General features: G+C 32.9%; 4 protein-coding genes and 1 long non-coding RNA gene across 16 annotated transcripts in view; 1 reads left to right on the top strand and 4 right to left on the bottom strand.

The window, feature by feature from the left end:
• Positions 1-13605: 13605 nt before the first annotated feature.
• LOC129806139 (transcription factor Sox-10) lies at positions 13606-62186 on the top strand. The gene is made up of 4 exons (XM_055854519.1): positions 13606-14219; positions 52064-52210; positions 60880-61335; positions 61408-62186. Exons 1-4 carry the CDS (start codon positions 14011-14013, stop codon positions 61997-61999), a joined length of 1404 nt encoding a protein of 467 aa, XP_055710494.1. The 5' UTR covers positions 13606-14010; the 3' UTR covers positions 62000-62186.
• Positions 62187-78473: 16287 nt separating this feature from the next.
• LOC129806119 (translin-associated protein X) lies at positions 78474-79504 on the bottom strand. Its single transcript, XM_055854487.1, has 2 exons — positions 79098-79504; positions 78474-79029 (listed from the first exon to the last, which is right to left on the bottom strand). Exons 1-2 carry the CDS (start codon positions 79464-79466, stop codon positions 78562-78564), a joined length of 837 nt encoding a protein of 278 aa, XP_055710462.1. The 5' UTR covers positions 79467-79504; the 3' UTR covers positions 78474-78561.
• A 6186-nt stretch (positions 79505-85690) lies between these two features.
• Positions 85691-86270, bottom strand: LOC129806135 (uncharacterized). The gene is made up of 3 exons (XR_008752149.1): positions 86115-86270; positions 85856-86053; positions 85691-85785 (listed from the first exon to the last, which is right to left on the bottom strand). It is a non-coding gene; the product is annotated as an uncharacterized LOC129806135 (long non-coding RNA).
• Positions 86271-98256: 11986 nt separating this feature from the next.
• LOC129806049 (prolyl 4-hydroxylase subunit alpha-1-like) overlaps positions 98257-121896 on the bottom strand; it is a 186297-nt gene continuing 162657 nt past the window's right edge. Inside the window, exon 10 of the transcript XR_008752143.1 lies at positions 98257-98269. The gene's annotated coding sequence lies outside the window, so the exon portion shown is untranslated. The remainder of the gene's footprint in view (positions 98270-121896) is intronic.
• The window catches only part of LOC129806062 (tropomodulin), an 85933-nt gene continuing 67831 nt past the window's right edge, over positions 103795-121896 (bottom strand). For 3 of the 12 annotated variants that reach the window (XM_055854383.1, XM_055854409.1, XM_055854425.1), the window contains exons 6-10: positions 119058-119309; positions 118806-118953; positions 114837-115059; positions 110270-110332; positions 109926-110011 (exon numbers count right to left, since the gene is read on the bottom strand). In XM_055854383.1, coding sequence (XP_055710358.1) covers positions 110305-110332; positions 114837-115059; positions 118806-118953; positions 119058-119309 — 651 coding nt within the window. In that variant the 3' untranslated portion in view covers positions 109926-110011; positions 110270-110304. Of the gene's footprint in view, positions 105411-109925; positions 110012-110269; positions 110333-111100; positions 111242-113734; positions 113818-114836; positions 115060-115218; positions 115723-116622; positions 118395-118805; positions 118954-119057; positions 119310-121896 lie in introns of those variants that run through there. The other 9 variants (XM_055854392.1, XM_055854472.1, XM_055854466.1 and 6 more) reach the window with 9 other exon arrangements.

Genomic DNA, 121896 nt, shown 5'->3' with positions numbered 1-121896 from the left:
GCGCCTACACATTGTGAGTAATTTACTTAGGGCAGAATCACATTGACAGTAAAATACTCACCGTCACCGTCAAAGCCTCACCGTATTTCATTTACGCATTTTCATTGCAATTCTTACGCAAATTCTCAATAACCGTATTACCTTAACTCATACTCAGTGGCACTAGGTGAAAATAATATAAGAAAATTGAAGAAATAAAACGAAAATTCGATAAACGGTGAGCAAAAAAAAAACTATAAGAGAAATGAATCGTACAGTTTTCTTCCTCACCGTTTATCGCGTTTTCGTTTTATTTCTTCAATTTTCTTATATCATGTTCACCTAGTGCCACCGAGTATGAGATAAGGTAATATGGTAATAGAGAATTTGCGTAAGAATTACAGTGAAAATGCGTAAATTAACGAAATACGGTGAGCATTTTACTCTCAATGTGTTTCTGCCCTTAATTTGAAGCACCGTAGATGCAGGTGACTTTACTTTCCCGATTTCGTGAGCTTTTCTTTGATTTTAGTGTTTAAGGATAGTCTTTACTGATCAGGTATGGTAGATGGGATCGGACAAAACCATCCTCAAGTGTTAGAAAGAAAAGCTTACGAAAAGCAGCGATGCAAAGTGAACCCCGGAATGCGAAGCGATGCGATACCCCCGGAATGCAAAGTCTCCCGCATCTACGGCACTTCATATTTTTTTTAATAAAGCATATTAAGCATGGTATTGACCAGGGTGGGTGTTGGATTATAACCCCGAAATATATATGTATATTATTTTTTTTTTAATTATTCGTCGCTTTTAACGAATTATCTTTTGCAAGATGTATTCCATTAGTAACTAAATGAATATATTTCGCAAAAAATAATTTATTAAAAAAACGAATAAATTTCCAAAAAATTCTAATAAAATGATTGTAGTTTCACATTATGAACTTTTATTAGATCCTTAAATTTCAGTGGATGAACTCGGGGTAAAAATGAGAGAATTCAAAAATATCAAAATCGTGTTGCAACCCTTATGTCAATATATTGTAATAGCTAATTTCAAGTCACGCATTTCCTGAAAAGATTTATAAAAGGAATATGGGAAAATTATGAAGTTTTCAAAGCCAGAGTGTGTGCGAAGCCTAAAACTTTGCTATATTACGTTCAAAACCATTAATCTTTAGGGGAAGTGCTTATAATTTTGGACAGTCTGCTTATAAGCATCGAAGTTCCAAGTTTGAAGTGCGATATTTTCAATACTAATTGACATTTCTTGTTACTCTCTTTTCAGAAGGGTTGTTTAGAAACTTAGCAAGCTATTTATCGACTTATTTTTATTAAAATTAGTTTTAATACGTTTAAAAATGAATTGATATGTAGAGGTGAATTTGGCTCTTATTTTGGACAACTTGTTTATTAATTTGTCCAACTTGGCTGTAAATTTGGACAGCTAATCCGCCTCAATAGGATGCCCATTGTTCTTCATTTGATGAACCAATCTTACCAAGTCCTCTTCCTTTTCATGTAAGGGAAACGTAGAATGTCACAAGAAGCCCGGAAACTTTTCATATCATTCATTAAAGTGAGTTGACTTCGGTACTCCAAGTACGTGCGGATTCGCTCATTCCCTGACCGTTCCGGGAGCCCTTCAGGACATTTCTCGCTACATCTCTTTCGTAGAGATGATGCTCCTTTATTTCTCCAGGCATTTGTCCAACCTAGTCATGACAAAAGCTAAAACTTCACGAAATTTCGTGAGAAAAACACCTGTCCAAAATAAGAATCATCACCTCACTGGTGAATGTCTTAAAAAATTTCCCATTTTTCACACGAAAAATATAATTCACAAGGCAAATCTCACTTCAGGTCAAATGTACAAATTATCAGTAACGTGAATCAACACAATATTCAATGAATTCAATAATATCACTCAAAAACAGCGAACAAACTTTGTTAGTACTTCACCAAAACTAAATAAGACTGAAGTAAGCCACGAAGTTCTGTCATATTTCTCGTAAGCAATTACTCACACTGAATTTTCAACAAAGCAATTTCAACTCAAAACATATTCAAAATTTAACGTATTTAGTGTCAAAATCTTCCAAAAAGAACAAATATTTAGATAGAATTCATTATTCATCAAATATTGGAATAAAAATCCATCATTTTAATCAATTTATTTTTAGTGTCCAATTTTACCCTCAAAGTGTCCAAATTTAGAAACTGGACAAAATTATGAGCACTTACCCTATATCTGATAAATTTTGATAACTTACTATTTGGACATGTTCGGAATTTAAACTTATTTAATTGTTCTTTTAATCCTAGTCAAATTTGCACTGATAATGTTCGAAATATGATAATAACCCAGAAATTAAACGAATTGTCCAGTTATATTCCAAACCACGAAGTGTTGAAACGGAATTATCAGTTACCCCAATAAAAGCTAATCCAAATTTTTTATCAAAATTCAAGAGAAAAGTGTTTGAGCATTCTCCAAAGTGTTTTTGACTTGGTTTGTTTCTTTCGAAGATTTTTTTTCTATTCTTCTTGGGAGACAATGTTGTCATCGAGGAAAAGTCTGAGTTGGAACTTATTAACACTTGAAACATCTGCGGTGCAGTTCAATCCGAAAGTGTTTCGGCGAGAGCTAAGTCATAAGACAAATCGATGCGGAACTCAATATTTTATGGACTTTGGTATCAAGTTTCTCCAGGACTAAAGTTGTCAAGAGTATTTAAGGGATGCCGATGGAAGTGACATATTTTCCACGAGAGTTTTTTCTTCTGTATAGTTCGTCTCAGCGTGTCCTTAATTGGTGTTGAAGGAAACGGCAAAGGTTTCATTCAGGATGAAATTTAGAGCGTGCCAAACCGTGATTCGTGCAGAACTCTTTCAATTTCCTTGAGAATTCACATAAAGAAAATTGTGAAAATGTTTTTGGGGATTTCCCAGTGTTGGAATGCTTAAGCTATATATCCACTGTAATTTCCAACTCTCAATGGGAAAAAATCACTTGTTATATGGACGAATAAGGGTATAGGAAAAAAATGCTGAAATACTCCAAGACACGACAAGAATTCACCGAGAAAATTGCTCTTAGAATAACCATTTTTATTGCATTTGAGCTATATACATTTTGAGGAAAAACAGAATTTTTTTTGCTCACTTTCTTGGGGTAAAAGAATTATATCTGAGCAGTGGGAAGTGTGGAGTAAAAAAGACAAATCCGTGATGAAATTATGCTCCGCCTCCGAGATGGTGATTGGACTCCACGATGGTTTCTCGTAAATTATCACACCAGTCAACTGAAAATTTCTTGAGTTGTACTATTGTGTATGGTTTGTGGTCTCTTCAAGATCTCTCATCTCATGCGGGAATTAATTACACACACTTGGATTCATGTTTCTGACCACGAAGAGCACACAGTCACAAAATTTCTCCACTTGGATCGTATACAATACCTTCCAATTTCTTGGGCCAATAAGCATCTTTAGTGATTGGTAGAGGAAATTTTTTAAAGTGTTCAAAAAGAGAAAATTAGCCTTATGTAAGTGAGTATAATTAGAAGACATTGTTTGAGCCCTTAATCGCATTGAAGAGAATCCAGACGGAATCTTGCACTATTTCATCATCAAAACCATTCACTGTGAATTCTGGTTCTGGCAAAGTCTTCCGTAATGAGTTTTTTTTACATGTTCTTCTATGCTATTGTCGTGAATGAATTTGCCAAAAAATACAGTCACGAACAAATTTGAACAATAAAAAAGTTGTTGTCGACGTATTTACCAAGACATACGGGCTTCTTCATGTTGTCTCGCAAAAGTCGTAAGGTTTTCTTAAGGTATGCTTGTAATATTCTACGTTAATTATTTTGAGTACCGTAAGGGCCTTGACAGACATGAAGATTAGCCGAGAGACGGCTTAGCGTAATTATATTCGAAATAATGGTTAAACCACATTTCTATCATTTTCCACTAAGCCGTCTCTCGGCTTAAGTCTTAAGTGTGTCAAGGACCTAAGTGCGGGTGACTTTGACACCCCCTTTATTCGTAAGCTTTTATTTATTTCCAGAACTTAAGGATGGTCTTTACCGATCAGACTTGATAGATTGGATCGGTAAAGACCATTCTTAAGTTTTAAAAATAAAGCAAACCTTACGAACATGGGGTGTCAAAGTTACCCACACTTACGGTAAGTCTTATATGTAAAAATTACAACCGAATAAAAATTTTTATAACGTCTATGAATATATTTGACAAAGACAGCAAAACATTTTTTCGAGATATTGTTTAGTAAAGCGAAGTGCTGTACCTTCGGAAGTCTCAAGCTTTGGTTTGGACAAGTCTTAGTAAAAATGTTCACTAGAAATAAAATTTGTAAGTAAAGAAATATTACTGGAAAAGGGAAAATTATGAAGATAAGAACCATTGCAATTCTTTTATCATAATCATTATTTTCAACCGCTTATCCCTATTGGGATCGCGGACTTAGGACATTCAGGTTAACAACCCACGCCGGTCGATCCTCCGCCTCTTCAGCAAAATGTTCGGTTTCGATCTCAAGGCGCTCCAAGGCAAGATCCTGAATTCGAATCAGCCATCTTGTCCTAGGTCTACCCCAAGGTCGACGCCTCCTTACAATGGCTTGCATAGCTTTTCTGGAGATTTTTTTCATTCGTGCGCTGAACATGACCATACCATTGAAATTGTGATCTCTCAACCAAGAAGCAGTTCCTCGACTCTTATACGGGCTTCAGACCTAAGACTTAGCCATATGGCTTAACTGCTCTAATTCCTTATCAATCACGATTTTTTGGAAAGATTTAACTAAGAATTGGATTATTAAAGATAATAAACCTATTATGCTTTCAAGAAGCAATAAAATTGCTCGCTATCTTGGATTTGCAGACCTTCGGGAACTGGGCTAAACCTTTAGTCTGAAGACCGCGTTAGCTTCTGACGAAGAACTACTTTTTTCACTCGATCTCGACGAATGACTCCGAATTGATTGATTTAAAAACCGAAGCCGAATGACTAAGATCGGCTTTTCTCGCCAAGTTTCTGCCAAGCCTCCTTATAACTGCAGAAGCGTGGCCGATCCGCGACGAGAGTTCTGCGTCCAATTTAGGGTAAAGTGATATAAGTTTGACAAAGTGTTACAAGTTGGACAATTCGCCGGTACAAGTTGGACATGGTTTTTTTCTTGATAAATACAGTACAAAATTTGTCTTTAAGCACACGGAACCAAATAATAAAACTAAAGCATTAAAAATATACAAATTAAAATGAAGTACTAAATTTATAAAAAAAAAAGCCCTGTACAAATTGTACCATTGTCCAACTTGTACAATTGTCCAACTTGTACCACTTTGCCCTACTATCACTCGTGAATAACACTCTAATATACTTGAACTTCTTCACCTTTTTCTAGAACAGTTGTGGTTGCTAGAAATCTGTATTTGTAATATTGTATATCTTCTAATTTGCTTTAAAAAATTTAAGATTTTTTATAATGTGACTGAATACTTTTTTTAATTATTCGTAATATGAATAAGATAGCCTGGCAAACGCGTAGTAGGAAAGGCCGAACCGAGTCGTTTGGTTAAACAATCGGTTTTCAAAAGTTTATTCATTCCATTCCTCAGCTATGAAATTTAGATAATGACCGAAAGAGAAAAATCTCTAATACGAACTATCTGCCGGGTTGAGGTACCTGCGGGTGGTTAAGAGAATCACTTGTTGAGATCGATTGAGGATCATGGCCGTTCGTAAGTAGCTAAAAGAGTCGAGCAGCTGACTCTTTATTTTGGGGGGTTCCAATTCATAATTCCGATGATATGGTCATGTTCAGCCCTTTAATGAACAAATATTCCCCACAAAAGCCATGTCAATCATGTCGAGTGATGTGATTGATCAATGGGTTTAGTTAGATGGGGAATTTCACAAACTTGGCAGATGTGTTCTAGGATCTTCTCACAAAGACATCGGAGACACACTAGCAGTACTCTCGTAGTCATCAGGAGACAACTGAAGTATTTATGTGAGAACCCAGGAACCCTCCTGCCACGTTTGTAAAATTCACCACCTTACGAATTTTACTTATATTATTGTTTATATATATACAGGGGAGACTTTTTTTTTTGTTTGTCAAAACGAAATTTTCAATATTCACTATTTTCTAAAAAAAAAAGAGACTGAGGCTTGAAATTTTTATTATAGATATCTTTCATGAACCTTCTTAAACTTACAAAGTTTCAAGGCATTCGAGGAAGGATTATGTAAAATAAAAAATAATGAAATTTTGAGCCCTATTTTTGGAATATTTGGCTAAACAGAAAATATCAATACTGATTAGCTCAATTTAAGCACATTTCTCGTTAAGATAGAGAAAAATTATCTGCGACAAAATTGTAGAAGAATAAATTTCCTATAAAAATATCTCTATTTAATATTTTGACCGTTTGCTAGAGTAAAACGTCACGAATTATCCAAAGACTGACAAAATTTGCCCCAGCTGAGAATCTCTACAAAATCGACTTTTAGAAAATAATTCGAAAATCACATTTCTTTCGAGATAGAGGAAAATAGTCTTCTGCAGTGTTGTAGAGCAGTAAATTTCCTATAAGAATATGCTCATTATAAAACGTTTAAGTTTTCTCAGAGCTCGTGAAAGAATTAAATATGCGTTTTGACAAGTTTTGCCCCAGTCTCCCCTAATGTAACTGTATAAGAAAATAGTTTGTGACCCGGAATCTAAATCAGGTTAGAGAATGAAGGCAATTTTTATCAAAATTGACGCAATGTCAAACTTTCCGTGCGGAAATTTGTGCAAAAACTTTGTATGACTTTCTGCGATGCGGGAAAAATATAACTAAAAGTATTTCTGCTTAAGTTAAGCTTTTTTCCTGTATCATGGAATTTTACTAAAGTAACTGAAAGTTCTTAGGGGGAGGTGGGGCTAGTTTGAGCTGTGGGGCTAGATTGTTATACGATTTTTTCGCCTATTTTTAAATAAAGCTGGTTCTTATAATTATTTTATTTAGATCCACAATTATTTTGTCTATCCGAATTATATCATGTTAAAACCCAGTTTCATAGCTCAAAGTAGCCCCACCTTTCCCTAATCGTCTAGTTTACATAACATATGTAATGACACTTTCGACTAAAGCTGAGAGACGGATTACCGTAATTATAATCAAAATAATGATCAGACATTTCCATCAGTTTCTGATTAATCCGTCTTTAGACGTAAACGGAGAAACGGCTTAGTTAGTGGGAAATTGCTGGGAATTTAGTCAAATCTTTATTATGATTATAATTTACGTTAGGACATCTCTCGGATTAAGTCGTAAGTGCGTCTATGGCATAATACTATAATTGCGAATGGGTTAAGCTGAAAATAGAGCATCGAGTACAACTTAATTAGAAAATTTCAACTCGGAGTATCAAATGTGCTCCTCACTGTAAATGAATGTCCTGGTGGATTTTCCTCCTAACTTCCCTCATTCAGGAATGACGGTGATTCTCTTTTTTCCGTATTATGGTTAGGATGAACGAGAGATGAGAGAAGTGAAAGTCAATGGAATTAGAGATGGGATTATATAACGCAATTTTCGTTTTTTTTCGGGAGGTCTGACAATATTTTAATTAAAATTCATTGTGGCGTTGATACTGTTTTGCATTGGGTATCTTTTTTTTTGCCTGACCCTTCTCCTTTTCAGAATATATCATCCAGCAACAGAGTTGACTCGGGTTGTTGGCGAGGACTTTGATGTATGCCGATGATTATCTTCTGTGAGCAGTAAATCCAAACCAAATGGTATAGAAGTCGACATGATGAGTTCCCTCTCACAATATTTATCATTGCATATGAGGATTGGATTAATTTTTTCTTCCGCCATGCAAAGTACATAAGAGATAATTTCTGATTAATAACACACGCACAAAAAATATTGTGGAAGAAGAATTTTAAAGGAGAACCGCGATAGCACAATTTTGCAATATTAAATAGTTTCGTATAGCGTCTTGTATTTGTCTTTCCGGGATTCTCTTTAGAAGAATGCTCTAGGATGTATAGATATATAGCATCATTATGATTTTTCTCTCAATAGCAGTGCTGGGAAATGTATATAAAAAAAGAGACTTCCATGGCTTGGTGAACAATTTCGTGATATTAAACAGACATAGTAGAGTGAGTGTCTGCAATCAAATCAATCTCGACAGGAAGTGCATTATGGATCGTTTGCCTCGTTTCCGATTTGATTTAGCCCCATCCTCATAATAAAATCAATATCATCCCTTAATCTCTGACTTTTATCAACGCACACCATCCGTACAGATTATTGAGATAAGTGAAGGAATTACGAGCAAAGGAATTCTGCCTCAAACGTTTTCAATTGCGGATAAAATTGGAATATTAAATTTTCTTCATCATCCAAATGAGAATATATTGAATTCTATACTTTGACGTTTTGAATTTTGAACAAATCAACAAAAAAAATCATACTCCTTACATCAAATACTTCCCCGTTATGAATTGAAAATTATTACGCATTTTTCCTCATTTCGGACTCTATGAAGCTAAAAATATATGCTAAATGTTTATTTATTTTTTTGCATGCTTGACGGAGGAAATCAACCTCCCTAAGAAAAGTTGTGGAAATGACTGTGGAGAGCTTTTTTGAAGTGTCACACAAAAGTTTTTCTCATCAAATTTTCTCCGCAAAAGAAAGCTCAAAAATTTTACAGGGGGATATTTTGTACAGAAAAAAGAGAATTCCGTTTCTGCAATTAAATTAATTACCCATAATGGTACAAAGTAGTTTTTTTTTCATTGCCATAAACTTTCCTAGAATACGTCTCAGAAGTACAAGTTTTGTGTAAAAGAAATTTCTTACAGAGAGAGAAATGAAATTATTTCATTGTTACATTTAAGTTTTACAATCGCTGTAGAACGATGTTAATTGCGAAGATGAGAGAAATTTCTCAAAGCCAAAGTACTGTGAATATTAACGATTGTGTAGAAGTTTCCTGAGAAAAGTGAACTCAGGTTCAGGTATTTAGCAGCATTTGTATAAAAATCGGGTTAAAAGTTTGTAAATTTTTCAGCATGAAATTTTAGCAAATTAAAAAATTATTTGATTTATGAAATTAGTTGAATTCAAATTAATAGGTATTATACCGTAAGAACTTTTAATGCTGAAGGAAATACTGAGTCAACCTGCACTAATATTAACACTAAACCTACCGACCGTTTTTTGTCGTTTTTCGGTCAAATGACAAACTACGGTAGGGTTAGGATACTCAACAAATTTGTCTTGGAAAAGAGCAAAGAATTAAAATTTAAACATTGAAAAATATATTACATTACATATTTTAAGAAATTCATAATTTTTGATAGTGACATTGTGCCGTTTAAATATGTGTTAATTTTAAACCGGTAAATTTGACCGGGTCTTGGTAGGTTTAGTGTTAAATTACAGAGTATGAAAAAAATCAACTGCAATATATAATTGTGCTACCTTCTGTAGAAGCAAAATTAAAAAATCTTTTATTATAAATTAAATATATTTAATGTTTAATATATAAATATAATCGATAAAAAATTAAAAATACATTAAAATTTGAGAAGATTGTACGTGTACATTTGAAAAAGGAGAGAAAAGTTTTTTACAAAAAACAGTGCCTTAACTATTTGACTTCAATCTGTACCAAAATCTATACGAAACTCTTTTTTACCAAAATTCCATTCAGAATTGAATTAAGACGAATTCCGAAGTCATATGTAAAGAATTTCAGTTAATTATGCTTTGTTAAATGCTTGAACTCGTTACTTAGATGATATACCTCAAAAGTACTTTCGCATCATTTACCCGTTCACAATCGATTTAAACTGATTTACAAATCACTCAAAATATCGTTCAAAATAGCTTAGGAGTACTTTAAATGATTTTCGGATATACAATAGTTATCGATTATCAGAAATTTCGACACTTTTCCAACGAGCCCAAAACATGATACTCCTAAGTTGCCAAATATGCTATTTACGGTTTTTTAAACTTTTGATCTTAAAAAATTGTTATTAAGAATGTTTCAACGGTGTTTTCGAATAGGCAACCTCTAAAAGATATCCAAAATTCAAGAAAATTTTAGAAGAAATTAAATGTGAATTTTTGGACGAATTATATACAAAGATACCATTTTTGCCAGGGGAGACTGGAATTGTCAAAACGAAAATTTCAATATTCACTATTTATCTAAAATAAGATAGACTGAGGCTTGAAATTTTTATTATAGATAGTTTTCATGAACCTTCTTAAACTTACAAAGTTTCAAGAGATTCGAGGAAGGATTTTGTAAAATAAAAAATAATGAAATTTTGAGCCCTATTTTTGGAATATTTGGTTTACAGAAAATATCAATACTGATTAGCTCAATTTAAGCACATTTCTCGTTAAGATATGTAGATAAAAATTATCTGCGACAAAGTTGTAGAAGAATAAATTTCCTATAAAAATATGGCTATTTAATATTTTTAACGTTTGCTAGAGTAAGACGTCACAAATTATCCGAAGACTGATAAAATTTGCCCCAGCTGAGAATCTCTACAAAATCGACTTTTAGAAAATAATTCGAAAATCACATTTCTTTCGAGATAGAGGAAAATATTCTTCTGCACAATGTTGTAGAACAGTAAATTTCCTATAAGAATATACTCATCATAAAACGTTTAAGTTTTCTCAGAGCTCGTGAAAGAATTAAATATGCGTTTTGACAAATTTTGCCCCAGTCTCCCCTAATCATAAAACCCCTTATTCAAAGACTAGTTTAGCTCATCGGCTAGGAAATATTTGCGTTTTTAATATCAGATCATTTCAGATAATTCTACCTTGAAAAATCTTGCCTACCGAAACTAAGATTTTTTTCAAAAAAAAAAAAATCCAAAAATCACTCTTCAATTGCTGAATTTTGAAAATTTTTAAATTATAATTTCAGAAAATATAGTTTAAATGTTATGCTTTTATATACCTAAAAGCTTGAATTAAATAAGTATTTTATTATGGTAAAAAAATCTTGGAGAATATATGCTATTTTTTTTTTTAAATATTTTTGACTCATGTAATGATATTTGGGTTCGTTAAAAAATTGAATTTTCATAACATTGTACCGGTTTTTAGTCGATTCTTAACGCGTAATGAACCAATAAATTGTATTGTATTGTGTTGTATTGTATTTATTTTTCATTAACATTAATAACTTATAATAACTCCTGTTAACCCCACCGTACGTTGCGGCCATCGCCGTCTTAGCGTTGGTGACCAACCTCCAGGGTAAAACGATGGAAAACCTCTTCATAGGTTGTATGGTCAGGTTTACACTTTTACAATATTATATAAATGGAGAGTCTGTCCATGAGTGCCTTAATGAGGAAAATAAATAATTTTTATCCGACATTTAATTGCATTACTCCTAAGCTGTTTTGAGCAAACTTTTGAGTGATTTCTAATTCGATTCAAATCGGTTGTGGATCGGTAAACGGTAGATGATGCTGAAGTACTTTTGAGGTCTAGCATTCGAAGTCACGTGTTCGAGTATTTCGCACAGCAATCCTTTGCACGCTTTGCAATCCTTTTTATTGTTGATTTTCAGTCAGTGAAAAACATCTCGTCTTTAAAGGCATAAAGATTTATTTCAGAATTGCAAAATAGGGGAAACTGACATCCCATCGAACATGGGGTATTATCGAACTTTTCATTTCTAAACTACGTGGACTATGACGAATATTTTTTCAGTGGAGAAAAATCCCTATAGTCTCTACGAATTCATACGGGTCTCGTCCTTTGAAATCCAATATCTAATTGAAAAACCGCCGTGTTCTGTACTGTCCCGTATTTGGTGGTGCTTCAGTTTCCCCTAAAATTTTTCAATAGCTATAGTAATCCAAATTTACATTCAGTTCTAATTGATAGGGGAGACCAGGATACAATTAGCCAGGGGTAAAAGTAGACAGTGGATTTTTCTCGTTTCTCTTAAAATGTACATTGAGCAAAGTATTTTTTAATAAAAGTGGGAACACATCCCGATATTCCCAGAAATATTTGTCTGATCCTGTTATCCTACAATTTAGAAGCATTTTTATAAAATGAGTATAAAATCGTAATTTTGATGTAACAGTTTTTGGTCCAGCATTTGGTTTTCTAAGTTGTTAGTCAAAATTTCATAGTTTTACTTTGCTTCTGGTTTAATAAAGTTAATAAAAAGATATTTTACACTTAGACAATAATTATCTACTTTTTTGTATAAAATGATAAACACTGAAACAGCCCTCTGGGCAGATGTAGTCGCTCTTTCGTGGCGGGATGAAACTATCAATGATTTTTCAATAATACATGGATAATTGTTAGATGAAAATGTACTATTGATATTCCAAGCAATATTGCGTTTTGTATGAGCTATTCGTGAAATAGATTTTTTCAAGATATCTGCATCAATTTTGGCGCAATTACAAAAATGTCATAAAAAAGTCGGCTAAAGCTTTTTTCTTTAGGTTTAAGTGGTATATTTAGCATCAGTGGACTTCAATGTATCAAGTGAAACAATATTTTGTATCTCCAGTTTATAATTTCGTCTGGAAAACTTGGAATTTAGTGGAATATCGAATATCCCCCAGTTTATTGGTTAAGATTTCAGGGAGTATTTCTCTATATGTAAGCCATAAGAACTTTGTACTTCTACCTCAATATAATAGTTCTCATTAATGAACGAACATCCTTGCAAAATATCAAATTTTCCAAAAGGATATTAGAAGTACCTTCCAGAGAGTTAAGATGCAAGTGCTGCAGAAGCTTAATCGATGAACAGTATCTTTTAAGATAAGTCGATGATGCAATTTATCTGCGCTATTGTACCGCCCTACCACCTAAGTAATTCAAAGTTCGTTGAGGGAATAGCACTATATCGGATTCCGTGCTCTGCGTCAGAAACAATTACCCAGTGAGTAATACATGAAAGTTGCACCATTTTGCAGGGGTTGAATTTCATGAGTTTCCCAAGATAAGCACTATAGTGGTAAAACGGGTCAGAAGCAAGTTTGATTAAAAATTTTAGAAACAAAATAATATAGTTGAATAATTTGGTGTTCACAGGATAATAAATTATGGAAGTTTATGCAGAGCATCAAATCTTACAATTTACTTGTGGATGGGAAGCGATGAAATGATGCAGTTCTATCAAATGCAAGAGGGATGCCAATAAATATTCTTGATGGGCAAACTTTATAGTGGCATAATCACTTGAATGCTTGATGCATAAATTAAAATACAGAACTTCCACTAATACTCTGGCATTTTATCACAATTTTGTGATGCTTCTCCAGTATCGTCTTGGCACCCTCCTTCTTGGTGTAACCACATTGAAAATGAAACTCGGAAGATACACGATTGATGTTGGTACTGGTGATATTAGTCTTCAAGTCCATAATATTCAACATGTGGTAAATTTTTCCAGCACATAGGCACTGTTATCTGCGTCTTAACGGCTCTGTTGAATCAAATTGACGCTTTTTACAAACAACTTCATTCATCGGGGAGACCTCCGTCTTGAAGGCAACCGCCTGTAGGCAGTCTTGCTCGAGATCTCATCGAGCTTAGCCATAGATCTTCGGACCTCCACTTTGAGCTATTGCTCTTTAGAAGAGGCCAACGAAAAAAAAATCAAGTCAATAAATATCAATTACTGTCTGGACGCGATTGTTGCAAAAAGAGGAACTTATTGTGGATTCCCATCCTTTTTGGTATCTTGAACCTATTATCCACACGATGTATAACACTTCACTACAGTGCTTCAATTAATTATATCCAATTGATTTTGCAAGGAACCTTCTGTTCCTCGTATGTGCAGGACAAATAGGTGAATAATGTGAGAATTATTGGGCAAGGATCAAATTGATGGTGTTTGTGTTGTAAGATAGGGACCTAAAATAGAAGGACATACGAACCTTTTGTTGATTCATCGGGTAATTAAAGTTGGAAATCATGGATCTTGGGGATGTGAATGCGAGTAATGATGTGCAAGACACTAAAATCAATGGTGACAAAGTCACCAATTCCAGTGGTTCAGCTAATGGATCAGCAGGAGTGGGTGGTGACCCAAAGAAAGGCAAAACGAAAGAGGATTTAATTGACGAAGCGGCAATGATGATCCTCAATGGAGAGGACTTCACACTTGAACCAACTACCACAAAGTAAGTATTATATTGGTTAGAGAAGAGATAGTGATAAGGTTGTTTTATCTTATAGGAACTGTGATTTTATTCATTGAAAATTTAGTTAACGAGCTAACTCTTGTAAAATACAATACCATTTTGCGAAAACTTTTTGGAATTGAAATTTGAAGGGATATTGAATTTTTAATTGATTTAAAACAGCCTGAGGCAGAGATACATAACAAATCAAAGTATGAGTAAAATTTAAAAAAAAAATATCGATTAGACTAGATTATAATGAAATTTGAAAAAGCAGACAGTTCGAAGAATTATGCAAAAATAAGCCAAATAAAAGTCCTAAAGAGGAAAAACTTAAACATTTTTGCTTTTATTAAATATAATATTATTGAATTATAAGATGAACTCCTAAAAGTTAAACCTAAGGTTTAGTCCACTTCCCGATGATCTTGAAATTCAAAATAGCAATCAATTTTATTGCTTTTTCAATATTTAATGGATTACTTGCTCATGATGTCCAAACTTATGTGATAATTTTCCAAAAGATCTTGATTGATAAGAAATTAGAGAAGATAAGCCATATGGCTAAGCCTTAAGTCTGAAACCTGAATTAGGAGTCTTAACTTTTTTACTATTTTTTCTTTAAAACTAAGACCCTGAGTCAGCAGATGCAACGTAGATGAAAAATACGTTTATTTTAACAGAGTCGTTCCATAAGTGCATGCACACTGCGTCGAATCATACAAACTATAAGAATAAATAATAATAATAAATAAGTATCCATAATTAAAGGTAAAAGCCTCATAATACAGTGTCCGTTTCGTTATTCGGATGATTGGGAGACAATATGACAGATGTCCGCTTCCCGGATATTTTTTTTCAATTTGTTCAACGTCTCGAAAATGTAATACAAGGTTTATTTTTTCTAGAATTACAATGAAAGTTTTAAAGAAGCTTAAAAAGACATAATTAGAGAATTCTATGCCATTATACTTCAATTTATTAAACAAAACCTTCACAGGATAATTCATTTTCATTGCTGAACACACATGCACACCTGACCTCAAAATGATTTTAAATGTAACCGTCGACAACTCGTCTGGATTATGGCGATCCGGATTAGAGACCGGGCACTGTATACCAAAATCAGAAGATAATTGACGCATTGTATTATGAAACGACATCATGAACACAGAAAAATTAAAACAAATCTGTTCGAAATTTCGTAATGTGAGAAACTGTAAGAAGTTTTAACTGAATATAGGAAATCTTTAATTTTAAAACTAAACATTTTACTTAAACCTTAAAGCTTTAAATTTTTACAGTAGTTTTTGAAATCAAGTGTATATTTTCCGATAAATAATCTTCATTGCAAAGTGTCATTATTTTAAAATTTTAAAATTGAAATATGCTAAATTTGTCTTTAATTTTAAAACTCCAAACGAGTATATCTTTCAAACTTATACAAAGCTTTTAATACTGAAAATTTGGATGTAATTTTCGAATGTAGGAGAAATTTACAGAAGTTATTGATTTTTTGCTCTTAGTAATAAATCTTTAGTTTTGAACTTAATATTTACCTTAACCTTTTAAGGGCGAGTGGGACACCGGTGTCCCAAAAACAAAATATTTTTTCTTACTATTTAAATAACAAAATAACTTCTATAGACAAGAAAATTATTCTTGTTTTTGGGACACCGGTATTTCACTCGTCCTTAAAGTGTTAAACCTTTCGACTTCCTTTAAATATCTCGTAATTCGGGAGATATTTTGTTTCTAAGCCACTACGTAGGGGAAAGCGCGCTACCTTCGGACGATTTATGCTTCGCACAAATATTTTTTTCAATGTGTTAGAAATAAATTTGGTTCATTATAATATTATATTTTAATAGCTAATAAAATGCATCAAATTTTCAGAAAAGAGGTATGGGTGAAATCCATAAGGAACATAGAGAAAGCTATAGGTCCGAAGCTTGAGTCGTCTGAAGGTAGCACGCTTTCCCCTACTGCATTTGCTCGTATGAGTTAAATAAAAGTTCTAAAACACAAAATTTGAATTAGTTTGTTTTCCAAACGGTTCATACGTTGTCGCACCGTTTTGAACATCGTCTATAGGGCTTAATATCTGTCTTAAAATTGTCGCTAACTTCTTGAAGTTATATAAAAAAGTCAAAAATACTACAGTAGAGTCTCCGAAATTCGAACGCTCGGGGGGTATTTTTGACATTTCTCACCTCCCAAATTCGAACGATTTTTTCAAAACCAACGAAATTTATGTGAGAGATTAAATTGTACTTTGAATCAAATTCCCGTACTTTCTCGCAAGCCTTAGTGGTAAAATACTTCTTTTTCATTTTACACGACCATAATGTATGTAAACATTCAGGAAGAAGCACATAAATAAGATTTTCATTCACCAAGAATACGAACTTTCTAACATAACCTCACAATTGACGTTTTGAATCCAAACGGCGTTCGAATTTGAGAGATTCAGATTTGAGAGACTCTACTGTAGTTCAAAACCGTTTTTCATAAAAAAAATATGAAATTACTATTGAGATGGGTAATAACCCAGCGAGCACAGTTGGCTGAAATAGCCAGCGTTTTCCGCATATTTTAGCTGAGTCGATTAGCAAAAATATGCTAACCGGTCAGCAGTTTTCGAACAAAAAGTGCTAACCAAATATATGGAAATATCAATGTCTCGCGGGTGTCGTTTAAAGTTAGCAGCAGTTTAGCTGAAAATACATATGTTTTGATTTGAATTGAAATCGGTTAGTTTTGGTGCACGCTGGAATGTTATAAAAATTTAATTTTAGCATTTTTGCAGCCAGTCGGTTGTGGCGGCAGGAAATTGCTGTCAGAGATGTGTTAAATACCCTCTAAGTATGAGTTCAATTGTATATGACTGTGAGATCGAAAAATTACAATAGCTGTGATTATGAAAGAAACAACCATCCAATCTATCCTTTTTCTGACCCATTTCCTCAGTAAATACCATACTCTGAATAGGTGCAATGGAAATTGATTTTCCATTTTTCACACTTCCATTCGGTCGTTTTTTGCAAATATCCTATATAGAATCCCTGTCTGTTCTTCGAATTCCACAGAGAAATTTTAATTAAGAAAACTACCATCGACGGTCGTAAATATTTGATCTCTCCATGCAGTTGGAAATTTTGTCTCCAGCTCCGTGGAAGACTATTGATTTTTCCTTCTTATTCACGACAAAATGCTGGGGTATTGTCTGGTTTGGGGTGACAAAAGCACAAAGTTTAAACCTCATTTAAATATCTTTTTCAATGTGACATCTCGTGGTACAAATTCTTCCAGGCAACGACACTGGATAAATTTATGGAATTGCAGAGAAATTTGGCAAAACTTTATCCCAGTGTATTTCTGGCGAAGTTACCTCAAGTTTCTGGGCAACATTCCGCGATATAAATATTTTAGCTACATACTATTTATCTTTCACCCCGATTCTGGGGTGATAAACGGGAACCAAACTGTACGTAGTAAAAGACAGAGTGCGATAGTTACAAACCTGTCAGCAATAGATCAATTTGCCAAACAAAGAGAAATTCTTCCTGTACATTCTACGGAGTTGAATTCACTTTTCCCGTGGAATCCCAGACGTTTCGAAAGAATAAATTAAAAGGGGACGATATCTGTTTTTTTTTTTTCTGGGAGAAAAGTCGTGAATTTCCCACTCGTATTTTATTGCACGTGTGTGTATTCCTGTCTGCAGAGAGTGATAAGTGGTTCGTCTGAAACTTTTATGTTGTTACATCCAAAAAAATGTTGACGCCAGAGACGGGCGGGTATTTGATTAGGGCACAAGTTGGTGATGTTTCAATTCACAGGAGATGCAAATAAGGAAATTGTATGTATTTTATATGTATGTGGTCTACAACCCCTGAGAAGATCACAGATTGTATGATATGCCTGAAGGATACACCATGCGCCCCCATAGATAACATTTTATTTTTTTATCAGACCCATTTTGTATTTACAGAAGTGTCACAGGGATATATTGTCATGGGAGAATTCTTATTTGTATGTTGTTACTGTTTGACACGAAAGTGCAACAAGATAGGATGATAGTAGAGGATTTTTTGTGAAGCTTGCAATTTCTCATTCACTTTTCGGTGTTTCACTATAGAATTGGCAATATCTTTGACGGTATTTCAAACAAGAGTATACAAAGGATTTTTAAACATTAAAACTTTTATAGAAAATTTTGTTATAGAATTTTAATATTTATTTATAATATTTGGAAATAAGAAAAGAATTTTTTTAAAATGGAACTTTAACTCTCGAGGACTTTAAGTATATTATTTTTATTTTTTTTTTAAATTAAAGAATAAAAATATGGCTAACAAAAGAGGGGATCTTACGAGTTTGCTAATTTACAAACTTTAAGTATGGTAAAGTTTTCAGGTTTCGCAAACACTCTGGCTTTGAATGTATCAGATTTTTTCTGCATTCCTTTAATCTTTAATGAATCTGACTTATCTGTAGCATAATATTTTAATAGCTAGTAATTAAGCGATACATTTTCTGAAAAAGTGAGTCAGATTCATTAAAGAAATATGGAAAAATTCAGTGTTTGAAGCCTGAGTGTGTGCGAAGCCTGAAAGCCTTCCCCTATTGCTTTTTTTAATATAATTTTTCTTAAGTGTTTATTCTTGAATAATAATATTTAGAAGCAAATATTCTACTTAACGATTTTAATTATCTCAGTTAAAAAATTAAAAAAATAAATTTTATTTGAAGTAATCAATATAGTACTTTACACCTAATTGAAAGCTTTAAAATTAGGAAGAATTACGTTTGATTTCATGAAGGAAATAAGAGTTTTTTTGTCTCCACTGTGGTAGGACAGAATAATGAAAGGGAAGTTTCAATTTTTACATGAGCTATTTGCAAGGATATTTGTCTTTTTCTAATTTGAAAGAAAAGGGACAAAACCTAAAATAAAGGTACTAAAGCGGTACAAAAGCCCCATGTTCCAAAAAAATTAATTTCGCAGCGTTACTCTTTTGAGTTGTGCAATTGATTTTATAAAATAACATCATTTTTATAAAAAGTTTATATAAAAGATGTCTAATTGTGGCCAATTTCTGAGCCATTGCAGTTATCTATCGAAGTAACAGAATTGTAACCAGTAGTTTTATCATTACAGTAGACTCTCGCTAATTCGGCTCTTTTAACCCTTAAGGACGAGAGGGTCAAAAATAGAGGGCCAGAAAAAAATCACTTTTTCTGACTTTTTTTAAAGTAAAATGCAACTTTATAAGGTCGTAAGAAAAATTTAATTTTTGGGTCACCGGTGACCCAATCGTCCTTAAAGATCGGACTACTTTTAATTCGGGCAGCAGTTAAATTTGAAAAAAAAAATCAAGCAAATATGCTCAAATTTGTCATAAGTTTGTCTTAGTTAAGATGTTATTTTGCATTATTAGGAGATTTTTTATGAAATTTACCGTAAATATGAGAAGGTAAACTGAATATGAGTATGCAGAAGAACAAAAAAATTGTTGTATTTCAAACAATTTCATGCCCGAATTTTTCTCTAATTCGGTTGACATTTCGGTCCCAAATGCCCGAATTTGAGAGAGGCTTCTTTATAATAATGTATTTTGCAGGTTTTGACATTTTTGTGTTAAGTTCTGAAAGTATGAGAGGGGCAGTTTCGTGCTGGTTCATACGACAGTTTTCTGTGGACAGTAATTAACTATTTTAATTATTAAAAATTTCAAAATGTTCATTGAAAAGGTTTTGCTAGCAGTTGTAAACGTGTAAGTTAGAAATTTCCAAAAAGAAAATGTCTTTGATTTTTATGAGTGCTTTCAAATCGCCAATTTTAATGAAATAATAATTTTTCTGAATATTTTTTACAAGCCATTTTGCATAATAGTATTATGAAGATTCATGATTTTAAAATATTAAAAAAAACTGCTATAATATAAAAGACAAAATATAAAGCGATATAATAATTTTTCAATATTCAGATATAGTTTGACACTGCAAAAAATATTGTATTCACAGAATAAATTATTAGAAATTGAGAAATTAATTAGGAATTGTGACAATACCTTAAGCTTTCGGACTAATAAAATTTATTATTAAATTTCCCTAATGGAGTTCTTGTTTGATTACATTTTTGTTTGTTTAAGTTTAAAGTCTTAGAAAATAAAAAAAATATTTATGTAAATTTGTTCTAGTATTCAAGTTTTAAAAAATGCAAATGTGGGACTTTCACACATAGGGGAAAGTGCTTCGTACCATCCTAAACTTCATAATGACTAAATTTTTCCTATATTTCTCAATAAATGTGACTTATCGCACTCATATTTTAAAAACTATGGGAATGTTCCCAGTTTTTTTTTAAATATATTGTGGAGATTTATTCAGAAACATAGGAAAAATTTAGCCATTTCAAAGCTTGAGATATTACGAAGCAAAAGAATCTCCTGCTGTTACGCAAGTGAAATAATTTTTCTCACAAAATACCAATGAAATTAAAGGATATTGTTCTAATTTTTATTAACCTTAACACTTTAAGGACGAGAAGGTCAAAAGTCGGGGGTCGGAAAAATCACCTTTTCTGACTTTTTAGAGCAAAAGATACCTTTAGACGACCGTGGGAATAATTTCATTTTTGGGTCACCGGTGACCCAATTGTCCTTAGGGCTAATCTGAATTGTTAACTTAAGGAGTTTTCAGACTTGAGGTTGAGCCAAGTTTCCTAAGGCTTCAAAACCGTGAATGAAAACCAATTTTATTCGTTTTTCCGAATCGGGCAGACGATTTGCACATAATGATTCAATTGGGGATCTCGGTGACACAATAGGCAAGAGCGTTGGCACTTGGGCGCATGAAATCTCTGACTCAACTCTCACAGTTGTGAGTTCGAGTCCCGCCCGGTTCAAAGATCTGAAAGTCTGATTTAGACAATTTTCACATGCAACAATAACGTAATATAATGCACCGCCTTCGCCCAACAACTCCGGGAGCATTGAAGAAGCATTCACATCACGGGAAGGCGCTCCTGTACGGTCTACAATGGACTTAGCAGATTCTTCCATTACGAGAATTTACATTGTAAAAATGATTACCTTCTATATCTCGATACGATTAATAAAAATAATAATTCAATTTTGAGTTAATTTTTTTCTAAAAAATCTTGATAAGAAATTAGAGCTGTTAAGCCATATGACCAAGTCTGCAGTCAGTACTACAGTATTTGAGCAATTTACAATTTAGGGGTGAAACTATCTCACCCCCTAGATAACCAATATTTAGAAACAGCTTATCAGAAAGCGTTTTATTTTGCGAATAGAATTTTTGTGTAAAAAATAATACATTTGAGATATGAGCAAAATCTTTCAATATATTTTCCATATTTTATGTTAAAGGAGAATGGACTTATGGAAACGCTCTGTGAGTGTGTTTACAGCTTTTTAAAGAATGCTTATTGTTTAAAAATGATTTACTTACCTGCAGACTAATCCAAGATTAATATGGTGCTTTTCCAATCCGGTTCGGGGCACCTGATGGATTATCTCAAAAACAATATTTTTATTTGGTACTGATTCACTCTTTTCTTAAGTTAACAATCGTCACAAATCTTTATTGAACTTGAATTCAGACTTTTTAACGAACTTGTCTTTTTTCTGATGTTTCAGAGCTAACTGTATTTTAATTTGATTTAATATTTTTCTGTGACTACTTTTTACAACCTAAGCTTTTATTTAAAAATTATCACTAAAATGCGACAAGCAATAACAGAAAAATGGTTGCAATTTTAATTTCATATTATTGATTGGTTTACAAACTCCGTTTGTCCTTTTCCAAGAATTTATTATGACTTTAGAGAAGTTAAACCTTGGTGGTTAAAGTTGAGACTGATGAAAGCCATTCACTTCTGAATGAAATTAATATGATTGACTTTTCCGTAATTTAATACTACTGCTATAGAGGTAAGATCCTGAGTTTTTTTTTCAATTATATGATTTCCAAAGAAAACACAGTTAGTGTTATACTTCAAATAAAATAAACTACTTTTATATTTTGTGTTCTGTAATTAATCTTCACATCGTCTTTAACACGTTTCACTGAAATTGCAGACGTAATAACACTTTTCTACTTGAAATGTTTCAAGGAGATACTCTCAACATCGATGAAATTGCAATAAACTGCTTATAAGAGATAGAAAATTCAATTAACGTTCATGAACTATTAGTTGGTGAGATGGTGTCCTGGGTGATCTTTGTTGCAATTTTGTCTTTTAATCTAAATTACTTCTCTCACTTACAGTATTATATGTTATTAATGGGAAACTCTAAACAAAAGCTGAATAAGTAAAGTTAACTTTATGTCATACACTTAAAACATTGAGCTAGACCCCTGCGTACCAAAAGGCTACGTTACAATGGATAGAAGAGTTGAAATAATGCAATAAATTTCTTGTGGTCCATCAGGAAGGAGTGAGTATATGAGAAAGTTATCCTTTTGAGATCAAATGAGAGTTTACTGGTATTCGACCTGCTCATTTATCTTCATAGTAGTAGAAAGTTTCATAATAAACAATATGAGGTGGGGCAATATTTCAACCTCATCTGTCAGTTCAAATCTACATCAAACTTGAAAAGCTCTTCATCTTCGTTCAAATTGGTCTTTTGAAAGCAAACTATATATGCACTCATCCACATTTCTTCCACATCTCAAATCTCAACTCTACAGAGTTTATATATAGTGTAAAGTTCCACACGTTCTATGCACTTAATTCGCCATCAGTTGGAGAAAATCATTCACGTATACAACATAATAATTAGACGAGGAGCTCTTTTATACACCTCTCTGATTTATATGTATTAGCTCCTTTTGATGCACAACCCTTAAAAGAGTATTTAGAGCACTACAGCATGAGTGTAAAAGGTGAGTGAGACCAACAGTGGAATAATCTCTTTTTTCCCATACTTTATGTGCTGTGTAAACAAAATGCGAAGGATTTGAGAAGATCGTGCCTGTAGTACATCTCTCATGTGATGCATTTTATGATGGGTGGCGTAGAAAAGAAATCTGTGAATGGATGAGACAAAAGCCCGCTGAAAAGTCTCCATTCATCAGATTTTATGAATAAAAATCTCATCACAGACGGAAATCAATAAGAAGTGGGGGGTAGGAACGAGAGAAGGGGTCATATATATTTTTAAATTAAAAATATCGGTTTTAGAATGCGATGGTGTCATTGAGAGGCCACAGATACTGTATGTGAGACAATATCTTCAGAATGGTGATATTCTTGGGTGTTAGTCCTTCTATAAATGCTTCCAGGCATGAGTAGAATTTGATTTATATTGGACTAAAGTTGACTGAAGTTTTGGCAAATTGAACAAGTATCCTTTAACATACTATAAACTCTGTCTATTATATAATTTAATAAATCTTTAGTATGAAGAGAAAGGATTATTTTATGTACGGGAAGTGCTCATAATTTTGGACAGTTTCTAAATTTGGACACTTTGAGGGTAAAATTGAACATTAAAAATAAATTGATTAAAATTATGGATTTTTATTCCAATATTTGATGTATAATGAATTCTATCTAAATATTTGTTCTTTTTGGAAGATTTTGACACTAAATACGTTAAATTTTGAATATGATTTGAGATAAAATTGCTTTGTTGAAAATTCAGTGTGAGCAATTGCTTACGAGAAATATGACAGAACTTCGTGTTTACTTCAGTCTTATTTAGCTGTGGTGAAGTACTAACAATTTTTACTCGATATTTTTAAATGATGTTATTAAATATTCATTTAATATTGTGTTGATTTATGTTAATAGTGATATGTTCATTCGACATAATGTGCGATTTGCCTTGTGAATCACGTATCTTCTGTGATAAATGGGCAATTTTCGAAGAGATTCACCAGTGAAGTGATATTTCTTATTTTGGAAAGGTGTTCTTTTTTCGAAATTTCGAGAAGTTTTAGCTTTTGTGATGACTTGGGTGTATAAATGCATGGGGAAACAAAGCAGCATCATGTCTACGAACGAAATGTAGTGAGAAAAGCTTTAAAAGACTCCCAGGAAGGCCAAGAAACGCGCGAATCCGCGCGTACTTGGAGTACCGAAGTCAACTTCAATAAATAATACGGAAAGTTTCAGGGCTTCTTGTGACATTCAACGGTTCCGTTACATAAACAGGAAGAGGACTTGATAAGATTGGTACTCGAAATGGAGAACAATGGGCATCCTATTGAGTCGGATTAGCTGTCCAAAATTACGACCAAAGTGTCCAAATTTACAACCAAACTGTCTAATATCAGAGTCAAATTCACCTCTACATATCAATTAATTTTTAAACGAATTAAGACTAATTTTAGTAAAAACAATGCCGATGAACAGCTTGCCAAGTTTCTACATAACCCTTCTGCAAAGAGAGTAACAAAAAAATCAATTAGTTTTGAAAATATCGCCCTTCAAACTTGGAACATTGATCCTTATAAGCACCCTGTCCAAAGTAATGAGCACTTCCCCTATGTGGACTAAAATAAAAAGTAGGGGAAAGTGCCCATGCTTCGTACGATCATAAGCTTCGCAATGGCTAAATTTTTTTATTATTTTAAAAACTTTGGGAAAGTTACCAATTTCACTGCTCGAACTCAAAGATAATTGTCCGTTTTTTCAACTTGTGAGCGTCCTGGAGCTTAAAGGGTAAAAGATAACAATTTCCGGTCTTCGATAACCCCCTTCGATGACCCCCATATTTTTTAGTTTTTTCTCAAAATTGACCCAAGCTTTTTCAATGATTTTCGGATATGTTTTAGAGGTATTCCAGACGAACAATTCGCCCCGTCATACCTATGACCGGATAATTAGCCATTTTGAATTATTGATGGTCAAAAATAAACCACTTTGGTGGGCCCATTTTTCAACCAGTTTGGTTAAATTTGAATCTTTGGACAGGTATTGAAATTTCTAACCAGAATGCATCGGTCGCAAGCGGTAATCAATCGGTTAAGTACCCGTAAATGACCAATCTTTTTTAAATATTCTCTTTCTGTCTACAAACTTCTTACCCATGTGTAGAGGCGAAACGGTAAGAGGTACGAACTTCGGATCTTCGAAGGACCCCCTATAAGTCGACACAAGGAACATTTGGTTTTTCTCGAAAACGGCCCCTAAGATTTCTTTTATTTTTGTCTATTTGTTTGGAGATGACCCAGGTGAACATTTTGTCCAAACATACCTATGACCTAAAAAATCGCTATCTTAATTTTTCAAAAAGTTAATATTTAACTGATCTTGAAATCAGTTAAATATCCGTGAATGACTTACATTTCTCGTGTTTGCATTTTTGTTCGTCCGTATGCTTGTAACTCATGCCAGAACATTCTAAATGATTATTTCTTTACCAATTTTCCTTTTGAAATGCTTTTGTGATTTATGAAGCAATTTAATCTCTAGTAGATCAGTAAGGACCAAAAGATCATGAGAAAAATTAATTCACGGAGAGCTCTATCTCGTGAGTTCGAGCATTCCGCACAGCTGGGACACTTTGCCATCTCTTTTAAAATATATTGCGGAGTCACATTTATTGAGAAATCGTAAGAGTAGCTTTCGAAATAAATCGAAAAACATGGTATGTCTGGAAATAATGCTTTTTTAGGGGGTCACTAAGGATTGGAGGCTAATATCTCTTACCGATTAAGCTCTAGGTCGATGCCAAGTTGAGAAAAGCTGATTGTGTAACAACTGCTCTGTCTTTGCGTTCGAGCAGTCAAAAGGATTGATGGCATTTATCGTTAAAATTTAAATGATATTTTTCTCAAATAAGCTTCAGGGATTATTGTAACGTCAGAGCAGGGGCGCCCACTTTACCGGTTTTATTCAAACGGAATTTAGTCACATTACATCGTATTTTTTCGCTTATTGTTCGGGACAAATTGCGAAAATTTAACCCAAAAAAACATTAATTACGCGTAATAATTAATCCAGAATTTATTACACCATGTAAATTATTAATATTTTTATTTATTTATATTTTTTTGAAAAATGCGACTGAAGAATGTACTGGGACTCAATAGTTGAAATATAAATGCTTGTGGTGTTAATAAATTACAAATATGATTTTAAAGCTAAAATAACCGAAAAAGCTTTTTTAAATTTAAACAAAATATTTGTCATATAAAACAACTCTGTTGAATGAGTTTTAAGCGAGAGTTTTCTCATACTTTAATTTTGTAAGAGAGTGCTAGTCCGAGTTTATTTTCTTAGTGGCTTTCTTGATAAGTAAACCAAATAGGCAACAATTCTTATATAATATTAAATTTTAAAACACAATACTAATTTCAATACTTATTTAATCTGATATTTTTATGTACCTAATTATTTTAATTTTCTTTATTACCTATTCTTTTTTCACATCACATTTTCTTTAGTAAATTTGGAAGAGGATGTGTGATATTGAAATATTCATACGTTCGAAACAGAACAAAACGCAGACTGTTAGCTCCAAAAATATACAATACATACAAACGAGGACTTATCGCTCGAAAACGTCTAAAAAAAAACTTGCGAAATAGGACAAAATGGGAATTGTTAGTCCGAAAATGTCCAGAGTACTTGCAAGATAGGACAAAACGAGGTCTTTCAGTCTGAAAATGTCTATAATACTGGCGATATAGGACAAAACGGGGAATGTTAGCTCGAAAATGTCTAGAACTGAATGTTTGAAAGCGTCCAGAATACTTGCAAAATAGGGCACAATGGAAACTGAAAAACCGAAAGTTTCAAAACGTCCAGAATACGTGCCAAATAGGATAAACCGGAGACTATTACTTCGAAAACGTCCAGAATTCAATTCAAATAAATTTGAAGTTAATTTTATACCTAAAGATACAATGATGTTTCTGTTTAAGGCTACACAAAACTCTTAAGTTTTGATTTTGTTTAGTTTTGTGTAAATTATGATTTACAAAAGTTCAATTACATTTCTTTTAAAATTTTATTGTATATTTTTCAGAATTTCTTTTTAATTCATAGAAGGCTATTGTAAATAGTTTTTGAGTTAGGAATACTTGCTAAATAAGAAAAAATGAGGACTTTTAGTACGAGAACGTGCAGAATGCTTTCGAAATAGAACAAAATGAAGACTATTAGTCCGAAAACATCCAGACTATTTGCTAAATAGGACAAAACGGGGACTGCATTGCCGAAAACGTTCAGAATATACTTGCTAAATAGGACAAAACGAGAACTTTTAATCCAAAAACGACCAGAATGCTTACGAAATAGGACAAAACGGAGACTATTAGTTCGAAAACGTCTAGAATGCTTGCTAAATAGGACAAAACGAAAATTTTCAGTAAGAAAACGTCCAGAATGCTTGAGAAATAGAACAAAACAGAGACTCTTAGTTCGGAAACGTCCAGAGTGCTTGCTAAATAGGACAAAACGAGGATTTTCAGTCAGAAAACGTACAGAATCTTGCGAGATGATACAAATTAGCACGAAAAAAACTTATTTTAGGACAGATTGTCCTTCTAGTCAGCGTCGGTGTTTGGAATAAAAGTATCATCCATCGTCAACCCATATTTCTCTATTAGCTCGAAAACGTCTAAAAGACTTGCGAGATAAGACAAAATGGGAATTGTTAGTTCGAAAACGTCCCGAATATATTTGCAAAATAGGACAACACGGGAACTCTGAGTCTGGAAGGGTCAAAATTCTTGACAGAAAGGATGAAACGAGAACTGTTGTTCTGAAAATGTCCAGAATACTAGTGAAATGAGACAAAATAGGGACTTTTAGTTCAGAATACTTGCGAAATTAGACAAAACTTAGATAGTTAATCCATAAATAGTCTCCGTTTCATCTTATATTGCGTTATTCTAGAAGTTCACCAGTGTATATTCTAGAAGTTTAGCAGCTGATAATTCATATCTTGCCTTCTCTCGTTCGTATTCCAGGCGTTTAATAAATAAATGTAATAATTATGAAATAAAAGTCACCGTTTTATGTAATATGTCGAGGGTATTGTGAACTAAGAATTCTTGTACTGTCCTATCTCGAAAGTATTCTGGAATTTAGCGGACTGATAGTCTTTATTTTATTTTATCTTCCAAGTATTCACAGTAATGGCCAAATTTCAGAATCCAGCGAGCACAGTTAGATGAATAATGCAGTGCTTTCGGCATATTTTTGCTGAGTAGATTAGCAAAAATATGCTGACTGGTTAGTAATTCTCGAATAAAGTTCTTACCAAATATATGAAAATTCCAACAGTCTCGCGAGCATCGTCAGCTGAATTGAAAACGGTTAGCATTTGGTGCTCGCTGGGAAATTGGATATTTATTACACTTTTAGTGAAATTTGAAAGGGTCACAATTGTGTATAAGATCTGCACTACTGTAGCATAAAATGGTTAATATTATGTACAAAACCTTCACGTCTCTAGTATAAAACATTATAAATTATGGATAAAACCCGCACAGCGTGACCCAAAACGGAGACGTTTTGTCCCATCTTACAAGTATTCTAGAAGTTTTCGAACTAAAAGTCCACATTTGTTCTATCTCGCAAGGATTCTGGACGTTTTCAGACGTACAGTACAGTCCCCGTTTTGTCCTATCTTACAAGTCTTAGATGTTTTCGAGGTGACTGTCCATGTTTTGTCCTCTTACGCAAGTATATTCTGGACGTTTTCGGTCTTACTGTCCCCGTTTTATCATATTTCATAAGCATATTCTGAATGTTTTCGGATTTATCATCCCCGTTTTGTTTCATATCGCAAGTATTCTGGACGTTTTTGTCTTACAGTCCCCGTTTTGCCCTATTTCGCAAGTTTTTTTTTATGTTTTCGAGCTAACAATCCTCGTTTTGTCCTATTTCGCAAGTCTTTTAGACGTTTTCGAGCTAAAAGTCCCCGTTTTGTACCATCTCGCAAGTACTCTGGACGTTTTCGAACTGAAAGCCCTCGTTTTTGTCCTACTTAGCAAATATTCTGGCAATTTTCGAACTAATAGTCTCAGTTTTGTTCTATTTTGCAAGCATTCTGGACATTTTCGGTCTTACAGTTTCCATTGTGTCGCATCTCACAAGTATTCTCAACGTAAATTCTGGACAAAAGAAATTTACAAACAAATATGAATCGAGTGTTGAAATACATAATATGTATTCAATTTTTGAAATTCATTAAATAAAATTAACATTTACTCTTTATAATCTTAACGAAAGTTTTACGGACGTACAATTCACGAAATAAACTAATATTATTTATTGGACTTTATAAGGTGGAGGAAATATTGGTGTCCCTCCGTCGTGATATCCGTGGTACTGTCAGTTAGTTATGATGACGGGCGCCTCGAGTGGGTCAGTGGATAGAGCAGTGGCTCTGTGACTGCGAGGTCGTGGGTTCGGAGCTGAGCGGCAGCAGAAAAAAGATTTCTCATGCCATATCGGCTTCGAATTCGTCCAGTGAATGAATGAATAGTAATGTCAATGGTGCATATTGGCAAAAAAAGTGAACCGCCTAAAAACAATAGAGGCTGGTACGAAAACGAGTTTCGACATGAAAGTGGTACTTCAGTCGATACAAGTATTCGCTGTCACTGATCCCAAACACACACCGAGAAGGTATGCTGTGATATAGTAACGGCACTGATTGTCCACACAGAGCTGCGATATAGAGCGACTACCCATATCGGGGGATAAGATAGAATAGGAGTGGGGAAGCATAAGGGGCCCAATTAGTGGCCTGGATGCATCGGAATATCCGAAATGGAGAACTGACCCCTGGCAAGATCTTAGTTATGATGACCTTTTACTCTGCTGCAAGTTGCAATATTTACATTTACACTGCTAGAGTCGCACTGTAAAAACTCAACTTAAAAGTCTGGAAAAAAATCATACGTAGATTAATAAGTCCTTTTATGCCAACATAACGAACTTTTTATTTTGATTTTTTTAGTATTCTCAGACATGTTAAAGAATTTTGTTTATTTAAAATAGAAATAATTATAATCCCAGGCAATAAATATAGTATCACGGCACTTATTTTTGACAATTGGCGGTTAATATTATTTAATATTTTAATTATTCACTATATTAATTGGGTTATACTCCTTTTAACAAATTTTTACATAACTTTCTCTAAAAATAATTGCAAAATGTTTAACGCTCAAAAATAAGGAAACCATTAACGACTTGAAGGCGAAGAACAATTTGGAACAATTTAGAAGATCAATTTTGGAACAATTGAGGAGCTCAGAGCAAAAAAAAAACGCTATTTTAATAGGGAAATGCATACGACTTAGAGTTTTTTTTTGCTCCGAGCGCCTCAATTCAATCTCAATATAATGCGACGATATAAATGGACGACACAAAGACTTTAATTTTTCCCATATTTTTGTCCGTTAATCAATCCAACAGTGTAATTCCCGTAATTTCCGTGCAAATTCTCAACAAAAATAAAGTAAATGTTATTAAAAAGAATTCTAAATCAATTAACATAGTTACTAAATTGAATTATTAAATGATATTAATCAATACTTGCCAAAAATAAATACCCTGACACAATAATTATTGTCTGATATTCCCGCTTAAGAATACAAAATTATGACAGTTTTGGGAATAGTAAGAGTTAAGTATCAAAAATTGCGTTTTTGTACTTAGTAATGCACGTATACATTTTTTGGAGACTTTGTTTTTGTTAAGTTTTTTCATATATTTTAGGTGGAATTATAAATATTTCCACTACTGTACAATCCTTTAGCCTTTAGCGACTCAGAACGGTTGCAAAATAAAATTTTCGAAATTATGTTTTTTTTTACATATTTTACACCAGCCATATAATATTTTTATACCGCGTAAAAAATAACCATATTGCAATAATTCTTCCAGAAGAAGAGTGACAAAAAGTGCAATGGAAAATTTATGAAATTATGAAAAGAAAAGCTATTCCATCGACATTCTTTCCGTCAGACCACCTCAGAAAGCCCATTCTCGAAGGGGCTCATTGATTGGAATAGCATGGAATGACAGAAATATGTTTTTTCGATGGCACCTTCCATATGTTTACATTTATTTTTATTTTGTGAGGTTACGGATGATACCGGATGACCCCATGAAATATTTTACATGACAAAACCAACACGAAAGTACACGAAGATCGACTCGAAGTCAGGAATTTGATCACCCATTCTTTTTGTCAAATTTGACACAGAATGAAAACGTCAGGGCGCCCCTGCGTCAGAGTAACAGATATGCTTTCCGGTTATTTCTGGCAACTAAGCGATAAGTAAAGGGTGCATGTTAGAGCCTTTTGTACGATAGATATAAAATTTTGTTACTTATTGGGTTTATAGTTTTGAGATTTTTGTCTACACTGAGAAAAAAGAGGGTGCGATTAACTTTTTTTTCCTCATAACTTTAACACTTTTTAGGTGTAAAAATATATCAACATTTTCTAATGTTAATTTTACACCTTTTTAAGGGTAAAATTATGATTTTGGATCAATACTGCAGGGTAAAATTAACATTTACGGAATGTTATTTTAACTTTTACGGATTTCTCTCAGTGTACTATTCAATCCCCACAAGTCAATATGAATTTCACAGAACCGAAACATTTAGGTGTACATAAAAATCTCAATTTAGAGAACCTCAAAAACATTCTATCCCGGTCTTTTTCATCAATTGCAGATGAATCAGTTATGTGAACTGTTAAGCATAGTAGAGAAACTTCTGGCTAGGAGACAACGAAATTGAAAAGTTCAACATTGGGATTGGAGTCTTTTTTTTTTTAGAAAAAAAAAACCAAATTGAGATTTACTTGTGTGATTGAATATTTTTTGCTGCACCTCTATACTTATTTTTTTCTCTGACCATCTAAGTCTCTTTTATTTGGTTGAGTACTTCAGAACTTACTAATTCCTCATCCGTCAAGAGAATGCCACATCCGCGGATTGATTCGATTTCTTCGCACCGCGCCTTGTCTCCGTCCATTTAGCACCATCTCGCTAAATAGATGCTTTTAATATGTTCACCGATTTTTATTTTATTCTCCATACCTATATGCATAATATTCTTTTTCATCACCTTTTTATTACACATATTGAATTTTTTCATCTTCTCACTTGAATGCGGTATAAATATGGAAGGCACTTTTCAAAACTAAAACTTCATGTTTGCCGTACTCATCGTCATTTTCACTCCATCTCTTTCTCCTGTTGGTTTAAAATGTTTTCTCTGAAGGAGCGCATATTTGCTTTTTCCTTGTACACGATCATAAGCAGAAAATGCCTCAGCATTCCGCCTTAATATTTAGTTGGAGAGATTTACAGTGATTTTGCACAGAAAACATCAAATACAATTTGTAGATATAGGATGAAGATGTAGCTTATGGCCATATTAAGTATACAACATTTGTCTGCAGTTTTAGTATTTTCGTGGTCAGTCAGGGCATCTTCGGCATCTTCGAAAATATCTCTTTCAATATATTCACGACCATATCTTGGGGCATTATTTTATTTAAACCCTTTGAAAATAAAATTTTTATGACCAAGAAAAATTGACAAGTAGTAGCCATTTATAACAATCATCTAAAATTAACATTCGGTTTTCCTCAGATCCTTTTGAACATCATTAATTTTGATAAATACTTTTATAATAAAGTATTCACTCAAACAAAATATTTTAATTCAATAACGTTCACTGATTGGTCAAAGTTTTAAATCATGAAAAGCTCTATAGAATCACAGAACGCAATGAAAGATAAATATGTATAGAAATTATTAATATTTAAGTGAATGTATATAAGATTTGAGTTCTATTAGTTCAATAAGTAAAGTTAAGGTTTGATTAAGTTCATTCCTGTGAAGATCATTTTATCAATAATTTTGACTTTTGGTACTAATCGTCATTGATTTGAAGCATTTCAAGAATCGCTCAAATCAGGAAAATATTTTCTTTAGAACTCTTAGAAGGTACGACATATTTATATAGAGAAACTGTTCCGGATTTCGGATTTATTTCATATGTAAGCTCCAAAGTCCTAAGCTTGAAATACAATCTATATTATTACAAATTGAGAGTTCGTTACTTTCTTTTCAAGAGTCTTATTTGGAAATTTTTAACAAGTAATTTCTCTAAAATCAAAAAGATACTTTGCGCATCATTTACTGTTTACTGGTTCACAACCGACTCGAACCGATTTATAAATCATTCAGAGCATTACCCAAATGCTTTAGGCTTGAATATCGTATAAAAAGTTGTTATCGGTTCATTACATGTTCATAACCGATTGAAATTGGCTCAAGCTTGTCAGGAATTCCAAGACCTTTTCAACGAACCAAACATGATACCACTCGGTTGAGAAATATGCTCTCTAGAAACGTTTGAATCTTTGACCTTGAAATACCGTTATTAGGAATAATTCAACGGTATTTTTATATAAGGACAAAATGACCGTTTGGGTAATCTCTAAACCGTATCAAAAAATGAGTCTTGTACAACAACGGGTTTTCAACTTATTTTGGGCAAGTTTGAATACGTTGAAAATGTCTCTAAAGTCTTAAGAAAATCTGAACTGGTTCCAATCGCTTACATGCAGGTAGTAAATCTAGTAAATCGATCATGAACTGGTAAAATAATCATTGGCAGGAGAAGAATTGTTATTTTAACGATCTTTTGCGTGATTTATAAATAAGATGAATTCGGTTATGAACCGGGAAGCCTTTAAAGGGATTACATTGGTTACGCAGACAAAAAAATAGCATTTTTCCTCAGAATAATAAAAAATAAAATTCTAACTCTTAATCACACAACGGTACAACATTTTATCTATATTTTCTGAAATTTTCGTTTAAAAATTTCAAAAATTGAGGCATTAGGTTCTGTTTTATGCAGAAAATATTTACTTGATTGATTATTTAATAATACTTTGTCTGATACCATTTATCCCATTTACACTGGTAAGAATAAATGGATCAAATTGATCCAAATTTGATCCTTTGTAAAGAATGGATCAAGTTTTAAACTTTGAATGCACTTTTATCATAATAGAACATGTTAATTTGGGTTTGCGGAATCTTTGTTTTTTTTTTATTTTGTTTTTTTTTTTACATTTTTGTTTTTCCCAGTTTGTCTTTGGAATCTTTGTCATCGATAATCTTTGTTTTTTGGAAACTTTGTCTTTGGAAATCTTATCTTTCATATATTTTAAACAAGTATATTTTATTAAATAAAATAATGAAATTACAACAGTGTTTTGGGAAGTTTTTTGGTTTCGTCATTTGGCACAAATGGAAATTTTCTGTGTTTTGGGAAGTTTTTAGTTTCGTCATTTGGGGTAAAGGGAAATTTTCTGTGTTTCGGGAAGTTTTTTATTTCATTCTTTGGAGAAAAGGGAAATTTTCTGTGTTTTGGAAAGTTTTTAGTTTCATTATTTGGCGCAAAGGGAAATTTTATGTGTTTCGAGAAGTTTTTTGTTTCGTTTTTTAGGGCAAAGGGAAGTTTTCTGTGTTTTGGGAAGTTTTTAGTTTCATTATTTGGCGCAAAGGGAAATAGTCTGTGTTTCGGTAGGTTTTTTGTTTCGTCCTTTGGGGCAAAGGAACATTTTCTGTATGACAGACAAAATTTCCAATACTTGTACAAAGTGTATGAAAAACAAGATTTCCAAACACAAAGTTTCCAAAAAATAAAAATTACTGAATACAAAGATTCCAAAGACAAACTGGGAAAAACAAAATGGAAGAAACAAAGATTCCCGATCCCGTTAATTTGATCCATCCTTTACAAAAGAATCAAATTTGGATTAATTTGATCCTTTTATTTTTACCAGTGTGTAGGTTCAACTAGAATAGAATTTAATTCTGAACCTAATAAGCTTTTGTTCATTTGAATCGGTCTGTCTATAAGTTTTTTCTCAATCTTTCCCGCCAATTTAAAGGAATTATCAAAATGGGAAGTGTAAAACGCGCTTCAAAATTTTAGATGTTCGCCCGAACCTAGTCCCCGGCGAGTGGCCTTCAAAGTTGAAGCCAATTTCTTATTTTCACATACAAATGCGTATGGGAATTTTTCTGCACTCGTAATCGTTATGCTAAAGATTTAAAAAGTGAGAAGTTTTTCTGTATTATAAGATACCTTTCCGTATGGAGGGATAAATATACTAAATTTTTGTTTAAATAAATTTTTTCCTTGGAACACTGTAAGCTGAGTCCGAGATTAATTTAGGAATTGGCTTCAAATAGCTCTATATAAAAAGGCCAACTGGCCAGGCGCTTGGCCCGAACGCTTGTAAATCTGGTCGTTGCTCCTTTGCTTTCGTCTCTGTGTCTTCGGAAATAATTTGAATTGATTTTTTTGCTTTAAACAATAAAAAATATTGACCATTTTTCACTTAGTAATTCAGGCTTCCCCCTTAAAGCTCGATAATTCGAGTCGGGTATCTAAACAACTTTAATAAGTCGAGTTAGTGAATTTAGTAAAGCTTAAAAATTGCCAATTCTTTTTAATTGTCTACCATCCAAATTTATTTTTTTCTAAATTTATTAAAGTATATTTAAGCAAAATGCTAGAGTCGCACTAGCCATAACTTATACCACGTCTCTACTCTATCTCTTTTGATACTTGCTGTTAAGAGGATGAGAATGGTGTTTGAGGAAATTGGTAGAGATTGAGTTTTGGTAACCAAATAAATATTTGCCATAAAGACGGTATGTCGAAGGATATTATCCCACCTGGTAACTATCGATTTGGCAAAATATCTTGCACGTGAAATTGCGTGGAGGATGTGGTGATTGATGGAAATCGGAAAATTGTCGGGATAAGGATATGAAGAAAATTGCCACAAGAATGGTTTGATAGTGCTCCAGGAATTGTGCACTGAAAGAGGAAATACCTGAAATGACTCAATTTACTCGCCCCCTCACCAATCTACCTTAAAGACTTCCCATGCTTCATCTTGTTGCGTATGAGAAAAACAAGAAAAAAAAGTAGCAACATATAAAAGTTGCGGTCTTTTCATTCATAAAAGCCCCAAGAGTGGTGTGTTGAGTAATGGGAGGCATCGAAAACTCACGTGTAAATATTTGTTGATGAGTAATAAATTAGCATTTTACCACTTAATTTTTAATATGAATTTTTTCAACTGTAATTAACACCTTAAGTAAATTAGTCAAAATATACATTTCGAAAATTGTAATGAATGGAAGAAGATATGGGAGAGAGAAAAGACGATGAGGTAGGGGACACCATCGAACTAAATTCAATGTACAATGAAATTTACCCACAATTTCCCACACTCATTTGTCACCGCGGCGTCTCTTCATTTTGCTTATTGACATAAGGTATTTTAATATTCTTTTTTTTTATTATTTACCATATTTGTCTTCTCTCCCATACATTTGTAATGCGTATTCTAATTAGCTTTTCTGTGCAACTTTAAGTATAAATATTGACGTCCATGTCTTTCATTGAAAAACTTTCAGGGCTGATGTGTCTGCTGTCTTATCTTATAGTAATTTTATTTATTCACCACAGATTCAAAGTTAGTCCATGCCCTCCAACAGTTTTGCACTATTTGTCACTGAAATAAAAAAAAATAGAGTAGAGAGAAATTCACAAATGATTGTGCAAATTGTTGTTGAGATATGGGTTGTCTACTTTGCAAACAATCAGAGTTGTTGAGAAGTTTTGTACTCTATAATTGATTAAATTTATCATGAACCTCTTCTTTCTTCTCAATATCAAATTCAAAAGTTTAAGAAGACTTCTAAACTGTGTTAGACAAAGTCAGACTTGTATATGCAGGAAGATTGTATCTTTTAGAATAAGAAACTATAGTTATAGTCTCAGTCACATATCTTTGATTGAAAGAATATTAGTAATATCGAACCAAAACCACAAATAAATCCATACTGTTATGCGAAATAATTTTTCAAAAGATTAAAAGAAAGTAATAATTTAAAGTATTTGGAATAATCTTATTTCATTGTCCACAAAAATATAGAAAATTTGCAACTAAATTATTTTCATTTAGGAACTTTTCAAAACTTTTTAGGGTAAGTGTGTCAAATTCCGGTCGGCTTGCAATTTCGACCACCTTTTTTGTTCCTCGAATTTCCATGAACTTTTAGGTTTTACGTACTCTAGAGATTATACAATCCATAGAATAACAAAAAATGAAGCTTCGACAAACGAGATGACGTGAAAAAGATATTGGAAGAATTCCCGAAGAGCAAGGAACTATGAGAATGAAGGTGGCTGAAATAGGGCACCAAAACTATGTCTATATTTTTATTATTTTAAAATGTATTAAGAATGATTTTTGGGTAAATAAAGACGGTAAACTCTTTACAAGGTTCCAAGCCACACTCTTTAAGAAGAAAGAATAAAAAAATCAATTCGAATTTAAAATATTACATTTCAAACTTTAGACTTTGACGCTTGCATGCAACTATGCCGAAATTTGGCACACTTACCCTATAACACTACAGATTATCTAAAAATATTTACACAATTCAACAAATAGGGGAAAGCGCGCAACCTTCGGACGACCCTAGCTTCGGACAATTCATTTTTTTTCTCTATGATCTTTATAGATTTCATCCATAGCTCATTTCTGAAAATTTAATTCTTACCTTTTATATATCCTTACTTTTTTATATTCTTATTTTTAATTCTTTTCTCTTTTCCAAGAAAATTTTGTTAAGTATCCTACCCTACCGTGATCTGTCATTTGACCGAGCGCGCTAGTAAAAAACGACCAAAAACTGTCGGTAAGGTTTAGTGTTAATTCTTCTTATTTCATTATGGTAATGAAAATAAATTTATAAGTTATGATTAATATTTTCATAATAAACATCATATTGAATTACGGAGTACATTTTGGTAATTTTACTGTGTTGATGAAGAATTAAAAGAATTTTCAATAGCAAATATACAATCAATTTTTGATTACATTGCACTTCATAATTAAAATGCATTCGTAATTAAATGCATTTTTTTATTGGTAGAGCAGAATTTGTTGTTTCAATTTCAACAAAAGTTAAAAAATCTCATTATTACCATTTGGAACGAATTTAGGAGAGGCATAGTTTGGATTTAAATATTCGACTTTGCCTAAGGACAATCGGAAATGAAATTAGCAGTCTTGGCATAATTAAACTTTTTGGCGAACACAAAAATATTGGCATGGTTGACAAAGAATAAGAAAGTCATACCTATGTTCCTCAATAGAAGATAAATCGGTGGGGAGGTCACTGAAGACCCAATGCCAATATCTGTAACTGTTTGGTCTGTGTTATTATTAAAAACAGTAAAACAATTATTTAAACTTCAATATCTCAAAATTTTACTAAAATAATGTTACGATTTTGGGTATGGGGTAGAAGCTTCCATCCCTTCGCAACCATCCTCAAATGACTCACGACCGAAGGGACAGCAAGATGAGCTCCCAGGTTCAGAAAAAATCCACAATTCCTTTTATATACTTTTATTTAACTTCACTACATTTTACTTTAATTCCCTGAGGACAATATGGGCGGCTTAATAGACAAGACCCAGGGCTTGGGGCCGGGGATTCTCCGTCACAAGATCACCCACGGATGGAACGGAGTGGGTCTTTCTGTGATCGCCCATGGACAAACCGCAGCATATCTCGAAAGTCTACACAAAAACTCCCTAAAAACTGGACTTAAAACTTAATAGTGAAATATTGCACCTTCTTATGGCTGCAACTGTATATACAATGCTAGCAAGAATTATATTTTAAAAGCAAAAAATGTTTTCTTGCGGAAAATCGTATATAAAATCGAAATAATAGGTTAGGGGTGACAGGTCTCAAACATTTTGCAAATGTTTATCTCATTCATTCGCACAAAAAATTAGATTGAACTAAATTGAATTTGATGTGATGCTCGAAGATGAAGAAGAAGAGTGCGAAAGAATGGGACAGACACCTAATCTTCGAGAAAGAAAGAGACGTGAATTTTTATTTCATGAAATTTTCTTGATCTAAAGGATGTGTAAGAGCCTTTCAGGAAAATTTATTTTATAAACATTCGTATAAATTTTATAAATAAAATTCACATCCCTTTCTAAAACTTTATACATATGTCTATCGCACTCCTTTCACTCTTCTTCTTCTTTTGAACATCGCAACATATTCAATTTAGAAATAATGAGATAGACATATACAAAATCATTGAGAAAGGCAGGGATATGAATTTTGATTTCATGAAATTTTCCTGATCTAAAAGGTTTGCCAAAGCCATAATTAAAATTAAAATTCACATGCGTTTATGACTGCAGTCAAAATTCGATTGAGCTAAATTGAATTTTGTTGTGATATTTAAAGAAGAAGAATGCGTGATGCGAAGTGTATGAGGAAGAAATGGATTCGAATTTCGACTTTATGAAATTTTCCTGATCTAAAAGATGTGTCGGAGCCATTAATCTCATCAAATAGTATAGTTTTATGGTATTCTCTGATTGGCTGGAGCTTGAATTCACACAAAACTGTAGCCAATCAGAGAATGTGATAGAACTGAAACAAGTAATGGCCTCTATACACTAGAGAAATTTATGTCCATATTGAAACAAATTCCCTACTACTTTTGTAGGAAAAGCTCTTCAATATGGACATAAATTTCTCTAGTGTGTAGAGGCCATAAGATTGTTAAGAATCTCATCTATTAAAATAGATAAAGCCTAATAGGCTTGATGCTGTTGATTTGTAACTTTTTTTAAAAGTAAATTCAGTAAATTCCGAAAAATGTTGTTTTGCCTTGTAGGCTCAATTTTAGCACAATAGCGACACCTCAAGTGGAATTTTTGCACATTTATGCAAATAATGAAATGGATGTATTTATTATGACTCGGTATTATTGAAAAAGGAGTCGCTTCTCGTATTTGCTGTTTGTGCGCCTAAATATTTTTCTACACTAATGAGATGCTAATTTGCGATATTTAGAATATATAGGCTTGTGTGTGAATATCTCGTCACTATGGCTCACACCCAGTATTGTTTGGTAGAAAAATTATATTGTCATTGAGGTGTAAACCATTTTCCGCAAATAGTTTGCTTATCACTCCCTCCCAAGTGGGTGTCATCCACGCGAGGAAGGGGCATCATAGAGAATGCTGGGGTGAAGGTCTAGACTGGGGGATTGAAAATTACGTGGGAGTAAACACCCAAATAACGTCAGAGAGTCAGAGAGGAAAAAAGGAATAAATATCGAATTTCTGTGAAGAATAACGATCGTTTTTTGATGAGGTCTAAGTGAAATAAGAAGAGACGATTTAGGAGTCCCATAATGATTTCTCACGCTCTTGGCTTCTGATGGTTGGGGAAAAGCATCTTGATTTAACCATTCTGACTTGATGGCATCCTGAGGACTTCTCCCTTTTTCGTCAAGAGAAAATGCGTAGAATTTCTGGCCGGGGTCATGGGTCCATTCCGTGGAAGTTTACGATCAACGTTATGGGCATCAAAATAAATGGAATGGATATTTTATTGCGTCCTACAACGACTGAATGCAAGAAATTTCAATCCCTTCTCTTCGATATTATTTTGCGATGTCGAACCAATAGCATATTCTCAAGATATAGTTCAATTAATCGTTTGGGATTTATGGTTCAATAGCAACACACACCCCTGATAATTGATTTTCCTGCTAGTCATTCATCCCAGGCTAAGGTACCCCATGTGTATGCCACATCTCATGACAATTCATCCAATATTGAGACTCGCTTGATAGAAAATCGTGCAGGTTGTCAGGCTGGAAAACCCAACATACAATGGGAAAAGCTCATTTTCACTTGTGAATATAATCATCAGAAATCTATGTGCAGAAATCCCCAGTGGAAATTGTTAAGTACAGTATTGAATTGGAGAGGCACAAGATGCTATGTAATTCAACAATTTCACCATCAATTGACTGTCGATTTTCAATTGAATTCACAATCAGTGGTGTTTGGCGGTGTCCATTAATGGGATGAAAAAATAAATAAACTAACACAATTAGAGGAAAAATACCAGAGAGTAACGAGAAATATACTAGAGAGGACTAAAAATTGTTATTTCAATCTCTCTTCGAGAGTACTCGACACGATCAAGTCAAGAGTCACCAGTTTGGATTTTTTTCCAACTCTCTTTTTTTCATTTCATCCTTCTAATTCTTCATTTTTTTTCCTCCATCACCAGCCACTCATCAAAATACTATATATATTATTCTTTTTGAGCCTTCCTTTTCCGACAATATTGTAATAGGATACACCGTAAAAAGAGTTGGCAGTTATCGAAATATTTTACACTATTTTCTTGGAAATTTACACAATTATGTAGTTTTTTTTTTACATAGAATATGGTTTCCACGTTTTCCATGTATTTTTTTTATTAATCGTGAATTCATCTCTGTCGCATTGACTTTTAAATAATATATATTTCGTAGATTCAATATTTTTAATTTGAATATACAGTGCCCGCTCTCTAATCCGGATCGGCGTAATATGGACGAGTTATCAACGTTTACACTTAAAATAATTTTTAGGTCATGTATGCATGTGTGTTCAGCAATAAAAATGAATTATCCTGTGATGTTTTTGTTTAATAAATGAAGTATAATGGCATAGAATTCTCTAATTATTGTCTTTTTAATCTTCTTTAAAACTTTTATTCTAATTCTACAAAAAAAAACCTTTTATTATATTTTCGAGACGTTGAACAAATTTAAAAAATCCATCCGGATTAGGAAGCAGTCATCTGTCATATTGTCTCCCAATCATCTGGATTACAAATCGGGCACTGTATCTGTAGTGTAATTTAGCATAATAATTATTTATTCAAAAATTAAACAAAGGACAAAATTAAACAAATATTAACAAAAAGGGATATTCCGGGAATATTTAGACAGCAAATCCATGTTAATAGTTTTTGTTTAACAATTTGATATGTAATATTTACTTTGAAAATTGTTTAAAATTTGTGTGTAAATATAAATAGGGGAAAGGCTCAAAATTTTGTCCAGTTTCTTATTTTGGACACTTTGAGGATAACATTGGACACTAACAGCTGAATGTTGAAACGAAGAATAACTTCAGTTGAACCTCAGATTAGCGTTAATCTAGAGTTAAAATTAAGCTAAGTTTAAATATTTTTTCGTATGCAGAAACGTGGAATAGTGCTTTGGCGTAAGCTGTTTTTGTCATACGGTAACCCCATATTTTGGCATTTCTGGCATGCCAGAAAATGTCAATTCGTCAATGTTTTCGTTCGATTTAGCAAGATTCCACGGCTTTTTCTCGTTATTTGGTAATCTTGAACCACCAGACTTGCTAAGAATTCTCTAAAATAAAATAGGAATCAATATTGTGGATGTGAAAGAATGTGCATGTTTTTTGGGTGCAAAAAAGCGCGATTCCCGCGACTCCTACTTCAGTGGCGACTCATTGAAGTTGCATATGGTGGATGTTTCTTTTTATTTCAGGCAAAATTGGCTTTTTAAGAAGCTGTAAATAGAGTGAAGGCCTTATTTCTTTTCATTAAATCCACTAAAGTGCAGATTACATCAATTTGGTATCATTTAACAGTATTTTCAGGAAGAATTTACGGATAGATGTGTACAGGCTTATTCCATCTTTAAGCCAAAAATTATGCCTCCGAAATCGGGGGTCTAATTTTTGGCTTAAACGTTAATCCACTGTTTAAATTTATCCTATTTCTCGTTCAAACATTAGAAAACGGTGGATCATCCTCGAATTATCTTTATACTTCGATTCAACATTCAGCTGTAAAAATAAATTGATTAAAATGATGGATTTTTATTAGAATATTTGATGATTAATGAATTCTATCTAAATATTTGTTCTTTTTGGAAGATTTTGACACTAAATACGTTAAATTTTGAATATGATTTGAGTTGAAATTGCTTTGTTGAAAATTCAGTGTGAGCAATATTGCTTACGAGAAATATGACAGAACTTCGTGTTTACTTCAGTCTTATTTAGCTGTGGTGAAGAACTAACAATTTTTCCTCGCTTTTCTTGAGTGATATTATTGAATATTCATTGAAAATTGTGTTGATTCACGTTAGTGGTGATTTTTACATTTGACCTGAAATGATATTTGCCTTGCGAATTAGATTTTTCGTGTGACAAATGGGAAATGTTTTAAGACATTTACCAGTGAGGTGATGGCTCTTATTTTGGACAAGTGTTTTTCTCACGAAATTTCGTGAAGTTTTAGCTTTTGTGATTGTAGAGAATTTCCATTGATTGGAGATCTCTTAAAAATAAGAGACAAAAGACGGTTGGATTTTGAACATGCATGGAGGGAGAGAGAAAGAGGAAAAAGTGGTGAATGAGATCAGCTGGAAAAAAAAGTAGGGGAATAAGCGGGAACGAGTATGAGAATTACGTAAGACTTGATTTTTGACAAAGAGACGTGAGGAGATAAAGTTATAAGTTTATTTTGTGAATTATCAATTAAATATCAAATAAAAATACAGAAAAATTTACGTTACGTAGAGTTAAACGTGTTCAGTGTAATCTTAGTGGAGAAATTGGTGTAAATAAATAATTGGTGAAGGTGAAAAGTGTGTTTCACTGCCTCAGTGGATTTGAAGAAGGGCATTTGGCGGTCATCGAGGAAACGTCTTCTGGAAAATCCAGCCGCCTACGTTCCGGATCACTGTTGAAGATATTTAATAAAGGATTATATATTTCCAGGTAAACTGGGCAGGAAGAAGAGGGTATTAGATATCACAGAATCCTATCACAGAGAAATTATTGTTTACCACAGGTAATTCTCCACAGTGATGACTAGGTTGGATAAATGCCTGGAGAAACAAAGGAGCATCATCTCTACGAAAGAGATGTAGCGAGAAATGCCCTGAAAGGCTCCCGGAAAGGTCAGGGAATGAGCGAATCCGCACGTACTTGGAGTATCGAAGTCAACTCACTTTAATGAATGATATGGAAAGTTTCCGGGCTTCTTGTGACATTCTACGTTTCCCTTACATGAACAGGAAGAGGACTTAGTAAGATTGGTTCATCAAATGAAGAACAATGGGCATCCTATTGAGGCGGATTAGCTGTCCAAATTTACAGCCAAGTTGGATAAATTAATAAACAAGTTGTCCAAAATAAGAGCCAAATTCTCCTTTACATATCAATTCATTTTTAAACGTATTAAAACTAATTTTAGTAAAAATAAGACGATGAATAGCTTGCTAAGTTTCTAAACAACCCTTCTGAAAAGAGAGTAACAAGAAATGTCAATTAGTATTGAAAACATCGCACTTCACACTTGGAACATCGATGCTTATAAGCAGACTGTCCAAAATTATGAGCCCTTACCCTATTCAATATTCCTGATGAAGATTTAAATAACCAGAAAATTCAGACTCAGATCTACATATGTTATTTGAGGGAGTAAATTGCTAAAGGGAGCTGGCGGAATAGTGTTAAAATATTTCTGAGAAATTGATTATCTTATCAGTTGCGTAATTTCTTTTAAATATACTATTACATATTTTACTGCTCGAACTTCACAGACAGAGCATTATAAATGTAATTTCTGGATTTCGATTTATATATTTTTCGATTCCTTATACCCCAAGGGGTCGTATTTTGGTGGAATTTTGGGAATGTGAAATTTTGAATTTTTTGACGTAACGCTATCTGTCTCCGGCTGTTATCACGCCTAGAGACCAAACGGATAGAGATAGAGACTTGAAGCCTTCGGGTTATATTCCACAAGTCGACCCTAGAACCATCAACATGCGACGAAGACGCCAGATTTCTGGCTATATTAGAATGGGCAATGGATCACAATTCCGGGAGGACAGCGATGAATTGTGTTCCAATGTTTTCTGGTGTGGGGCCTGTAGCATTCATGCTATGCACATGAAGATATTTCAGAGATTACCTAGGGGGACATTTGTCCATATATTCACTTGCACCATATACTCCTAAAACGTTTTTCAAGATCAAATGTAAAGAATGCTCTAGCTCTAGACAGCGTATTTCGCATCCGAATGGTATCATACTAGGGCTTTTTGGAAAGGTCTTTGATTTTTTGACAACCTTAAACCGAATCCAATCGGATATGAACCGGTTTATAACCGATAACTAATTTTTATCCGAAATTCAATTATTACTTTTAAGGTACAGTAGAGTCTCGCTATAGTCCATATTTGGTTTCAAATTTGACACTTGGATCGCACTATAGTCCATGTAATTTTTTAAAATTATCAACGACTTTTAGTATTGAAATTGCTCTACGGCTTCCACTTTCTTTGCGATTGTGGTACTTGTCTTTGCTTTCTTCATTGTGGATCACAATTATCACAACTACTTAATAAAGTTTGCCAAAAATATCAAAATAATTATGAATTTCGCATACTAAAAAACATAACCTAACTTAAAATCAGTGTTTTGAAATCAACGGTCGATAAATTGTGGACTATAGAGCGATGGCTTATAGCGAGACTCTACTGTATTTTGGACAATGTTTTGAGTAATTTATAAACCGGTTTAAATCAGTTATTAACCGTTAATTAACCAGTTATGAACTGATAAGTAATTTTTGTATGAAAATTAATTTTGTTATTCTTAAAACTATCTTGGGAGATATTTTGAGTGACATATGAATCGGTTTAAATCGGTTAAGAACCGGTGAACGGTAAATAATGCGGAAGTATTTTTAAAATATAGTACCTAAGTCACGAGTTCGAGCACTTCGCAAAGCCTGGGGCGCTTCGTCATCCACTTTTATCAATTGGCTTAAATAAATTGACATAGATCTGTAGAAGCCGACTTTAGAGATTTTTAGAGTATAACAGGTGTTAAAGAGCCCAAATAGTCCCTAAAAAATTATAACCTATATTTTATTTATTATCCTGTATCTTTCTATTGGAAATTTTACTTTTATTTGTATTTTTTTAACTAAGTTGAATATCTTACTGATCAATTCAACTACATGTTCCTCAGCTTATTTGGCCCTTTACTTTACTGTGTAGGATGTAGAGCTGCATCAGTAAACTATGGAATAGACGGTCAAAAGTAGATGGTGTATTGTGTATGCATTCATCACTCCTTCACTGACTATTATTACTATTTAAACGACTTGTGTCTTTCTCAATTCAACAGTTATTAAAAGTAGTAATGTAAATATTTGTCTCTACACTCGAGAAACTGTAACAAGCCCGACATGAGAAAATTTTTGATAACATCATGATCACGGTTTTTTTTTCTCCTCATCATCTCCAGTACAAGAAGATGACGAGCAAGGCTGCCCGACATTAGACAAACTGTTGGGTTTGCGATCGGAAATCAAACCATTGGAGATCGCAAGAGACCGGCGTGGAATATGGGATGTAAAATGTTATGTGATGATCATGGGTGATCTACAAAAAATTCTAAGCAATGCGGCAATAATTTAAATGTTATGCTTTTCCACAGATGATACTCTTTGCTGTGTCATTTTGGGGTACTTTTTTTGGTCACGGAATTTAATACTCAAAATTTCAGGAAAATTTCGTATTAAAAACTATACATATGGCAAATATGTCTAATTATAATAACGGAAATTTTAATTAATTCATTAATTCATTATTCTTTGAAAAAACTGTTAGGTATACTCGTAAGTTAATACTAATATGAGTCCTTCAGAACTAATCCGTTTATCGTGTATAATGCATACAAAATACTTATAAAAATAGTCGTTTTTTAAAAGTTTTTTAAAGCTGTTTTATAAATAAGGAATTTTTCATAATTAAATAGATTAAATAAAATTAGATCAAGCCATAAAAATATTAAAATATTTTACAAAATTGGAGACATTTTTTAAAATTAACAGCCGACTAAACAGATTAATACAGATCAATTCTTATATTTTGCTCACTAAATTCATTTTTAAATCTATTTCATATACTTTAGATCAGGAAAATTTTATGACATCAAAATTCATATCTCTTTTTTTTCTCAAAAGCGTTGCATCTGTATTTTTAAATTGTTTTAGTTAAGCAAATATTTGAGTTTTATTGCATATTTTAATTTTCTAGATTTTTTGAAAAGTTAAAATGATTTTTCATCTGAATCAAAGCCTAATATGGCAGCTTGGCACAAAACACCAAAGGAGACGTTCCCCACAATGAACTGTAAATGAAATATTAGAAAATCCAATGAGGCGATATTTATCGTATTTTGATCGTATGACATGCATTTTCTCGCATTTGGAAGCCCATTAGTAATGACTGGTGATCACTACAGAATCTATTTATGATTGTAACTTTTCAATGAATTGTTCAATTAGGCCAAAATTTTCAATTGATTGGCCCTTTATTGACATAATTAAGAGATAAAAATCAGATATAAACCACGGTGTTGGGTGCTTAAGAAGAAAAAAGGTCTCTTAATTTCTTTAGATTTCAGCATTTTTTTTTTCAATTGGTTCCTGAAATCCCGGAGAATTGAGCAGATGATTTAGCAAGAAAGCCAAGTTAAATGCTAAAAAATATGCCTGAACGTGTCACTGATGGTTCTCTAAATGGACTATAAAACTGATGACTGCGAATTTAGATTTCCTCTTCCAAATGTCGTCAGTTTGAGCTTTTTTCTTGCTCCTCTCTCGTATACCATCTCTTCCTCTTCTCATGAAGTCTCTCATATTTTCTCCTAAAGCATTTTTTATTCCTCACCCATCTCTCCTCCCTTTAACTTAATTATCGTACCCAATATATCAGAAGACAAGATCACCCAATCTACGGCCGTCGGTTTAAACGAGGCGAAAGAAAAACATATTTAATTAAATCTGCTATTAGTCCTGGACTATATTTTCCATCAAGTGTTTTTATTCCATACGCAGAAATTGTACATCACATTTTTATCTCGATCGCGATCCAACATTTGCTGGAGTTTTTTTTCTCGTATGGCAATATTCTGATTTCGCAACGCTTTGATATTAAATTTCTATCATTTGGCGAAGGGAAAACTTCTGCCATACACATGGGATTGATATGGCGGAATGATGTGTATGATAGTGCGAGGTTGAGGTCATTTCCAGGCACAGTCAATATATCGTTAATCCATACGAGAAAATGTATATAAATGGAGAGGAAATGCGTAAGGCAACATGCAATCACTCCAATTTCCACAAATGTTTTACATCAAACACAAGTAAATTCTCCCACTTAATTCCTATGAAACGCTTAATTATGCGAATTTTCTAATTAAATTACTCTTCATTAGATATTCAAGCCAATTAGTCAACCCTTGTCTATATTGCTGGAGCATTCTAGCATTTCTCGAAAGAGATTTTAGGCTTTAATATTTCGAAAATGACAAACGAATTCTTCTTGAAGGGATTTAATTATACAATTGAAAATATTAATTAGACTGTCGTGGGTTACTGTGAAAAGAAATAGATGATATTTTCTGATTTAACTGGAAATTATTTCTTTAATAGGCTTTTAGCTTTATATTTCTATAAAATTAATCTTGATATTGCCTGATTTTAAGAATTTTCCACCCTATTGTCCTTGTAAAAATAAAATAAAGTATAAAGAAAACATTTTGAAAATTTAAAATCAGACTCGAACCTGAATATAACAAATATTTAAAATTGAAGAGAAAATTTGTTTCTTGGGAATCTGTTCTTAATAAGTTAATAAAAAAGTTCACGTAAATATAAAACAATTTTTAACGAAATTTTTTCTATGAATTTATTATGAATAACAAATTGAATTATATCATCATATAATGTGTCTACATGCTCCACTGAGAGAAATCCGAAAAAGTTAAAATAACATTCCGGAAATGTTAATTTTACCCTGCAGTATTGATCCGAAATCGGTGTAAATAATACCCTTTTTAGGTGTATTAGGGGTTAAAGTTATCCTTTTTTCATGTTAATTTTACCCATTTTACCCTTAAAAAGGTGTAAAATTAACATTAAAAAATGTTGATATATTTTTACACCTAAAAAGTGTTAATGTTATGAGGAAAAAATGTTAATCGCACCCTCTTTTTTTTCTCAGTGTCATCACAATACGTAGTCAAACTGGCATAAACATATTTGGTTAAAGTAGGGGAGACTGGAGCAAAAAGTCACAAATCGAAAATTTTAAAATTCAATACCTTCCACGATAAAAAGATAGTGGCTTATTTTTTTTACATAGATAGCTTCCATAGACCTTCTTCAATGTAGTACGTTTCTTAGAATTCGAACAAAGAATTTAGAAAAAAAAAAAACATTGAAATTTTGTTTTTGACATATTTTCCTTACAGTAGACATCAATTTTTACCAATTTATTTTCCAAAATTGATGCACTAGTGAGTATTTCCTAAATGATTTGGATTCTTTGAATGTCAAACCATTATCCGTTTTAGCATTTTCTAAAGATTCTTTTCTCTAGAAATATTTTTATTAAAAAAGACCATTTAGGGTAAAAAGTAATAAAGAGTATGGGGCAAAAAGTAGCAAAAATCGAAGCAATTTTTGATGTCTCACTGCGAAAAGAAGCGTTATTGTCATGTGCTACCGCTTGTTGTTGTGGAAATTGATGGTGATGAAGAACCGAAAAAATTAAATAAAACGCACAGCCCAATGCATTCACTTTGGAGAATAAAAATTTTGTCGAGCATTTTTGAAAATAGTCACAAAATTACCTTTCAGATAACGACTCGATAAATATATTTCCTTACAAAATATAGGAAAATTATTTTCACAAAGTTGTAGAGCGGTAAATTTCCTATAAAACTGGGCTAATTAGAAATTTCTGGGGCGCTCGAATAGCTTCTAAAAAAAATAAAATAACCGTTTTGTGACTTTTTGCCCCAGCCTTTTACGATAGCCTTTTACAATAGGGGCCCCACCGAACAATGATTTTTATTTCTAATCCACCTGGAGTATGACAACGATTTGTGCAGTGGACAAATATCCCTATAGTATATGAATTTATACAGGTCTCGTCCTTTGAACTCAAATATTTAATTATTCATGGTGCTACACCGTATCCGGTGATGCCTCAGTTTTCCCTACTAAACAGTCACTGAAATAAAATAAATTATTAATTTAAATTATTAATTAATTTTTTCGGTTCTTCATCACCATCAATTTCCACAACAACAAGCGGTAGCACATGGCAATAACGCTTCTTTTCGCAGTGAGACATCAAAAATTGCTTCGATTTTTGCTACTTTTTGCCCCATACTCTTTATTATTTTTTACCCTAAATGGTATTTTTTAATAAAAATATTTCTGGAGAAAAGAATCTTTAGAAAATGCTAAAACGGATAATGGTTTGCCATTAAAAAATTCTCGTAATTTTACTATAATTGGAAACATTGCATATTTAATTTAAGATGTTTTTTTTACTACACACTGAGAAAAAAAGAGGGTGCGATTAAATTTTTTTCCTCATAACTTTACCACTTTTTAGGTGTAAAAATATATCAACATTTTTAATGTTAATTTTACACCTTTTTAAGGGTAAAATTAACATGAAAAAGGGTAACTTTAACCCCCAATACAACTAAAAAGTGTAATATTTACATCAATTTTGAATCAATACTGCAGGGTAAAATTAACATTTCCGTAATGTTATTTTAACTTTTTCGGATTTCTCTCAGTGCACTGACTGAGAAAAAACGGTGGCGTGATTAACTTTTTTTTCCTCATATCTTTAACACTTCTTTGGTGTAAAAATATATTTCTTAATGTTAATTTTACACCTTTCTAAGGGTAAAATTAACATGAAAACGAGTAACTTTACCCCCTAATACACATAAAAAACATAATATTTACACCGATTTCGGATCAATACTGCAGGATAAAATAAACATTTCCGGAATGTTATTTTAACTTTTTCGGATTTCTCTCAAGTGTAATGATATTTTTGCTTAATCGTTTTTTAAGTTCCATTACCTGAATTTTGTACACTGTATCCAAAAAAGTCATTAATTTACAAATATTTTTAAGAAAATTTTGAAAAAAATCAATTATACAGTGAATAATGGTTTAGAAACCCTAAAACTGCAGAAAATCTTTAAAGCAAACTTCTTTGGGAATAAAGGATTCGGATTTCGAAAAAACTCAAAACTCCACATGAATCCACAGTACAATTTAGTCAATCAAAAATCGAAATAGTCAATTCCGTTTTAGATAATAAATAACGTTGACATAAGTATGTGATATTTTTAGATATTTTGCAATGTAATTGCCCCATAAATTCTCCTTAAAGTGAAAATAAAAAAAAACATTTAAAATTGAAATATCGGGCTCATTAGATATATTTTGGGCTGTACCGAAAAGATTTCTGTAATTGTTCACTTAAGAGATGGAAAATTTATTACTTTTCTCTGTTTGAGGGACAATTTAATGATAAGGCAAATACATTATGAAGTGTGGAAGCAAAAAAGTACATATAATATATAAGATATGGGAATAATGTATCACAAGAGAGAACGTCTGGTGAGACCAACCCCTCTGCTTTAAGAAATCCTAGTTCAGTGAGCAAAGAACAACTTCCGAACAAACAGATAAATGAGTTTATTGCCGGGAAGGTGGTGATGATAATTTTTTTTCTTTCACTTGAACACAAAAAAAAAGTGTGAGAATGTATATTTTACCACACTTGGCTCTTGGCACCCAATGATGCTTTTAATTGTATACCCTTCCATTGAATTAGAAGGTAGAATGGAATTTAAGATTACAGACGTGGATTTTTTGCAATTAAGTTAGAATTTCTCCACCGTCAGGCAAAATTGTATCTTGTGAGCATGCTGAGTACCATGAAGAAAGACATACTTAATTAAAAAGAAAATGATTGTAATTAATTTTCAGGACTCGCACAGGACGAAATAAGGATCATGTGAAGAGGCCGATGAATGCCTTTATGGTGTACGCTCAAGTGGCTCGCAAATGGATCTCAAAGTCGAATTCCAATCTGCAGAACTCAGAAATTAGCAAACGTCTTGGTGAATTGTGGAAGTAAGTAATTACACCAATTATTGCGCAATTGCTCCTTTGCCTGATATATCACTCTCAGAAAGGAAACTTTCCTAGATTAGATGTAAGATAAGACATCCTCTGAAATCGCTCAGCATTTATACTCCAATGAGGCATACTTTCAATTATTTGGCTATTTACGTATACGCATATGAAAGCATCCCGCAGAGAGAGATGATTTTCTGTATTTCTCCCAAGAAGATTTCCGCTCCATTTCGGAGCCAATATATAGTCAAATTGATAGACATATCGTGCAAGATTTGGAGTATTGATTGTGCCTTTATCACAGTTTAATTGCCCTCAAAAGTGCTTCTAATGATTCCAAATAGTGTGCTCAAGGTGTGGTACAGTCACGTTAATCGTCTGCCATTTCGATGCGTGATTGAAATGCTGAAAAAGGTAATCTGGCCATCATTAGGCTCCAATATATGTGGCAAAGAAAAAAAACAGACCCTTAGCACATATTTTATCAGTCACCCCCAGATACCCAGTAAAGTTACGCCAAAGTTAAACACTGATATATACACTGAGAAAAATCCGAAAAAGTTAAAATAACATTCCGGAAATGTTAATTTTACCCTGCAGTATTGATCCGAAATCGGTGTACATATTACCTTTTTTGGGTGTAATGGAGGTTAAAGTTACCGTTTTTCATGTTAATTTTACCCTTAAAAAGGTGTAAAATTAACATTAAAAAATGTTGATATATTTTTACACCTAAAAAGTGTTTGAATTATGAGGAAGAAATGTTAATCGCACCCTCCTTTTTTTCTCAGTGTATACATAAACTGCCTCTTTTCGTAGATCAAAATCAAGACCAAAACTTAGAGAGTGAATACAAGCAAAACAAAAACGAATGAGTAGTAAAAGAAATTAAATTTGGTCAGTAAAAAAATAATTTCGTCCGTTAACCCTTTAAGGACGATTGGAACACCGGTGTCCCATAAAGAAAATATTTTTTCCTGACTATACAAAGTTATTTTTTCTTATGTTTGTACATAATTGAAAATTATAAGGTTGAAGAAATCTAAAATATTTTTTACAAGTCTCTAACTATTTGTTATGTAGTAAATATTTAAGCTCAAAAATGGCGAATTTTTAAATTCTCAAATTTATAATTGATGTTAATTATTTTTTATACTTCCAATTTTTTTAAGCAAAACCCTTTTACCTATAAAAACTACAATACTCATACGTAATATTTTTCAATAAAGCGAAAAATATTATTCTTTGGTATTGTCAGAAAAATTACTTAAATTTTTGGGCTATTTTTGTCCCTATCGTTCATAGAGGCACAAAATACACCGAATTAGATTCTGTTGGACTTTCCAAGGTTAGATGTAAGACTTATCATTGATTATGTTTATCAGTTTAATTTTTATTGTTGATTTTCAGTCCGTAAAAAATGTCTCGTCGTTAAAGGGTTAATATAAAATTTTGGCCTGCAAAAATTTGATGTTTATACAAAAATGGCTCTATTATTTAGTGAACGTTTAAAATGATTATAACAGTTTAAGGATCAAAATTTAAAAAAAAATCATGAAAACTTCATTGAAATTAGTGAAGATTCCTTCTAAGAAAGTTCCTAGTATTAAACAAGGACACCTCTTCAGAGGTATTGTAGCTGATTTTAGTTATCTTGGATCGCGCGGTATAGGGCATAGATCATTAGAGGGAACGCTTATGGCATGTAGGAATTTATTTGCATTTTTTCGGTTTTGAGTATTATATTGCATAATAAATATATTGGTCTTTAAAGAATTACTGAGCCACAAATCTTGAAAAAGGTAACATTTAGACAAGAGATAATTTTATTTGATTAAGTTTGTCAAAAGGATATTTTTTTATCAATTTGATTAAAATTTTATTCATATTTTATGGTATAAAACATGCTTTTCACATAATTAAATTGACCGTCACATTCTTTAAAGCTTTTAAGTAAGAAACCAAAAGTAGCTAAAATTTTATTTTAAATAGAACAATTTAAATTGTTTTCATAATATAAATGGACAATAGCTTGTCTGATTTTACTGCTCGAACTCAAAGAGAAAGCTGTTATATAGTCCGCTTTTTACCAACTCGTCACCGCTCTGGAGCTTCAACGGTAAAAGATATCTACTTTTGATCTACGGTGGCCCCCTATAAAAAAATCAGTATCTCCAGACGTTTTTTTCCTTTTACCCCTCACGCCATCCATGCCTTCCAAAACCATGTTTTTTTTTGTTTATTTCGTAAACGGCACTATAGATTTCTTTTATTTTGCAATATGTTTTAGAGGTAGACTAAGCGAATATTTGGTCCAAATATATCTATGATCGGAAAAATCGCCATTTTGAACTATTAAAGGTCAAAGTCAATCACTTTGTGGGGCTCATTTTTTAACCCATTTGGATTTGGATTTTTTGGAATGGTATCTAAGTTTCGAACCTATCGATCGGTTAAGTATCGATTATTGAATAATTTTTTTTAGAAATTGTTTTTTATTTGACGTTAAGTTTGTTCTCGTGCTATAGGTCAAACGGTAAGAGATATCGACTTTCGGTTTTCGATGAACCCTTCATAAGTGGAAATTATCCTGGTTAGTCTTTCTTCCTATTTTCCTTTACCCCCCTCCATTCCCTCCAAGTCCATGTGTTTTTTCGTAAAAGGCACTGTAACTCTCTTCTATTTTCGAATATGTTAAAAGTTATAAATTTGTGTGTCATTTAGAAATATTACATATTATGCTGTCATAATGTTTTAATGTTATTTAATTTTTCTATTATTTGCGTTATTTGTTATGTAAAAAAAATTACACGTATGTCAGAAAGGTTCTCTTTCCCCTATATTCAAATTTTCCACTGACAAAAAGATTCATTGAGTGATAAAAAGTGGACCAAAACTTACAATATCCTTGTCAATACATATATCTAAGCTGATATGTACAAAGAGATCATAAAAAAAATTTCAGTGTACATAATACAAGCCACGACGGTGCACTAAAAGTCTTCAATCATGAGGATTTACTTGGGTATATTTGCATAAAATATTGCATAACGAGGCCAAAAGAGATTCCCATATCGATGTCCTGGGCCTTATCAGAGAGACTTGGCTGAATAATTTTGGGGCATGACACAGTGTCTGGCAAAATCACATTGAGCATTACCTTGCCAAAAATTTAAATATTATTTTTGTTGTTTGAAATTTTTTACTGATTGCGCTGCATCACAAACATATCACTCAAATTCCGCGCTAGTCTTGATACAGTCTACAATTTTTACGCCAAATGGCGATAAAGAGCTAAAATGCTAAAAAAAAAAACTGCTCAGACATTGCACCATGTTGGAGAGGAGATAAAAGATAAAAGCGCAACTCTGTGCCATCAATCATCAATTTAACGTCCAAACTTCTTTCATTTGAGTTTCTCTATGAACTACCACCAAAAGAGGGAAAGTATGTTTTTGTGTTCATTGCACGAGAATTAATTTATCAGCGGAACCGCGAGATCGTCGACAATTAGTAATAATATTACTTTTTCATGGGTCATCGCTCAAGTGTTATCAGTTGAGGGTCATTTGGGGAGCATTTTGCAGTTGTACGTTTTTTTTTTCTCCAAAGAAGATTTTTGCAATATTCTCTACAATTTGCGCAAATGCTCCAAAAAGTGCAAGACACATTCCTATAAAAGACGATAATGTAGAATAGGGAAGTCAATGGCGAGACGTTTGATTAGAGCGATATGGAGGAAGAAATTGGGGGAAAATGTTCTTTTTTTTTTCAACATTTTTTATTCAACAAAATTTTCACACGTGCACAAATAAGGAATCAAGTTAATATGCGCATCTGGTTTAAAGTCAACACCCAAGTGTTCATAAACATCGTTCTTTGTGAATTGTGACGTTGAGAAATTCAATTAATCGTGGGACATTTTTATACCAAAATACCTAGAGATTGATCAAATTTCCATACATAATATCTCTTGAGGTTTTATGCTATGGTAAACAGGAACTAAAGATAAGTTACGCACCGCCGGATATACGAATTAATATCTTGTATGAAAATTTGAAGAGCTATTCCTCGGATTGAGCAAATAAAGGAGCTCCGCAAATCATTTTTCATTTTAAATCGTTTTGCCGAAAATGCGGATGTTATAAATTTTTTTTTTGGAGGCAATAAAATATCATCTTAATTTTACCGAAAAACACTTTTCACACTGATCAAAAATTTCGTACAGTCTTTGAGAAAATTGTCCTATCCTAAAAATAGAACCTTATGAAGCTACTGTCTGTTGTAAGAAAAGAAATTGCCAGATTTGCGATAAAACTTTCCCATTTTGCAACATAATCTTAAACATGTTATTGATGTATCCGTATTTTAATCAATTACCTCTTATGTGGTAGACTTTCTATGGTGCTCAAAAGTAATTCTCCAACAAGAAATTTTCACCTACTCCATCTTTCCAGTTTGTTATCTCAAGTACACGATATCTTATATGCATATGTAACATACTCTGCATACATACGTGGCATTATCCAGTGAAGAAATTTGAATGTTATTAACTTTTTCGAGAGGGTAAAAGATTGTGTAACACTGTATTACCACCCACACATGACTGGAAGATCTAGTATGGAAAAAAAAGGAGAAGAAGACCTTCTATAAGAACCCACACACAACACCTTCATCGTTGTAAAATGCTAAGGAAAATTCCTTAAGTAAGTAGGTAAATCCGATCAAGTGAAAACTCGTCATATTCTACATTCAACGGTGGCAGCTCCTAAATAAACAACCATCAGCCGATGTGAAGTAAAAAAAAATATTATGGAAAATGTAGAGAGAATCTCTATGAATTTATCCTGTGAGAAGGTGCAAAAATCAATCAACGCGTTTTCGCCTTCGAAATGTGTAAGGAACGTATACGAATTTCTGAAAAGAAAAGAGCTCAGCTCAATCATTTGACTTCCTTTCTGAGAGGGTCTCCCCTGAAGAGCACCGACAGCAAGAAAATAGTATTAAAAAGGACCATTCTGTCGTGTAATAATGGGAAAATAAATACCTACGCTTCCCTATAGCTCTACAGTTCAACAAAAATATACTTTCCGATAAAATAAAGTGTTCATAGCACATCCTATTCAATTGCCATTAGTACTACAGCATAATTGCTACAGCTCCAAATGTAGGGCTGTTCCAACATGCTAGTTGAAATTCATATATATTTTTACAAGGATGAATGAGGAAGTTTCAGCGTTTCACGTCTTCCAAGTCCTTTTTAAAAGCTTTTTTTTCTTCAATTTAACCGATTTAGCAGTCACAACGACAAGATTGATTTTTATTGGTGAAAATTGTTCTATATTCAACTTAACTTTGTCAAATAAATTTTCTAAAACCGAAGTGCAAATATTTACATGCAATTATTAATCAAATTTGACGAGTTAGAAACGTTAAGGAAGGTGGAAAAATTTCGTAAATTAGAGGCAAGTGGGGCACCTTTGAATTTGGGTCAGTTTTGAAATTGTGATTTTCTCCTAAATTTAAGTGGAATTGAGTCATATCGTAATTATGAACTTCAGAGAATATATCAATACAATTTATTGTTAAATAAATGGAATTTATTGAGGAAGTTTTTATAATACGATAATATTGAGAAAATACTAGAGAAAAATGGTTTTAATTCAAATAATCTCAAATTTGACATTTTGAATTTAAAGGTGTCTACACATTGAGAACAACTTTCGTCAAAAGTTGCTTTTTTGAAGGAAATTGGCTGCAGTGCTGTAAGCTGAAACGTCAAAATTCTGTCAAAAATGCAGTTTTTGACGAAAATTTCTCCCAATGTGTAGACACCTTAATAGTCGTTCATATTTGTGGAACTCTACTATACTTATGGCCTCTACACACTAGTGAAATTTATGTCCACACAGAAGCAAATTGCCTACGGTTGTGTAGAAAAAAAACTCTTCAATATGGACATAAGTTTCTCTTGTGTGTAGAGGCCATTAGAGACAATTAAGATTATTAAACATAAATTTCTGCATAGTCTTTTGTTTTGTACATAGGGGAAACTGGGGTACCACCAAACACGGGGTACCATCAAACACTGCGATTCTTTAATCAGATATTTGACTTCAGAAGACAAGACTTATAGAAATTTATAGGCATTATAGGGATGCTTGTCCACCAAAGAAATGGTCGAGATAGTCCAAGTAGTTTAAAAATAAAATTTAGTGTTTGGTGCTACCCCGTGTTTGGTGGTGCCCCAGTTTCCACTATTTTTTTTAAAATATTTATTTTAATATATTTTATTTAATTATTTATTCATGTTCCAGTACAATTTAAAAACAATATGCGACTGTATTTTGAAGCAATATTTTTGCTAATGGACTTTACCCATTTAATTGAAAGGAATTACTAAGAATAATTTTTTTTAAGGAAATCGCCTGCACTTTTTTACTAATAGAGGAATTGCCAAAATTCTGTTAATTTTTTTATTGACAAAAATTACTTTCAATTGTTAAAAATTAATTTGGACAAAATCCGTGTGCATTCTTCAAAAATATTTGTATTCCATTAAAAGGATTGATAATTCGAAAAATAACGACATTGGATGTACGAGAATACAAAAAAAAAATTATCAGTTACCTTGTATAGTCAAAAAAAATTATATTGATTGAACAATTCAAAATAAATTCAAAAATTATTCCATTTTGGTACATAAATAACTCAAGTTAAATTATTTTAATCTTCAAAAATCATTTTTAATTATATTTTAAAGCTTCTATGAGCAATTTTCTTCAAAATTTTTCGTTTTGATCGAAATTTCATATTTCCTTCTGCGGTAGTACAACCAATTTCTTTGACACAGCATTTTTTCGACAAAAATTTCTTGCAATATTATACATATTAAAGCATCTACACATTATGGGAATCATTCTCGTCAAAAATTGCATTTTTTAACAGAATTTTGACGTTTCCACCTATAGCACTGCAGGTAATTTCCTTCAAAAAGTAATTTTTGACGAAAATTGCTCCCAATGTGTGGAGACCTTTGGATACCATGATGATTCTCAACTTCCTAATTTTCCCTTTTCTAAGAATTTTTGTATAAATATTTCACTATTTTAGATAAAAATTACTTTAATATTCATACGGTAAATATTTGGAAAATTCTATTGTACAGTTTTCGTATTTACAGAGTATTTTTGAGATATTTTTCTGCAACATATTTTCATTTAATTATGTTACCAAGAAAAACTTTATTTTTTGTCCATTTATTACTGAGAAGATTAGTAATTAGGTATATGACTTTCGTTCATTAAATATTTATTGGTAATGCCCATCCAATTCAGAAGCTTTAAGTAGTAGAAATTGAAATTTTCAATTATGATAAAATGATTGTCCATTACATTGTTTCAAAAAATTAATTTACACTACTTTTATTAAAACCTACAATATTATAAACATTTCTGGGATTTTTAGGAATTTTCAAAAATTATGTTGTAAGGTATTATACTCAAAAAAAAGTTGTATCGGATTGTATACTGCATTACACTTTCCTAATGTGTTAATGTGTATAATCGATAATGTAAAACGATAAACAACCCTTTAACCTCAAACACCTAATAAAAGATTGAGATCTATCCAATTTGTAGGAGGACAAATTGCAATAGGTCCGTTATAGCCATACTTAAATTAAATTATAGAGTGGCTTGTCATAAGTGTTATGAGGGTGTTATTCGATACTAATCCCCTAATAAATATTGCAAATTCGAAAAATTCAATTTCAGCTCTTGGAGTATTGTAATGACGATGATTCATATGTTAAATTTGCTTAGGAAAACAAATAGTATTTTCCTATAAACAAAAACATATAAATATACTTTAATTATTTTGTAATTGATGGTTTAATATCAGATCATATAGTATTTTAATAAAGAGAAAAGGAGGAATCAGTACTGAAAATTATAAGAAAATGATGTAATGAGAATTAAACGAATTAAAGGGATGCATGAAACAAAATGATTAATCGAAATTTCTGACTTTTATCAATTTTTTTGCAATTTATTAACCAAAGACAATAAAAATCCTATTTTTGATTTATTCCAATTTTTCAAAGTAAATTAGTGAATCTCAATGAAAATCTCAATGATCCTAAAAAAATGTTAATATTACGGAAACAAGATTGAAACTCAAACTTGATACTCACGTATAATACTTGGAAAAATGTGCAAATACTGATATATCATGAAATGTTAATTGTGTAAATTTAAATTACATTGTTATAATTATTTAATACTGATATTCCCAGGGAAGAGTTTTGAAAATTCCACACTAGCAATTTCCCCTGTTTTATTCAGCAACAAAAAGATGGAAAAATTTCGTTAATTAGGTAACTTTCATGAATTGGCAGAATAATTAATTATTTTGCGAGTAGATGTGGAACTTTCCTTGAAAAAAAATGAGAGAGGGTTGTTTCCTCATGGTTTTTATCATTTATTCAGAAATTTTAGCCATAAATGCCCAAAAATTGGGTTGTTCGTGAGAATGACTGATAACCTTCCTGGAATCATTTTTCGTTAGTCCTTGAGACAAGGGCTCGTGCAAAAATATAGCCCAAATATATAGGAAAATGATGTAAGTTGATACTGATTTGGTGTACGCGTCTCAACTTTTTTCAGAAGGACACCCGAAGAGGCCAAACGTGTATTTATCGAACGTGCAGAAGAGCTGCGTCAGGCACATAAGAAGGAGCATCCAGACTATAAATATCAACCACGTCGGAAGAAATCCAAGTCATTGTCAACATCCACACACTCCAGATCCACCTCCACGGCATCCATGTCGCCCAGCCACACGCGACAGAGCTCACGAGGCTCCAAAAGTTCCACAGTGCAGGTGGGAGAGCTGCACACGGGTCCACAGCACCATGATGACCTGTCCATGTCAACATCGACTAAGTATCAACAACCATCCATGCAGGACTTTATCTACCACCATCATGTCTACAGTGGGAAGACCACAACGGCTGGGAAGAATTCCCCTTGCTCTCCAGGAAGTTCCAATAATTCAGTTCATTCGGAACCTCATCCTTTAACACCACCAGCTACTCCTTCCACGCTAATTAATGCTTACAGGTAGAATTTAATTTTTTTACGGGAAAATTAATAAATTAAGAATTACATGATCCTTTGCTTTCCCATTCACAGAACAGCCTCCCCTTCAGCTTCTTTGAGTCTCCACACCAGGAATAATTCCCCGAAGGAAGGACACTATTCCCAGCGAGCCCATGGGGAAGATTCCGGAGGATTTGTCTATCGTGGCGATCTTGTTAATATGCGCAATGATTTCTATGCATCCTCCTCGCCAAACCGCGACTCTAATTTCCTTCACAAGTACTCGACCAATCCACAACCGGATCCCTACAGGACATTCCAACCAGCGACACAGAACTACCAACCGGGCTTAGTCGGCAATTCCTACCTCCCAGCTGCACCGCCGACCTTCCCACAGCCTCTGGACACAGATGTCGATCCGAAAGAACTGGAACAGTATCTGGAACCACCGGCAGCGGCACCCAAGAAAATTCCTCCGTACGCTTACAAGGGTGATGAACCGAGTCTACTGGAGCTACAGCCGACTCCAGCACCCGCATCTCTGGGGGACATTGCTCCCTGTCATGCTTCCACCTCCTTCAATTCCATGCTGGCACTCCCCGAGTCGTCCGCTAACATGTATTACTTCGAAATGCCTTATCAGTATCCGCACGCCTGGGAGAGCTACTCCAGCCCACAATCCTAGTATAGGAGGATTCTGCCTCAGTGCCCCACAGAAATCTATTTATTTCCTTATTCTCCTGAACTTTACCACTTCCAATTACATGTAGTTTTCAAAGCTAAAGTTATAATGTATAGTAAGTACATTAGGAAAATTAGTGTTGAACTTATTAATGCGCTGATAAAGAATAAAAGACATTTTCCTTATGAAACTGAAATTGTTATTTTTGAACGGCATTTAGCAGTAAAAAGTTAAAATTGAGCAGTAACAAAAGAAATATGAAACAGCGATATTATTGTCCAAATTTTGGCAAAGAGAAAATAAAGGGCTTTACATTCTATCTACAACAGTTTTAAAGGCAGTGATAAGCCTAGATCAGCTTATATAGGTGCGATTCCTTCATTGTAAATTTGGATTGTGTCAAACTCGAACGATATATATACATAAATAATGCAAATTTCGTTTAATAATTATTAAAGTGTATGAAACATATTATCGTTATTAATGAGGAAAATTGGATGAGAAATGCATAAAATGTCTGAAAATCTTTAAAGTCGATTATCTCGGAAACTATGAGAGATAGTTTTACATCTGTTTAGAACCTCTGTCAGCGACCCGTGCGAATCTGCGAAAAAAATATACGCCCCTCGAAAATCTGCAAAAAAAATACGCGCCCCGCGTAAATCCGCTAAAAATTCGCGCACCGCGAAAATCAGCGAAAAATATACGTCCGCGAAAATCCGTGAAAAATCCGCGCCCCGCGAAAATCCGCGAAAAAATTTGCGCCCCGCGAAAATTCGCGAAGAAATACACGCCTCGCGAGAATCCGCGAAAAAATGCGCACCCCGTGAAAATCCGCGAAAAATTCCGCGCCCCGCGAAAAAACAGCGAAAAAAATATACGCCCCTCGAAAATCTGCGAAAAAATACGCGCCCCGCGTAAATCCGCGAAAAATTCGCGCACCGCGAAAATCAGCGAAAAATATACGTCCGCGAAAATCCGTGAAAAATCCGCGCCCCGCGAAAATCCGCGAAAAAATTTGCGCCCCGCGAAAATTCGCGAAGAAATACACGCCTCGCGAGAATCCGCGAAAAAATACGCATCCCGTGAAAATCCGCTAAAAATTTCGCGCCCCTCGAAAAAAACAGCGAAAAATATACGCCCGCGAAATCCGCGAAAAAATTTGCGCCCCGCGAAAATCCGCGAAAAAATTCGCGCCCCGCGAAAATTCGCGAAAAAATTCGCACCCCGCGAAAATACGCGAAAAAATTCTCGCCCCGCGAAAATCAGCGAAAAATATACGCCCGGGAAAAAATACGCGCCCCGCGTAAATCCGCGAAAAAATACACGCCCCGCCAGAATCCGCGAAAAAATTCGCGCCCTGCGAAAATCAGCGAAAAAATATACGACTCGGGAAAATTCGCGAAAAAATACGCGCCCCGCGTAAATCCGCGAAAAAATATACACCTCCCGAAATAATACATGCCCCGAAAAAAACCGCGAAAAAATTTGCGTCCCGCGAAAATCCGCGAAAAATTCTCGCCTCGCTAAATGTCGGGAAAAAAATTGTCCAGCTTTTTTTCCCGCCTGACGCTATTAGCAAATTTTCTTAAAATTGAAATCTTTAAAGTGAAATATCTCGAGAACTGCTCGACGAATGTCTTAAATTTTTTTAATTGGTCTAAATTTTCTGGGCTACAACATAAACATAAGATTTTCAAAATCGCATGCTTAGATTTCGAGAAAAACTACAAAGTGTGATTTTTAGCCGGTTTAGAACCGGTTTTTCAAAAAACTAATAGCACGGAAATCGTCGTACGCGCGAGTAGATATATTTTAAAAAAAAAATTATGAAGATATCTCTATCCAATCCAGAGATATTGCGTACTACAGACGGCCGGACGAAAGCCGGACCCGAATTTGCCGGCTTATGAGTTTCGGCATCAAGGATGTTCAAAACATATACCCTGTGAATTTCAGCTCGATCAGAGCACTTTGAGAAAATCCGAGGATTACAATAGGTGTGATTAGAAGGAATCACATGTAATATTAAATCTATAAATTAGACCCATTTTTGAAAAGATTTAGGTTTTTTACTGACCAAATTGGATATTTTACTGCTCATTTTTAACTTTTTACTGCCCATTCTGAGTTTTTTACTGCTCGTTGGTTTTTTTTCTTGCCTTTTTGAACATCTATGGAACTAGGTCCTATGAATTTACAACAAGTCCTCAAAAAGTTGTTATTAAAAATCGTTTTTATTTTATTTTACTAGGAATTTTTTTAACATTTCATCTAAACGATAAAAGCTTTGAAAAAAGCTTTAATGCTATTTCAACAAAATATTGGTTACAAAAGTAAAAAAAAAATACATTTTGCAAATAGATTTCTACGAAATCACCCTATTGAGTTTCGAAAAATACACAATCTCTGAATAAAGATTCCTAGAAATAAAAATGAAATAGACAAAAATCATGTAGGTAGTTATTTGCGATACTTTATTCCATTTTTTTTTATCGAGAAAAATGTTTTTCCTGAGAATTTATTGAAAATACAGCCTTTGAAAATTTCATGCTCTTCCGCCTTTAAAAAGAGAAAATATTTTGTAAAAAAAACAAGGAGAAACGGGAAAAACAAAATGTTTCCTGCTTCCACCCACGAATTATCAACCACAGATTTGAATAAATATTTGAACCAGTGCAAGTGATAAGCCTAAGTAAGCTTATAGCGGTTGAGATTTTCTACGTAGGAAACACGAAAAGAGTGCAAAATTTATTGTGAGCTGAACATAGGGCAGAAAAACTCTCAATGAGCAAACGTATCTCGACGAATGAAGTGCGGATAGTGAGCTTTTGAACTGAGCTGGAAATTTATTTTCACAGAAAAAATAATTGATAAGCCTAATCAAAGGTAAGATTTTTCATATTTTTTATGAACACAAATTTGATTTAGGATTGAAGTTGACGAACATAATAAATTGACTTAAGTAAAGATTTCTTTTTAATTTGCTATTTAATCATAAAAACTATTTTTTTATATTTTTATTTTTTTATATTTATATTTTTTAATTTATTTTTTTATTGCTTGAATTCAAAGAGAGAGAGAGCAGTTATATAATCGACTCTTTTTCAACTTGTCACTATTCTGGAGCTTAAACGGTAAGAGATATCATCTTCCGGTCTTCGGTTTATGTTTTTTTTATTTATTTCGAAAACGGGTCCTACGATTTTTTTATTTTTGAATATGTTTTGAAGATATTTTAGGTGAACATTTTACCCAAACATACCGATGACCACAAAAATCGCTATCTTGGTTTTTTCGAGTAAAAAGTTTACTTTGGAGGTCTATTTTTTAACCGATTTGGTTAAATTTGGATTTTTTGGAAAGGCCTTGAAATTTTCAATCCGATTGCATTGGTCACAATCGGTAATGAATTGGTACAGTACCAATAAATCACCTACGTTTTTGGTAAAGTTTAGGTTCAGGCACTTTTACAGAATATGATGAATAAGACCAAGACTTACCGTGGTATCACACTACAGATTTTCACATTAAAATTTTAATGTGACTCACAATAATTGTTTATGATATGTGTCCTAATGTGCAATTTTCGTCAAGAGCTTTTAGAAATCGATTTATTTAGTGATAAAAAAGTGGACTCTAGTCACAAAAATTGGTTTAAATAGATTAAAATAGCATAAACACGATTGATAATTAATGAGCAAATTAAGGAGAATTGAGCAAATTTATGAGCAAAATTTGCTCATTAAATTTTCATCGTTAAGAGAAAATTGTGGCGCAGAAACTGCCCGAATGACTGCAAGAAAGTAGTACCTGATGAAAATTTAATGAGAAAATTTTGCTCTTAAATTTGCTCAGTTCTCATTAATTTGCTCATTAAGTATCAATCATATTTATTCTATTTTAATCCATTTAAACCAATTTTTGTGACTCGAGTCCACTTTTTTATCACTAAATGAATCGATTTCTAAAAGCTCTTAACGAAAATTGCACATTATCACTAAATGAATCGATTTCTAAAAGCTCTTAACGAAAATTGCACATAACGAAAATTAGCAACAATTAATGTGAATCACATTAAAATTTTAATGTGAAATTCTCTAGTGTGATACCATGGTTATGCCGTGTAATTTACAGTTGATAATTTATTATGAAAAATAAGTAGCACAGTGAAGTGGGGCAGTTTTGAATTAGGTTTTCTTTGAAAAAGGACTTTTTCTCCTATATTTAAGTGGAACTGAACCTGTCGTGATATAATTTAGTTACGTAACCCAATTGTGAAGCTAAATTACATCATGATAAAACTCAGCTCCATTTAAATAAAAATTACTGAATTTGATTGGTTTGTGATGAGGTAGAAGATATCAACAGTAAAGCAAAATGCCTGAAAATTCTGCGGTATGGGATAATTTCTGGCAAAAATGGTGCATTTTCTGGAAAAGTAAAATAATCTTGAAAAATTAGGATATGGGTCTTAATATTAAGAGTATTTTTTAAGGCTTTTAAATTCAATAAGATAATTAAACAAGGATTTTGACAACAGGATATTACTACAATTTTTATTTCAAAGCCGGGTGGTATAAGAATTTACCACAATTATATGCAACATTAGTTACTTAATTTTGATAATTTTTATGCAAATGACTGATCGTTTGTTACTAAAACGATACCGATTTTAAGATAAATAACTTTAATAATTTTACTAAAAGTACATATTATTTAAAAAATTATGAGTCTGATGAAAAATGTGGTGAGTTGGAAAATTTCTGTAATGGTAAAACCATGACAAAACAAATTTTTTAGCCAATTCAGTAGCAGAACAACATTATAGTTCAGTAATCATCATTGCAAGGAGTGGCTTGAAGATTTCATTAATTAATTGGAATGATATTTTAGCATAATTTCCCCGAATTTACCACACAAAAAAAGTTATTTGTCATATGATATTTCCATAATGTTATAGAATTTGTAAAGCCAATTATGCCATATTGATTTGGAGCTTCGGTAAACCATATAGGGTAAGTGTGCCAAATTTCGGCATAGTTGCATGCAAGCGTCAAAGTCTCAAGTTTGAAATTGAATATTTTAAATACAAATTGATTTTTTTTATTCTTTCTTCTGAAAGAGTGTTGATTGGAACCTTGTAAAGAGTTTATCGTCTTTATTTAAAATCTTTCATAATACATTTTAAAATGAATAAAAATATAGACATAGCTTTGGTGCCCTATTTCGGCCACCTTCATTCTCATAGTTCCTTTCCCTTCGGGAATTCTTCCAATATCTTTTTCACGTAATCTCGTTTGTCGAAGCTACATTTCTTGCTATTTTTTTCCATTGTATAATCTCTAGAATACGTAAAATCTAAAAGTTCATGGAAATTCGAGGAACAAAAAAGGTGGCCGGAATTGCAAGCTGGCCGGAATTTCGCACACTTACCCTAATATTGATGCTTTTCTAGTTACGTAAGGGGAATGGTTTTGGATATGAGTTATTGTTTTCAGTTACTTTTAAGACCCGATTTTTACAGGGTACGCTGAAGCTCCTTTTAATTATTATAATAATAATTATAAAATTAACGTCTAATTTAAGAGCTTTGCCAACCTGGGACCAATTGAAACCAGTAGAACTGTGTCGTCGCGTCGCTCTGCTGTATGCCTAATCTACGGATTATCCTCTTATAAATTAAGATGATGTCATCTTCCGACCTAAAGTTTAACTTCTGTAATTTCTTAATAAATAAGAACTTAGACGAAATTTTAATTTAAATGGTAAAACTGTAAAACAAAGGCAAACATCCAACCTCAGACAATCTCGGATCATAAAAAATTGAGTAATTTAAGTTTTGAATTTAAAAATTAAATACATTTTAAAATGGTAAGTTTCTGTCTAATCTTCCGATGCTATCACACTAGGATTTTCACAATTTAAATTTAAACTCAATTGAGCTAATTGAGCATTATAAGATTTCTAGAATTTACTTGAAAATTCTCACAGCCAGGACACATTTTGCAAGAAATTTGTTCAATTTTAAATAGTGCCGCGAAATTTTCGATTGTGAATGACTCCGGAAAATGCGTGATTAGTACTTAAAATGTCTTATAAGTCACTTATCTGTTATGCAGAAGGATCCCCAAAGCCAGAAGAAAGCTTTGTAGGAAAAGGGCTGTTAAAGCGACTCTCATACATCTTCTTGAAAATCTGTGTGAAGTTATATAAACAGGAGATTTCTTGGCACAATAATGGCTTTGGAAGAAATTAGTAAATTACTCCCGATACTGATGCTTCACTCGCGTACAAGTTTATCACGTAATTACTGTACTTATCTTAGTTTTTGGTTACCAATAATAATTACTACGAGTAAATAAATTTAATAAGAACAATTTGGTTCAAAAGACTACTTGTTTAACTGCAATAAAATTGAAATTAATTCAAATTTAATTGAGCAACCACATTTATGCTATTTTAGTGTGCTTAAACATGTTTTGGTGGGCCAAGTATTAGTTTATATCAATGAATGAGCGAAAATGTATAAATTTAAATGATTTTTAATGCAAAATAACACATAGGAACAATTCATCTGAAAATTAAATTGAATTTACAAATTGAAAAAATCCTAGTGTGATGTGTGATAGCCCGGTTATGGAAACTTTACTCTTTATCTTATAAAATAATATCAAATTATGACTAAGATTAGTCGAATAAAAAAAGTTTTGTTTTAGAAATTAAAAAAGAATTAAATGAGCTTGAAACTATAAGTGATTTCCTAATGTTCATATTTTTATATGAAATTTATTCTTCTACGACTTTGTCAAAAACCTAGTCCCCGACGAGTGGCCTTCAAAGTTGAAGCCAATTTCTTACTTTCACATACAAATGCGTATGGTAATTTTTCTGCACTCGTGATCGTTATACTAAATATTTAAAAAGTGAGAAGTTTTTCGATATTATAAGATACCTTTCCGTATGAAAGGATGAATCTACTAAATTTTTGTTTAAATAAAATTTTTCCTTGGAGCACTGTGAGCTGAGTCCGAGATCAATTTAGGAATTGGCTTCAAATAACTCCATATAAAAAGGCCAACTTGCCAGGCGCTTGTCAAAAACCATTTACTCAAAGAGAAACTACTTTTCTGAGAAATTTTCTAAAAGGGCCAATCCATCTCAAAACGACCGAAAAAATCGCAAATCGAGGGGTCATGGTCTTAGATGTTTTTGAATTTTACATATGTTAAAGTATACGATAAAATAATATACCCCTATTTTTTTTTTCGTCCGAAAAAAAATCCTGGCCGGAGATACATGGCGTCAAAGATGGCGCCTCGCGCTTCATTCCTCAATTGCGATTTTTAGCAAATATTTTAAAATGCTCTATTTCGGGAACGGGTTGACATTTCTTCTTACTCTTTTTTTTTATTTGAAAGATAATTTTATACTCTTTAAAACGATATACTTGATTTTGCATTATCTGCTTTAGTTTTTTTGTAACGGTCTTTTAAAAAATTTTTGAAAAAATTTAAAAATTAATTTTTCTCAAAAACCCCATTCTCAAAAATTTTGATTTTTTTACTGTTGATCAGTAACATTGAGTACTACATTCCGTGAAAAGGCGAGCTTCCACTTTTGCACTTACTTTTTTTAAAAAATATTTGAAAAATTACCATATTTTCAAAATTAAAAATAACCAGCTAAACTCAAAATTTTGAGTTCAACTTTTCAGGGAATATAGTACTCCACAATACTTATAAACAGCCAAAAAATAAAAATTTTTCGAAATCAAGTTTTTGAAAAAAAAATTTTTTTTTGAGTTTTAAATAAAAATGTCTTTTATTGACAAAAATCAAACTTTAAGATACATTTGACACATGTGTCAATATGTAGATTTTTTTTTAAACGGAATTTCAAAAAAAAATTTTTTTGTATTTTTTCAAAAATAATCCAAAAAAATTTCCAAAATTTTTTTTTTTGAAAAACTAAAAGAAAACAAAAAAACATAATTAGTACATGTGTTTAATATGATTTAAAGGCTTATTTTTGTCAATAAAAGACATTTTTATTTAAAACTCAAAAGAAAATTTTTTTTTCAAAAACTTGATTTCGAGAAATTTTTATTTTTTGGCTGTTTATAAGTATTGTGGAGTACTATATTCCCTGAAAAGTTGAACTCAAAATTTTGAGTTTAACTGGTTATTTTTAATTTTGAAAATATGGTAATTTTTCAAATATTTTTTAAAAAAAGTAAGTGCAAAAGTGGAAGCTCGCCTTTTCAGAGAATATAGTACTCAATGTTACTGATCAACAGTAAAAAAATCAAAATTTTTGGGAATGGGGTTTTTGAGAAAAATTAATTTTTGAATTTTTTCAAAATTTTGTTAAAAGACCGTTACAAAAAAAACTTAAGCAGATAATGCAAAATCAAGTATATCGTTTTAAAGAGTATAAAATTATCTTTCAAATAAAAAAAAAGAGTAAGAAGAAATGTCAACCCGTTCCCGAAATAGAACATTTTAAAATATTTGCTAAAAATCGCAATTGAGGAATGAAGCGCGAGGCGCCATCTTTGACGCCATGTATCTCCGGCCAGGATTTTTTTTCGGACGAAAAAAAAAATAGGGGTATATTATTTTATCGTGTACTTTAACATATGTAAAATTCAAAAACATCTAAGACCATGAAGGGTACCCCTATGGTCGTCTTGAGATGGATTGGCCCAAAAGCTACTTTAGTGGCAATTCTCAAAAAGATTGAGATAAATTCGATTGATTTTTTTTTTGATATTTTGATCTGGCCTTGTGGACTCTGTTAAGTTAATGAAATATCCATTTAACAAGTCTACTTTCGCATTTTGGGTACTCCTTGACATCCTCTACCTCCCCTGTAAATATTACAGTAGAGTCTCGCTATAGTCCATATTTGGTTTCAAATTTGACACTTGGGTCGCACTATAGTCCATGTAATTTTTTAAAATTATCAACGATTTTTAGTATTGAAATTGCTCGACGGCTTCCACTTTCTTTGCGATTGTGGTACTTGTCCTTGCTCTCTTCATTGTGGATCACAATTATCTCAACTACTTAATAAAGTTTGCCAAAAATATTAAAATAATTATGCATGTCGCATACTAAAAAACATAACCTAACTTAAAATCAGTGTTTTGAAATCAACGGTCGATAAATTGTGGACTATAGAGCGATGGCCTATAGCGAGACTCTACTGTATACCGGAAAGTTAACTATTCCCAAAGTTATAGGGGTAATAAATCTTACAGATCCTATACTCAGTATGTAAAATCGGTAAAATCTCAGCTTGAAATCGCTCTCTTATAAAGAATGGACATCCGCGACATATTCGTTTTATATTCTGAGCTGTCCAGGTGACATATTTTTGTACACTGAGAGAAATCCGAAAAAGTTAAAATAACATTGCTGAAATGTTTATTTTATCCTGTAGTATTGATCCGAAATTGGTGTAAATATTACTCTTTCAGGTGTATTAGGGGTTAAAATTACCCTTTTCCATGTTAATTTTACCCTTAAAAAGTTGTAAAATTAACATTAAAAAATGTTAATATATTTTTATACCTAAAAATTGTTAAAGTTCTGAGGAAAAAAAGTTAATCGCGCCCCTGTTTTTTTCTCAGTGTAGGGATTTTATTTTTCTTCAACATTATCCTACATCATTTTCAATAAGATCTTTACACATTTGGAACAAATTTCGTCAAAAATTGCTTTTTTGAAGGAAATTTGAAGGATACGTCAAAATTCTGTCAAAAATTCAATTTTTGGCGAAAATTGCTCTCAATGGAGACTTTAACTTAACAAAAAATATATTTTTCAGTCCAACAATTGTTTTTGTAAGGAAAGCAACAAACAAGGTTTAACTCTTTCGTCTCCATTGGGACTCTGGGTACCCATGGAAAAAAGAATTTTTTTGTACTTTAGAATCGATAAAAATCCGATTCTTCTGGATGATTATAAACTATAAGGATGTCCAAATCTAGGATATTTTTTGCAGAATCCCAATTAACTCCTGAGCTAAGATATTCTTGGGCAAAAATCGTGAATTTTCGATTTTCTGCTTCCTTGCAGATATCCTGACTTTTTTGATATTTCTAGACCCGAAAAGGAAAAACCTCTCGGGGCCAATAAGTATGATAACTAACAATTACAGATTACATAAATTCGAAAAACGGTTCTTTCTTAAATTTTCAAAAAACTTGTTCAAACTGATGGGAACTCTCGTCCGCAAAAATCTAGAGGTCAAATGTAACGTTATCCCGCCAATGTCCGCCATTTGCTTTTTGACACCAACCTTGTAAGAAAATTCCAAGCGGGAGCGAAATTTTTGCCAATATGGCCGATAATTTTGACATTTGGCAGCGAGGGAGATTGCTTTCGGGAAAGTTTTTCCTATTTTTCCTGATTTTGGTGAATTCTGATTGTCCAGGAAGTGTTTTTTTGGCTCTTTAGAAAGCTTAATGTGTCTACAATAACATCGTGTTGAGAGAAATGTGTGTTAAAGTGTTATTCTGTGAAATATTTTGAGGAATCTGTTGGCAAGCAGGAGCTGGGTGTCCTTTTTAGCACTTCCTGGACATCCCACAAGATACTGGTCAATAATTCTTCTTGTTTTAGTGATCAACATTGTAAAGGAATCATTTGACATGCAAAAATAATTCACAAAATTGATATTATTGGCTTTTGGAAAATTGAAGTTTGTCTCCTTTTCGTTCTTTTGGGGACGAGAGTACCCATGAGTTTTCCAATTTCCCAGAGGCGGAGAAAATTCTTTTTCTGCAAAAGTATCATATTTTACCACTAAGACTTAAAATAAAGTGAGTTGTACTGAAATTCGTTCGCTGAATATGTTGTGGTCCGGAAAGAGTTAAAAAAGGCAGAAAAGGCGAACTGGAGACAAGTTGTCTGATAAAATTACTTATACTCACAGTGTAGATTTTTCACATTTTTTATGCACAGTACAAATAGGAAAATGTTGAAACGGACAGGAATTCGTATTCAATGGAAACCGATAATTCTGGAAACACTGACCAAATAAATTGATCAAAATTGCTATTTTTTGTAAGGATTTTTTTTAAAAATAGAGTCTAAAATTTGTTTATTTTTTTTATTTTCCGTATGCCTGGCTTAGTTCTTTCAAAAGGCTATTGTAAGTTCAATTTTAAAGCCTAGCCTCCTCTAACTGGACGAAATCGAATTTTAAAATTTTAAACTATAGTCACAATTTATCCCAGACTTCCCTATTTAAGAAAATTAAGTCAAGCTATGCTCTCTGCATTTTAAGCACTACCGGGAATGCTTTGAGCCGCAATGAGAGCACTATGAGGAACACTTTGGTAGAGTTTGAGCCCAATCAGGGGAAATCAAATTTCGTGACTGTTACACAAAGTGGAATTATGAAAAATCTTCCCGGAAAGTCTTTATTTTGACTTTTGGTCCATCAGCGATGCGAGCTTTAAATTTCACAGGAAATAGAAAACCCTCAGAGTAAATAGGGAGAGGACGCCCGAACAAAAATTTTGTGCCAGTTTTCATATAAAATGATTTTTCCCTCACTCAGTGTAAACTGAGTGAGCACGCCACTGCACTGGTTATTTGGGAGATGCTCGATCTCCTAAAATCGCCTTGGGGCTAATATTGTATTTAACTTGAAATACAAAATAGACGATTTTTCATGTCTTACGTTTTCTTAGCAAACTTTTTTTTCGAATCCATGGGTTGTTTTTTACGATAATCGGAATTAATTACAGTATTAATTGATATTAATTTCTAAATTCTAAATTTCCCGATAAGTGAAATTCTCAAATAATTTAATACTAATTCATTCTAGTTTTTTCGTTCGAATCATAATCAGGTGACTATAAAATTTAAAATGTCGATAAAAAAACAATTGGTAATCCTAAGCCTAAATCAGCTTATTGGTTGGTGGTGCAATTTTGATGATGAAATAATGTACACCAACTCGGCATAATTTAGTTAGTTAATATTTATTTAGTTATAAAAAAAATAGTGAATTTTCGTTTTAATAGATTGTATTGCAAATAGTAATTGATGTTAAGTTTTTTCACATAATTTCAAAATGCAAATTTATGATAAATTTAACTTATGATTAACTTATGATTTAATTTATGATAACAACTCTTGTGAAGTTTCTAAAATTATCGACGTTTTTAATAAAATCCATAATTTGATATTTTTCCCCTATATAATGTAGAACACTCTTAACAATTTCGTCGAGGTTCCTGAGCGTTGTTGAAATACACAATTTCTCATTCCTCCCCAAAAACTGGTCCATCCATTTCTTCTTCAGCGTCTGACTCCGCCGAAAAAAATTGATCTTTGATTGACCTAAAATATATTCAAATTTTTGCAAATTAAATTTCTTTAAAAGGTTTTAAAAGCCAAAATTGACGGTTTTTATGTGTTTTTGTGTGACTTTTCTAATAAATTGATTTACAGTAGACTCTCGCTTATCCGTGGACTCTTTTTCCGGGTGACATAAAAAAATCCGTGAGACAGTTGAATTTTAAAAATTTTGTTGACATATTTTCCCCGTTTTGGGTTTTTTTTGTTAAAGCAAATGTGCTCTATCTACTGTTAATTCTTTCTCATTGTAACTTTTTTGGACAGTAAGCATGTTTAGAGAGAATGTCGATTCAGTCAGATCAGAATTCACTCCATAAATTTGCAATGTAAACGAAAAATCGTTAGATTTCAAACAATTTGATGTGCATCACTCTCAAAATCCGTGTGACATTTCGGTCCCGCTCCACGGATAAGCGAGAGTCTACTGTACTTGAAATTTTTAGGGGTTATTACATATGGCTTGAGGAACACAAAAATATTTTTTATTTCAATTTTGAATGCAAAATGGCGGCGCGGCAATGTTCGCATTGAGGGTAGAATTTTTTACGTTTTCCCCGACAAACAGTAGAACTGTAGTAGTAGTCATTTACATCCAATTGACTAGAAATTGTTGGGGTACCTACCTAGATATACAACCTAGTACATTGAATTTTTAAGATTGATAAACAATTACATTTATTATAAATAATTAAGTCATTTTTTTAGATGAAAAACTATGGGTTTTTTTAAAGGTTCTGCCAAAACTGCAAAAAACAGTATTTCTGAATTATTCTATGTACTTTACTAGAGAATCTGTCTAAGCAACTACAGATCTGTATAAGCAGATTTATTAGAAAAAATCACTAAAATCACAAAACACACGCTTCTTTTAAGCGTTCTCCTAGATATAACGCGTTAATTCATAATTTATTATTTATTTATTTAATAAAATTATTAATATGAAATATTGTAGCAAAGGATAAAAACAATAATATTATTTATTATTCCCTCCATTCCGAATAGTTTCAGATAATGTTTTTGTTACTGGTAAATATCTTATGTATGAACTGTCCTCCATGTTCAGGGATAATATGTTCCCACGATGGTAAGTTGAGGAGTCGATGTGTTGAAGATATCCTTTTTCGCTTTTTTTATGATCTCCGGTAGATAGTTCATTACTAAAAATGGACTGTGATTAGCATTACAGGCTAAAATTTGTTCTAAATTTTTGGAAAGCGCAAATAGAACTCAACTGTTATTACCGATATTATATTTTTATTGCTGAAATTTTGCAGAATGAGCAATAAAAAGAACATTCTTTTTTATATGTTTGAATATCTGGGTACTAAATCATTAAAGATAGGAACTTGGGACCTTCGGCGGACCCTCCCATAAGTTGGCCCTGGGATCAGTAATATGTTCCTTATTTTCCCCCACCACCAATGTTTTTTTTTGGGATTGCTCGAAAACATGTCGTGCGATTTTTTTTCAATTTTGGATTACTTTTAGAGATTACCCAGGCGGATATTCTACCATATACCGTTGAATTATTCCTAATATCGATTTTTCAAGGTAAAAATTAAAAAGAGTCTAAAGAGCGCATTTATCAACCGAATGGGGTCATGTTTAGACTCTTTGGAAAGGTCTTGAACTTTCTGAGAAGACTGAATCGGTTCCAACCGGTTATGAACCGGGTTATATACCGATAACTAATTTTTATGAGAAAATCAATTGTATTAATCCTAAAATATTTTGCGCGATCTTATGGGTGATTTAAATTGTAAGTATGGCTCAATGAAAAATAAATTTTGAAATGCTTAAATTTATGAGCATGACACTTCCCTTCATAAATTGGATCTTTGAAAAACTAATTTATGCGATTTTTTAGGGAATAGAATTTCATTTCAAACAGATTTCTTTTGTTATATGTAAGATAAAAAAGCTTAATTCAAAAGTATAATTGAGTTGTTTGCTTAAAAAAAGAACTTTTTGTCTCGTTGTAGTCCTTGCTTTAAAGTGTTTTGAAGATTTTTAAACATTTCAAGTTTTTGCTTAAAAAAAACTTTTTGTCCCGTAAAAGTTTGCACTACACATAATTTTTTTCTTAAAATTGAAAAAAAAAATCTGTTTAAAATGTGTAAATGAAGTTCTTCACCCTAAAATAGTTTTGCTTCATTTATCTGTAATTAATAAAGTAATTCAAATATCCAAGTTATAAAGGACATTTTCATGCCTATAAATTTCAGGATTTCACAACGTTTTTTTTATTTGATCCATATTTGAAATCTCACAACCGATTTAAATCACACAAGATCGCCCAAAATAACTCAGGAGTAATACAATTGATTTTCTAATATAAATTAGTTATGGTTTATAAACCGGTTCCTAACCGAACCAGTTCAGTCTTGTCAGAAATTCCAAGACTTTTCCAACAAGCTCAAACATGACAACATTATGTTCATAAATACGCTCTCTAATGCTTGATCCTGCAATTTCGTTATTAGGAATGATTCAATTGTATTTTCGTACATGGTCAAATTTCCGCCCGGGTAATATCTAACATATCGAAAATTAAAAAAAAATCACACGTTGTGTATGCGAGCAATGCCCAAAAGAAGGGGGAGAGGAGTGGGGGAAATGAAGAGCGTATTAATGGTCCCATGGTCAATTTACAGGGGTCCCTCGAAGGTCCCAAGTCTCTATCTTTCACCATTTACCATCTAATTTAGATTGACAATAAAACGCGAAAAATAAAAATTTTTTAAGACATGCGTTCCTCAACTTATCAAACACTAGACCTCAATTTTAGTTCTGAACATTAACAAGAAGTCTTTACAAGAAATAATTGTGGTACATAAAACATTTGCCAATAAACTTTCTCTTAATTCCATTTTTTTCCCAAACGACTTCATTCCGAACGGAGTATTATTTTTGGTTTTATTATTTTTTACTATTCTTCTTTTCATTCTTATTGTTAACTAAAAAAAATCATCTGAATTGAAATATTCTGAAGAAATTTCAGAATTAGTTATCAGAAATCAGAAAACTTTGCTAAAGAAATAAATTAAAATCTATAAAAAATCTACTGAATGCTCATTCAAAGACTAGTGTTGTTTTTCTGTTTGCAGACAAAAGAAACAATTAAAAAATGCATCCACCAATGGGATTGTGCCTTTTCTGTAGGTAGTATCTTTTTCTGCCTTTTCTGGATTTTGCAAAAATTAAATCTTTTATATCGAAGTGCATGTTGCAGATTCGGCTTTTACCTATGCCTTTCGAAAAAGCCAATTTGAGCCTGGTAATTTACAATTTTTTTTTTCTTTAAAGTTTTGGGTAGCTGAAAAAATCAAAAAACTTTCCGCAATCATTTAAAAAAAAATTAATATCTAAAATCAAATAAACAATATTATTCAAATTAATAAAGCCAATATTATTACTGGAATTAAGATTCTAATACCAATAATACATAACTAGAAAGAATCTTGTGAAGCACACTGTTGAATCACACAAAAGTTATGTTGCTCAGGTATCACCAAAAATTGAAAATTTTCGTGACTACGTTACTGGATCACTTCACGGTTTTTTTCACCGATAACTCGTTAAAAAATAGAATTCCGGTCCTGAGAGCCTACCATTTAATAGAGGATTATATCCTCTTCTTATTGTGGAAGAACTTTTTTTTTATGGCGGCCTTTGGTGGGTGGACAATTAAAAAGAATCTTCTTGAGGTACTCACCTGGGAACACTCTCATATATCCCAACACACGAGCTATTTTCACAATTTTTCACACAGCACTTCATTCTAGACTATAGAACAAGAATTCTAACTCTTGTTCTATGGTTCTAGGAGAATTGTTCACTGATATTAAACCACACACCAACACGACAAGAAAAAGAATAACAATGAAAAATTCATTGCTTCAGAACACTTGATTTCATTTCAGTTTTTGAGGTCGCTTCACCGGCTCCTTAGGAAAATGCTCAACTTGTCCCATCCGTAGTATTATATCTATGAGAAAACCCCATTCAGGGCAGACATTTTTTCCTGCGGATGACTCCGATTCGGAGAATGCGAGAAATTTTGTCGATTTTGGAGTTTCAAATTGATGCTGCAGAAGTTTCGTGTTACGAGACAAAGCTCAGACTTTTTTTTTATTTCAGAATAGTTCACAGTGAATAAAAAAAAATGGAAAATCCACAGATAAATCAGAAGAATCCTTCGTCGATCTCTGCATTGGCACTCGCTGAATCCACTCCCTTATCCAGAAGATTCTCCTCGGCGCCCCATTTAGCCGCTTCCTTTCCGCGAACACGAAGATTGTAGCACACAGCCTCAGACTTCATGACACTTTGGCGCAACGTGTACATTTTCCTGGACATTTCGCGATTGTGCGTGGGCCCCAGGCCCAGAAAACTCGCATGGAGGCTCTGCAGGAAACGGCAGGAATCGAAGCAATTGTCTACTTCACCGGATCCCAGAGAATTCACGCAGCGTCTCATGACCTCTCCAGTCATATCCGCCAGACCCAGCATGAATTCAATGGGCTGCACCAGACACTCCATCGGTGGGGATTCCTCCTCACCCTTGTACTTCAGACTCTCCTGGACACTTGTCCAATCTGAGAGATCCTTCCCTGAAATGTACTCGAAGAATGTCAGGGCTTCGATGAATTCCTGCAAATACAAGTATTATAGTTAATTCCCTTTAGCCCAAAGTGCAAATCCTTCCATATCAGACCAACCTGAAGCCCAGGAGAGAAAGCCCTCGCGTACTGATACTGATCCAGGCCTTTCAGCTCCTTGGCAATCTCTGCAAAATTCATCGTGCACACCTTCTCCAGTCTCTGTTGTGCCTCAGCCAGGACTTTCTGTGCATTGTCCTTCTTCTGGTCAATGGTGTGCAGCAAGAAGATGATCCTCTTGCTCTCAATCGTGATATCCCGGCCACATTTCACAATTCTCTCGTATCTATCGTGCTTGTCATCCAGCTCCCGGGCAAATCCGTGAAAGGCCACGAGGATGGGGTTTGATTCGTCCACTGTTGTTGGGGCATTAGAGTGCTTGGCACCTCCTTTATTGTGCCGACGACGATTGTTTCCTCCAAAAGACATTTTCAGCTGCTAAACACTTTTTGTTTACGTTTCAGACTCTGTACTAAAAACGTCCCTGAAGTAAATACAAACTTGCGGCGAATACAAACTTTCAGGTACACTGTAAAAAACAGTTTGATGAAAAAAAAGCTCACTGATATTTTTTAACGGGAAATGAGGAAAAATGCATTTCTTATCATCAGGATAGCCTCCACAACCACTTTAGACCCAAATGGGGGACCTGGGGGCCCATATTATGGGAAAATTCCATATTTTTTTCCTCTAAAAAAAATACAATTTTCCTATATATGACCGAATACAATTTTGCAAAAAAATTAAAAATGCTATATTAAACCTTACTAAATCGACAGAGGGACTCTTCCTGAACATTTTGACCCATCTTCCAGACCCCTCTATAGGGTTGGAGCCCCACAATGGCCCCAAACGTACATTACAAACTCAATTTTTCTTAATAATTTTTTGTATTTATTAATGTAAAAAACGTAAAACAAAAAGACAATCGATCAAACTCTCAGGATTAGTAGGAGGACTCTTCCTGAAGATTTTGAGCCATCTCCCATATCCCTCCATAGGGGTGGGGCCCCACAGTGGCCCCAAACCTACATTACTAATTAATTTTTTTTTCAAAAAATTTTGTATTTATCAATGGTAAAAATGTAAAACAAAAAGACAATCGATCAAACTCTCAGGATTAGTAGGAGGACTCTTCCTGAAGATTTTGAGCCATCTCCCATATCCCTCCATAGGGGTGGAGCCCCACAGTGGCCCCAAACCTACATTACTAATTAATTTTTTTTTCAAAAAATTTTGTATTTATTAATGAGGAAAACGTAAAACAAAAAGACAATCGATCAAACTCTCAGGATTAGTAGGAGGACTCTTCCTGAAGATTTTGAGCCATCTCCCATATCCCTCCATAGGGGTGGAGCCCCACAGTGGCCCCAAACCTACATTACTAATTAATTTTTTTTTCAAAAAATTTTGTATTTATTAATGAGGAAAACGTAAAACAAAAAGACAATCGATCAAACTCTCAGGATTAGTAGGAGGACTCTTCCTGGACATTTTAAGCCATCTCCCATATCCCTCCATAGGGGTGGAGCCCCACAGTGGCCCCAAACCTACATTACTAATTAATTTTTTTTTCAAAAAATTTTGTATTTATCAATGGTAAAAATGTAAAACAAAAAGACAATCGATCAAACTCTCAGGATTAGTAGGAGGACTCTTCCTGAAGATTTTGAGCCATCTCCCATATCCCTCCATAGGGGTGGAGCCCCACAGTGGCCCCAAACCTACATTACTAATTAATTTTTTTTCAAAAAATTTTGTATTTATCAATGGTGAAAATGTAAAACAAAAAGACAATCGATCAAACTCTCAGGATTAGTAGAGGAACTCTTCCTGGACATTTTAAGCCATCTCCCATATCCCTCCATAGGGGTGGAGCCCCACAGTGGCCCCAAACCTACATTACTAATTAATTTTTTTTTCAAAAAATTTTGTATTTATCAATGGTAAAAATGTAAAACAAAAAGACAATCGATCAAACTCTCAGGATTAGTAGGAGGACTCTTCCTGAAGATTTTGAGCCATCTCCCATATCCCTCCATAGGGGTGGAGCCCCACAGTGGCCCCAAACCTACATTACTAATTAATTTTTTTTTCAAAAAATTTTGTATTTATTAATGAGGAAAACGTAAAACAAAAAGACAATCGATCAAACTCTCAGGATTAGTAGGAGGACTCTTCCTGGACATTTTAAGCCATCTCCCATATCCCTCCATAGGGGTGGAGCCCCACAGTGGCCCCAAACCTACATTACTAATTAATTTTTTTTTCAAAAAATTTTGTATTTATTAATGAGGAAAACGTAAAACAAAAAGACAATCGATCAAACTCTCAGGATTAGTAGGAGGACTCTTCCTGAAGATTTTGAGCCATCTCCCATATCCCTCCATAGGGGTTGAGCCCCACAGTGGCCCCAAACCTACATTACTAATTAATTTTTTTTTCAAAAAATTTTGTATTTATCAATGGTAAAAATGTAAAACAAAAAGACAATCGATCAAACTCTCAGGATTAGTAGGAGGACTCTTCCTGAAGATTTTGAGCCATCTCCCATATCCCTCCATAGGGGTGGAGCCCCACAGTGGCCCCAAACCTACATTACTAATTAATTTTTTTTTCAAAAAATTTTGTATTTATCAATGGTAAAAATGTAAAACAAAAAGACAATCGATCAAACTCTCAGGATTAGTAGGAGGACTCTTCCTGAAGATTTTGAGCCATCTCCCATATCCCTCCATAGGGGTTGAGCCCCACAGTGGCCCCAAACCTACATTACTAATTAATTTTTTTTTCAAAAAATTTTGTATTTATCAATGGTGAAAATGTAAAACAAAAAGACAATCGATCAAACTCTCAGGATTAGTAGGAGGACTCTTCCTGAAGATTTTGAGCCATCTCCCATATCCCTCCATAGGGGTGGAGCCCCACAGTGGCCCCAAACCTACATTACTAATTAATTTTTTTTTCAAAAAATTTTGTATTTATCAATGGTAAAAATGTAAAACAAAAAGACAATCGATCAAACTCTCAGGATTAGTAGGAGGACTCTTCCTGAAGATTTTGAGCCATCTCCCATATCCCTCCATAGGGGTGGGGCCCCACAGTGGCCCTAAACCTACATTACTAATTAATTTTTTTTTCAAAAAATTTTGTATTTATCAATGGTAAAAATGTAAAACAAAAAGACAATCGATCAAACTCTCAGGATTAGTAGAAGGACTCTTCCTGGACATTTTAAGCCATCTCCCATATCCCTCCATAGGGGTTGAGCCCCACAGTGGCCCCAAACCTACATTACTAATTAATTTTTTTTTCAAAAAATTTTGTATTTATTAATGAGGAAAACGTAAAACAAAAAGACAATCGATCAAACTCTCAGGATTAGTAGGAGGACTCTTCCTGAAGATTTTGAGCCATCTCCCATATCCCTCCATAGGGGTGGCGCCCCACAGTGGCCCCAAACCTACATTACTAATTAATTTTTTTTTCAAAAAATTTTGTATTTATCAATGGTAAAAATGTAAAACAAAAAGACAATCGATCAAACTCTCAGGATTAGTAGGAGGACTCTTCCTGGACATTTTAAGCCATCTCCCATATCCCTCCATAGGGGTGGAGCCCCACAGTGGCCCCAAACCTACATTACTAATTAATTTTTTTTCAAAAAATTTTGTATTTATTAATGAGGAAAATGTAAAACAAAAAGACAATCGATCAAACTCTCAGGATTAGTAGAAGGACTCTTCCTGGACATTTTAAGCCATCTCCCATATCCCTCCATAGGGGTTGAGCCCCACAGTGGCCCCAAACCTACATTACTAATTAATTTTTTTTTCAAAAAATTTTGTATTTATCAATGGTGAAAATGTAAAACAAAAAGACAATCGATCAAACTCTCAGGATTAGTAGGAGGACTCTTCCTGAAGATTTTGAGCCATCTCCCATATCCCTCCATAGGGGTGGAGCCCCACAGTGGCCCCAAACCTACATTACTAATTAATTTTTTTTTCAAAAAATTTTGTATTTATTAATGAGGAAAACGTAAAACAAAAAGACAATCGATCAAACTCTCAGGATTAGTAGGAGGACTCTTCCTGAAGATTTTGAGCCATCTCCCATATCCCTCCATAGGGGTGGGGCCCCACAGTGGCCCCAAACCTACATTACTAATTAATTTTTTTTTCAAAAAATTTTGTATTTATCAATGGTAAAAATGTAAAACAAAAAGACAATCGATCAAACTCTCAGGATTAGTAGAAGGACTCTTCCTGGACATTTTAAGCCATCTCCCATATCCCTCCATAGGGGTTGAGCCCCACAGTGGCCCCAAACCTACATTACTAATTAATTTTTTTTTCAAAAAATTTTGTATTTATTAATGAGGAAAACGTAAAACAAAAAGACAATCGATCAAACTCTCAGGATTAGTAGGAGGACTCTTCCTGAAGATTTTGAGCCATCTCCCATATCCCTCCATAGGGGTTGAGCCCCACAGTGGCTCCAAACATACTTTACAAACTCAATTTTTCTTAGCTTTTTTTGTATTTATTAATTCGAAAAATGCAAATCAAATTGACATTCGATCAAACTTTCAGGATTAGTAGAGGGACTCTTCCTGAACATATTGAGCCATCTCCCAGACCCCTCTATAGAGTTGGAGCCCCGCAATGGTCCCAAACCTACTTTGAAAATTCAATTTTTCTATGTGTTTTTTTTTTTGTAGGGGAACAAGGGGCTAATTTAGAGACAGCCTTAAATGTGTGTGAGTCAATGTTATAGGGAGACAATTTGTAATTTATTTGTGTTGTTTGTCATTTGTTATTTATTTATCTGGCATTTTAGCTTTTTTTAGAAATGGTTCTTGGTCATAATAAGCCGAAGGGTTTTAGACCTACATAATAGGTAATGATGGGGGGGGGGGGGAATGGGGCTAATTTGGGATTTGTGTGTGGGGGGGTTAGGCGCTTTCTATTCACGTCAATCGTGGATAGAGTGCCTAATTTTTTGTAAACAAAAAACTATAAAAAATAGATAGTTTTTTTATGTAGGGGAACACGGGGCTAATTTTATTTTTTTACTGTTCATTTTTAATTTTTCACTGATCAATTCGAATATTTCTACAGATCAGTTTTAATTTTTTACCGACCACTTTATTTTTTACCACTAATTTTTAATTTTTTGCTTACCACTTTTAAGTTTTTAGTGCTCATTTATTTTTTTCCTTATTAAAAAGTGCCTCCAGAAGTGATTTCTGCCTGCCTATCGAGAACATGAGATCTCCCCACTTTTTTCACCTGATCTGACAACATGCCATTATGCGAAAGCAATCCTAGAATGGTTCTATATAACAAATGTGCAATATGTGGAAAAGATGTTTAGCCCGCCTTGCATTCCGGAAGTCCGCCCTATTGAAAATACTGTTGAATTTTGAAGACAGATCCCAAGAAAGCTCAACCACCTGAAGACTTGCCGGATTTTAAGAGGACGTGGAAGAATGCCATTTGCGACCGTCAAATCCCGTCAAATGAATCGGGAGGTAAGCAATTAGGGTCACGTGTGGTATTTCGGGACACTTTTTAGAACTTTCAAGTTTGAAACAGCTTAACGACTTCACAAATTATTTTTTTTTCCTGTGTTGATATAAATATTTATATTCTTTCTTCTATCCAGAATAAAATTCTTGCCGAAAAATATTGAAAAATGTATCATTTTTTATACAAAATAGAAAAAAATGTTAAGAAGTGAGAATTGTATGCATCGGGACAATGTTGGTATTTCGGGACAGAGAAAAGTGGCTGTTCCGGGACTAGCCGTATTCGTATGTACAGTGGTGGAAATAAGTATAATTCCACTCAATAAATTTAGCTCTGGGATATTTACTTTGCCAAGTTTAAGGTTAATAATATTGTAATAACTTAATTTTTAACTTATTAATAAATTAAATTATTAAAATATATTAATCTGTGGAAAGGGAGACACTTAAGAAAAAGTTCAATTTCAAATGCATTCTTAAGCCTAATAAATATATATATTTTTTTTCATTTTCTCTGCATCATGAGATTGCTTGTGAAATATCCTAACAGACCCCCCAATTCTGAGATAAATATTTAAGTCTTAAATCTTTAAATCGCCCTTTAAAGGCTGATTCGTATTCTCAGATAAAAAACTTTAATTTTAAAGTTTCAAATTTATTTAAATCTGTAAGACTGTAAATTTCGAATTCTACGCTAAAGTTTTACAGACTTAAAGATGTCAAACGTCTATAAATCGTCTTTAATTTAAAAGCTGCTCGAGAGGACCTTTTAAACCTTTAAGTCCAGTTCAATTTGAGATTGTTAATTATTTAAGCAGCATGTTTAATCACAAAGGTGATTTTAATTAATCAAAAAGATGTATATTTTTGTGGAGAATTATTTATTGGACGATTTACATTATATTTCAACTGCTTATCTTTAGATTTTGTAGCTAATGGATGCAGTACTTGAAGTTATTGTATGAATAAACTCGTGGGTTGGTGGAATCACTGGAGGACTCTTGCGGATCTGGAAGAATCGTCACAGGAAGACTGTTGTGTCCAGTCTCCATCCACAGACGTCTTTCGAAACACCTGCAATGTTCTTTCCCTACAAAAGCTTGTTCCTACGTTCAGATCTTGTTCCGTTTTTTGTGCACCACCTCCACTTTCTTCAGTGTTGGCCATAAGCACCCGTTTCTTGGGTTTGTGTAGAAATTCCCGGTTCTTTACATTCTAAAAATGGTAACAAAAAAGAATAATTAAGAAAAAAAAAACAGAGAACATAACCTCAAACTTTGCTTACCTCTTCCCAGTGTGCGGTGTTCCTCTCGGGTGCCCCCATTGCATTCAATTATTCTAGAGGTTTGACCAAAGGGAATCAATAATTGTCTTTAAATCCTTCGAGAACCTTTGTGCTCCAGCACAAAATTGACGAAGCACTCTTTTGAAGTATGATGGGTACTGGGTACTTCCTTTCTTTGGTCAAGTCCAGACGAAGCTCCTGAAAACGCAAATTGATCTCATCACGCATCTACAAACATTTCAAGTTTAAAAATACTCACCACTTGAAATTATTAGGCTCAAATCTCACTTATTCTCCTTCCTATTTGCCAGAAAAACCTTTGCGTGGAAATTTCACGTGTTTTGTATTGACCGATTTGACATCTTAGATAATCAAATTTCTTTAGTGACGCTAAAGGCTATTTTATCCAAAATTCCTATAACTCGGAATTATTCAATTCAATTCAATTTCAATTTATTGATAAATAAATAGGACAAGCTGTCCTCTGTACAAAGAATTTCCCTAAACAATTGTTTGTGCGGGATTTAAGGAATGCGTGGTAGACACAAATCTGAGGATAAGCTCCCTCTTCCGCTCACGCGGTAAGTTATTCCATAGAATAATTCCCTCTACAAAAAGGGAATTGCGGAGAATGCGACACCCCGAACCCGGCACACGGAGACACGAAGCCCTAGTGGATGATCCAGTCATCACAAACTCCGTGAGATACCTTGGCCCACCAGTGTACAATAATCGAGAGACAAAGTCAACAGCACGAGTCTGCAGATAAGGGACAAGAGAAAGGCCTAGGATTGAGTCAACCCAAGGAGAAATATGATCGTATTTGCGCAACCCAAAAACGTAACGCACACAAGAATTAAATGCCCTATTCAGGCGATCCTTCGTCTCAACACTGGCGCTGAAAAATAATTCAGCCCCATAGGTGAAGAAAGGAATAATTAGGGACCTAATAAGTAGGAGCCTGGTACCCTGTGGTGTGAAGGCTTGGAGACGTCTAAGAGTGCGCAAGGTATGGAAAACCTTTCTACAAATCTCAGCTGCATGGTCAGTCCAAGTAAGGGTTTCATTGAAAATGATTCCCAAATTCTTAACTCTGGAAGTGAAAGGAATAACCTCATTCCCCAGAAATAAAGGGTAAGGATCAGGATTCCTCCACCTTGTATGAATAATTAAAGCTTGAGATTTAGCCGGATTAAGAACAAGTCCATTGCGGTTGGCCCACTGATAGATTCTCGAAAGGTCATCATTAATGGCATCAAAAGCATGAAATGAATGACACGCATCCCCAGAGCAGTAAATCTGAAGGTCATCAGCGTACAAATGATACCCACAGTATCTAAGAACACGCGGGAGATCGTTTATAAATAACGAGAATAAAATTGGCCCCAAAATGGAGCCCTGAGGAACCCCATGAGTGAGAGGAAGGGCAGCTGATGATTTCTCACCTGATCTCACAATTTGCGATCGAGACGCAAGATAAGAACTAATGAGTTTCACTGAAAATTCAGTGAACCCAAAGAGATCTTTTAACTTATGGCACAACAGACTGTGCGGAATGCTGTCAAAAGCTTTAGAGAAATCAAGGAGGATAAGAACACTAAACATGGACCATGGACATTCAATTAGAAATCTTTAGTGTCAAAGTTAAAGCTTTAACTTAAATCTTTAGGGTTCTTTATCTCAGAATTGGGGGGAGAATCTTTACAGTTTTTATTAGAAATTTCAACGAATGAATTATAATATTCAATCAAATTAGAAAACAACACATTTTGAAAAGATGGACAAAATTTTGGAAAGCGGGACAAAATTTTTTGGAAAGTTGGACGTAGTGATATTAATGACAAAATATTATACGAAATATGTAGAAAATCAAATGTTGATGGTTTTCTGCGTATACTTGCATATTTGATGATTATGCTAATCCCTCCTTTATGTCCGGGTAACAGTTGAGGAACCGCCCAAGTCCTCTTTCACTTGCTTTGGGAGTTCTGTAGAGGCTCCTCATTGTCTTTCTTCAGGTATTTTTGCGATATTTATTTCCCACTCTATCAGAAAAAGTGGTCCTTGGAATCTGAAAATCTTGGCAGCCTTTCTCCAGGAGATTTTCTTCTTATCAGCTACTAACTGCTGTTGCAACTATTTCTCCGGATACTTAAGGATCTTTGTCGTCCTTGTTAACATGATTTCACTGCACAAAACCATTAAATTCATTCACAAAATCAACTTGTCCAAGATTTCATAAAACTTGTTTTGAAAGCAACACGAAATTAAATCACTTTTCTATCCTTTTTAAATGTAATATTTCACAAATATTTTTTGTTCACCTTTTAAATGGATATATGTCCTTCGATTTTCACTGCGGACTTAATAATATTTCACAAATTATGCCGAAAAATCAAACAAAACACTTTGATATTTTCCTAGTAACTTCCCTAAGAAACAGAGAAAATGACAACTACCGTGTCAAGGTTATGAATATCACGCATGCAATACATTTTTTTAAATCCTCTTGCAAGTCACTCTTTGATTGTTTAATAACGACTTTTGCATTTTTAATTTCTCAATCACAAAATAGGTTCAACAATCTTTTTATCGAAAATTGTAATATTTAATTGATTTATTATCAAGTTTTTAGAGAGAACAGTTTACTCGACGCGATTCTTTACCCCAAAAATTCAACTCACAATCGAATTTTCACGCATTCCGAGTTGCAAGCACCCCGAGTTGCACGCATATCGAGGTCGCCTGTAAAGAATCGCAGCTACCATAAGCTTATCTGGGCTTATCACTGGTTTTTTTCTTGAAATTCATATGGCAGGGAAGCTTGTGAAAGGTGAATCATATACTCAGGATGATGTGGAGAAGGCTGGTCCAACCACAACGCTTACTAGATGGAAGAGTAGCTGGTGAAATGGATCTTAGATTGTTTCGATCGATGGCATCCAATAACCAAAGATCAACAGTTCGATGGAGTAAGAAAAATGTGCAAGTATTTAAAGATTCCCAATAAATTAATACAGTGGTGGAAATAAGAATAGGTCCACTCAGTAAATTTAGCACTACAGTATTTATTTTTAACCAATTTAATGTTAATATATTTTAATAATTTAATTTATTAATATGTTAAAAATTAACTTATTACAATATTATTAACCTTAAATTTGGCAAAGTAAATATCCCAGAGCTAAATTTATTGAGTGGAATTATACTTATTTCCACCACTGTACATACGAATACGGCTAGTCCCGGAACAGCCACTTTTCTCTGTCCCGAAATACCAACATTGTCCCGATGCATACAATTCTCACTTCTTAACATTTTTTTCTATTTTGTATAAAAAATGATACATTTTTCAATATTTTTCGGCAAGAATTTTATTCTGGATAGAAGAAAGAATATAAATATTTATATCAACACAGGAAAAAAAAATAATTTGTGAAGTCGTTAAGCTGTTTCAAACTTGAAAGTTCTAAAAAGTGTCCCGAAATACCACACGTGACCCTAATTGCTTACCTCCCGATTCATTTGACGGGATTTGACGGTCGCAAATGGCATTCTTCCACGTCCTCTTAAAATCCGGCAAGTCTTCAGGTGGTTGAGCTTTCTTGGGATCTGTCTTCAAAATTCAACAGTATTTTCAATAGGGCGGACTTCCGGAATGCAAGGCGGGCTAAACATCTTTTCCACATATTGCACATTTGTTATATAGAACCATTCTAGGATTGCTTTCGCATAATGGCATGTTGTCAGATCAGGTGAAAAAAGTGGGGAGATCTCATGTTCTCGATAGGCAGGCAGAAATCACTTCTGGAGGCACTTTTTAATAAGGAAAAAAATAAATGAGCACTAAAAACTTAAAAGTGGTAAGCAAAAAATTAAAAATTAGTGGTAAAAAATAAAGTGGTCGGTAAAAAATTAAAACTGATCTGTAGAAATATTCGAATTGATCAGTGAAAAATTAAAAATGAACAGTAAAAAAATAAAATTAGCCCCGTGTTCCCCTACATAAAAAAACTATCTATTTTTTATAGTTTTTTGTTTACAAAAAATTAGGCACTCTATCCACGATTGACGTGAATAGAAAGCGCCTAACCCCCCCACACACAAATCCCAAATTAGCCCCATTCCCCCCCCCCCCCCATCATTACCTATTATGTAGGTCTAAAACCCTTCGGCTTATTATGACCAAGAACCATTTCTAAAAAAAGCTAAAATGCCAGATAAATAAATAACAAATGACAAACAACACAAATAAATTACAAATTGTCTCCCTATAACATTGACTCACACACATTTAAGGCTGTCTCTAAATTAGCCCCTTGTTCCCCTACAAAAAAAAAACACATAGAAAAATTGAATTTTCAAAGTAGGTTTGGGACCATTGCGGGGCTCCAACTCTATAGAGGGGTCTGGGAGATGGCTCAATATGTTCAGGAAGAGTCCCTCTACTAATCCTGAAAGTTTGATCGAATGTCAATTTGATTTGCATTTTTCGAATTAATAAATACAAAAAAAGCTAAGAAAAATTGAGTTTGTAAAGTATGTTTGGAGCCACTGTGGGGCTCAACCCCTATGGAGGGATATGGGAGATGGCTCAAAATCTTCAGGAAGAGTCCTCCTACTAATCCTGAGAGTTTGATCGATTGTCTTTTTGTTTTACGTTTTCCTCATTAATAAATACAAAATTTTTTGAAAAAAAAATTAATTAGTAATGTAGGTTTGGGGCCACTGTGGGGCTCCACCCCTATGGAGGGATATGGGAGATGGCTCAAAATCTTCAGGAAGAGTCCTCCTACTAATCCTGAGAGTTTGATCGATTGTCTTTTTGTTTTACATTTTCCTCATTAATAAATACAAAATTTTTTGAAAAAAAATTAATTAGTAATGTAGGTTTGGGGTTACTGTGGGGCTCAACCCCTATGGAGGGATATGGGAGATGGCTTAAAATGTCCAGGAAGAGTCCTTCTACTAATCCTGAGAGTTTGATCGATTGTCTTTTTGTTTTACATTTTTACCATTGATAAATACAAAATTTTTTGAAAAAAAAATTAATTAGTAATGTAGGTTTGGGGCCACTGTGGGGCTCAACCCCTATGGAGGGATATGGGAGATGGCTCAAAATCTTCAGGAAGAGTCCTCCTACTAATCCTGAGAGTTTGATCGATTGTCTTTTTGTTTTACATTTTCCTCATTAATAAATACAAAATTTTTTGAAAAAAAATTAATTAGTAATGTAGGTTTGGGGTTACTGTGGGGCCCCACCCCTATGGAGGGATATGGGAGATGGCTCAAAATCTTCAGGAAGAGTCCTTCTACTAATCCTGAGAGTTTGATCGATTGTCTTTTTGTTTTACATTTTTACCATTGATAAATACAAAATTTTTTGAAAAAAAAATTAATTAGTAATGTAGGTTTGGGGCCACTGTGGGGCTCAACCCCTATGGAGGGATATGGGAGATGGCTTAAAATGTCCAGGAAGAGTCCTTCTACTAATCCTGAGAGTTTGATCGATTGTCTTTTTGTTTTACATTTTCCTCATTAATAAATACAAAATTTTTTGAAAAAAAATTAATTAGTAATGTAGGTTTGGGGCCACTGTGGGGCTCCACCCCTATGGAGGGATATGGGAGATGGCTTAAAATGTCCAGGAAGAGTCCTCCTACTAATCCTGAGAGTTTGATCGATTGTCTTTTTGTTTTACATTTTTACCATTGATAAATACAAAATTTTTTGAAAAAAAAATTAATTAGTAATGTAGGTTTGGGGTTACTGTGGGGCCCCACCCCTATGGAGGGATATGGGAGATGGCTCAAAATCTTCAGGAAGAGTCCTTCTACTAATCCTGAGAGTTTGATCGATTGTCTTTTTGTTTTACATTTTTACCATTGATAAATACAAAATTTTTTGAAAAAAAAATTAATTAGTAATGTAGGTTTGGGGCCACTGTGGGGCTCAACCCCTATGGAGGGATATGGGAGATGGCTTAAAATGTCCAGGAAGAGTCCTTCTACTAATCCTGAGAGTTTGATCGATTGTCTTTTTGTTTTACATTTTCCTCATTAATAAATACAAAATTTTTTGAAAAAAAATTAATTAGTAATGTAGGTTTGGGGCCACTGTGGGGCTCCACCCCTATGGAGGGATATGGGAGATGGCTTAAAATGTCCAGGAAGAGTCCTCCTACTAATCCTGAGAGTTTGATCGATTGTCTTTTTGTTTTACATTTTTACCATTGATAAATACAAAATTTTTTGAAAAAAAAATTAATTAGTAATGTAGGTTTGGGGCCACTGTGGGGCCCCACCCCTATGGAGGGATATGGGAGATGGCTCAAAATCTTCAGGAAGAGTCCTCCTACTAATCCTGAGAGTTTGATCGATTGTCTTTTTGTTTTACGTTTTCCTCATTAATAAATACAAAATTTTTTGAAAAAAAAATTAATTAGTAATGTAGGTTTGGGGCCACTGTGGGGCTCAACCCCTATGGAGGGATATGGGAGATGGCTTAAAATGTCCAGGAAGAGTCCTTCTACTAATCCTGAGAGTTTGATCGATTGTCTTTTTGTTTTACATTTTTACCATTGATAAATACAAAATTTTTTGAAAAAAAAATTAATTAGTAATGTAGGTTTGGGGCCACTGTGGGGCTCCACCCCTATGGAGGGATATGGGAGATGGCTTAAAATGTCCAGGAAGAGTCCTCCTACTAATCCTGAGAGTTTGATCGATTGTCTTTTTGTTTTACATTTTTACCATTGATAAATACAAAATTTTTTGAAAAAAAAATTAATTAGTAATGTAGGTTTGGGGCCACTGTGGGGCTCAACCCCTATGGAGGGATATGGGAGATGGCTCAAAATCTTCAGGAAGAGTCCTCCTACTAATCCTGAGAGTTTGATCGATTGTCTTTTTGTTTTACATTTTTACCATTGATAAATACAAAATTTTTTGAAAAAAAAATTAATTAGTAATGTAGGTTTGGGGCCACTGTGGGGCTCAACCCCTATGGAGGGATATGGGAGATGGCTTAAAATGTCCAGGAAGAGTCCTCCTACTAATCCTGAGAGTTTGATCGATTGTCTTTTTGTTTTACATTTTTACCATTGATAAATACAAAATTTTTTGAAAAAAAAATTAATTAGTAATGTAGGTTTGGGGCCACTGTGGGGCTCAACCCCTATGGAGGGATATGGGAGATGGCTCAAAATCTTCAGGAAGAGTCCTCCTACTAATCCTGAGAGTTTGATCGATTGTCTTTTTGTTTTACGTTTTCCTCATTAATAAATACAAAATTTTTTGAAAAAAAAATTAATTAGTAATGTAGGTTTGGGGCCACTGTGGGGCTCCACCCCTATGGAGGGATATGGGAGATGGCTCAAAATCTTCAGGAAGAGTCCTCCTACTAATCCTGAGAGTTTGATCGATTGTCTTTTTGTTTTACATTTTCCTCATTAATAAATACAAAATTTTTTGAAAAAAAATTAATTAGTAATGTAGGTTTGGGGTTACTGTGGGGCCCCACCCCTATGGAGGGATATGGGAGATGGCTCAAAATCTTCAGGAAGAGTCCTTCTACTAATCCTGAGAGTTTGATCGATTGTCTTTTTGTTTTACATTTTTACCATTGATAAATACAAAATTTTTTGAAAAAAAAATTAATTAGTAATGTAGGTTTGGGGCCACTGTGGGGCTCAACCCCTATGGAGGGATATGGGAGATGGCTTAAAATGTCCAGGAAGAGTCCTTCTACTAATCCTGAGAGTTTGATCGATTGTCTTTTTGTTTTACATTTTCCTCATTAATAAATACAAAATTTTTTGAAAAAAAATTAATTAGTAATGTAGGTTTGGGGCCACTGTGGGGCTCCACCCCTATGGAGGGATATGGGAGATGGCTTAAAATGTCCAGGAAGAGTCCTCCTACTAATCCTGAGAGTTTGATCGATTGTCTTTTTGTTTTACATTTTTACCATTGATAAATACAAAATTTTTTGAAAAAAAAATTAATTAGTAATGTAGGTTTGGGGCCACTGTGGGGCCCCACCCCTATGGAGGGATATGGGAGATGGCTCAAAATCTTCAGGAAGAGTCCTCCTACTAATCCTGAGAGTTTGATCGATTGTCTTTTTGTTTTACGTTTTCCTCATTAATAAATACAAAATCTTTTGAAAAAAAAATTAATTAGTAATGTAGGTTTGGGGCCACTGTGGGGCTCAACCCCTATGGAGGGATATGGGAGATGGCTTAAAATGTCCAGGAAGAGTCCTTCTACTAATCCTGAGAGTTTGATCGATTGTCTTTTTGTTTTACATTTTTACCATTGATAAATACAAAATTTTTTGAAAAAAAAATTAATTAGTAATGTAGGTTTGGGGCCACTGTGGGGCTCCACCCCTATGGAGGGATATGGGAGATGGCTTAAAATGTCCAGGAAGAGTCCTCCTACTAATCCTGAGAGTTTGATCGATTGTCTTTTTGTTTTACATTTTTACCATTGATAAATACAAAATTTTTTGAAAAAAAAATTAATTAGTAATGTAGGTTTGGGGCCACTGTGGGGCTCAACCCCTATGGAGGGATATGGGAGATGGCTCAAAATCTTCAGGAAGAGTCCTCCTACTAATCCTGAGAGTTTGATCGATTGTCTTTTTGTTTTACATTTTCCTCATTAATAAATACAAAATTTTTTGAAAAAAAAATTAATTAGTAATGTAGGTTTGGGGCCACTGTGGGGCTCCACCCCTATGGAGGGATATGGGAGATGGCTTAAAATGTCCAGGAAGAGTCCTCCTACTAATCCTGAGAGTTTGATCGATTGTCTTTTTGTTTTACATTTTTACCATTGATAAATACAAAATTTTTTGAAAAAAAAATTAATTAGTAATGTAGGTTTGGGGCCACTGTGGGGCCCCACCCCTATGGAGGGATATGGGAGATGGCTCAAAATCTTCAGGAAGAGTCCTCCTACTAATCCTGAGAGTTTGATCGATTGTCTTTTTGTTTTACGTTTTCCTCATTAATAAATACAAAATTTTTTGAAAAAAAAATTAATTAGTAATGTAGGTTTGGGGCCACTGTGGGGCTCCACCCCTATGGAGGGATATGGGAGATGGCTCAAAATCTTCAGGAAGAGTCCTCCTACTAATCCTGAGAGTTTGATCGATTGTCTTTTTGTTTTACATTTTCACCATTGATAAATACAAAATTTTTTGAAAAAAAAATTAATTAGTAATGTAGGTTTGGGGCCACTGTGGGGCTCAACCCCTATGGAGGGATATGGGAGATGGCTTAAAATGTCCAGGAAGAGTCCTCCTACTAATCCTGAGAGTTTGATCGATTGTCTTTTTGTTTTACATTTTCCTCATTAATAAATACAAAATTTTTTGAAAAAAAATTAATTAGTAATGTAGGTTTGGGGCCACTGTGGGGCTCCACCCCTATGGAGGGATATGGGAGATGGCTTAAAATGTCCAGGAAGAGTCCTCCTACTAATCCTGAGAGTTTGATCGATTGTCTTTTTGTTTTACATTTTTACCATTGATAAATACAAAATTTTTTGAAAAAAAAATTAATTAGTAATGTAGGTTTGGGGCCACTGTGGGGCCCCACCCCTATGGAGGGATATGGGAGATGGCTCAAAATCTTCAGGAAGAGTCCTCCTACTAATCCTGAGAGTTTGATCGATTGTCTTTTTGTGTTACGTTTTCCTCATTAATAAATACAAAATTTTTTGAAAAAAAATTAATTAGTAATGTAGGTTTGGGGCCACTGTGGGGCTCCACCCCTATGGAGGGATATGGGAGATGGCTTAAAATGTCCAGGAAGAGTCCTCCTACTAATCCTGAGAGTTTGATCGATTGTCTTTTTGTTTTACATTTTCCTCATTAATAAATACAAAATTTTTTGAAAAAAAAATTAATTAGTAATGTAGGTTTGGGGCCACTGTGGGGCTCCACCCCTATGGAGGGATATGGAAGATGGCTTAAAATGTCCAGGAAGAGTCCTCCTACTAATCCTGAGAGTTTGATCGATTGTCTTTTTGTTTTACATTTTTACCATTGATAAATACAAAATTTTTTGAAAAAAAAATTAATTAGTAATGTAGGTTTGGGGCCACTGTGGGGCTCAACCCCTATGGAGGGATATGGGAGATGGCTCAAAATCTTCAGGAAGAGTCCTCCTACTAATCCTGAGAGTTTGATTGATTGTCTTTTTGTTTTACATTTTCACCATTGATAAATACAAAATTTTTTGAAAAAAAAATTAATTAGTAATGTAGGTTTGGGGCCACTGTGGGGCTCCACCCCTATGGAGGGATATGGGAGATGGCTTAAAATGTCCAGGAAGAGTCCTCCTACTAATCCTGAGAGTTTGATCGATTGTCTTTTTGTTTTACGTTTTTTACATTAATAAATACAAAAAATTATTAAGAAAAATTGAGTTTGTAATGTACGTTTGGGGCCATTGTGGGGCTCCAACCCTATAGAGGGGTCTGGAAGATGGGTCAAAATGTTCAGGAAGAGTCCCTCTGTCGATTTAGTAAGGTTTAATATAGCATTTTTAATTTTTTTGCAAAATTGTATTCGGTCATATATAGGAAAATTGTATTTTTTTTAGAGGAAAAAAATATGGAATTTTCCCATAATATGGGCCCCCAGGTCCCCCATTTGGGTCTAAAGTGGTTGTGGAGGCTATCCTGATGATAAGAAATGCATTTTTCCTCATTTCCCGTTAAAAAATCGTCGGTTGCCTCAGCAACTGTGCTAACTGCATTTTTGCGATTTTCAGGTTTTTGCATATTCTGATATTACTGAATTTTCTCTATTAAACTACGTTATTTAAAAAGTTTGGAATTTTCTCTATACAGAGATATTTTTCCGTGAAAATGTTCTAAGTGTACTATAGTCACAAAAATTTCTCTGCAACTGCGCTATCTACCAATTTTTCTGCAGTTAGCATAAAAATATACTGAAAAAAGGCGCAATTTTTTTTGTCAGCAACTGTTCTATTTGCAGTTTGTCATTTCTATCCATCACGACTCTCCATTAAAACAAGGTAAACGTTTGCGATTTGTGATTGAGTTTTTCGCGATAGTTGTGCAGGTGAAAGCAAATTAGTGATTTCGGAATTGTAAGTTTTTGTTTCATTTGTTTCTTTGTAAAAATGCTTATTAATTTACTTACTAAATTAGGATTTTGTGAGAAAAAAAAACAGGAAAAATGTTACGCAGGAAGAAAAATCATAAAGCAGCTGATCCACGTCCAAAAGAATGCAAGAAGGAATGGAAGAAGTATCTACATTGCGGGGAAGGCGTTCTTGGGCGATCTACGATCGGCAGATTCTTCCAACACGGTTTATACGACAACTTGGCTGAATTGTAATAAACATATCCCGATACGATTAATAATAATAATAATCAGGATGAACCAGATTCATCTCCTCATACTCTCATTCATGTAGTCGATAATTCGCAAGAGATGTTCACGAGTGAACAGGGTTCATTTGACCAGCCTGAAGTCAAAAATGAGCCACATATTTCAAACGATAGATCACAAAATTCTCTGAATGGTCACCCTGGAGCAGAAATTTTCATAGCAGATGTTTTATTAACCGAAAGTATGGGTCCAAAATCGACGCATAAAGTACAGGATAAGTACAGCATAAGTAACAGCTAACGGAGAAGGAAAATAAAATTTTCATACACACAGAAAAATTTTGACTCTAAATTTAAGAATATATCCTGGGAACTTAAATTGGACGTGAATCCGCTAGACGTTTAAGTTTAGAAGCTCTGAGCGAATGAAATGGGCTAGAATCCCTAGCTCTTACTGAGAGACCGGGAACTTATGTTCAGCATTAGCTGGAAAATGAAAAATGTGTACAGATTTGCAAATTGCAACTAAAACTAAATGATCAAGGATTTACGATTAGGGCATTGGCATTCATTCTATGGGATTTGAAATTAAATTTCTGGGTGTTTCTGTTTAAGAAATTTCCATTTTTCTGTGTTTATGAATTTTCAAAAGAAAAAAGATGATGAGACTTTGTGCAGAAATTGAAAATGGATAAAAATCTAAACAAAATTAAAAGTCAGAAATAAAATTGATATCTCATAATCAAGTATTCTTTTAATATAATCATTTAGTAGAACTTTTAATTGCCATATTTTTTTCAATATGGCCAGAACAATTTTATAAATTCCTATCACATATATGGTGCCAATTTCCTTTTTCCATGCTTATTCTCATGTGATCCTTAAGCTTTGTGGAAGTCTCCTCTTTCTTCTTTATATATTAGAGATCGTTTATTTCCTAAATATTTCACTTTCAGATTAACGTAACACTTTTAGGAGGAACCGTTTGTAGACTTTGCAGAGATCCATGAGAGCAAAATAGTGTTGATAAAAAGAAAACACACTCGGAAGATAAATTTTGGAGTAAATTTTAAATGACAAAAAAATGTTGCTCTACACGGAGTCAATAGAATAAAAAAAAAAGAAAATTCTTTCCTTGTTAGGTTTTGACGGTGATAAACAATTGTGCTATCTGCAAAAATTCCATACATTGCAGATAGACTTTTGAACAACGACGTTAGTTAGCACAATTGCATATTGTGTATTCTTTTAGGAAATGCTTAATTTTTAGTGTGCAAAATCTACTTTTTTCCAATTTCTTTCCATTAATAGACAGATTACTTGTTGTTCTTTCGATATTTGTAATATAAAATAACTCATTCGGGGTTTGATTTTTATTAAAATGTGATTAAAGTAAAAAAATGGTCTCCTGAAAAGTTGTCAAAATGCAGTTAGCACAGTTGCTGAGGCAACCGACGAAATATCAGTGAGCTTTTTTTTCGTCAAACTGTTTTTTACAGTGTACCTGAAAGTTTGTATTCGCCGCAAGTTTGTATATACTTCAGGGACGTGTACTAAAAACCACCTTGAAGAAAATACAAAACTTCAAGTGAGTAAAACATTCCGTATACACTGTAAAAAACTGTATAGGGGAGACCGGGGATTATGGGACACTTTTTCATGCTTTAACTTTGAGACACTATTCCAAAAAATCACAATAGCGTATCATAATTTTATGCGGTCTATAGGATACTTATGAGTATTGACTTTATAAAAAGTACTCGATAGAATTTGGAAAACAAATGAGTTTTCTTGGAGAAGATAAAACATTTAACTTGACGCCTTGTCCCAAACCTCCCCGATATGGGGTAGTATGGGACACATTTTTCTCGCATAATTTGCATTATTGCAGCACGTCAATTAATTTTAAATACTAGATTAAAAATATTTCTGATAGAAATAAAAATGTTTCATCTTTTATTTCATACTTAGAAATTAATATCAATTTTATTTGTACAGTAGAGCCTCGAGTGAGTCAGTGGATAGAGTAGTAGCTCTATGACTGCGAGGTCTTGGGTTCAAAGCTGAGCAGCAGCAGAAAAAGATTTCTCATGCCATATCGGCTTTGAATTCGTCCAGTGAATGAATAAATAGTAATGTCAATGGTGCATATTGGCAAAAAAAAGTGAACCGCCTAAACAATAGAGGCTGGTACGAGAAGGAGTTTCGATGTGAAAGTGGTACCTCAATCGATACAAATATTCGCTGTCACTGATCCCAAACACACACCGAGAAGGGATGCTGTGATATATGGCACTGATTGCCCACAGAGCTGCGATATAGAGCGGCTACCCGTATCGGGGGATAAGATAGAATAGGAGTGGGGAAGCATAAGGGGCCCAATTGGTGGCCTGGATGCATCGGTAATCTGAAATGGAGAACTGACCCCTGGCAAAATCTTATCTTATCTTATTTGTACAGTAGAGTCATTTATTGTCAATCAATTATTTAAAGTATTTTCTTCTTATTTTCCATCTACATACCTTTCTTTGCTTTTTTATTCCAAATATTACAATCATAATCATCAAATTCCTCAGGTGAGTAGATTATCTTAACTCTTTCGCGTCTTTAGGGTAATGTCATGACTCGGGGAAAAAAGTTTTTTTTGGGTAATTAATTGAAATCTATCTGTTCGTGCACGACATCATAATAGATAGAAGGATGTAAGATTCTTGGCTCATTTTCTCAAGACTCCAGTTAGATTTCAATTAATGTAAATAGCCAAAAAGAAATTTTTTTCCCCGGGTCATATATGACCCTAAAGACGCGAAAGAGTTAACACTTTTAGTTTTGAACTCATTGGCGGATTTCTGTTTGATTTTGCGACAACTGCATGGTACCTGTTTTTTCCTTATTTCATTGAATTAGCTCTCGCCTTGCCTTTTCTTAAGATTGTTTAAAAATTGTAGAGGATATTGTTCGAGAAATTCTCGAGAAAACAGTTTTTAACGAAATTGGGCAAAGATCGAATATCCTCTGAGAAGGAATTATTGATTCCCAAGACATTGATGGTTTAATTGTCCATGTATTTAGAGAAATCTGCTCCACTGATAAACTTTGCACAAGAGGGAGATTTTCAGTAGTAACTGGGCATTACTCTTCATTTTAACAGTAAACAATTTCATGCCACCTACAAACTTGTCAAAAATCAACGTCCCATTCATCCCCTTTCAGGTGTCCCAAACACCCTCGCGTGTAGTTTTGGTGTTTAAAACCTTTATATAAAAAACAAGAGCGTATAATCTCTGAAACTTTTATAAAAATATGTTCCTAGATTACACTGCTACCTAATGAGATAAAAAAGTTTTGATTATATATCGCTGATATAAAATACAAAGAGCAAAACTGAGACATCAAAATATACAATTTTTAAGAAAGTGTTCATAGAATTAAAACAATAAAACTGAGGATATCCATTCTTTTAGTCAAGATACATCTTAATATTGCCTACGATACAGTAATGGTTAAATCCCATTTATTTCAAAAATTAATTGAAAAAATCGCCTTGTCCCACACTACCTCTCTCCCAAATCTCCCCGGTCTCCCCTACTTAAAAAGAGCTTACCGGTTTTTCAAAACTTCTTCTTATTTTCTTTGTCAAAGTGTTTTGTTCGTTTTGTTGCTCCCTTAGGAGTGTTTTCGTGGATAATTGCGAGAGTGGAAGTAATAGAGTTGAGTTGAGAGTTTTCTGCTATTTTTCCGTTCTCCTTGTCTCGAACACTTATGACCAGCGCACAATAACTTTTGATTTGTAAACATGTTTTCAAAATTTCTATGAGAGTGAGCGAGATGACTAGATCTAGATCTTACTCACTCACATTGAAATGTCCAAAACATGTTTACTAAACAAAAGTTATTGTGCGTTGAGCATTACAGTATCACATCGAGCGAGCATACCCTCTGGAGAAAGCCAGAAAAATTTTGCTCCTTCGACTCCGGATTGGACATATAGCATTGCTAATTCACTTTTATGCTTTTGCAGGTATTGTATAGGGGAAAGTGCCCACGCTTTGCATGGTCCCAAGATTCAAAATGCCTAAATTTTTCCTATGTTACTGAATAAATGTAATTCTGCAATATATTTTAAAAGCAGGACATGTTTCATTAGCTTTTAAAATATGGGTTGCGGTTTGGTCATTGAAGAAAGTTATTCGCAAGATTTAACATACAAGCTACTAAAAATTCTGAAAGCTGCCGAGCATTTACCAAAGCAAAGAAAACCCTCGTCGGTATACCCAAAGAAAAAATTTACAGGAAGTGTGGAACCTGGTGAATATTTTCATTTTGGCATAGAAAAGTCTCTTAATATTCCCAAAATTTTCTTGTCATAAATTTCCATTGGAATCCCACCTGGTAATTATTTTAATTTTGACATAGAAAAGAGTCTCATAATGTTTTCCAAATTTTCTTGTAACAACTTTCTGTGGAATTCTGTAGAAATCATGTATGGAAAGGCTTTCAAGCTTCACAGACACTCCCCATTTGAATGCTTTGTTTATATTTTTCCAATATTCAATATTCTTTAATGAATCTGATCAATCTTTGAAAATTAAAAGTAGAATTTCTGCCGGAAATTTTAATATTTAAAAAAGAAACCCTTTTCAGAACAGACCACAATCCATACCAAAAATATTCCCTCGGCATAATTTTCAGTTTTTCTGACTCTTAATAATATTTACTAGGGTGGAGTCTACACTTATGGATGTTATGCCCAGCGCACAATAACTTTTGTTTGTAAACATGTTTTGAAAATTTCCTATGAGAGAGAGCGAGATGACTAGATTTAAATTTCATTCACTCTCATTGAAATGTCAAGAACATGCTTACAAAACAAAAGTTATTGTGCGTTGGACATTATACACTTATGGACAGCGTGCAAGAATCTTAAGTTCTTACGTAAAACAGATTTCGAAAAGTTATAGAATTATTAGTTTATTATCTAATTAACTTTTTTTTTACTTTTCGAAATCTGTTTAATGTAATAACTTAAGATTTTTGTGTTGTCCATAAGTGTTTATAACATCCATAAGTGTAGACTCCACCCTAATAGTATTTAGCTTATCCTAATTGATTATTATAAGATTAGATCAGTTTTAGTATGTGGGGCTACTTTTGCATTTTTGTCTAAAAATCTAATTTTTAACTGATCCTCAAATTATACATTTTTTTAGCAAAGGTATTTTCTCAAATTTTATTTAAAACTGTTCTTAGGTTTATATATGAAAGTATTTCACTCAATAGAATTGGGTATTACAGCGTTTTCTCGGTCCAAATCAGGTGCTTTTAAACTTACGAAGGGTGTATTTAATGTCTTGAATGGTACTGTAGTTGAAATTTCGAATAACAACCACTGAAAAAATCAACTTTGAATTGAAAGGGATTCAATTAAATTGCAGAATTAGTAAAGTTCAGCCCTCGGTAATGGCCCAAATTCAATAATTGGTAGTAATAATTACTATAATAGTAATAAAATGAAGCAACAATATAAACTTCATTCAACTGACTGATTGAATATTGCTACGATTATTGCGTGTAATAGAATCATTTCAATTGTCGTAGTAATTTTTCAACCGATTATCGCTGCAAAAAGTTCAACTTTCCATTACTAGCGGTTGAATTCATTCTCTTCTTCTTTTATTTTGTGTAATTTCAGTGGAACTTTTGGGGGAAAATTTACTTACTAAAAGCAATTTATTTTGCTTTTCAACTACGAAAATTCAACTTGCTTACTTTTCAAATTTGCTTGCTACGATAATCGGTGCAAATTTACTGCAATTATCGATGCTCTCCTATTACACGCGATAATCGGTGTAATTATTTTTTACTGTGTACATCATAATAAAAACCAGTTTCTTTTAGAAACATGTGAAAAAAGTTGTATATCAATGTGGCCACGTAGCTTAAAGTAGCCTCACTTTCCCCTATGTACGAAACCTGAAACCGTTCCCCTACTGGGTTTGATTTTAATTTTGCAAGGCCTTTCGAATCAGCCGGGTTGGTACTAAATCGTCGCGTATTTTAGTACACCCACCAATTTGAACTGTAACGGTAATGAAAATGCATAGACTTTTTTTACTTACCAATGCAAATGAAAAATTGAAAATATATTAATATCATAAAATTCACTGAATCAAAAATGAAAACACAGAGAAACATTCAAGAGTAATTATTGAAGTTAATTTGTGAATTTTGGAAATTTGACAATGAGCTTCTAATGAAAGTGGATTATGTTCCATTTATTTTAATCCGATTGATAGTCACAGTTGAACTTGAATTTACATAATCTCACAAAATGTTACAGAAACTTAACGGAAAAGTTCTATTGTTGAAAAACTTCGAGAATTTTATCCCAAGCACAATAAATAAAACTTTTCCATTCTCAAAAGTTATAATGCAATGTAAATCATCCAGAGGATGGAGTATTAAATTTCAATTCGATTTATTAACCACTATCTCGCCAAACTCAATCATTTTGCAGATAGAAACTTTCTGATTCCCATTAAACAGACAAAATAAATAAAAAAAGTCTTCTCCTTCAAGTTTTCTTTCATTTTATTGATTTTTATGCACATAGAGTAGCTTTACACAATATACTTTATCCTTTTTTTTTGTCGAGAGTTAAATATATTTTATACATTCATGATGTAACTTTAAAGCTACATTGTAATAATGTCGAATTTATATTTCTTTTATCAACTACTGTCTTATTGAAAATAATAAAAAGTAATATTGTATTTTTCTACCAAAAGCACTTTGAAAATCGACTAACACTATCATGAGTGTGATAGATATTCAATCGAAAAGCCGTTACGAATTGTCCTTATAAAAATATCACGTGCAACAATTCACTTTTCAATGAAATCATTTGAAGAGTTATTTAAATGACAAAAATGTTTATTAATTCTGTATGATTTGTATATCGCTATTTAATTATTTCTGATGTTTCTTGTGATGCTAAAATAATTTTTTAATTGTTTTTCTTTCTTAATGTTTTGTTTTTAAGAAATATCTGTAAGTAGTTGAGTAGAATGCAAATGATTAATCGAAGGATTTTTTTTTTGACAATTTTATACATTAGGTGTTAGCTTTTTTTTAGAATAAATTCTTTCCCTTTTATTTAGTGTTTTTTTTAGTAAATTAAAAATTTTTCAAGGATATCACATTGCAAGATTTTATATATTATGCCTCATAGTATCTCTTTTATTAATGTTTTAAAAAAAAATCCGCCAAAGTAAAGTCCTCTAAGAAATTCCTTTAATTTTCCTCTTTTACTAGTAAAAATTGTTATTTGTACAGTCCTTCGTCATAATTGGAATTGAAGAACTTTCTTTCAATTTTGCGTGTTCTTGTCCTTCATTTGCAACTACTTTTGTAAAATTTATAAATTTATTTCAAGAAGTGATATCTCTCTTTAATGTTGAACAAATAAATCAAATTATCTATTTTACGATTGGTTAATTTACTTCTGAAAGTCTCATTTTTGTATGTTTATTTCTCTTTACAAATAATTTACTTAAAGAATATTACAATTAAACTTGTTTTTCATTAATGCTAAATACAACAGTAAATATAAATTATTGCCAAATCGTTGTCGAACACAGGTAAATTACTGCCGTAATTAATAAATTTCTCTTTCTCTGCAAATGATCTTTTTCAGATAAGACAAAGCATTTGAAAAATTCCAAGCTTAAACACTGGGCTTTTCTCTATTGGCATTCGTTGAAGTAGATGAGCAAAAAGAATATTAATGCTAAGAGTATACTTAATCCATTGATTTTGGCAGTAGCATTCTAAAAAAAAAACATTTCTCTTCCTCTTGGATCTTTTCTTATGAAATATACACGCATTAGTGAATGGCTCTTCAAAGTGACAAAATTGTGTCGTCTTAAGAAGCACAATTCATCGAAACGACATTAGATTTTCTCTTTCCTCCCTTTTTTTCGACAGGAACAGAATTATTTAAATAAAAAGAGAGAAAATATTTTGTTTTTTTTTTCTTTTTTTTTTGAAAAATCATGCTGATGTGCCAATAATAAAGATGTATTTTGTTGATAATAAAGTTGGTTTGTTGCGCAAAGATTCTCTCTACCACAGACCAACGGTATAATTCCTTGTCCAATGCCCCATGCGACGTTGACGACCAGCTACAAAAATAGATGAATTTTAATTAGACTCTTATTTATTGAAAGTGTATTTTCTTTTTTGTAAAAATTCTTCTTTTCCAACCCAAAGTGCTTCAATAAGATATTTTTAGGGGGAGTATATAACTCAAAGAATCTTTCAAGAAACATCAACAAAGAACTTAACAAAATTCTTTTACTAAATACCAATTAAAATTCAAAATTATTTAACGGTTTAATATCAATTCAAATCTTTAAACAGAAAGTCTCATATTGGCATAATTATTAACACTATGTTGAATATAAAAAAAGCATTGGAATAAAATTAAATGTTACAAATTCATTATTACCCTATAACGCAGAGGTGTGCAAGAAACCGTTGAAACCGAATTAACGTCAAATGAAACATGTACGTCAAATGTCAAAACGCTACTATAACAAACTTATTTTGACATTAATTCGGTTTCAACGGTTTCTTGCACACCTCTACTATAACGCATAACATCGTTAGATTTTCAATAGAAATATCGATCGATTTGTTGTTTGTCTTTAGCGACAGAAAAGGACAGAAAAGCAAATATTTTACTGTGTCGTACAGTTGATAACGACAAACGGAATTGTATTCGTTGATGTCACTCGATATTGTCGAGTAAAATATCTGAACGACAGTTTCACGAAATGTCGATCTATGAACTACAAACACAAACTCACTGAAACGTCAGGGTTTTTGAGCATTGAAAAGGTTGAGCCCTTATAACAAAATGTCGATCAATCTCTCATTTATCTTGAGGAGTGACATTAATTCAAACACTCTGCTAGGGTAAAGTGATACAAATTGGACATAGTGTTACAAGTTGGACATGGCTTTTTTTCTTGATAAATACAGTACAAAATTTGTTTTTAATCACAAGGAACCAAATTATAAAACTTAAGTGTTAAAAATATACAAATAAAAATGAAGTACTACATTTATAAAGAAAAAAAAACCCGTCCAAATTGTACCTTTGTCCAACTTGTACCACTCTACCCTATGTATCGTTTAATAAGAAACGACAAATAAAACTATTTTTTGCTTGATCTTGTGAATATACAACAAGAACAACAATATTCCGAAAATGTCGATCAATAAATCTAATTCTTAATTTTATCCTAAAATTGTAAAAAGTTTTCCGCAGAAAAGAGACAATCTGTACAGTTTGTCGATCAAAATTCTGTCAAACTATTGAACGATTTATCCTTTACCGATTTGTATATCGTATACACTCAGCTTTGAGTTATCCGGTATTTGGATATCTGGCTGATAGCTGCCAAACACTAACGGTTGATGAATTCAAAATTTGTCTTACTACACATCACGAAGAAAATTTTGTTGAACTTTGACAAGAAATAAATCCACAAAGAACAAAATAAATAAACTTTATAAAAAAGCTTTAAAAAAACCTGAATGATCGATCCTAAGGGCCTTGACAGACCTGAGGATTAGCCGAGAGACGGCTTAGCGTAATTATATTAGAAATAATGGTTAAACTACATTTCCATAATTTTCCACTAAGTCGTCTCTCGGCTTAAGTCGTAAGTGTGTCTAGGGCATAAATCTCACTGAAATTTCAGGCTTGACAGTTATCATCGAAGCGATTAAGCCCTATAAGGGCCTTGGCAGCCCTTAGCATTAGCCGAGACATGGCTTAGCGTATTTATATTCGAAATAATGGTTAAATTACTTTTCCATCATTTTCCATTAAGCTGGGTCTCGGCTTAAGTCGTCAGACTGTCATGGACCTGACGCATGTCTATAACAATTTTAACGAAATATCTTTTGATTGACCCTTAGTCAGCCACAAAAATTAAAATGTTCCTTTTTTATGTACACTGAGAGAAATCCGAAAAAGTTAAAATAACATTCCGGAAATGTTTATTTTATCCTGCAGTATTGATCCGAAATCGGTGTAAATTTTATGCTTTTTAGGTGTATTAGGGGTTAAAGTTACCCTTTTTCATGTTAATTTTATCCTTAAAGAAGGTGTAACATTAACATTAAAATTTTTTGATATATTTTTACGCCTAAAAAGTGTTAAAGACATGAGGAAAAAAAAGTTAATAGGATCCCCATTTTTTTCTCAGTGTAGCTCGCCAATAATCAAAGCATATAACTAATTTTATAACGATATAACGATCCAAATTAGTTTGTAGAAGACAGCGTGTAAATTTCGAATTAAATGTCTCGAAAAGTCTATGCAACTTTTTCGCAATTAAATAGGGGAAAGCACTCTACCTTCGGACGACTTAAGCTTCAGATAACTTACTTTTTTGTATCTTCTTAATGGATTTTAAATTAATTTAAAATATATTGAAAAAATGAATTGTTCGAAGCTTGAGTTGTTCGAAGGTAGCGCGCTTTCCCCTAATAATTTCTATTTCTATAATATTTGGCTATAGAGGCAGCTAATATCAATTTGTGAAACCCTAAAGCTTACCGAAATGTCAAACAACGTGCTGAAGGAAATTCATTCAATTATGCTTTAAAAAAAATATATATTACAAAATATTTACTTTTATTTTAATCAATGTTTAAAATTTATTATCGATTTTCCATGAAGAAAATTATAATTGATTATAATTTGTTAACGAAAAAAATAGGAACAAACTCAAACTATATGATCTAAAGTAGACTTGAGTTGCTGGAATTGTGCCCTTGTAATATTTTAATGATTGCAAATAAAAATCGTTAACTCTGTTTTCAGAATAGACTCGTCTCTGTTCCGTTGATAAATGCCATAACTTTAAATTTCAAAGAGACTTTACGGATTTACTTTTTTTTATTTAATTTTTATTATATCAGTTAGGTAGTATATAGCTCTGAGTATAAAGCTTAGAATGGCGAGAATTCATATATTATTGTCACTCAATTTATTGCAAAAACTCGATTTTGATCCTATGTAGGGGCAAGAAATAAATAAGTTTCACTTTAAAACTTCGGATTCTTGCATTTTCTGGCGCACTAAGGCAGAGTTACAGTAAGGGCAGAATCACATTGACAATAAAATGCTCGCCGTACACTGAGAGAAATCCGAAAAAGTTAAAATAACATTCCGGAAATGTCAATTTTACCCTGCAATATTGATCCAAAATCGGTGTAAATATTACCCTTTTTAGGTGTATTAGGGGTTAAAATTACCCTTTTACATGTTAATTTTACCCTTAAAAAGGTGTAAAATTAACATTAAAAAATGTTGATATATTTTTACACCTAAAAAGTGTTAAAGTTATGAAGAAAAAATGTTAATCGCACCCTCTTTTTTTCTCAGTGTAGCCTCACCGTATTTCGTTAATTTACGCATTTTCATTGCAATTCTTACGCAAATATTCCATTACCGTATTACCTTATCTCATACTCGGTGGCATTACGTGAAAATTATATAAGAAAACTGAAGAAATAAAACGAAAATTCGATAAACGGTGAGCAAAAAAAACTGTAAGAGAAATTAATCGTACGTTTTATTTCTTCAATTTTCTTATATTATTATTATCACCTAGTGCCACCGAGTATGAAATAAGGTAATACGGTAATCGAGAATTTACGTAAGAATTACAATATAAACGCGTAAATTAACGAAATACGGAGAGCATTTTACGGTCAATGTGATTCTGCCCTAATTATACAAATTTCTGCTTACTTAGCTTCCTATTCTCGACAACTGTTAATATAGAAAGGGCAATTAAATCCTGATTTATGTAGTGAAAAAAGGGTCCTGGTCAAGATTCCGAAGCCGAAATTCCGAAAGCCAAAATCCCGAAAGGAAAAAAATCACGAATTCTTAAAAATTTCATAGCTATTCCGACGATTGCATCTGCGCTTACTGGAGGCCAAGGGAAATATTCTGCGTCTTGGGAAATTATTCTACACATTGATTTTGACGTTCTGGATTTTGATTTTCGGGATTTTGGTCCTTTCGAGATTTTGACGCTCGGGATTTTGGCTTTCGGGATTTTGGAAGAACATTTTCATTTTCAATTTCAGGAGTTGGGGTTGCCACATGGATTTTTCTTACCAATACACTGCACCTCGTAACATTCCAATTCATAGCTCTACTGCGTTCCTCATTTGCGCTTTTATACTAATATGAGACAATACATTCCGCATTAAATTTTTCACATTATATTGTTCTTTGAGTTATGCACCCCTTAAAGATATTTGAGATTGGCTTCCACTCCCATCAAATAATAGCTATATTATTTATCAACGATTACAGAAAAAAAGATCATGAAGAAAATTGAAGCTATAAAGCAAAATGATAACAAAATGGTCAAAAGTCCGTCACCTCTTTCTATCAATTGTGACAATGTCTATCGCTCCTAATAAAAGCGATTGGATGTGTGCAATTAAGTAACCCCTGACCTTATAAAATGATAAAAAATACATTAAGAAAATTATACAAAAAAATTAGAAATTAAGAATGATATAAATTGTATATCACCTACAATAAATTAAGAAAAAAAATAAATAAAAGAAACCCCTTTTGAACCTACAAAATGATACCTTTTTCCAATTCTTTGTGAATTAAATTGTTGGATAGCAAGCAAAAGCGATATTACGTGATAGCGCATAGATGTATGAGATCAAGCTACTGCAAGAAATAAAAAGATAATCAAATTATAATAAAATTATGAACATGCTTGAAAGAAATATTTCATCCATTGAAATTTCAAATGAAGATGAAGTAATAGGAATGCATGGTGCAGAAAAAAATATTGCGCCAAATGGTGTGCTTTTTGGTAGCAATTTATTTATTTATTTTTTTAAATTTTAAAAGTGATAGTAAAAGCACATGACTTTAGATCAAATGGTAATATTATAAAATCATTAATTAAAGGATAGTACGTACTGTTTCATGTCTTAGAATTTTAGATGTCACTTTATTTACGCTGGTTCAGACGGGATTGGCGTACTGCAAAACAGTATAAAGTCAATTATATAAAAAAAGGAGCTTTCTGGTTAATTATTGTCCATTAACAACAAAATGCAAAGTGATTTTATTTCTTCTAATTTTCAGTACGCACTTTAAACAAAAAAGAAAATTCAATGTAAATTGTTAGGAATAGAAATTAAAATTCCTCAAAAATGTCACGTCACTCTATGGTACATTCTCATTATAAATTAATTTTCAAAAGAATGAGAAATATTTTTTTCAGATCATTCAACTGACAGTGACAAGTTGAGAAAATTTTAATTGAATCGCAAAAATCACATGCAGACACAAAATTTTTTTTTCGTGTGGAAAAGTAACTATTTCTCAGGAGGAGTAAAAACCAAGCCAAATTTAAATATCACACTTGGGGAAATTAAGAATCTGTCAATTATGCGATACGGATGGTTAGTTGAAGGTCATATGACATTCTTGGTTATTTGCCTATTGAACATCTTTCAGAAATAGATTAAAATATTATTCATATATTGTCGCCTTTTTTTTTTGAAGTCACACACAAAATTAGTAATATTTCTCGTGCTGAAAATACAAACAATGGGTTATTTTAGGTCTCTCATTTCGCATATGTTAGCGGCTGAATAAAAGAAAAAAAGATTGCTATATCCTGTTCCTACAGCTGAAAAAGAGATTAATAGTCAACTTTCAACAGCTAGCGATTTTTAGAAAATTCAAAAATAATAAAATTTGAAAAAAAGCATTATTCTTCCTGCCATCTAAACTACTGGGAACTTTTCTTTTAACAACTGCTTGTTTTTTTTTATTAAATTTATTTTTAACTTTACACATCAATAAATGGAATTTATTACGAACTTTTATATTTTTTGCATTTTCCCTCTCTAAATTGAATTCGCTTTTACATATTAGAAGAGCCTAGAAAAATATTGAAAAATACATTCTAATAAAGATCAATTTATAATGAATTATAAGAATGTGATATTCTTGTTCATGTTATGGAATATGGTTCTTCAATGCTTTTCAAACCCAATAAAATTTTAATCAATGAAGAAAGTGTCTTGTTGACTGATTTTTCTATTGTTTACTATTTACACAGTATATATATAGTTTGTTTGATTGAATTTATCGCTGAAGAATTATTTGAGCAAGCTGTTGATTTTGCAATCATGCTGATATAAGGCACTCTTCTAATAAAGCGATACGATACTATTTTTAAATTAAAACAAAATAATAATGTTTGATCTCTTTTTTTTTTAAATTTATGTAATTGATAAGATAAAGAAATTATTCAAACTGCAAAAGAATTAAAAACAAAGGGAATTTATTTGTTTTTTTTATTATTACAATATTAATCTGCGATCTTTAAGAAAAAAATTTCAAAATGAAAAATTTGAAAAATGAATGTGATTGAACCTTTTGGATCATTTGTTCTTGCCATATAATAATATTAATAATATATTTATTCATAAAAATTGGGTCATCCCTTTCACAATTGTGAAAGAAAAAAAGAGAAAAATGAAAATAAAAAAAACAAGTTAACAAATTCAGGAGTTTAAATTTAAGCACGAACAATAAGAAAAAAAGTAAAGAAAAATCAGGCTTCGTTTATATTGTATCAAGAAAAAAATGTTTTGATCAAAATCAAAAATAATTATGACCAGAATAAATTTATCAATTAAAAAATATTAATTTGTTTGTTATAAAAATGTCTTCGTCAAGATCAACAATTTAAAAATTAAACTTTATCCAAATGTCTCTAAATATTTAATCCAATAAAATATTTCAATCCCATCACCGTTCTCCGATTGGCCGGGCTTTTGGCTGGTATAACAGTCTAAAGCAGTCTACACACTAGGAACAATATTAAAAAACAAAGCTTTTCAAATAAAATTTCCCCTACCATTGTAGACAAAAACACCAATTAAAAAAAAACAATTTTTCACGAAAATTGCTTCTAGTGATCTAATGTGTAGACACAGACACCATAAAGCTCTAGCCAATTAGAAAACGTAATTGAACTAAAATATTTTGCAACTTCAAATATTTAGTTTCATGTGAATAGTCCTTTACTGATTTCTACTTTTACTGACCAAAAAGGCATGTTGTTGATCAAAAGTATTTTTAAGTAGAATAAACTTATGTTTACTGATCCTTTATAGCAACAAAATGTGTCTTTAAGCATTATCCTCAAATAATTAAATTGTAGTGCCGATAAAATATTTTAGTCCACAGTATTCTCTTATTGGCTACAGGCTACATCTTGAAAGCATTGAGAGCATTCCAAGCTTTGATCAATCATAAAATGCAATGGAATAGAATATTTAACCCTTTACGAATGAGTGGAACACTGGTGTCCTAAAACCAAAAATAGATTTTTTAACTGTAGAAAATTTTTGTGTTTAGAAAAAAATGCTTTTATTTTTAGGACACCCATTTCCAATTCGGCTTTTAAAAAATAATGGCACATAGTCAAATATCAATCTCGCATTAGAATATTAGAGTTCTTCAAAGTTCTCTTAAAGGTTAAAGCCTGAATGGTCTGAATGCTATTGATATCTTCGAATACTGTATCTGACGCAGTTGTATAAACCCGATATAAACACCGGAAGAAACTGAAGAGCTATTGATATCTAATCATAAAAAAGATAAAGCTAAAATATTTAAAAGAAAAATATTCAAAAATAAATAAATGCCATAAAATATTTAATTTCATTTAGGCTCTGTGATTGGTTAAAATTTTAAGGTTTTCTGAATCAATCAAAGAAGCGATAGGAAGGTTCATGTTATAGGACTAAAAATTTAATTACATGTATACAAGGCTTTAGAAAGAGATACTTTGCTTATCGCATAGAATCTTTTAACTGAAACATATTTTTATACGGCAAAATTTCGCATTCCATTACAAAGAAATTGATAAATCGCAAAATTTCTTCTGAGCAGTATTAAACAGCTCTTTGAATTTCATAAACTGACCAAATCACAATTTAATTCTTCAAAAAAATCAGTGAATTTTTTATACCGAATAACAAAAAATAATATTTACTCGTGATGTATACAAAATCTCATCGAATCGCTTCATTAAAATTATGCTAAATAATTTGTATTAAAATGGAAGATGAAGAAATTATGATTATTAAATAAATTTTAGTATTACTTTTAAGCATTATTATCAAAGTGTTTTTTGCTCTAAAGAGAGAAGCTTGTGACTACACATTGTAATTTTTACATAATTTTAGAGAGTAAAGAAAATCCACAAAGCTGACACACGCTTTTTTAAACAATTTCAGCTACATTTTTTTTAATTTGTACACTTGACGCGTTTTAATTATTACTCAGCAAAAACTTCAAAAAAAATTTAAGTTTTTTTTCTTTTTTTGAAAATCCAATTCTTCAGATGGCAATTTGTACCTTCTCTCACTGTATCATAGTTCCCTTCCTATGAAGATTATTAAAAAATCTGAACTGAAGGCGTAAGTTAAGATCTTTTCGTACTGCAACAAAAAGAAAATAGTCACACAATCTTTTTTTTTCATATCACAAAAATATGCATGATTAACAAAAAAAGAAAATTGGATAAAAATTGGTATTTTTCGCGACATCATTCATATCCTGTATTGTTCCTCAAATTGTCTCCCACTGAGGTTTATTTTTTTTTATATTTTAGCTTCAAATCATAGTTAATAAACATTCCTATAACGAAGAATTAATTCACAGAATTCTCCAGCTTTTTTTGGGGTGGGGGAATTCACATAAAACCTTTTTTTTGTGCATTATTGTGAGAAAAATTTGCCGGTGAAAATGCTGCAAACAAGGAAGAGGATTGTGGAGGAAAATCTCTTGAAAAATTCTTTCTTTTTATGCAAAATCCTCTCTGGGTTAAAGGACAAAACGGAGGTAGTCAACATGTTGATCTATTAGTCAAAAAAAATTATTCAATTCAGCACAAGTTCGAAGGCACAGAGTTTTAGATATAAATGTGATGTAATCAAAATCGTTCAATTGTAATTCACATCTTTTTGCAGGTCATTCCAGGTACATTTCTTAATACAAAATATAATGCTCTCTGAAGGGTGATGGATGCAGGAAGGATTTCTGAGTTTTTTTCTGAATAGTATTCTGCATTCATGTCAGATTTTGTATTTTAATTGATTGAGAGTTTGTGTTTCGACTTTGCTAAACTGTGTTAACTTGAAATTTTCGATACAACATTTTTTTTGGCCTAAATCAGTCTGACCCCAGAGGGCGCAACACTCTAATGATAGAATTTCAAATTCAAATTCAAATTTCACGTTAACACAGCTTGCAAAAAAATTGGGTTTGATCACATTTTATTGTGAAAGTGGGTCTTTTTTTTCTTCTTTTAAAAATTTTCTGACCAATCAACAAATATTATCAAGAAAGGATATTCCTCAAAGTGAATCAAAGATGGATATTGAGTAACAAAAAATTCATTTGGTTGCATAATAACGAATAAAGAAAACTTGACCATGATTGGGCAAAAAAGACTCACGAGTGAATAATGTTGGAGTACTCAAGTTGTTGTGCCTTAACGAATTTATCAATATCACCTCGTTTATCACTATCGTCGTCATCGCCATCGTCCTGTGTCCCTCTGATAACAACATTATCCGGATCGAATTCAACATCCTGCGCCTGAATGACATTGGGAGCACCCCCATTCCCACCAGTCAAACTCAATCTTGGCAGGTGTGATTGCATTTTTGCAATACGACCTAAACACGTGTTACAAAACGGGATTTTTTTTTGCGTTTGCAGGGAATCGGGGCCGACGACACAAGGAACAATTCGAGGAGGATTAGAAATTGTGAGAAAAGAACAATTTAGCATAATAAAAACATTGATAAACGTGATTTGAAAACACAAGTGAATTATTTATGTTTGTTTTTTTTTTATTAAATCCAAAAAAAATTATGAACATCGAAACGATTTTGAAATGTGTTGTAATTTGGATGTGATTGATGCTGTCAAAGTGAAAAGAAAATCAAACATTTGGAATTGCAGCGCTCTCGGGAAAAGGGTAATGTGTCTCAAACACATAATTGAAATATATAGATTTTTGTAAATTTTGTCACTTAAAACAATGGTCATACCATAACAAAAAATTTGAAAATGTCTTACAAAATTTTTAAAATTTTGTTTATAGTATTAGGAATATTTTGACAGTGTTTAAAATTACATGGGACTTTATTAATTTATATAAGAAATTAGTCGAAAATTTGAGGTTATGATCAACATAACCTTTAAAAACTTTTGGAACGATTGGAAAGAACTTCAAATTTTCCGAAAATAAACAATTATTTTTACAATTTTTCAATTCAACAGGCAGATAGAGTCATTATGGAATATAATTACTTAATTAATTCTAAAAGATATACCTGATTATAGGTATATTTTATCGATCAATAATTTTCTTTTATTTTATACTACACAACAGAGAAAACAATGATTTTAGGAATTTGTTCGACAGGTTTTTTACATGGGACTTTATTAATTTATATAAGAAATTAGTCGAAAATTTGAGGTTATGATCAACACAACCTTTAAAAACTTTTGGTACGATTGGAAAGAACTTCAAATTTTCCGAAAATAAACAATTATTTTTACAATTTTTCAATTCAACAGGCAGATAGAGTCATTATGGAATATAATTACTTAATTAATTCTAAAAGATATACCTGATTATAGGTATATTTTATCGATCAATAATTTTCTTTTATTTTATACTACACAACAGAGAAAACAATGATTTTAGGAATTTGTTCGACAGGTTTTTTACATGGGACTTTATTAATTTATATAAGAAATTAGTCGAAAATTTGAGGTTATGATCAACACAACCTTTAAAAACTTTTGGTACGATTGGAAAGAACTTCAAATTTTCCGAAAATAAACAATTATTTTTACAATTTTTCAATTCAACAGGCAGATAGAGTCATTATGGAATATAATTACTTAATTAATTCTAAAAGATATACCTGATTATAGGTATATTTTATCGATCAATAATTTTCTTTTATTTTATACTACACAACAGAGAAAACAATGATTTTAGGAATTTGTTCGACAGGTTTTTTACATGGGACTTTATTAATTTATATAAGAAATTAGTCGAAAATTTGAGGTTATGATCAACACAACCTTTAAAAACTTTTGGTACGATTGGAAAGAACTTCAAATTTTCCGAAAATAAACAATTATTTTTACAATTTTTCAATTCAACAGGCAGATAGAGTCATTATGGAATATAATTACTTAATTAATTCTAAAAGATATACCTGATTATAGGTATATTTTATCGATCAATAATTTTCTTTTATTTTATACTACACAACAGAGAAAACAATGATTTTAGGAATTTGTTCGACAGGTTTTTTGTCATGCATTAAAGGCCGGAATTTTAAGAAATATGTTTTTAAAATTGTCAAAAAAATTTTATTCTGTCCCAATTAAAAACGAATTCCTACAAAAATATTTTGATTTCACTTCGTTCACTGATTGGTTGATGCTTAGAACCATTCAAAACTCTAGCCAATCAAGGAGCGGGATTGAAAACAAATATTTTATGGGAAATAAATTTTTAACTGCAAAAAGATAATCTTTAAAAGACATATAGTAACTTTCCAATTTTTTGCTATCCAATAAATGATTGAGGTTACGTGCAACATAACCTCACAATTCAAGGTAAAATTGAAAATCAATAAAATAAAAAATAGCCATGTAGCAAAAAAAGATGGAGATTAGCTAATTTGCCCATCTGACCAAAATTTACAATTTTTAGGCTTCTTAAATTGTTCTTTATTTCAGAGAAAATTTGAAAGAAAGTAAATAAAATTTCACAGTTGAAATAGGATCAAAATGTGATTTCTTTTGCAAGACCTTTCTCCGTTTTCATTGAAGAAATAACAAGACCTTTTCAAAAATTTGATGTGAAAAAATTCAAATTATGTGAATGAGACTTTAAGATGGGCCATTTAAAAATACTTTCCCTCTCTCAACAGAGTGAGAAAAAGAAGTTGAGGAAATGAAGAAAAACACACAAGGGACACGCCAAAATTTGCAAAAGGGGAGACAAGTGTGGCATATCATTAAATTAATTGACTTAAGAAATTTCCCACAAAAAAAAAACTTAACTTTTGGCACTGAAAATCTATTTAGCTATGTGCCCAACAAAATAGTAACAACAAGAAAGAAAAAAAAGAAAAGATAGAAATCATTCCGTCGCAACATTTTAAATATAAAAGACTCATGGTAGAGATTTAAATTGTGTGAATAATTTGTAAATTTGCCATTCAAAAAATATACTCTACATATAGGAGATAATTTCATAAAATGATTGTTCCCAATTTCACACATTTATAATTGGGCTGCAGAGATGGTGAGGCTTTTCTCACAACGAAAACCATGTTTTTTTTCTTTGGCTAGTGCAAAAATACCGGAAACGGAACTGAACAATCAAGATTAAAGTCACTTTGTGGAGTACGTCCAAGAACATTATTAGAGAGGGATTTTTATTTATCATGGGAAGACAAAACATTGAATGTGAGAACAAGGCATGTCTCAAGAAAAAAATTGTAACGTTTAACATGAAGAAACAACATTGAAGAATAATAAAATTAAACTAAAACTCCCAAAAAATTACAAAAATAATCCAACATGAAGAGATTGGGTTAGTGGAGATGAATGCTTATTTTTTTTTTGAGATTTGGTTGATATTATGTCGGTCGATACGCCAGGGAATTATCCACATTTGGGGTCGGTTTTACCTTTAGAATCCACAACCGTATGGGTCACAATTTAATTGGCTTTTTCTCTATACTCTGTTTCTCTATATGATTGACCCATATTTTGCAAAAAAAAATCTCAGTTTTTTTTTTGCAAAAGCATTTTGTGTGAGAAGTTGCAATTTGACATGGAGATTACAAATATTTCGATGATATTGATGACTTGGTTTGGTGGATGAACCTGACTTATGGAGTCGTTAATGACGGTGATGGTGATTTCTTATGATTATTGGTATCCACGATTTCATTAGCTGGTACCCCATCACCTAAATATGCAATTTACAGTGTCAATAGAAGAAGCTACAAAAGAAATTTTCATAATATTGTCTAGTATTCTAAAACTAGACCACACAGCGAAACAGAGTGGAATCGTTGGAATTTAACGAAGACTTTATCCAGAACATTAAAAAAAAAATCAAAACCTTTCGGTGACTCATTGAAATTGAAATACACAATTTTTCTCTAAACCTTCATGAACAGAAATCCATGAAATATATCAAACCTTACGATAAGGCAAAATGAATTTTGGAAAAAAGAGAAACAGAAAAAAAATATCTAAAAATAGAAATACTGAATTTGTATCAATTGAAAAATTACCACTAAACTACCACCAAAGTGTCATGATGTAAAAAAAATACCAATATAAAATTAATGATAATCAATCACAATCAACTTACTCCTATCAATGTTTCGCTGAAGGTGCGCCGCAATTCTGTGCCGGGCATCATTGTATTCCAAATGGAGGCCTAGTCGCAATAGTGATGAATTCTTTTCCACCAACTCAGTTATTTCCATTTCAATTTTATTCCCAAGCACTTGTGATCTCTATCAAATGGCACAAGATAAAGAAGATTATGATAGGAAATGCCCCGAAAAAAAAGCTGCATTCAATTGATAAAGAAAAAAAGAGAGATAGAGAAGAAGCTTACCTGATTGGAAGCTCTAAACTCCTCAATACTCTTTGCATTTAGCAGTGATTTAACTAATTTAACAATAACGAGAGGGTTTATGAAGTTTGTTTCGACATTGAGAACACGAAGTGTTTTATTCTTTTCAATGGCCTCAGCCAGTAGAAGAGCAGTCTTGTCTGTTAATCCGACATTTGTTAGTGAGAGAACTTCCAAGTGCTCATTCTGTGTCAGAGCACTGAACAATTGTTCAAATTTATCATCAGATATAGTCTGAAATAAAAAGAAAATGCAGAGAAAAGTCAGTTGAATATAAAGCTTAGTCAACACAGAAAAGAGCTAGATGGTATATTTTCTATGAAAAATTGTGACTTCATTCTATCAGTCACTTCTTTAAATTTTTGGTTGAAAGCAAAAATTAAAAAAAAAATCTATTCATTTATAGAAATAAAATTTTGGTATTCTAAATTAAAAGTTAATGACGTTTTGTTTATAAGGTCATATATTACAAGCTAAAGTTTTTTTTTTATCTCTTTAAAAAATTTAAGATTACTTATGTAAACTACCGGACATATTCTTAGGGCCTTGACAGACCTGAGGATTAGCCGAGAGAGGGCTTAGCGTAATTGTATTCGAAATAATGGTTAGACTTCATTTCCATCATTTTCCACTATGTCGTCTCTCGGCTTAAGTCGTAAGTGTGTCTAGGGCATTAGGTTCGAAAGATTGAGATAGAACTCAAGTCCATACGTCATTCTTCTCTAACGTTCTAGACCGGACTGAGTTTCTCGGCTCTCTAACTTATACGTACAATGACAAAGATCCAGAAAGCAATTATACCGCAGCGGCTTAGAAGAGTCCTAGGAACGGATTTGAATAGTAACGTTCGTAATGCCGGGATTTTTGCAAACGCATATAATTAATTGGAAATAGGTCTACACTTAGGTCAAACAAATTTGCTATTGGCATTTTGGCTTTAATCCATAAGGGCCCCTTAAGTTTTAAATTCCAAAAAACGATATTTATTTTAGTTTAATTGATAGCACTCCTTAGTCTTTAAATATGTACATTTCAAATTTCAAAGTAATAACGTTCAATTCTGAGATAAATCTTTAACCCTTTAACGACGAAATAGTTTTCGCGGACCGAAAATCAGAAATAAAAATTAAACCGATAAACAAAACTTGTGAAACGTCTTACATCTAATCTTCGAAAAGCCAACAGAGTCTGATTCTGTGTATTTCTTGCCTCTACGAACGATAGGGACAAAAATAGCCAAATAAATTAAGTAATTTCTCTGACGATACACACAGAAAAATTTTGACTCTAAATTTAAGAATATAAAGATCCTGGGAACTTAAATTGGACGTGAATCCCCGAGGCATTTAAGTTTAGAAGCTCTGAGCGAAAGAAATGGGCTAGGATCCCTAGCTCTTTCAAGCTAAGAGATCGGGAACTTAAGTTCAACATTAGCTGGAAAATGAAAAATGTCTACAGATTTGCAAATTGCAACTAAAACTAAATGATCAAGGATTTAGAATTAGGGCATTGGTATTCATTGGATGGGATTTGAAATTAAATTCCTGGGTGTTTCTGTTTAAGAATTTTCCATTTTTCTGTGTGTACCAATGAATGATAATTTTCAATCTAATGAAAAATATAATGTTTGAGTATTGTAGTTTCTTGTTCTAAAACGATTTTGCTTTAAAAAAAAATTGGAAGTATAAAATATAATTAAAATCAATTTTCAATATGAGAATTTAAAAATTCGTCATTTTTGAGCTTAAAAATTTACTATATAAGCAAATAGCTGTAGACTTGCAAGAAATATCCTAGATTCCTCTAACCTTCTATTTTGCAATTACGTACAAACATAAGAAAAAATAACTTTAGGTAGTCAGGAAAAATTATTTTCTTTATGGGACTCCGGTATTCCAATCGTCCTTAAAGGGTTAAGCATTAAGTCTTTTAATTGGTTTTTAAAAGCCGATTCATTTGCTCTGATAAAGTCTTTAATCTGTTTGGCTAAAACGGCGAGGCAGAAATGGAAATATTAAATTTTCTTAAGTTTTTTTTATGTTAAAATAGTTGGGCTATTTAGAACTGTGGGACTACATTGATATACGATTTTTTCGCATATTTCTAAAGGAATCTTTGCCTTCCAATTATTTTATTTACATAGTTTCACAATTATTTTGTAGAGCTAAATTACACTACGTTACAGCCTACTTCCCTTAAGAAATATGCGATAAAATTGTATAATTACGTAGCCCCACAGTTCAAAGTAGCCTCACCTTCCCCTACGTAAATTCGTAATATGTAGGGGAAAGTGCCCATGCTTTGCACACTTTACATTGATTAAATTTTTGAATAAATGTGACTCTACAATATATTTTAAAAATAGGACACTTTCATCTAGTTTTTGTAATATGGTTACGATGAGTCACATTTATAGAAAAACATCGGAAAAATTTAGTTATTACGAAGCTTGGGATCATATAAAGCATGGGTACTTTCCCCTAAAGCATAATTATGCTTCAACTTAGAAAAAGAAATTTTTCATTCTAACCGTAAATGTTTAAGTTAAAACCAAGCTTTCTTTATTGCAGAATTGAAGGAAATTTTAATTAAATTCTATAGAGCTTAAAGCTTTGCAATTCTGGAGCGCTTAGAGTAATATTCTTTGAATGAGTTCACTTAAATAACGTGTCTAATTTAATCCCAGTTCCGGATATTTTTGTTTTTTTTTATGTTAAACAATCAAGCAGGAAAAGTTCGAAACTCTGCAGGGCTTATAGTTTTTCTTTCAAGGCTAAAATGTCTCGTTAAAAATATATAGAGATTTATCACATTCGTAATC

The sequence above is a fragment of the Phlebotomus papatasi genome, chromosome 1 (assembly GCF_024763615.1).
Source record: "Phlebotomus papatasi isolate M1 chromosome 1, Ppap_2.1, whole genome shotgun sequence".
NCBI lineage: Eukaryota > Metazoa > Arthropoda > Insecta > Diptera > Psychodidae > Phlebotomus > Phlebotomus papatasi.
This window is presented reverse-complemented; position numbering and strand designations above follow the sequence as displayed.

What these genes read in the sequence shown, in the direction of transcription:
- LOC129806119 (XM_055854487.1), bottom strand. Translation starts at nt 79,466, where the DNA reads ATGTCTTTTGGAGGAAACAATCGTCGTCGGCACAATAAAGGAGGTGCC. An exon ending in CTTTCTCTCCTGGGCTTCAG is followed by an intron (nt 79,030 to 79,097) that starts GTTGGTCTGATA and finishes TTGTATTTGCAG; the next exon opens with GAATTCATCGAAGCCCTGAC.
- LOC129806139 (XM_055854519.1), top strand. Translation starts at nt 14,011, where the DNA reads ATGGATCTTGGGGATGTGAATGCGAGTAATGATGTGCAAGACACTAAA. An exon ending in CTTGAACCAACTACCACAAA is followed by an intron (nt 14,220 to 52,063) that starts GTAAGTATTATA and finishes ATTAATTTTCAG; the next exon opens with GACTCGCACAGGACGAAATA. An exon ending in ACGCTAATTAATGCTTACAG is followed by an intron (nt 61,336 to 61,407) that starts GTAGAATTTAAT and finishes TCCCATTCACAG; the next exon opens with AACAGCCTCCCCTTCAGCTT.